This window comes from Astatotilapia calliptera, chromosome 10 (assembly GCF_964374335.1).
Source record: "Astatotilapia calliptera chromosome 10, fAstCal68.1, whole genome shotgun sequence".
NCBI lineage: Eukaryota > Metazoa > Chordata > Actinopteri > Cichliformes > Cichlidae > Astatotilapia > Astatotilapia calliptera.
The window spans coordinates 19,457,194-19,598,812 of NC_137431.1; the positions used below are offsets into that span (position 1 = coordinate 19,457,194).

At 41.3% G+C, this 141,619-nt stretch overlaps 7 protein-coding genes across 11 annotated transcripts; 4 read left to right on the forward strand and 3 right to left on the reverse strand.

Moving 5' to 3' along the window:
* Positions 1-12,849: 12,849 nt before the first annotated feature.
* On the forward strand, positions 12,850-15,982 carry ovca2 (OVCA2 serine hydrolase domain containing). Its single transcript, XM_026182106.2, has 2 exons — positions 12,850-13,263; positions 15,217-15,982. Exons 1-2 carry the CDS (start codon positions 13,110-13,112, stop codon positions 15,738-15,740), a joined length of 678 nt encoding a protein of 225 aa, XP_026037891.1. The 5' UTR covers positions 12,850-13,109; the 3' UTR covers positions 15,741-15,982.
* Positions 15,983-35,162: 19,180 nt separating this feature from the next.
* smg6 (SMG6 nonsense mediated mRNA decay factor) lies at positions 35,163-55,337 on the forward strand. 2 transcript variants are annotated; one of them, XM_026181712.2, is made up of 19 exons: positions 35,163-35,306; positions 37,437-39,810; positions 39,959-40,151; positions 40,535-40,645; positions 40,838-40,962; positions 41,413-41,491; positions 44,227-44,337; positions 44,632-44,847; positions 46,692-46,753; positions 49,046-49,191; positions 49,586-49,699; positions 51,357-51,531; positions 52,110-52,329; positions 52,506-52,685; positions 52,887-53,051; positions 53,141-53,285; positions 53,450-53,694; positions 53,810-53,891; positions 54,011-55,337. In XM_026181712.2, exons 1-19 carry the CDS (start codon positions 35,216-35,218, stop codon positions 54,139-54,141), a joined length of 4,965 nt encoding a protein of 1,654 aa, XP_026037497.2. In that variant the 5' UTR covers positions 35,163-35,215; the 3' UTR covers positions 54,142-55,337. The 2 variants fall into 2 exon arrangements, with proteins under 2 accessions (XP_026037497.2, XP_026037498.2); XM_026181713.2 differs by having other exon boundaries at positions 40,856-40,962.
* A 2,645-nt stretch (positions 55,338-57,982) lies between these two features.
* On the forward strand, positions 57,983-77,918 carry taok1b (TAO kinase 1b). The gene is made up of 21 exons (XM_026181461.2): positions 57,983-58,572; positions 67,413-67,671; positions 68,044-68,115; positions 68,364-68,465; positions 68,542-68,587; positions 68,674-68,770; positions 68,897-69,010; positions 69,323-69,414; positions 69,892-69,985; positions 70,208-70,289; positions 72,898-73,065; positions 73,285-73,491; positions 73,724-73,858; positions 74,073-74,309; positions 74,428-74,556; positions 75,450-75,533; positions 75,701-75,820; positions 75,921-76,160; positions 76,269-76,481; positions 76,681-76,863; positions 77,088-77,918. Exons 2-21 carry the CDS (start codon positions 67,540-67,542, stop codon positions 77,580-77,582), a joined length of 3,042 nt encoding a protein of 1,013 aa, XP_026037246.1. The 5' UTR covers positions 57,983-58,572; positions 67,413-67,539; the 3' UTR covers positions 77,583-77,918.
* Positions 77,919-82,399: 4,481 nt separating this feature from the next.
* Positions 82,400-87,344, reverse strand: LOC113030230 (protein ABHD15). Its single transcript, XM_026181463.2, has 3 exons — positions 86,431-87,344; positions 83,550-83,779; positions 82,400-83,467 (listed from the first exon to the last, which is right to left on the reverse strand). Exons 1-3 carry the CDS (start codon positions 87,178-87,180, stop codon positions 82,792-82,794), a joined length of 1,656 nt encoding a protein of 551 aa, XP_026037248.2. The 5' UTR covers positions 87,181-87,344; the 3' UTR covers positions 82,400-82,791.
* A 5,842-nt stretch (positions 87,345-93,186) lies between these two features.
* Positions 93,187-105,941, forward strand: LOC113030193 (von Willebrand factor A domain-containing protein 7-like). Its single transcript, XM_026181374.2, has 15 exons — positions 93,187-93,375; positions 93,463-93,735; positions 93,832-93,925; positions 94,057-94,191; positions 95,831-96,017; positions 96,100-96,275; positions 96,404-96,516; positions 96,609-96,725; positions 96,949-97,143; positions 97,232-97,364; positions 97,748-97,897; positions 100,382-100,474; positions 100,562-100,833; positions 100,946-101,239; positions 104,060-105,941. The coding sequence occupies exons 1-15, from the start codon at positions 93,193-93,195 to the stop codon at positions 104,465-104,467; spliced, it is 2,823 nt and encodes a 940-aa protein (XP_026037159.1). The 5' UTR covers positions 93,187-93,192; the 3' UTR covers positions 104,468-105,941.
* Positions 105,747-119,977, reverse strand: coro6 (coronin 6). Of its 3 annotated transcripts, none has more exons than XM_026181377.2 (11): positions 119,771-119,977; positions 116,806-117,005; positions 114,228-114,350; positions 110,865-110,994; positions 110,538-110,716; positions 109,833-109,952; positions 109,621-109,725; positions 109,363-109,508; positions 108,259-108,316; positions 107,571-107,798; positions 105,747-107,081 (listed from the first exon to the last, which is right to left on the reverse strand). In XM_026181377.2, exons 2-11 carry the CDS (start codon positions 117,001-117,003, stop codon positions 106,959-106,961), a joined length of 1,410 nt encoding a protein of 469 aa, XP_026037162.2. In that variant the 5' UTR covers positions 117,004-117,005; positions 119,771-119,977; the 3' UTR covers positions 105,747-106,958. The 3 variants fall into 3 exon arrangements, with proteins under 3 accessions (XP_026037162.2, XP_026037161.2, XP_026037160.2); XM_026181376.2 differs by lacking the exon at positions 119,771-119,977 and adding an exon at positions 119,348-119,584 and having other exon boundaries at positions 105,747-107,239; XM_026181375.2 differs by lacking the exon at positions 119,771-119,977 and adding an exon at positions 119,348-119,582.
* A 1,489-nt stretch (positions 119,978-121,466) lies between these two features.
* ssh2b (slingshot protein phosphatase 2b) lies at positions 121,467-140,807 on the reverse strand. Of its 2 annotated transcripts, XM_026181373.2 has the most exons (15): positions 140,567-140,807; positions 136,521-136,564; positions 128,291-128,403; positions 128,140-128,204; positions 127,926-128,047; positions 127,773-127,838; positions 127,620-127,685; positions 127,308-127,502; positions 127,112-127,205; positions 126,831-126,959; positions 126,510-126,556; positions 126,154-126,300; positions 125,864-126,064; positions 124,625-125,657; positions 121,467-124,225 (listed from the first exon to the last, which is right to left on the reverse strand). In XM_026181373.2, the coding sequence occupies exons 1-15, from the start codon at positions 140,627-140,629 to the stop codon at positions 122,930-122,932; spliced, it is 3,681 nt and encodes a 1,226-aa protein (XP_026037158.2). In that variant the 5' UTR covers positions 140,630-140,807; the 3' UTR covers positions 121,467-122,929. The 2 variants fall into 2 exon arrangements, with proteins under 2 accessions (XP_026037158.2, XP_026037157.2); XM_026181372.2 differs by lacking the exons at positions 136,521-136,564; positions 140,567-140,807 and adding an exon at positions 130,284-130,553.
* Positions 140,808-141,619: the final 812 nt, after the last annotated feature.

A 141,619-nucleotide genomic window follows, 5' to 3' on the forward strand; every position in this document is an offset into this window, starting at 1 on the left:
CTGAGGAAATATCTAGCAAGGAACAATCTGTTACTAAATGCTCATTTTACCAGTTCTGTTATCCATCTTTATCCGAATCTCTCACACACACACACACACACACACACACACACACACACACACACACACACACACACACACACACACACACACACACACACACACATCATATATTGAAGTTGTATAAGGATTATCAGGATAGTAAAAGACACATGCTAGGATGCTAGGAAACACATCCTCAATGAGCTACCTGATGTTCTTGGATTATCATACACTCTCACTCAGATGAGTTTTTCTTTTTCTTTGTTTGTGGGCCATGATTTTCCTCATTTAAAGCCATTTTGAGCGCCTTTCTGCCACCTCCGTGGTAGATTTGATGGCTCTCCTTTTCGCAGCTCCTGTGATGCAGAGCAGTATATAGACCTTGCACGAGTGTGCCCTCTTCATACCCCTTCGATGGGCTCACAGAATGCTTTCCAGCTGCTCCTCCTGCAACGCTCCACCAGCTCCTGATGACTGAACCTCTTCCTTTCACTCCATGTGTTTCTCCCAGGACACCACCAGCTCTAATAGGTTCACCTGCTTGCAGGTGACTGATGTGAGTGCCACATCTGACCTCAGTTAAGTTTCCAAAGCATGCTCTGGGAATGTTAGCTCCCCAGACTGAAATCACATATCCCAGTTCGACACTAATGTGAATAACTCAGCAGCTGTGGTTTGGGCAGCTAGCTAGCTCTGACAAAGGCAATGTTCCTCTGCTGGCAAATACATATGCCCTTCCCATTGCTTTGGAGATAGTAATCAGCAATAGACATCAGCATCTGAACACCTTTTCCAAAGGTACATTGAAATACACATTCACTTCATGCCTCTTTGGATAAAATGTTATTTTACAAATGAGTGATAATCACTGAAAATATCGGACAGCATGAATTTCATGAATTCAGACAGCCTGTCAGTATAAATGCCTACTTTGTAGCTAAACCAAGACAGCTAGGTCAGCTAATTTCCTGTCAGATGCAGTGTGAAAAAATGTGTAGCCTGCCAACAAATACAAAAGGAGTTTAATTGCTGTACCTGAAAAACCCACATCTCCTTGATATACCTATAGGTTGCTCCTATAGCTTCTTTGCTTTATTTCTCAGCCTGCTTCGGTTTATTGTCTGCACTGTAAGAAAAAAAGCAAAAATTATTCATGAAAAACAATCAACCTCTCTGCCTTATGCAGTTGTATAATGCACGGTCACTCAAAATTTGAATTCTACAGCAGCAGCAGCGGTAGCAGCTCTGGACTCTCAATCCTCTCCACAGAACACAAAAACACAACAAATACTACTAATGAACACTACAGTGAATGTTCCCATTTGCTAAGGAGAAGGAAAATTATGCTATTTGAGCAAACTTGCAATTAGGCAAACTTCTTCTGAAAGAGAGTGAAGGAACAAACGCAAGATTATCAGCCATTCTGTCAGATGTAAACATCCATCACAATTTAGACACCAAGATCCTCATTTAACTTTAACCTGCTGTTCTTACAGAAGTTGTGAAAATATTTTTTTCCCCTGTAATGAAGGATAATCAGGATTTCAGCTTTATACCTGAACTACTGGCTTTTTCACAGCCTGCCTGGTTTTGCCCTGTCAGACTTTATCGTCTGTTACTGTGTGGCTCAGCAGGAATCCGTGGACCAAACGAACACGGGCCAACAGGGATTCATGTTTTGCTTTGTGTGTTTGAAAGATATCATTGTGAGATATCTAACCGGGGACATTCACTTTGGCTAAACTTGAAACAGAGTGTATGTTTTTCATGACTGTGGATTTTGTCACCGATCCTAACAATGACATCCTGCCACGGTTGACAGGAGGAAAGACTGCAGCAACCAACCACCCCTCCAGTGTTCGCATGAATTTGGAGTGTTGTTTTTGACAAACTTTTCTTTCTGTGTGAATAATAATCATCATAATAATAATAATTTAGCCAGACTTTAGATTGCATTTGTTGTTCAATCGGTTGTCAAGAAGTAACCTTTGGTTCAATTCAGTTCAGTTCCACATATACACAATCAGACTGCTTGGAGACAGTGAGAAAGAAAAACTCCCTTCTAACAGGAAGATACCTCCAGCAGAGCCAGGCTGGGGGAGGGGCAGCCATTTGCCACAACCACTTGGGTTTGAGGCGAAAAGTACAAATAAATAAATAAAGCCAACGTAGACAACAGCTTCCCAGATTAAAACCCCACATTTAATCACACACACAAACATGTTTAGCATAGGAAACTGTTTTGGTCTTTGCAGTCAATTTTATCCTTTTCTGAAAAATTCAAAGCACAATTTCTTTGAATAATCTACACACTTAAATTTGATAAACATTATTAGAATAAAGTCCTAAAGTACATTGGTGGCTGTCTGTTAAGCTTTACCTCGCCACATTGGAGTAACCTCAAGTCCCAAAGGGCAAAATACTTTTTTAATTCAAGTACATTTGCTGTTGTAAAAATGCATTTTATTCTAGGACCCGTGCAGTGTTATTTTTACAGACAAACTATGTCGCCATGTACTGCAATGTGCTGAAAAGGAGAAGCACAAAAAAAGTAGGTTGGAGTATGCTCTGTTCATCTCTCTCACTCTCTCCCTCTCTCTCTCTTTTGTTTTATAACCATCTAACCCAATCTGATAGCAGCTAATGAGTGTGATTACTTTAGAAGCTGCTAATAGCTGTAGCTAATCCCCTCTCTGCCCCCTTTCATTTCATCACGCTCCCCTCCTCCTGCATCGCTCCACGCATCTCTTAGCTTTGTGACGTTCCATGCCATTATTATCAGATGTGAGGGCCCTGAGCATCCTCCTGCCGTTACCCTCCCCTTAACTATTATCCATCACTACTGACAAGTGGAAAATGTTGTGCTTGAAGTGGAGTTACTTGTGAGGTGTGTGTGACGGGAGGTATGTTAATGTCGCTCTGTGCAGCGCACACGAGCCACACCTGTGTGGGAGTCAGACTGGCTGACCCATAAGCGGCGTTGTGTGCCGCCCCCGCTGAGCTGAAAGTGACATTTTGCTTTGTGGGAATATTTTAACCTTTCTGCAAACTTAAGAAAGACTCTTTCTTTTCGCCTCCTCTCACTTTGGACAACCGCTAACAAGCCGAGTGGGCCCACGGAGCACAGCGAAAATCACATTGCCTACATTTCTTTGGCATAGGTGAGAAAATTAGGTTTTGAAAATAAAAGTTAAAAGGGAGAAGCCCCCAAAGGTGCGAGTGAAAATGAAGCGCTATAGACGTAAATGTAAATGTTCTGCCAGAGTGAATTACTGATTGAGCTTATGGGTCTGGGTATTCTCATTAATTGATATGGGCAGGGGAAACCAATCTGTGTATGCCAGTGCCAGTATTTCTTTATGAAATATAATCTGTATTACAGAAAATTAAATTAACTCTCGAAAGAGCCACTCCCGTGTTGGAGAGTACTTAAAGCTAATAAGGAATGTGTATGAAATTAATGTATCAAGCCTTCTAGCAAACTAGGATGTATACAACAGAACATACTTGTATGTGTGTGTGTTGCTTCATCTGCTTAAATTGATGACTCTAAAGCACTTCCTTACTGCACTTTTAGCCTTCACGCACACTTACTCAGGGTTCAGTATCTTATAAGAACATGTTAGAAGAGGCAGGGATCAAACCATTGACCTGCCTTAGTAGACAGCCTGCTCTACCTGCTGAGAAGGAAGAAGGACGTAGACAGAAACCTGCTGTCAGGGTTATCACTCTTTCCATACTGTCGTCCTTTTCTCTCGGCTCATGTTGCACTATGATAAGGTTAATTAAAGCCACATAATATGAGATGGATACATGTAACCTATGCAACTCCACTGGTGCATGCAAACTGAACTGTGAACCTGCTGGGAGACGAAACCTCACATTAAGGCGTGTGCAGCACTCACTCACAGACCAGGAAGTCTTGAGCAAAAATATTCAGTCTTTATTCTGACCTATAGAGAGGATCATGCTCAAATGCAAAAGGCCACTGAGTTTTATTATTGCTGTGAAAATCCATTACGAGGAGTCCCACCTTTACTGCATAGAGAGCAAAGCAAACATTGCATGCATTTAAACATGGTGGTGTGGTGTTACCTTAGCTGTAGCATGAGTGTGTATGCACACTCAGGGATATAACAACAAATCAAATCCACACAGAAGTGGTGTGTGGGTGCAGAGGAACAGCGCGCCACATATTGTTTTGCCGTAGCTTTCTCTCTGGTTTTGGCTAATGTATATTAGCCCCTCTGCCTGACTTGTTTGTCTTAGACACACACACACACACACACACACACACACGAACACACACACTTTAAGCCTCTGTACTCCCTCCCTCTTTGCTTCCCTTTCTCTGATTTGCAGCAGGAATATTATAATATTTCTTTTCCTCATAAATCACTGTGACAGAGAAGGGCCACATTACACCTGAGTATAGGAACTCCCCGCTTTCTTTCTTCTACTCTTCCTTTTTATCACACTCCTTATTTTCACTCTCTCCTGCTTCTTCTCTGACTCCCTCAAGGACTGACACATGGCTCCTCATCAGTGCGGGGAGAACGTCAACAGCAGCCTTGTCCCCTGAGTGTGTTTTTTAGCTCTCCCTAATTGGCATGTGCATCATGACACAACAGTTCTCCTGTGTGCACTTTCACAGTTACAGAAGACCTTTAGTAAATCTAACTAGCATAGCCTTTGTGTGACACCTATCCAAAACCAGCATCATATACTTATGAATAAAGAACTCGAAGAGGAAAACAATCACGTCTGCTGGGAAGAGGACAGAGGCACCGAAAACACATTCTCATTTGGGAGCTGCCTTGCCCTGAAGCAGGTCCAGAGACCACACTTATTAAACAGTTGGTGCTATCCCTGCCTACCTACCAGGTCCCAGCTGGGTAATCATTAACCCATGCAGATGCTCACAAGATACAGGGTGCCTGCAGGATACAGCTGTCAGGCACATTAGGTCCTTCTTTAAACATACAAGCCCTCCTTCCTAAAAATTTGTGGCCTGTCAAAAATGGACAGATGAGATATTGAAGGCGACAAGGACGTGCCATGTGGTGGATGATTTTCTCTTCACCTTCTTATGAAGGAACAATGAGCCAGAGTGTCAGCAGGAAGTCTGCTTTCCACTCTGAAACCAGGGAGTGGTTTAATTGTTTTTTGTGCTTCCTTTTGTCTTTCAACCAAGAGCTATTGAGATAACTCATTTTGGGTAAGAAAATATAAGAAAACACAATGTGTAATTTTTTCCCAGGCCTCCTTTGTGAGCCCCCATTAAGTTTTCCATTTGCCCAAGGCAATTGAAATGCCAGTAAGCCTTTCACTAAAAGCTCGACAGGAACGTCTATCTCCATTACATGTCAGTTCCTCTCATCAGTCTTCATCTTCAGTGTCCACTATGTCTGCTCTTCTCCCTCCCTGGATACGTATGCTGCTGCAACTTTCTTTGCTACAAGCTGGTTAAAGTTCTCTGTGCAGCTCAGAAGCCCTCATATACGATTCTGTGCAGGTTCAGAGTCATTTGTCTCTTTGAATGCCGGGGCTCTGTCCAGAAAACAATAGACAAACCTTTTGCGAGGAGATCATCAAAACCAGCTCAAGCCACTGATTTATGCTAGCAGAGAATTGGGATTGGGTTAATGTTTTTTTTAGATAGCAGTGGTTGGACTTCAGTCACTTGATCTTCAAATGTCTGTGACATTAAATTAAATAGCTGAGCAGCATGTGAAATGGATGATGGCGTGAGGGTAAAAGAGCGGGATTTCCTATGTTCAGTGTTTGATTCCCGTGCGCCTGATCATGAAATTAAATTTCTGGTGGCGACACGGTTTATCCCTCCCTTCTAGACTTTTATCAATTTGATCTCTTTGATCTATATTTTAATGAAAGCCTGCAGCCAAAAGCATCAGGACCACTTGCAACCCATTGAACTTCTGCTAGCTCGGCAGCAGCTAATGGACTGTGAATTTGAACAGTGAGGCGTCAGTGCATCATTTTGAAACATACACCAGAGACCGGTGCTGGGTAGCTTCCCACAATGAAAAACATCTTCCCTGCTGATACACAGATTTTCTTCTTCCCACATGTTAGAAAATCTGAAGACGAAGAATGTGTTGCTTTTTTTGATATTTCTTTTCTTGTATTGTTGCACTTGCTATAAAGAAAGCCCAGGTGAACATGTTTCCGGTGTAAACAACACCCACCATCATCACATAACGTATACAAAAAAGTAACATGACAGAAAGCTATGTGCTCATTCCTAGCTAGATAGTGATATTCTTGCACTTGGACTAGCTTTGAAACTTTATAATTCAACATAATTCCTATCTACTAATAGTGGGCCTTGGGGCAGCAACACATTTCATCCATTGTCTGAAACAAAGCTTTCTTCCGATTAGCCGCTATTCAAACATAAGGGCTAAAGAGTTTAGATGACCATATAAATGATTAATCACATTACACTAGAGTAAAAGTAGACAACCTCCCTGCCTAATACCTAGCAAAAATATATTTTTAAATGTACTCACCCAGAGGTTAAACATGCAACACCTCTAATCGCTGGGAGATCACTTCTGATCACATAGTGTTTGCCCAGTTGCCAGAAATGTGTCTCCAAACAATTGTAGTCCGACTCAGACTGACTGCAATCACTCTTAGACAGGTTGGCAAAGGTTTGCAAATAACTGCTGTCTAATTTATCAACATGGTTGACATATTGCAATCAGTCTGAGCTGATGAGCACCTGTGTGCAGTATAATCTCTTTGCAGTTGAGTTCAACAGATTGCCAACTGGTTGTATTCTGGTTATTTTACTATATAAAAGCAAAGTTGCCCATGTCATTTTGTAGTAAAATCACTGTGCTGCAGCAAATATGTTGCTATTTGTGGAGTCATTTCTGTATCAGATCTATGAGGTTCTGGCTGCACTCTGAATTTAAGTAGTTAATGTGAATTTCTGTGAATTTCTGTGTATGTATATGGCAACAGATTTTCAACAGAAGGTAAAAGATGTGAGATTTTCGCCAAGTTATTACAGTTAATTATAGGAAAAGGATTGCAGGAAGTGGTAGCTTGACCCCATTCAACTAAAAAACGAATAGAAAACTGAAAACAGACTGACTGTCTTATTGTGGCTTTATCATTGCACCAGAGTTGCTTTGAAGATAGAAGCTGACTGCGAGTTGTCGCAGACCTGGTCCCTGTCTTTCAAGCAAACATTTCAAAAGCACTGAGGTTTCACAAGTTCATTGTCAGCTGCTGATTTTGATGGTCTACAACCGACCTGGTTGATAGGACAGGTTAAACTTCACAGCCAGAGCCTGGATGGATGGATGGATCATCTTTATCTTTGTGTGACTGTGTAACATTTGGAGGATTTTTAATAGACTACAATAATTGCTATGAAACAAGTATATTATTTCCCTCTAAAATGTAATGGAGCAGAAGTGTGAATTAGCATAAAACTAATACTCTGAAGGTACTACAAACATTTTCACAGCAGGGATGTACGATGAGTATCATTGAAAAGGTAATTTAATTTGAGCCACATTAAGTGGGGGCACATAAATACATATGCCATCTTTTTTTCTAGATTTGTTATTGCACAGTTATTGTCAATTGGCTTTCTGATAAAATTAACAAAGGAAGTCCAAATCTTAGCAAATTTACAGCATGATTCAAACATAAACAGCTAGGCTCATGAGGAGTCTTTCCTGTATGAGTCAATCACAATCAGACTGATGCTTAAAATAGATCCTGTAGCACTTAGATGTCAGAGCTGGTGAGAAGAAATAGTGAGTGGGTAAACTCAAGCATCATCTTGTATGAACAAGGTGTGAGGATTTTCATTCAGAGCACTGAACGTATCATCTAAACCTGATAAGAGGCTTTCACACAGGCTGCACTGAAGGTTAAAGGAATGTTTTAGAGATTTTTTTTTTTGAATTGTAAGATCTTAGTGATAAAACTTTGTGTGACTTCTTTATTCTTTAATTGAAGTTTACTTGAAGTTTCCCAAAATAAAAGCATCGTAATGTCATTCTGCCGCTCATACTTCATATGTGATGTATTCATGAATGAAAACATGTCAATCAAAGCACATGAGATTTTTTTGTTTTTTTAAGAAACACGGGGAGATACAGTTTCAGCAACCATGAGTCTGCATCCAATGCCTCACAGATGAAAGCTCCAAAATGTTTCAGGACGAATGGGAAGCTTTGGAAATGTTGCCCGGTAAGAAAGCTGTCTTGTTTTTTGTTTGTTTCTTTCCTATTATTTAACAAACAAATTATAATAGTGTCACACCTGGAGTAACTGACATTTTCAAGTACCTGAGATGACAGGTCTAGAACTTCTGCCATCTCGCCCGTCAACTTTGTGCTACCCCATAATAATAACTGTCAGCTGTCAACAACCCGACAACAAAACAGCCTTTTATCACACTGTTTTGCACTATGCTTGTCTCGCTAACAACCATAGTGGCGAGACCCTGAATGAAGGGAAACACTTGACGATGAACACTGTGAATAAGCATAAAGATGCTTTTTTGGATAATCCATCTGCTCTCCTACAAGGACATGCACATTGTGTATGGCCTACATTGCCAGCTCCAGTGAGGATCCGGAACAGACAGGACATTCGTCATACTCTTCCCTGTCCTCCTTTATGTGCCCACAGACTTCAAGGATTGCACGGCAGAATGACAGCGTCTCTAATAATGTTGCTGCAGAGGACAGCATCCCAGTCCTTCTGCTATAGGAAACAAGCTGCAGGCCATTTTGACCTCTCTGACCATGACTGCTTCCCCCTGTTTTGGCTCTTGGCTCTGGCTGTGAAGTTTAACCTCTATGTCCTATTAATCAGGGTGTGTAGCAGGCCATCAGAAGCAGCAGTTCGCAGTACAGTAAGAAAAAAATGTAAAATCATCACATTGCAAGTATTACAATTCTAGATCTGTAGGGTTGATGTGGCATTTTACTGTGAAAGCTTTCATTCGGAATCATGGTGGATTTTTTTTTTTAATTTTGTTTTAAAATATTCAATCAATCCACATCAATCATGTATCTGTGCAATAACTATGTGCCTGTTTCCTCATACACACATGCTAATGATTCCCCGTTGCATCTCGATTGCATCTTCTACATATGGTGCACCACTGCCCCCCTGTGGAAAACAGTAAAACGTGATGTCGTGCAGGGTTTAATTCTATTATTAAATCTAGTTTGTCAAAATCCAGCAGAATATTGTTTGATTTGGTAAAATTTATTAGCCTGGTTAGATTTTGGGGGGGGGGGGGGGGTTCATCACTTCATCTGTAACATATTGAAAACTGGTCAAAATGAATAAAAGGTATGATTTAACAAATGTGTTTGTAAGGATGTAGGAACTGCATTGTTTTGACAGCTGCTCCAAACCTTTAAAAATTCTAAATTTTCTGGGAGGCAAAATTCACAAAACTGGTATAAAAATAGAATAAATTAAACTCAGAAAATGCCCAGAGAAGTCGTAATTAAGTAGTTAGTCACTTTCTGCATTCAGAATTCCACTGGCTAAAATGCAAAGCGTCTGTAGGTGGCAGATAGCTGTAGACACTCACAGTTGTTCCTCTCTCCTGACCACCTCTGTGCACAAAATGTTGTAAAAAAAAAAAATAAATAAATAAATAAATAAATAAAACTTTCCAATTTGGAGTCATGACTGCAGATGTGCTCTCACTTATTTTCTTATGTAATTGTGCATACCCCATCCTTTTCTCTCCCTTTCCTTAAGAATAACTTTTTGACAGTCTCTCTTCCACTGAGGCCATTTCATTTGGTGAACAGTAGATGGATCAGCTGAAGGGTGATCTGTATCTCTTAGGTCCTGTGCCAGGTCTTTGCTGGATTTTTTTTTCCTGTTTCTTAAGGACATGACTTTCTGATAGTTTTTTAGACCTGACACTTCTTCTTTTGTCCTTTACTTATCCAGTTTCTTAAACTTTTTTTTTAAAAGACCTTTACAAAGCTTGAAGAACTATTGCTCAAGACTACTTTGAAAAATTATAAGGAACTTCAAAATCCATCCATCCATTCTCTTCCACTTATCCTTATCAGGGTCATGGGAGAGCTGGAGCCTATCCAGCCCTCCCTCCCGCCCAGCTACCATAGTTAGAGAGGTGAAGTACGCCCTGAATAGGTCACCACTCTGTCACGGGGCTTCTCCAGAATATGACAGTATATTGCATCAATGTGTTTTATGGTTGATATTCATATTCTTCCATGAGCTAATTGAAATACTTAACAACATAGTGTTGATAGTTTAGATAAAATGTGATTTTTGATATCTGGTAATTTATTTGAATGTATTTGTATTATTTTGTTATTTTTGCAAGTACGGCCATATTGTTGCGTTTAGGATGCTCACTTTTGCATAACAGGAAATGTGGCACTGGGATAGTCAGTAACATGTTGCAGCAGCCATTCTGGAATGAATTAAAAGTTAAGCAAAAATGAAAAACAGCAGATCAGTTTGCAAAGCTCTCCCCTTCACTCCCTCCCTTTGTCTCAATAAGGGACAAAGTGAGCAGATGGCTCCTCACCAGTGCTGGTGAACATCAGCAGCAGCAGCTTTGTCTCCTGAGTGGGTGTGTGCACGTGTGTGAGAGAGGGAGGGAGAAAGGGAATGTGAATTTTTTACATTTCTTAAGTGGTATGTGCATCACAGCAAGGCAACATGTGGACTTTCTCAGCAACAACAACAACAACAATAACAAAACGTTACTAAGACAAAGACCAAACTACAACATCATCATCAAAGAGAGCAATCACAATCTGCCAGTCTGTCTCCCCATAAAGACCCTATGAGGAGACAGAAGGAGTGAAAATGCATGCTCTGAATCAGAAGTGCCTACAGACAATCACTTCCTAGTTGAAAAAAATCCTGAATACAGAGATTTCTCAAATTTTCACGAGTCACCCTAGTAAATATTCTAGGGCCACATAAACCATTTTTAGATTTACTAATTAAAAGTAGCAGTGATAAATTAATAAGAAAGGACACATTATTTGTGTTTTGGTTGTCAGGGATTCAAGAAATCATAGGTAATTAAATAATGCCTCTCCACTGGGAAAACTGGATTAAATTATTACCTTGAATATGTTCATCACTGCTTTGGGCCATCCGTGAACCCTTAAGAAGACCAGCTAAATGGCAGCTATCACTCTGGAGCGAGTGTGTGTGTGTGTGGAGGGGGGTGGGGGGTGGGGGGTGCTTTCATATTTTTTGTCAAAGGAGACTCGGGATCAAAGACAATGCCAGAATTTTTGACAGAGTCCTTTGGGAGAATGGTACTGCCACTGGAGTTCAAAGATGTTCTGATAAGCAGGCTTCCTGCAGTCTCACATTTGAATTTCACTTTTATCTGTGCTGAAATTCTTTGCTGTTATTTTGTGTTTTTGCAGTTCTCACAAATTTCTTGACTTTTACAGTAGCTGCTCGAGACATTGCAGCAAAAGAAATTCTCATTGTGTCTTTAGGAGTCGGGCTCCCACAATTTACTCTAGGCAGCTCTTAGAATTTTTGCAATTCACCTCACAAAATTTAAAAGGTGTGTAATTTTCTGCTTTTAAGATCCATAAATTAATATAAAAGGTCTTATGATTTAACTTTTTGCCTAAGAACTGATCAGTCGTGCAAAAGGAGAATATCTAGTGCTGAATAATAGTGGCCATTGACCAGCACAGAAAAAACAGCATCTAAGAAGACAACGTTTGTTGCCTTGACTTATCAGAGTTGACTGTCAACACTTTTGCATTAATCAATGCAATTAATTAATGTGCAATTTTAAAAGGGATGAAAGTAGCATTTAATGGTGACCTAGCATTCTTTTTTTCCTAAACCCTAAATCCCTGACCATGTGACTTAACTCTTCAAGTCACGAGAAGTCAACACACAGAAACCAGGGAGCTGGTGGTAAATTGAAGTGTCATCAGTATGCATCAGAAATCATTTCCTACCAAAGGAGAGCAAAGCAGGCAGGGAGTAAGAGGGAGAGAAAGGGTGATCTGATGGGCTATGAAAGCATTAGTCACTACAGTCACTGTAATAATGTAATATATTCAGTCTATACAAAGCATTTTAGACTCTAACATAATATATTTAATATTGACGTAGTAAGATATGATTACCATCATTAGATCAACAAAATTATATGATAATGAAACACTCGTTTGAACTGGAAAATACTTCCAGGTGATGCTTTTTCCTCTCTGTCCTACCTGCTTTTTGCAGGTGCTTATGCACTTCAGGCCTTGTTTTCAGGTGCATTAGTTTAGAGAATTTTGAAAAAAAACATGACCACTCTTCATCACTTATTATCCCTTTAACAGCACGATCTTCTATCTTCATACAGATGCTCTAAAAAGTGGCAAATACTACCTAGTTATGCATGAACAGTATTCTTTTTTTCAGAATCTTCAGTACAAATTCTCATAGGAATTTCCATATGCAGTTTTTTCCTAGGTTAGCTCTTCTTTTTGTTATTTCAGTTATCTATAGCATTCACCCCATGATTGTATTTTCAAAAACCTTTAGATGGTACCATACCACCTCTGAAAAGTTATGAAAATAACTAATGTGACGATATAACATAAAGTTGTGGATAATATATATGTAGTTTGTGATAGAGTAAGTGTGTTTTTGCTAAACTTTCAACTTAAAAAGCTATTTGTTTGTTTGTTTATGTATTATCATTATTTGTTTGTTTATTATTTCTTAGAAAAATCCCATTGGTTACTATGAAGAGTCATATTTTGAAAAGACTAAACGGAAGTAATAATAATTCCTTCCTGCTCTGACTACGCTCGTGAATACTGTAGCTATTTATTACATTTGATTGATTTCAACAACTGATTAACTGTTTTCTCCTGGCTGTGTATTTCAGCAGACGAGTTACAGTGGTTAAGCTATAAGATCGTGGCGTATTATTGTCATATATTTATCAGCCACGTCAATATCCTCAGACCCCGTAAGTGAAACTAACTTCTCGGGCTAGCTTTAGCCAAGTTAGCTCGGCTGACTTGTCCATGGCACCTCTCCGGGTCTTGTGTATCCATGGATACCGTCAGAACGCCACCTCGTTCCGTGAGAAGACTGGGGCTCTGCGGAAGCTGCTGAAAAAACACGTAGAGCTGGTTTACGTGAGTGCACCCCTCAGTGTGCAGCAAGCTAACACGGAAGGTGGGTCACCAACACCTGTTGCTGAGCCTATAGCTAACTGTGTGTTAATAGAACTTAATAATTATTAAGGAATAGTTGTTATTACCCAGTTAAAGTAAATTGTGTAAATATTTGGGCTATCTCTCATTCAAGTTTTTCTACGAAAATGAGATATTGGGTGCAGTGATTTATTGAAACGTGCAAGTGTGCAAGGAGACATGGAAAAACAGAATATGAGGCAAAAGCAGAGTTTGTTCAGTTCTAACATGCTTTAAACTCAATGTTTGCTATGGCCATATTTGGTGTGGTTAAAATTCTACTGAGTTTTAACAAGACAGCTAAAATATAGCCCGAAACAATGACACAGCCTCCACCATGTTTTAGAGATGGCTAAAGACACACATTGTTGCACCTCTCTTTTGACCACCTCTTTATATACTGATGTCTAATTGAACCAAAAGTTTGGATTCATCACTCTATATGACCTGTTGCCATTCATTTTCAGTCCAGTTCTTGTGTGATTTGCCATACCTCAGTCGTTTCTCCCTGTTTCCCTTTCTAAGAACTCCTGAAAACATTTCTAATAAGGCTACAGTAACCAATAATTCAGTTCAACTCAGGTTTATTTATATAGTGCCAAATCACAACAACAGTCACTTCAAGGTGCTAGAGGGAAGATTGATCAACTGAAGAGTTTCTGTTGGATCTTTTAGGTACTGTTTACTGCTGTAGATATTTTTTTATTAAGTCCTGGTGCTTCTTTTGTTCTCCACTTGTCTAGTTTCCTCTAAATTTTTAAGGACGCAGTGCACATCATGATAACTTTTAGATTAGATGGCACTTCAGAAATCACCTTGTCGGTGAAAAAATACAATTTTTATTTCTGTCAAACATTGTTGTCTTTGGCATTTTTCAAAAATTCACCTAAAGAAATTGTGTTTTCTTCTGACAAAGTGCCTAAAGATACAATTTAAAATTGTTTTCATATGTGTCGATATAACACTGGTTCATCTCTTGAGTTAGGTGCCTGTTTTTATTCTTGAATGATTCATAAGAACTGGAGAACTATTGCTCAAGACCGCTTTAAAAATGACAAGAATGTGTGGCTTCTTGAGAGCAAAACAAAGAAATAAGGGGTGACTCACAGTACAGAATATTATATCAGTATGTATTTTATGAGTAATTGACACGGGTATGTATATTCTTTCAGGCAATAATTCAAATACTTAACATTATAGTATTGGTTTTAAATTAAATGCTGGTTTAGATATGTGTTAATGATTTATTTATATTAGTTTGTTATTTTTCAGATACAACCATATTGTTGTGTTTTGTCATCCATATTCAGGATGCTCACTTTTGCATAACAGGAAATTTAGGGCTGGGCCGTTTAGTAATATGTTGCAGCAAGACCTTCAGAAAGCCTGGAGAACTATTACTTGAGACCACTTAAAAATATACAAGTCTGGCTGCTTGGAAGTAAAATATAAAGAAATGAGAGGTGGCTTGAGACTTTCACACAGGATTTTACGATAGGTGCATATATAACTGATCTATGTCTGATCAGAGTTTTTTACCTGTTCTATGCTCTCATTTTAAATTCCACAGGTCAAATTCCACTGTTGACCAGGTCATCTGTGGAATTTGGCTGAAAACTCAGGACAGGTTGTCTGAAAACTAATTTTTATGTTTCTTTAATCTGAACATACCTTCCTGGTTTTATGTAATCTAATATATGTGCCAGATATCACTGTTAGTCGCTGTTTTGTTGTCTGCTGTCAGCCTGTTGCATTGGCCCGAGTTATTATGTCACATCAATTTAGTGCTCGCTAAATGTTCAAAGATGTTTTGAAGAAGAACTGAGAGACTATAAAAGTAGAAACAAATACCCACAAAAATATCAGCATCTGCATCAACCCCAAATCTCTGTTGCCTTCCTTTGAAAGTAGCCACTTTCCTCTTCTGTCCTTTCAGAAGTTGCAGATAAACAGAATGATTCAGCTCCTGAGTCTGGAGGTGATGAGGACCCCAGGGGTTGGTGGTTTTCTGACATCAAGGCTCGGAGTTTCAACGCTCAGCAGCAGTGTGAAGAAAGCCTGGGGCTTGACGAGAGCGTGACAGCTGTGAGAGAAGCTGTGAAGGACCAGGGTCCATTTGATGGCATCCTGGGCTTCAGCCAGGGGGCTGCTTTCGTCGCCATGCTGTGCTCAATTCAGGAGCAAAAACTGGAGCCGACGTTCGACTTTCGCTTTGCCATCATCGTCGCCGGTTTCCGCAGCGCATGTACGCAACACCAGAAGTTTTACAACTCTCCCATCCAGGTGCCCTCCCTGCATGTGTTTGGACTGGAGGACAGAGTGATCCCTGATAAGATGAGCAGGGAGCTCCTCCCCTCCTTCCAAGACCCTCAGGTCCTCATTCATCCTGGTGGTCATTTTGTTCCTGCCGCATCTGCTCACAGGCAGACGTACCAGGACTTCCTCAAGAGGTTCCAGTGAGATTCATAGCCACAGGAAGTCTATGTGAAGATTAACAGAAGTCGACTCAAACTCTAAAATGTGGCTGGTTGATTTTTTTTTAATGTTCAGAAACATCTTGTGAGAAAATAATTGATTCCAGATGCACACTGTTTATTTAAACTACTCTGCTCTGTGTTTCGCTTTGTGAGCTAAGCAACAGCCTTATTGTAACCCTCAGTGAAAATTTATTGCCTTAATAAAGATGAAATTATGTCTTTGTATATGTTTGAGATGCGCTTTAATTCACCAGCATTGAAAAAGCTAAATCTGATTAGCAGCATGGCTTTGTGCCAGTAAAGTGTTATTATATTTGTCTTTTTAGCTGAAGTATTGTAGTTTCCGGTCACTCCTTAAAGTCGGTACAATTTTATGTAGTTATTCTTTATTAAACCAGGGACATCTGACTCTCCAATTCCTTATGAAAGTGTCCTAGCCAGGATGCACAGGAGTTCAGTGAGCAATGTTTACTTGATAATACACAGTATGCATACAGAAATACATAAATGCAAACCAAAATGATAAACTTCAAAGCTAGATAAACATAAAACAAATGTACAGTCTCATGCAGCAACCTTCTTGTCATTTAAAATGACTTTGAATTTATTTACAAAGCACTCTAAAGATTATTTAGAGTGACAGATGTAGGTGAGATGGGGGGCGCAAAAACACAAGTAGCCGAGTCTATCCCTGGTGTTATTATACTGTTGGACACTATTCTACAAATTCTGCTGTCAGCAGGTATGTTCCACACTGAGGTGATATGAGATGTGCTATTATTATTATATTAAAAAGGACGTTTACCCTCTTTCAATTCTACAGTTTTCATATCAAGGTGTCATCTAAAGTTACACATTATTTATTTAATAAGACTGGTCAAAATGCAAAACCAGTGGGTGAAAAACAAACACCCCATTTTTCAGGAGTTTGTAGGACCCCCTTTATCAGGAATAATTTGAAATAAGAGTTTTCTGAATGACTGTCTCACATCATTGTGGAGGAATTTTGGCCCACCCTTCTTTACAGTGTTGCTTCAGTTCAATGAGGTTTGCTGGCATCAATTTATGCACAGCTCTCATGGTCCCTGCACAGCATCTCAATCAGGTTGAGAGCTGGACTTTAACTGGGACACTGCATCACCTTGATTTTTTTTTTCCCAGTCATTCTGAAATTGGCTGCTGTTCTTGAGATCAATGTCCTGTTGCATGACCCATTTTCAGACGAGCTGTCAGACAGACAGCCTCACATTTAACTCTAGAAAACTTTGGTATTCAGAGGAGATCATGCTCGACTCAATGAGCGCAAGGTGCCCAGGTCCTGTGGCTGTAAAACAAACCCAAGTCACCATCCCTTCATCACTGTGCTGACAGTTGGTATGAAGTGTTTGTGCTGAAATGCTGTGTTTGTTTTCCACCAAACTGCATTATAGCCAAACATTCAGTTTTGTCTTGTCTGTCCACAGGACATTGTTCCAGAAGTCTTGTGGTTTGTGCAATTTGCAAACATTAGCTGTGCTACCATGTTCTTTTTAGAAAGATGAGGCTCTCTCCCAAACAGGCCTTACTTGTTCAGTCTTTCTCTAACTTTGCAGTCATGAACTTTAATATTTAACATGCTAACTGGGGCCTGTCAAGTCTGAGATGTATCTCCTGGGGTGACCTTGGGGTGAATTTGCTGGGACGTTCACTCATGGGAAGTTTAGAGACTCTTGAATGTTTTCCACTTGTGAATAATGTTCCTCACTGTATAAATGATGAACTTCAAATTGTTTGGAAATGGCCTCATAGCCCTTCCCAGAGTGATGAGCAGAAACAGTTGCTTCTCTAAGACCCTTTGCTGACGTATTTCCTCTTTGGCATTGTGGCAACACTCACCTGATTGTGGCAACACACACCTGATTGCTCCAGACCTGCAAACTGCCAAAACATCTGCTTGTATAGTGGTGCTCAGTTAATACATTTAAACAGCATTCCTTGGCTGTAACTTACCCCCTTAATTCCTATAGAAGCAGGTTTGATGCACATGACTATATGTAAGCTGCAGGTATAGAATTTGATGAAAGTTACCGAACCCTCAAATGTCAGTCCTCTGCAGATGCTGCAATCAGCAGGGATATTCCACACACTGAGGTGACACAAAAATCACTTTGATGATCACTAAGGCCTTTATGTTAACATTTAATGGGCTATATTAAGAGCATATAAAGGGAAGTAAGGAACGTTATAAATTTCACACTATACACTAATGTCGATATACTTTTCTTTTTTACGCCTGTAAATTCAAGAATAACTTCTACAACAATTTTTCCTCTTCTACAACTATTTTAAAACCAACACTACACCAAAAGAGGGCTGACATTTTTAGGATCTGGGTACACTCCGCCATGATTCTGGAAAGTTATGACATGAATTTTATATCAGCGTGACAGAAGAAACCTCAGTTTAATATGTTTGGGAAATATTTTGCATAAGAGCTTTGCACAAATTCTTCCCTTTTGTGTTGCATCGAGGCGGCTGTGTCACAATGAAAGCTCCCTCTTACAAAAAGACCTTTGTGCTAAGAAAGGTCCACGGTGAACTGGACAATGCTTTACTCCCACTTTTAATTAACGCTATACATCTGTGAAGGAATTAACAAGAAATCATCCGGAGAGGATGTAGCTCAGTGATCGGTTTAGTTGTTTCAGATTTTCCGGGGTGCATGAAGGTGTCGTGCAGACAGGTTTATGCGCACAGGGAAATGTGTAGGACAAGGACATATTGTTCTTTTATAGCAGAAGCATGTGCATGTCAGCCTGTGCTCGTTCAATTGTTTCCAGATGTGCGCTCTCTCCTCTCTACCTCTCTTGCTCTCTCTCGCCCCCTTCCTTTCCCTTTTCTTTCATCTCCCACCAGACTCTTCCTCGCTTCGAAACCTCGTCAACATCCTCCTCCCGTACACATCCTGTATGTCATCGGCATTGGGTGCACCATACCCTATCGCCGTGTCTGTTACATTTATGACATGGACAAAAATAGTTTTGTTTGTCTGGATGTCTCGGAAATCTCCTCTCGGCCCAAAACACCAGGCAACTGTGGGCTCATGTAAGTGCTGAATTGCCTCATTGAGATTAAATTCCACTTTAAAACTGCTTAACTTATCTTTAGCCTCAGCTTCTTCTCATAAAGAAAAGCCCCACTCTGACTCTCTTAATCAATCAGCCTTGTGTTTACAACAAACCACCTCCATCAAGCATCTGATGATCTCTTACAGCCTCTCACACGACTCCTTTCACCACTGTAGTCCTCATATTCATTCTCCCGTGCTCCCCTGTGGCCCCTGTGTCCCTCCAAGACCTCACAGCACACACACACACACACACACATGGTTTTGATAACAAGTAGAGATGAACGGAGAGAGTGAGTGAGCAAAGGAAACAGTAAAAGAAAAACACAGAGGGTCACTCTTGCCAGTAAGTTTTACAACAGAGCCGTGACTCTCGTCTCAGGAATCCATTCCCCCTGTTGCACAACAACCGGGAAATAATGGAATGAGAGACAGAGACGCACGAGGGTGGAGCCATCCACACTCTCTGCCTCCTCATCTCCCTCTCTTACTCGGCCCCACTCTGGCCACTGCGGTTAAAAAGGGAGAGTGAGGGTACATTCAAGGCTTTTTGTTTTTTGAGGGGGGGGTTGCCACAACTTAAGTATCACTTTTTCCCTCTTTCCCTCGGCGGAGGCTGGGGGAATGGAGCAGGGGGCACAGGGGTGTGTCATAGCACAGATGGGGCTCTATTTTGATTATGGAGCGTTTGTTGTTATGGGAGACAGAAGAAGGGGCGGGACAGCAGTGGCCCCTATATAAGACTTGTACTTAAACTCCAATGAGCCTGGTCATCCCATGGCCCATGCTCATCCAGAGACTGACAAAGTTGACCAACTCTGCCTTGTTATTACAGCCTCCACCGCTGACAGCTCTGCGTGGAATAACCTGTGATTACTAGACACTCAGCTGAGGACTTGAGATTTTATTATCTGGCTTACAACTTTTGGATTTACATCTTTTTTCCCCTTCTTTTGGCAGCCATTCACCATCTGTTTTGTTTTCATCATCTTTATAATCTCATTTGCCTCTGATCCCAACAATGAGAAGATGCTGAAACAGAGGGATTTGTGAAGAGTTTGGATTTTTAACTTTTTCACTCCTCTGCGAAAATCAAATCTGATGTTGAATTATTATAAATATAGTTCTTATAAATATATGCATGTCTGCATGCGTTTACATGTGTGTTTGCACAGTTACATTGGTATGTTGGTGCAGAACGGGGTGATATAACACTGGATGTGTTCCAAAGATATGGCATGTGTCCATTTTCTTGTTTGTTGTGAACAAGAAATAGAAGAAAACTTCCAGCTTTCTTGAATGCAACTAAATATTTATATTTTAAATGTGAGTTCTATAAGACTCATACTCCATACTATGATTTACTCATGAAAGTGGATCCTTTTGCGGTTTTCTCATTCATGGGAATGTTTATTTGAGATCATATTGTACAGGAGAAAAGTGAAAGGTGATACCTTTGTAGGAAAATGAAAGCATGAAACATGCAAATCTTAAAAGATCTAGTATACATATAAAACATACACGCTTACTATACTTTATTTCAATATAGGGACCCTTGTGATGTGAGAAGTGGTGTGCTTGATGCCTGTCACGTGTGCTGACATATTAAAGAGGGAACAGAGGGAGTATATTTAGAGCTGTCAGTTGAATTGCTATTTAAAGAACAGAAAGCTGCCACTCAGTTGTCGTCCGTTAACGACATGAAAGCGCACAGTGACAAAATCTGCGTCGTGTGATTCCGAGGCCCAAACAATGCACAGCGGGTGTTTATGTCTGGGAGTGCACGTGCATGTTCATAAGTGTGTGATTTGGTCATTTGTTATTCCTTGGTTTCACACTGCATACTTCTGGTTTTCCCTTACTTTGTGGTTTTCTTGTTTGTGTGGATGAAAGTGTACTTTCGCTGGGGCCAGCGGCTGCTTGGTTGCCTGTCTGCTTCCAGTCATGCGCCCAGAACTGTGACAACTTTACTGCACATTATTATTATTTCTTTGAATAATGGCTGGATGATCCCCGCACCTTGAAAAACAGTTAGTCCCAGGTGGGATCTCCTGTGACTGCTTAACCTGTTCAGTGTGAGCCTGTCTGGTTGACTCTGTAACTGTAATACCAGATGTAAATATGATCACAGGATGTGCTAATGTTCTTTTTTTTCCCTTTTTTTGGCAGAAGGAGGCACAGAGGTGAACTGAGGACACGGACGAGGCTTTCTTGAGTTAGGGCAGCGGTCGTTTGATGTATGATGTCATCTGCAGGCATTTGTCTGCTTGTCTGCTTTACTGTGCTGCTTTAGAGGCTGTGGCTGGGGCCTGGCGTGGACAGCTGTGGTTTGGCTGTCCTTATAGGTGCCTAACTGACACTACTGGGGTAAATATTAGTCATCATGGCCATGAGGCAGGACTGTGGTGGAGTCAGTTTAAGATAGACACACACAGAAGGAGAGCAAGAGGCATGTTTTCACTTCTTTCTTTTTTTTTATAAGTCAACTCTGTTGCGCCGTTATGCACAGTTATGAAGAGGCGTGGAGCGTAAAAGTGGTCATCAAGACCAAGATGATATGTGCAGAGGAATAACAACAGCAAGAACAACAAAGTTTGATGATTGCATTAGACTGAAAGTGTAAAAGAAAACAGGGCCTAAGACTGTTAGTAGGAATAAGTGGGAATAGAAGTTTTTATCATTGGCTCGTACAAATAGGGGTGCATTGGTTAGCAGCATCACCTCACAGCAAGAAGGTTCAAACCTCCTGATTGGCCTACTGTCTCTGTGCAGACTAAAGCTTCGTTTTCTCCTCATGCCTATGATTTGCATATTAGAAGACCACACGTGAGTGGTACTCAATTCAGAATAAGTAGAATGACTTAGAGTAGACACATGCTGATCTGTTTTTGTAGAAATATGCTTGAAGAATAAATACTTGAACGCTGTCACTTGAAGACTGCGCCTTGTTGTTCTCCGTTGGTATACTTACATACCAGCAAGATGTCCTGCATTTATTTTTGTTTGTTTTCTTTTGTTTTATATTGGATTCATTTGCGGAATGTGCATGTGAGTGTGAGTGTCTCTCTGTTTTAGCCCTGATTCAGTAGCCTGTCCAAGATGTACTCCACCTCTTGCCCAGTGCCAACTTAGGATGTGCTATAGCTACAACCCCAACCAGTCACCCCCAAAGCAAGCTGTGGTATGTTCCCTTTTATGTAGTTTGACCTGCAGCGACTTCTCAGCCCTTAACAGTAAGAGTTTATGTGCTGTTCTTTAACTCTCAGCACATGGGCTTTTACGGTGCAGGGAGGTAGAGGATAAACAACTGATCTTTTTTTTCTTGTCCTTGTTCCCTTTCCTTCTATTTTCCTTTGGCAAATCAGTGAACGACAAATATTTGAAAAGATCAGGTTCCAGCTGGAGTGACGCAATGCAAAAATGTGATTCCTGTAGTGTTTTCTCTGCAAACGTCTTTGAAATGTCTTTAGTAATGACCCTTGTGTGCCTCATCGGCCTCCTTTTCAATAAAGAGCATTTTTAAATGAAAATAAGATTTCTTTTTAACTTGTGTTTATTTGATCTAATCTATAAAGGCTGATATGGTTTACATAGGATTTTTGCTCTGTGCGCTCCCTTGTATCCCGAATCACTCTGTTTTTTTTTCTCTTTTTTTTAGAAACTTATCTTCATTGTCTAAGGGTTTGGGCAGCTGCAGTGCACAAATAACATGAGAAATATATCTTACTGTCATGGAGGAATCTGGAGGTTTATAAAAACATTAGTCTTGTTTTGATTATCTTCATCAGCATCCACTTTTTCGGTTACAAAGTAGGAAAAGCTAACACATCATCGCATTGAAAGGCAGATAATTTCGCAAGTATCCACACACCACTGGGATAAAGCTTTTATTTATATTTCATTTGCTGCAGAACTTTTGAGTCTGGGGAAAAAAATGTGTTAAGCAGATGACCTTGGCAAATTCAAGCCTCTAGAGGGCAGTATAACTCTAAACATTACCGAGTAATGTTTGAAGTAGAGTGGCCTAAGTTGGAGTGCAGTCTTTATAAGTGTGATGTGTTTGTTGTAAGCATACCAAACGTGTGTGTGTGCATGCGTGCGTGTGGGTTAGCCCACCTGTTAGGACCCAGTGTGTGTTTGTATGTGGCTGCAGGTTATAGCGCTGCCCACAGGGAATTCTTGGCTGTGCTGCTTTGAAGTGAAGCTGCTCTTGTCTGATAAACAGAGAGCAGAACAGGTGTTGGAGCTGGCTGACTCATCCGTTCAGCATGTGCTCTGTGCATTCATCACTGTACTCACTAATCAAAAGAAGCATCCTATGTGTAATGAAGTTAAAAAGGAAGGCAGCGTGTGTCTACACGTGTCGCAGCTTAACTTATCGTGAAGGTGTTGGGTGTAGCGAGCAAAACATATTATTAAATAAAGTCAAAACACCATAAGCAATGAATGACATGAGTCATTCCTCAGTATTCACAGACATGAATACATTAAACTGGCATCTTTTCACCTGAACAAATAAGTGACATCTCACCAACTGCACGAGACACCTTAACTGTGAAGTTCACCATGAGCTGCAACTTCTCTCTTTCCTGATGACACCTGCCCCTAACGACCATGGCTGTAGACTGTTACCATGGTGCTGTTGCTAGAGTAACAATCTAAAGCCACGGTCGCCATGGAGACAGCAGGGTGGAGGAGGAACTGGAGTTGGCATGGTAACAGGAAACCTGCAAGGTCTCATTGGCTTGAGTGTGAATGCTACGTGCTTACATTGTGTAGGTCTCCCCCAATGCAAGCCCACACAGGTTTCCTCTCTGAGCGGGTGGGTGGCTGAGTGGGTGGGTGTTTTGTGTGTGTGGGGGGGGCACAGAGGGGAATCTCTAGCAGAGTGAACTCCTGCCATCACAACAGCCATTTAAAAAAGAATGGGATAATATCTTTTTCTTTTTCACTGGGTGTTCATGTTGCCTTCACTGTGGTGTTTGATGCATTGCCAGGCTTCAGTAGCCATGACTGTAGACTGTTACTGTACTTTGATACTGTATAAGCAGTAAGCAGTCTAAAGCCAAGGTGCTGATGCTCTGGCAACAGGACAGGGAAGAGATGGTGAGAAGGACAAACAATCCCCTCATGGAAAAACCTGCATCAGCAAAAAGAGGAGAGGTGTGAGTGTAATTACAGCAGTAAAACTTGACACATTTCCCAAAAGGCCGATCATTGGTACAATCTTTGTTGACCTGGGGAATCCCAGTAGTCTAAATAGATGATACGGAAAGACTAGAACGAGTATGCAAAACGATTCATTTTTGCTGCTTTAACCATCTTAGTGGTCATTGCTGCTGTTTGGGCTTCAGGTTTCCCAATGTAGCACCATCTTTGCATACAACGCAACTGTTTAAACGTCAGGTGAGACGAAATTAGCTTTTGCTTCTGTGCAAAATTAACTGGGAAAATGTGAATTCTGAAACACCCATTACAACGTTCACAAGTGGAAGTCTGCAGTACTCTGGCTGATTTACTCCCTTAATTACTTAGGCATATAATTCTGCTGCGGGTGAGAAAGAACAAGTGAAGGGTTGTGGTGATACGTTTTTTTAAGAAAGCTGCTGTAATTCGCGTTTACACTTCAACACCAGTATAGTTTCTATACATGTTTCATTCACTTATATAAGGTTTAAACAGTTTCTACAAACATCCTAGTTACAAAAAAGATCACCTAACCCAAGAGGCAATCAGTTAATCTCCTAAGCCAATAAATCCCTAGAGCAAAACAAAAAAAGTCAAATTTTGTTTAAAATGAGTCATCCAGTTCATCCTTTTATTTAAACACATTCAACACTGTATAAACATTTATTAAAAAAAAAAAAAAAAAACCTGAGAAGGGTCGGTATTATTCATCCTCCACCCACTGTTTTCCTGTCTCTGACCTAGTTATTGTTTGTACCTATGAAAGTGCAAGTGAGAGAGCAGAGAGGGAGGGAGGCAGAGCGACACCAGACATTAGGGATGTCTAATAAACTGGTGTTCACATAATAAGCTGTCTCAGAGGAGCTCTAGACATATTTAGGAGTCTCCTCCAGCAGTGTAGGAGGCACCGAGACTGGAACCACTATTGGGATCATACTGTAAATGCCCTTGGCTTCTTTAACCATCCCTAGATAGGTTTTTACTGCAGACTGAAAGATTTAGCATATTAACAAGCGAGCAATTAATCACAGAAGACTAAAAAAAAACAAAAAACCTCCTTTCTCACCCTCAACATCTTTAAGCTGCTGTGCTTTCGACCTGGAAAATGAAGATGTACCTGATTAGAAGTGATGATTATGAGACTTAGCTGGTGAGTCACTGCCCAATCACATGGGACGTTTCAGAGTTATGCAATCATAGCACTGTATACTGAGGAGGGCTAACACAAGACTACTGTGTAACACTTCCTTATCAGCTCATAATAATGACACATCAAAAACCTTTTTTTAAATGAGTTTTTCCCCATAAGCAAACTATCTCTGCATCAGCTTCCTTTATATCTCCATCTTTCTATCCCCCCCACCACCACTACTACTTCTTTTTTCAGCACTACGACGCTGGGACAGCGACACAGCCGCGTCGTGGCTCGGTGCTGTTCGCGGTGCTGAACAGGACGTCACCTTTCATCTGAAAGGCATCGCTAAGGTCTAGTTTTCTTCCAGCTGTTTGTTAAGCATCTTTCTTCTTGTTTTTTAGCGTTTAAATAGTTTCTTACATTATGATCCTGATTTAAAATCATAAAAACCAACTCTACACGTTTGCCTCGCGCTGCAGCGCGCTCTTTTCCACAACCTCCCAGGTCCCCGCTCTAATTTCTTTAATAAACGGCCAGGTGACGAGTCTTGTTACGTGCCTCAGTGCTCGACTAGTCTAAGGGTACGGGCGTATGACGTCCCATCGCGAGCGCACCAATCGGCTCTCGTCCCATTCTGCCACCTGGCTTATCAGAGCGCGTGGGCAGTGCTTCAGTCTGGCTTGGTTTCCATGGCGCTGGGGAGAAACCGCGGAGACCGTGTGGGCTGAGGGTGCGGGACCATCTCGGAATCATCTTGAAGCTGGACTTTGGATCTTCACTATTATATTTGTTTTTAATATAGAAAGCCTACATTAAATATAGACTCATCTCTACGGTTACCGAGTCTAAGCGTCACACTCTTACAGTTTATGGCCCGCACAACTCTGGCCATGATGAATAATATCGTTCACGGCTTTCATTCATGTAATGCACGTCACTAAGTCTTTCAGTGTGATAGATTAGTACGTGATCTCGGCTAGCTTTGCCTTCCTAACACAAAAAACCCTCCGCTCCAAGTCCTACAGGAGCCCGTGGACAAAGACTTGTGAATGAACAAGGGGCTTCATTGACTCGCTCCACCCACTCCTCGCTCGTGTTCTCCGTGCACGAGCCTCTCACATTGCGCATTCACAGCTGCACACCAGAGGATCACACACTGCGGTGTGCGCGTGCGCGCGTGAGCGCAATGCCTATAAAAGGGTTATAGTAGGTGACTGCGTATCATCTGCAAAGTGCGCAAGAATGACGCAGGGGTGACTTCACTGACTGACTACGTCACAGTACTGGGACTGGAGGGGACAAAAAAACAAAGATAAGGGAAACGCCGACCGGAAGTGCAAGGAGGGGCGAAAGATGTGAGGGAGGGGGGGGGGGAGGGAGGCGAGGACTGCAACGCCACACCGGCAGAAAGTGATGGCTATAATGTCATCACTACCACCGGAAACCTCCCGGTGCCACGCGCTCCCGAGATTGTAGATGAGGTGGGGGCTGGGTGAGGAGCACTCCCCCACAGCCACACTCCCCTTTATCCCACACGCAGCTATAACCAACTGCGCAGCTACACACACGCACTCACACACACACTGAAGCACAAGAGAATGTGCGCGCTTTTGTGTCAGTGCACGTGTCAGTGTACATTGCACAGTGGGATTTGCACATCTTTGTTGGACAGAGAGCCGGGCAGGCTACAGAGGACCCGGAGCTGCCTTAGAGGCAGCCTAACCAGCACCTCTCTGTTTGATCAGATACCTGATGTGACCTGGATGGCAGGTGAACGTTAATCACCGGCAGTGAACGGTGGTACGTGTCTTTAAAATGCGCCTCGAGACCGCACAAGACGGCAAGGAGGTACTTATTGAGCGATTTTTTTTCTGTCTGTAGATTTGATTTTCTAGATATCAGTGATTCTCCCTTTTTCCCAGGTTGCAGGCTGAGTGCTGCCCACATGGGAGTGAAAATGAGTCACACTGCAGCAACTTCCAAGTAAAGATGAGACTGCTGTCAAGCGCAGACTTCTGGGTTTCTTAAAAGGATGGCTCGTCAGTTATACTGTCTCCCTACATTTAGCCTGCTGCACAATTCTTATGTATTTCTTTTAAAGTAACACAAAAAACGAACAACCCTAAAAAAAAATAATAATAATCATAATAATTAAACTTACCTTATTCAAAGCTCCCTGAGTGTCTGCGGCACTTGGCTGTGGAAATATCTCTGTCCCCTCTCTCTCTCTGAACTCGCTGTCTTCATCACCACAAGACTGTCAGCGCAAATCTGTGCCATGCTGTCTTCGCGCACAGACTCTGCCGTCCCTCTTCTCCAGAGTCGCTTTCCATAGACCGGGCTCTCCCATCAACCTTAGGCTTTTTATAGAGATCCCGTAGTAACTAGTAGAAGGCACGGAGGAGGGAGGAGGGGAGAGAGGGAGGAGAGGGAGCGCTCATTCAAAGATTCACCTACACATGTACGTGCGTATCCCACGTCATTGAGCGGAGTGCAGCTATTTATAAAGGGGAGGAAAAGTATAGCCTGAATCACTGTGCAGGTCTTTTAAAAGGAGAGAGTGAAAATAGTACGTTTGTTGTGCATGCGTGCTCCGGTCTAAGATTATCTCAAATATTAAAAAATAAATAAATAAATATTTAAAATAAATCTCGGGGGGGGGGGCTCGGAGGTACTCAGTGACTTCAAAATCTATTTCCATTTGTGAATGAATAAGCGATGCATTACATAATTGCTTTGTAACATTTCGCAAAGGAAGCATTTGATCTAAATGTCTATTTATTTTTACCAGGAAGACTCGCAAAAATGTGCCGTAATTGCTCCCGTCGGGGGATTCAGCGTTAATGTCAGGTGGCTCGTTTGAGAAAATGTTATTTGTACCATTTCAAATCAACCCGCATTTCCAGCCTCTCTCGACCGAGCATGTGAATATGTAAAGAGACTTACCAGAACACAAGCATGTAAAGGCTGGAAGTTATGGATGAAAATGTGTTCACCAGTTGCTCGCCGCCAGATCGTGATGTGTAGATTTGGCGGTGAATCACTGCGGCTGCCTGCTTAAAATTACAACGAAAACGTTTGGCGCAGAGCACCGACTTGTTTTATTCATTGAATTTTATTTTAATTGTTTTAAGGTGTAGATAACCCTGACTCCACATATCTGTAAAAGCCTCACGAGAGATGTCACAAGAGTCGTGCGTAATCTCAGCCCGATTTTATTCCACTCACATATTTAGGGAGATTTGGGGGAGACCCTCGTGCGTAAAGAAGTGTGTCAGACATACGTAGGCGTGTAAAGTGAGAGACTCGTGTAAAGCTGTGGTGGAGGAAAAAACGGAGTCACGCCACAAAAAGAAGTTGAGAGAAAACTCGATGTCCCCGCATGCCTTTAGGAGGGGCCAGGTGTGGCTTGTGACCTGTGTACAACCCACCTCCACACAGCCTCCGCCTATGAAGCAGGGATAATTTCCCTATTAGGAAATGTGGATTTCAAAAGAAAAAGTCTCCTTAAATTGCAATTCACCTTTCCCTTTTAAAGTCCAAATCAAAGCAAGATTGTTTTAATTGTAGCCCACACACTCTGGGAATAAACTTTTTTTCTTTTTCAAAGCCCTATACTTTCTCACACGAATGAATTTAAAATAAAAAATTTAAAACAACAACAACAACAAAGAAAATTAAACACTCTAAAAGGAAATGTACAGACCCTTAAAAAAGTCACAAAGACGTGATACAAAACACAGAGATGCAGTGGTAATAGAGGTGTACATTTTCTTGGCCAGGTCTCAATGGGTGGCTGGTTAAATATGAGTGAGTTCATTTCTATTCCAATCCAGAGAGCATCTTTGAACAGGAAGGGTTACATCCATGTGTCAGGGACCAGAGCTTCTGCTTTCTATCAGCCTACACCTTATACCAGGGTCAACCAAGGTAATGTAGGGCTTATGAAACCATGACGTTCCTTCCATTCATTCCAACTCCAGACCTTTGTTGCACGGTCAGCCACTTCTCTTACCTACACTGCTTCCTGTTTGGAACTTATGACAAAACTTCAGCTAACTTTAGAAAGTTCTAACCATTTGAGGGTTGATTTAATCACATATTGTTTTATTTGATTACCCGCTTAAGTGGAATATTTCTAGTAATTTTAAGATTATCAACCTGTTTTGAACATATTTTTACAGACTTTGTGAAATGTGATCAGTTCTGCGTGGTGTTTCTCAGATCAAGGAGATCTATGACACAGTATGACTATGAATATTGACCACTCGCTCCTTATTTTAAAAAGAGTAGCCCACCGAGAGATATAATTAACACAGTACTGATAGGGGGAGGGGACTTCTTGCAGCAAGCTAAGAAATCAGGACAACAATACACCCACGTGAGCCAGATCAACACTTTAACACCGGGAGTCATTTTATTCCCTCTGTGATTACGTTTCATTTTAGGTCTCGACTTTTTACTTCCTCTTTCAGAGAAAGTGTGGCTGAGAAATTACGACAAAAGAGGAGGAGAGGAAAACTTTCAGCCCCTGGGCCTCAGAACTATAGCATCTCCGCCGACTGCAGCCTATCATTGCTTCGTATGCACGCTGACGTGTGGTAGAGGGTAAGTTCTGGGCAAGTGTGTGTACACAGGCATACACAATCCAATTTCCTCTACTACACCCCACATGAATATGCGAACAGTGGGAGTCGGATGGGGAGGGTGAATAATTGAAAAAGTATGAATGAAGTAATTCCCCACTAATTCCCTTCCTTGATCTTGCACTCCTTCTTATTATAATGCCTCACAAACACGCACGCACACGCGCGCGCGCGCACACACACACACACACACATCAGTTGCATCATGATATCTTTCTTATCTTTTCACCATTTAAAAATGATATCCAGATGATTTCAAATTGTGCTCCGGATGCTATATTCATCTTCTACATGCTATAAATTCCTATCAGACGCTTGGATCTATCATCAAGCGATCAGTGCAGAGGCAGCTCGCTCTTATCTCCAAACTTGATCACAAATCGGAATGCAGATCATTTCCTGCTCAAATCTCTCATCTGTTTGTCATGCCCAGTTGTTGGCTGTCTTTCTATCTCCTCATCTGTATTCCAAACAGAGAACGCAGACAGATAAGAGAAAAAGAAATTTAAAAAAAAGAAAGACCTTCTTCTATCCCTCCCTTACTCTCCCTCTCTCTCCTCACAACCGCCTACCTTGCCTTCCCACCTCGCCTTCTCCCATTCTGACTCATACTGAAATCCCAGTGAGCATCCTCACTCAACCCCCCCCCCCCCCCCCCCCCAAGCCCCCTTCGCTCTCATTTGTGTTTTCTCTCCCTTTGATTGCCAAGCTGGCTCGAACGCAATGAGCAGGGCAAGAGAGAATGAGCAAATGAAAACGACAGAGAGGGAGTGCAGAGATGGAGATGGGGAGGGAGAGGAGAAGAGAGGAGAGAGAGACAGAGAGAGAGAGGAAGACTCGGTGCTGCCAAACGTGCCTGTAATGAGGATTCTGTCAAAGGAAAGCTGGGGAGGAGGAGGAGGGTGTTTGTAGCGGTGTGGTGGGTGTATGTGTGTGTGTGTGTGTGTCAGAGTGAGATGGAGGTTTTGGAAGGAGTGGGTGTTTATTAGTGAAACCCCTCTCGCCCCCACATCTTCTTGCCTACAAGATTTGTGAGATCACAAAGCCACACTCGCACACAGTGGCAACTCCACATCCACCCACTCTCGCACAAATGCGCGTTCACCTAAGCAGTGACACACAGTGTGAACCCATTCCTACTCAGAAACTTTGAAAAATGTGCATTTTCTTTTTCAGTTTTAAATGTTGCGTGAATCAGAGGAAGTAATGTGCAGTCGGTTAAAATGGCCCAGGCAGAATCAACTAACCCCGGAATGGCATCGGCATCGGCAAGGTCGTTCCCAGGATTAGGTCTCATGTGCCAAAAGCGTGCGGGGCAACCCGTGCCCTGAGGCGATGAGCTCCCAAAGTCACATGCCATCTCTTTTCATCAGCTGCAACTCTGACAGTGACACACGCAAAAACTTCCCACCATTACGCCAAAGTCATATGCTGAATGTAATTAATGTGCAGTGCCAGCTGTGCGTATGTGTAGGCAGCCATTTGTGCGCACACGAGTGTGTCAAAGGGGAGTGCCGGTGCTGGAGTGAGCACATCTGTTTGCACGAGTTAAGCGTGGAGATGACTGGAATTTAATGCGTTGATCACAGGGACTATTTCAGCTGGCATATGATTCCATATGTTGGAAGCTTACAGACTGACCACATGTCATGTCTGCCTGACATGTATTGTTTAGTAAAAACAACGCAGGATTTTCCATGTGTCTGAAAATCAGATCCAAAAAAAGATTTCCTAGATTTTATTTGTTAACAATCACTGAGGTGGGTCAGTCATTACATGATGCTGCACAATCAATTTCCATTTGTTATGTTTACCTGTAGACCATTGTTCCCGTGCAGACAGCTACAAGTGGTGCTCTGTGACAGTGGAATGTGCATCTGGAGCCAAACATCAATCACATACACAGAACCTACAGCAATCCCAACCACATTTACACAAGAACAAGAGAAGAACACAAGAAATCAGACACATAGTTTTCATCTGAAGCCAAAGTTTGGTCACTAATATAATTTAGGGCTTGACCGTTTCACCCAACTTCAGCGAAGAACTGGGTCAGGCTAACACAGACACAGTGTGCAATAAGAAATTAAGAAGTATTGTTCTTTGAGCTATGAAATGTGATTAATATTTTTAATACAGCTTTGATCGTATAAGGTTGTAAAATGCAGTCAGTGAGCTTTCCCTGCTTCAGCCTTTGTCACACTCTACCTCCTATCTCTTTGTTTAAAATTCACTGTCTTCTGTTTGGCTGCTCTGTTGACACATCACTCCATGTACTCATATTGTCTGTTCGCTCATCACTCCCCTGTCACTCCTTCTATTTCTTTTTGTGAATTATACATTAAAAAAACAGTTGAAATGGATAGTCTCCAAACATCTAGTGCCAGCAAATATGCGTCACACAAGCCTCTGGCCCCCAGTCTGTCTTACTCTGAGTTTTCCTGTCTGTCTCTCCTACACATTGCTCCTTTCATTTCTGTCTCTCTCACTACTCGAGATGTGGGTCCCATTGCAGTTGCCTCACTTTCATCCTCCAGCCATTTTTATTCTCTTTTATTTAGACCCCAGTCCCGGCATTTTAATTCTGCTCCACACACTGTTCTACTTCCAGCGAGCGTATTCCCCCATCTGTCCCTCCTCCCTCTGCACTCCAGTCATCTCTAAAAAGTCATCTCCTCCCACCTTCCAGTGTCCCAGTGGGGGGAGGCCAGAGAAAGAGAGAGGCAGAAATGAGAGGGAGAGGGAAAAAAATTAGATTGGGGGGGCAGAAAAGATCGACACTTGATTGGGTCGGAGAAACTCCCCGGTGTCAGAAATTCACCTGCAAAAGCTCCCAGCTTCCCCCGCTTTTCTCATCTGTATTCATGGTCTTTCCTCCTCCTGTTCTCTCCTCTCCTCCTGCATCATGCCTCCTCACCTCTTTCCCTCTTTCTCTTGTCTGCCTCCCTCACAACCTCCCTGCCTCCCTCTCTCTCTCTGTCCTTCCGTGTCTCTTGTCATCCTGCATTGCTCCACCTGCACCGTGGTGCAGCACCGACAATCAGAACTCTGCACGCATACACATACACGACGGGCACGCAGGCACCCACACTTACAGACTCATACACACACACAACACAGGGAGACACACACCCACCACTTCCGGCAGCCCCCACCCTCTCTCACATCTTTCCACTGCAGACACGAAACACTCTACAACCCCTGGTGTGCCAGCGCTTCATCAAGAGACATTGCCAGCATTACATCACAACTGTATTCTGCATTTACACATCATTCGATACCACATATGAATCCTTGTAATGAAAAATGAAAAATATAGACTCACTGAGAAGAGTGAGAGGATAATAAGATCAAATTACTGATCGATTAGAAATATGCCTTGTTAATAAAAGCATTCAGTCCAACCATTTTACTAGTTGCCAATCAAATCCAAGCTACACCATGGACATGTTGGCAGTCAGTCACAGGGCTAACACACAGAGAGGAAACCACACACTCTCATATTCACGCCTTCGGCCAATTTGGAATCACTCTTACACCTGACAAGCATGTCGAGTGTGGAAGAGAGAAGGCCAGCCGACCTGAAGGTTCGAGCCCCCTCGCTGTGAGGCAACAGTGCACCGCCTTGTCGTGATCAGCACAAAGAAAATAAGACAGCGCCATGACAGTGTAGGAAAATCCTTTTGCTAATAGAAAACCACAATGTAAATCTGAAAAATGAAGTGTGTGCAGATCACTGTGTTAAAAAAAATGTTTCTGATTTCTTACAAGTTAGATTTTCTCAAACAGCCGTATGATTGCTTTTGGATTTGGGTTTAAACTTAAGTGGCTATTTGACAGAAGTAACTTCTTTTAATGACACATATAAGAGGCCACATTCCTGATTACTATGCCAAAAAGGTGAGCCAGACACCTTGGATAAATAATTTAGTGACATTAGGGAGGAATAGTTACAGAAAATAAAGTTTAGTTTGCCTCTGGATTAAAAAAAATGTGTGGGAGACTCTACGAAGGACAAGAGACTCTGGCCCTTTAATTTGGTGTTGCTAGGGAAATGAAGCTGTTTACTCTAGCATCAACCTAGCATCAACCACACAGATGATCTCTGCTTAAACTACCTCATATGCAGATGACTGCCCCCCCCCCCCCCCCCCCCACACACACACACACACACACACACGTTCACGCTCGCGCACACAGAGCCCCATCTTCATGTATATTTGCTTTGGCTGTTCCACATTACGCCTTCTCTTCACATTTCCCCATCATGCAGCTTGCAAGTTCACATGGAAGCTATCAGTAGAAGGCGTGAGAGAGAAGAGAGTGCATTACATTCATATAAATTACTACAAAGTAGTTAGGGGAAAGTTTGTTGGGCCAATCAGAAGTATTGGACGAAAGGACAGTTGGGTAAAAAAAAAAGGAAATAGATAATCAACCCTGACACCTAGTGGTCATATATGAAAGTCCTGTGCTGCCATGTATGTTTGACGCTAAATACGATCTATATGTCTGTTAAAAAAATCTTTATATAACTTGTTGACCTGTCTCTTCCACACAGGCCTCACATGTAGGTCAATGCCTACGTAATATTTACATCAGAATGACATCTATAAAAACGTGATAAATCTATCTATCTATCTATCTATCTATCTATCTATCTATCTATCTATCTATCTATCTATCTATCTATCTATCTATCTATTCAATTCAATTCAATTCAATTTTATTTATATAGCGCCAAATCACAACAAAAGTCGCCTCAAGGCGCTTCATAGATACTATCTATCTATCTATCTATCTATCTATCTATCTATCTATCTATCTATCTATCTATCTATCTATCTATCTATCTATCATATAATAAAATGATTTTCACTATAAAAGGCACATCTTATATGGTTTATGTATAAATATAGGGTATATTTATACACAAACTATATGTATATGTTACATTATATTTTAAAGCAAGCAACCACAAATTAATGGTTTAAATGTGTTTATGTCATGTATCAAATGTTTTTATACAGATTGTTGGTAAGTAACTTAAGTTAATAAAGTAATGAAACTGCCTGACTGATTTTTAAAAAATTTAGAACCACAAATTATGTAAAAAAAAAAAAAAAAAAAAAAAAAAATATATATATATATATATATATATATATATATATATATATATATATATATATATATATATATATATATATATATATATATATATATATATCGAAAATTTTGTTATTCATTCCATTGCTTGATTAAAAATATGCACGGGTTGATGTCACTGTGAAGGAACAGTACTGCTGGCTGCAACGTCACCCGGTTAAGATATTTGAACCAGCGGGGCCACCGTATTTGTTGTGTTTGTTCGAGTGAAAGCAAAGATGGCGGCGGAACTGGATAGAGTGCGAATCTCAGCTGCGGAACTCCGAGCTGAAGCGTCGAATTCAGTCAGCGTTACTGAGTGTCACAAAGGTGAGAATAAGTTAATTGGATACGCGTAAAGAACAAATTGCTGAAAGAGTCTTGAAATTCAAGCGAAAAAGTATCCCAAGTTATCTGAAAGTGACCGACGGGAGTTACCAAGTTTGTATCTAGCTAATGTTGTTAGCTAGCTAGCCAGCCGTGTGCCTGTCTACTCCACAGTCCCGCGCTGCCTGTTTTAAACGCCCCCTCTACAAAACGCTCGTCATAGTCTTGTCACGATTTAGTATTTCTACTTTAAACATTTAATCAGCTCTTTCTTACGCGTAATGTCTGCATTTAAAGTACACTACGCTTTTTTTTAAAACGAGAATGCTAGACTCCTCTTGCGGTTAAGTTAAATGATAGTTAATGTTACAGAATTCGCCAACTCTTCCAACCGTAAACTTTAAACTTGCACATTGCAGCTATTAAGAAAGACGTCAAAAGGGTGATGCGGGTTTCTTAGTTTTGTGGGAAGTTTTGTGGATTTATCTGTACCTGGTCATTTCCGCTCATTCCTGCAAGGCGGATTCTGTTTGATAAACGCTATGAGCAGGTGGCTGTGTGTGAAACTTACATGATCACCATGATATCGGCCGACATCAGCCTGTTAGCAAGAAGACAACATTTACTTTATTTTGTGCCGTTTAAATGTTGAAAATCTAAGCGACGTTTAATTATTTTTGACATAATACAAGTGTAGTTATTTCCCGAGGAAAAAACAAGTACAGTATGCAGAAAAACAAAATAGCCATCTATCTATTTGTTTTCGCTTATCAAGTTCAGTGTTTCGGTTGGGCTGGAGCCTATCTTGGCTGTCACAGGGCGAGAGAAAGGAAACACCCAGGTCGCTACTCTATCTATAAATAAACTAACAAAAAAGTGGATAAATTGTTTCTTAAATGTTTTATCCGCGCAGAATTTAACAAGTGGTGCATCACTAAACAAAAAGAAACCTCAAAACTAAACACATCAGTGCTTTACAATATGTTCATAGGAAAGACAAAAAAAACCTTTAACTGATAATGGTTTCCTGTTATAAGTGAAATATTAACTAGAACAGGCAGGGCTAGAGAGAGTTTGAGGTTAGTCTATGGTTAAAGAGCTAGTGGGAGAAGTTTGCATTAAAGGCTGCTTGGTAAAAAGGTTTGTTTCGTTTTCAGTAGATATTTAGTTAGTTTGGGGATAACATATATCCTCTCTGAAACAAGCTGGTCAACGACCATGTGGCAGTCGCTGTTTGTGAGGGGGTGAAAAAAAAGTGTATTCCCGAGTGGTTGCTGGAAGTGGCTAGAAATTAGTCACGAAAATGTATAAGATGGTTCACGAAAGAACTCCTGGGGATTGCTTTGTTTGCTTGCAGTTTGCTGCGGTCACCAGTAGTTTGCATTGAAAATGCCAGCTTGTCTGCAAACACAAAGTACTCGCCAAGCAGTAGGGAAAAAAATAAAACTTGTGTCTTAACTCTGCAACCAGTATTTTTCAAAAGGTGAAAATAAAACTCTGAGACAAGCTATTGGCACGGTGCTAGATACCTGAGCAGTCACAGTGAGGTTTTTGGTCCAGCAACTTCCAGGATCCTGTTTGAAAACCAGTCAGGAAAATACGACTGGAGGTTGCCAGTTGGTCGCTGATCAGTCTTTTGGTCTGGGTGACTGATGCCTCACGTGAGTTAGTATACAGGATGTACAAAAGAAGTTTGCATGCTTTAAAACAGTTAATATGTCCAATATAAGCAAGCTCTAAAAACCACCGTATTTCAGGACAGAGTTGCTAAATGGTACAAGGAGGATGATGGGACTAACATGGCCAACTGCACTTGACTTAATAGTCCTTGGATCAGCCTGTAAGTTAAACTTTGTGGTTAAAAATTAGCTGACAAAGGAACTTGTAAAAGTTAATATCTGAGTCGATGTATCTGATAACAAGTAGTACTTTTCATATGGGGCCGACTGGACTAAAAAGCCAGAGAGACCTTCCTCACGTTTATGGTGTACTGACCCATTAGTTTGACATCTTTTATAATGTCACACACTACATTAGCTCTGGGTTCTGTAGAACTTAAATGCTTCTTTGGATTATTACCATTACAGTGGATTACAGTCCATTAAATATAAACTTAATTTGTTCTTTCTGCAGAGGAACAACAGGAGCATCACACACACAAGCAGCACAGAAGGCGTGAAGGAAAGCGTCCTGATCTGCAACGCTACCAGCCAGTTCCTGGACATGGACGACATAACCATGACAGTGAGCCAGAAACTGGTCAAAGTGAGCCCCTAGCTGCCGAATCACATGAGCATGATCAGCCATCCCAGAGTGAAAAAAAGGCTGTGTCTGGGGAGACACCTTTGGAGAGACAAGGGTGGACAGACAGTGGGACAGGTACCAATAAAAAGGATGAAGACAGGATGAGAGGCGATGGTGGTAACAGTCAGAACTGCAGAAAAGGGAGACATGCGCAGAATAAATCGGATACAAATGATGAAAAATTGTTTGTTGAAAAGGAAAATGAACATCAAGAACCTGTAGGAGCAGCTAAGCCAGCAAAGAAAACCCGAAAACCAGACAGAGAATTTTATCAACCTGGGAGTAGAAGAAACATTCAAGGGAAGGACAGTGGGGCTGGAAGAGAACAGGATAAGCCTCCTAAAAAGGAAGAGCAAAAAACCGAGCCAGAATCTCAGCAAAGTACGAGGGAAAGTGGAGTGGACATAAAAACCTCTATACAGAAGCAGAGTGGAAAAGATAAAAGAGTAAAAGGCACACAAGAGAGTGCAAAGGTGTTTACTTCTAGTGAGGCAAGTAGAAAGCAAGGAAGCCAAGATGTGGAAACACCTGAAATACCCGTTGATGCTTCAGTGGAGAAAATTACTAGCAAAGTTGAAAATCTCAACATGCAAGAAAAGGATAAAGTTGAATATACAAGTCAAGATGCTGGAGAACTAAGTTGCAAGGGAAGGGAACCAACTGACAAGAAAAGGCGAGGTCAAGGGTCAGGAACCAAAGATGAGGAAGAAAAGTCAGAGAAAAAGAGAGAAAGGGGAAACCGAAGGAGGAGAGGCGTGGAAAAGACTCAGGACTCCAGAAAAGAAGATGAGGCAGGTGATCAGGGTAAGAATAATCAAAGGAATACTGAGAGGGAAAAAGACAAGAGAGCTGTAGAAGCAGACGTCGAGAAAATGGATAAAGCAAAGCAAACACACCAAAATAAAGGAAGAGAGAACCGCAGAGAAAACCGAAGTGGCGAAACCAACAACAGCAGATCCAGAGATGCTGAGAGAGATGCCAAGACAGAAAAAAACGTAAACAGAAATCGATCCAATGCAAATGTCACAACACCAACCTCGAAACGCTATTCCAAATCAGATATTCGGCGCTCACGTAATCGAACTTACAGCAGTAGCTCAGCGAGCAGTGTGACTAGCCTGGATTATCCTGGACTAGGAAAGGATGTGGAGAGTACAAATTGGTCACATTCTAGAGACAACAATAAAAAGGGGGCTATTGTTGGTGGAGAAGGACAAAGGCATCCTTTAAAAAGTTGGACAACAAATGAGGAATCCTCTACAGAATCACTGGAAGGAAGTGAGATGAGTGACAGAGCAGACGATAGGAGGAGGAAGAGAAGAGGTGGTGAGGGCCAGTTAAGTAGAGAGAGACAGAGAGGCGAACGAAACAGACAAAAGGGAAACAAAGGTGGGGGTCAGGGAATCCTCAGGGTCTCTTTGGAAAAACAGTCGGACACCTCGTCACATAGTGGGGATGCACAACATCGCAAGGAGGGCCCCATTCCTCGTGGCCGAGGTGGGGGCATCCTGGTACTTCCGGCCCGGACAGATATCTCTAATTCACCTGAAGTGGGGCAAAGGCTTCTTTTTGGTGGAATTAGAGGTGGTGCAGCTGGCAGGAGTAGAGGAGGTCGAGGAGGAGGAGCAAGGCGACTCTGGGATCCAAATAACCCAGACCAAAAACCTGCTCTTACCAGCAATCAGTCCTCACAGCATTCATCTCTTCAGCAGTCTGTATATCTTCAGACAGGTACAGGATATGGACAGCTTCATTTTCTGGACACAGATGATGAGGTAGCAGGCAGCCCTCCAGTCACGCAGGGTGAGCGCTTTCGATCCCAGCAGGCTTCTGCCATGGCCTACTACAAATTCCAAAACTCGGACAACCCGTATTGCTACCCTGTGCCCTCCAGCAGCCCACATAATCCTAACACCAACCAGCGCTATCCATTTCCTTATCATATGGGACCCTACCAAATGGCTTACACTAATAGCATGTATCCAAGCCCTGGTGTGGGTCAGTTCTGCAGTAATTACAGGGGATCAGGTTATTCCCTCCCGGGTGCAGGAGGCAGTGTAACATTTGAAGAGGCAGAGCAACACACCAGAGGGGAGCTGGGAAGACTGCTGAGGGCTGCAGATGCACAGGAGCTTCAGCTCAGTAATCTGCTCTCCCGGGATAGAGTGAGTGCTGATGGACTAGATCGCATGGCCCAGCTCAGGTGAGCATTCAGGGACAAAGCTAGACATTTTTCTGTGTTTGTGTTTTTGTGGTTTGTTGTCCTAATGCCAGTTATTTGTCTCGGTGACAAGTGAGCCAATAATCTAGTTGAAAAAAGCACTATCATGTTGTTTCCTTCCATTTTAAAGAGCGGACCTTCTGGGGATATATGAGCAGGTCATCCTGACAGACATCGAGTTCTCAGACTCTCAGAACGTGGATCAGGCTTTGTGGAAGAATGTGTTTTACCAGGTCATAGAGCGCTTCCGGCAGCTACTCAAAGAGCCCACCTATGACAATGCCCCTCATATCAGAAACAAGCTCCTTACACTGCTTGATGAGGTAAGGAGCGTGTTGGAAATTTGCATAGGAAAAGGTTTCCCAAGAAACATATCTAACAATCACTTGGGCACTTTTCTGCCTGTATGGTTTCGATTATGGGTTCATTCATAACCCAAAATTAGTCTGTGTATCACTAGATGATGCAAATTGTATTTGTTACCTAAATCAGGGACAAATTTGTTTCCAAATCCATTTTAGAGAAGTAATTCATGTACTTTTAACAGAGAAGAATAAATTAATAATAAATACAAAGTCTTGTTAAACTTTTACTTCCTTTGCAGGACTTTATGACTCTTGGGTAGGGAGTTGAGTTTGATTTCATAATTAAGAGGGAAAGTCCTTCTAATTTTTATAATATTTTTCTATTCTTTTGTGTTTTACAGGGGGAATTATTCTTTGACGCACTACTTCAGAAGCTTCAGACAGTATACCAATTTAAGTTAGAGGATTATATGGATGGCATGGCTATCAGGGCTCGTCCATTACGCAAAACGGTAGGGAACCATTCCTTTTAGCTTTTTTGCTTCTGTAACATGTTCAATGTTGTACTGAATACTAAATGTTCAAAATGTAGTGAATGAGTTTCCATTGTACATGAAAACATCCAGTAAGCGGCTTTGAAAAGTCACCCGATTTCCATGTTACAACAAATGTTGCGACAATTTCTTAATTTTTTTTTTATGTAGCGAATACATTTTTTTCAGGTGAAGTATGCACTCATTAGTGCTCAGCGCTGTATGATTTGTCAGGGTGACATAGCACGTTATCGGGAGCAAGCCAGTGACTCTGCCAACTATGGCAAGGCTCGCAGGTAGGCTTGATTTTGAGATTTCTCTTGGCATTGTAAAATTTCTGACAAACATTCAAGAGTGTGGGATGTGTCTTGATATTCAAATTTGAGTTTGAACAAGTGAGTAGACTGATATTTTAAAAATCTGACAACTCCTGAATTAACGAATGAGGAGTCACAACTACCATTTCTATTTCTTTTTTCTAAGCAGTACAGATGTTTTATACCCATTTTCATGCAGTGCAAGTGGCTGATCATTTCCATTGTTTCTCCCAGATATGCACACCTACAGTTCTGGACTGGTCACTATACTTTGAAACTTTGACTTCTTTAGATGTTTCAGTTATTATATGCTAAAGACACGATAACTTTTTACCTATATGTGACAGATTACTTAAACTTTTAAGGTAGAAACTGAAAACGTTTGTCTCTTTATTGATGTGTCATGACTGCTTGTTTACTTTTCCACAGCTGGTATCTGAAGGCCCAGCAGATTGCCCCAAAAAATGGACGCCCGTACAACCAGCTGGCTCTGCTGGCTGTTTATACAGTAAGTGATATAGATCAGACTCTTAAGTATTGAGAAACTTCACTTTTTTATTCTCATAGCTCCGTGCTTTGAAACATTCATTTTGAAGTGGTCCTAATCCTAACTAATTTATCCTACAGGAAAGTTTTAAGTTCAGATGCAACTCTTGTAGGTTGATGCAATATTGAATGAATGGTGTTTGAGAGTTATTCCTTTTAATACAATGTCCAAATTGTAATGGTTCAAAAGAATTAATGCATAGCAAGTCAAAAATGTTCTCTATGATGTAGGCCTTGATCTTTACTTGTCAAGGATCAAAGGAAAAAATTAATGACTAAACGCTTAGAGCAGGGGTGTCCAAACTTTTTTCACTGAGGGCCACATACATAAAAATATAGGAGGGGCTAGGTCACTTACTAGAAATTAGGTATATAGCCTTAACTTTAGTGTATTAAAGTTAGAAAAATCAATTAAAAGTGGTCAAATGTGTTATATTGTTGAATATAATTAAAGACAAAACTGCCTTCATCACAACTTTCCATAAATGGATCTTTACTGATTTATTCAGAAAAAGCTTTGGTAGCTCATTCTCAGAACAGCAGCCTCAGATTTCTTCTTAGACAGAAGATTTACATTACAGAGAAAAAACAATAAAGAGGAAAATGGGACGGATACATTTCGAGTTTGTTATTAAAGTTGTTAGGCTTAGCAACACACCTATTAACGTTCGTTTGAAACGGTTATCGACATTAACAGATTGAACTGGACTTAATTACAGGAGTTCATATAATTTTAGTAAATTATTCTGGTGAGTATCAGCTGCGCTGGGTATGTAAATCGGGCCATCCAGCTGCGGTGCTCCTCCTACGCCCCTTGTGCCAAAAATCCAGACAAATGTCACTTGATCAAGGAGCAAATCTGCATCAGATGAGATCAGCTGACTTTGCGTGTGCAGTGTGTGCGCTGTGCACAGCGGTGTGTACTCTGTGTTAACAAGAAAAATGCATATAAGAAAGTGGTGCACCAAAGCAGGGTAGTGACAGAATTGATGCGCATTATTGATATTTGAAGCATGTGTACTTGTACATGCATGCTCATTAATACACGGGTACTGTGGAATATATTTTTTACTCACCTTAAGTGGGAACGCCATTGCACTCAGTGGGAGCAGTGATGCTGCACTTTGGACCGAAGGATGGCTGGCAGCCAGGTCTCGATCATGCATTGTGTGCACCTGCCATAGCTGGAGCCCCGTCTGTTATAACTCCCATTGTCCCATTTAAGTCTCATTTTGTCAATTGAGTCTGACACAGCTTCAAAAATATCCATACCCGTTGTTGTGCCTTAAGATCGAGCAGCTCCTCTGTAACTCCAAAGTTCTCGTCCACTCCCTGCAACAAAATTAGCAGCTGTGCGGTGACTGTGACATCAGTGCTCTCATCGCATGCGATGGAGTAAAAATCAAAGGCACAAGCTTTATCAGACAGCTGCAGTTTAATGTTGGCTGACGAGTCTTCAATGCATCGCACAACTGTATTCTGGACATGCTGACGTTGTTGAAGTCCTGCACTTTTTCCGGGCACATTATTTCAGCGACTTTAACGAGGCTGTGTTTTATGAGGTCTCCATCTGAAAAAGGCTTGCCATGTCTTGTGATGAGTTGGGCGACCTCATAGCTGGCTATTGTAGCCTTTTCCCAGACTTTGGGCACGAAGAAAATACTGTTGCTGACCCTGCAGGAGAGCTACCCTTTGCTTTACTTTCTGCTCTCGCTCAGCACCAGTGTAGGATGCATAGGCCTGATGTTTGGTTTCATAATGACGTCGTACATTATACTCTTTCATAATTGCCACAGTTTCAGTGCAGATCAAACAGACACACTTCCCCTTGAATTCTTTGAAGAAATATTCACTCTCCCACCGTGTCTGAAATTTTCTGCTCTCACTTCCTACCTTTCGCTTCTTTGGTTCTGCCATGTTTAGTAACTTGGGGTAAATTTCTTCTGTGATTGTCCTTTTTGGTGGAGCAACTGGCTTGATCAACAGTAGCTCCCCCTGGTGTTAAACCTAAGACGTGCAATACACTCAAGCAAAAGTTGAAGTGCGGGCCATATTCTATTCTATTTATAAAATTTCTTGCGGGCCAATTGGACACCCCTGGCTTAGAGGATTTATCCAGTGTCCAACCCCCCAGTATGTATCTGAAGCAGAAAGACAAGGTTTCAGTTTGCAAGGTAAAAAAAGAAACCAGTGGAGCTGTTTATATTAAACAAAAACACATAAGGTGGTTAGTTATAAAATCATACTGATGATGTAGATGTCTCAAAAACTTGTGTATCAAATTTGATACATTTGGTGTTACATGCCTTCATATTCAACCAGCTGAATCTAAACTCATTGGAAGGCAGGCCTCTGCATTTGATCATTTCTGAAACCCTAAACCTTTGGCTACTTCTGTATCTCCCACAGTTCTCTGTCTTGATGCCCTTGGGTTAAAAATGAGACCTGCTGTAATGTAGTATTTCAAATTGTAAAGCACAGTACCCTAATAATGGAAAATGCATTGCTGTACTTAGGTTCAGGACTCCTAAGGGTAGAAATGTTACAGTTTGAATTAAGTAACTGGATTTGTCTTTTAGTGACTGTACGTCTGTTTGCATGTCCCTGAAAATGGGGAAAATATAACTGTGCTTTGAATGTGTGTGTGTGTGTTACCTCCCTCTTCTTATTTATGTCTTCTCCATTTCTAACCTACAGAAGCGGAAGTTAGATGCTGTGTGTTATTATATGCGTAGCTTGGCAGCTTCCAATCCCATTCTGACTGCAAAGGAGAGCCTCATGAGTCTTTTTGAGGAAGCCAAGCGTAAGGTCAGATACACGTTTCATGGACATTAACTTTTGTCAGATTTCTACAACAGAAAACACTTGAGATCACATCAAGTAAGATCTCAAGAACTTAATTTGAGAAGAACTGTCTAGCCAGTAGGGATTCATGCATAATTATAATGCCAGTTTTTGCCACAGGGTGTTTTCTCACCCCGCCTAATAGACCCTACAATAAATTTGCTTAATAAATTGCTTTATGAGAAAAATTAGGACTTAAGGCACTGCAAGTGTTTCTTGTTGACAGACTGTTTTTATCTTTTTTTTTTTTTTTTGTAGGCAGAGCAGCTTGAGCGAAGGAGGAGGCAGGAGCATGAAGGAGGCTCCAGGGGTCCAGCAGTGAGAGGAAGAGGAAGAAGGGAGGAAGGCGCACGTGTGGAGATCTGGATTCGCCCCAGTGGACAGGCAGCAGCACCTTCCTCTCAGAGAGGAGGTAGTGAGTCCAGCAGAGATTCTGAACAAGATGGAGAGCTGGGCAGTCTCAGCGTTGCTGACGTAAGTCTCTGTGTCTATTCCTTAATACATATCAGCTCAAAGTCCTCTGTTTTTCCTCTGCATACTTTTTTTTTTTTTTTTTAATTTGCACAGCAGCCAGACTTTGGGTTCCTTGAAAAAATAATATCTCCAATAAGGTTTTATTTGTAATCCCATGTAGTTTTTCCTCTAATTTATTTCCTCTCATAGAGTCTATATGAATTTGTTTTGGTGCTCATTTATGCCCTCTGTCATTTTTTCGTTTTCCCCCTAGGCTGTCGTTCGGTCGACTCATATTTTCATTTCATTTTCATTTCCCTGCCTGAATTGAGTAATGTCTTTAAACCTCTTTACTGTTTTTATTTTTATTTACATTTTTTGCTCGCAGTGAAGCACCATTATTTATTAATTGAAATTGGTATAGACAGAGTATTGCTATTTCATCATTTATCACAGTGCTAGCTGAGAGAGTACGGTAGATTAAACCGGGTCTATGAAAGCATATTATGAGCAGCTCATAAGAAGAGGAGCAGCGGCTCCAGTACTGTCTTTGGCTGCAGGAACAGTATTGAGTAGCTGGACTCCAAGCACTTTTTTCCCAAATTAATAAATAATTGGGTTCAGATCACGTATATTAGGGTTGGGCGATTGGACAAATATATCGACTATCATTTTTACAAGGGCGATTTATTAATTTATTTCCCCATCAGTAAGTTTGCTAATAATGATGGAGCTAATAGAAGCAGTCAACAGGTAAAAAAATAATAATAGTACTGTTTTAACAGCACCCTCTTTCATTTGCAAGTAAGTGCACCCTCCTCAGAGTGCACCCAAATGCAGCGATTCATTTACTCAAATTCATAACGGAAAGAAAGAAAGGCAGTAGCCCATGTTCAGAAAAAAACATTCAGATGGTGGACACGTACATGCTCATGCAAGTTAGTCGTGTTTGAGTCCTTTGCTTGCACTATACGTCTGCACAAGCGTCACACCGCTTTGGTTATATCTTTAGGTTTACCTCTGTCATCTGGTTTAAAGCCAAAGAAATCCCAAATTAGCGACTTTATATTTTTTGGGGCATATAGTCCATGTTTAGACTTCTTCTGTGTTGTAAACGCGCAAATCAGTCCATGCATGATTACATTGCTCCGCCCATCAAAAAGTCTGCGCATGCGCAAATATATCGCCCATCATCGATTATTGGACTTACGATTGTCGGGTGTAAAACTTTTATATATCACCCAACCCTTATGTATATGCAGTGGCACACAGAAAAGATAAAGACACTATCTGCTTTTTCTACATTATTTACAGTGTAAAACCTGGGCTATTATGCTGACGCTGCCTAGTCAGCTGATGTAGGTACTGACAAACTCCCTGTAACTGCAAGGATGATGAAGCTCTGATTTCATTTACAATTTAATATTACACAGCAAAAAATATGCTGTTATAATTTATTACACACCTACATTCCAGTATCATTTATATTATGATATATCGGCTGTAGCGTCAGAAGAAGCAGGAGCAGCCTTTTTCTGTTCCCATTTTATTTTATTTTTTGTCCTCCTCCACATAATCAGTCTATTATTTGTCAGTGGACACTGTTGAGAGGCATGTGTATCCTCTTTGCTGTCTCTTAGTCCCATTTCTTCCTAACCCTATTGTTCAAAATACCAAGCGCACTTAAATGTTGACGTCATTTCAAAATGTGCGTCGTCTCTGGATGAAAACATGTTTTCTTGCAATGTGTTGCACTTGTGGATTAGTAAGTAAATAAAACTGTTGCACGAACATTAGTAATCCTTTCCCCCTTTCTGATTTGGCCTTGTGTTTTTTTTTTGTTTTGTTTTTTTCTCTCTCTACAGCTCAATAAGAGATTCATTCTGAGTTTCCTGCATGCTCATGGGAAGCTCTTCACTAAAGTGGGGTGAGTCTTTCAGCTCTTAAGTTCATAGACTGACTGTGTTTAAAAGAATGATGATGATGATGATGAAAAATAGCACTGAGGCTAGCCCAAGAAAATGTGCTTGACTAAAATGTTGCCTAGGCTTTAACCAGAAGATCAATCTGCGTGTTTTGTAGGTTAACTAAATTAATCAACAATATACTAGATTAACTAAATTGACTGCAGTGCACTAAGTGCACTCTACCTGCTGCCTCATTAACATTAATTAGTTCTTAATAAACAAAGGTAGTGTTTGTAGCAAATTTAAATGATTTAACATTATTTCGTAATAATATGAAAACTGCATATTTAGATGATTTCTGAAAATAGAACTATATCAGCGGGTGAGCACTATTATGGAATAATGCAATAATGTTAATGGCGCTCTTGATCTGAGCAATAAATTGGATTATTCCCATTATGTTATAATGGTTTCTGTTTTGAGAACCAGGATGTAGCTGCTGCCTTTGGCAGCGGCTGAAGCAGTCAGAGCTGTGTGTGCCATTATAAAACAATTATTACTGAAATACATCAGTTCACATGTTTTCACACTCAAAGCCTCAGGTGTCTGCATAAAATAAAATTCTTTATTTAGACCTGATATTGAGAAATTCCTCTGTTATAGCAGCCAGAATGTCAAATACATAATATAAATAGAATATAGTAAAGTGTCTACTAAATGAAATGCCTCAAATACAAGAAATCCAACACAAACGGAGTGCAGGCAAGCAGTGCAGATGTCAGATGACATTAAAGTGGGTCAGTATAACAGTGGAAAGAGTGGTCAATATAATAATGTGACTTGGTGTGTGGAGAATGTTGGGTGTTGTGACAGCACAGCGTTAAAATAGAGATCGACAGAGCACGTGACTTTCGCGCATTACATTGTGGGTAAGAGTGGCACCAAAATCAAAACACTGCATCAAGCGCTAGCATTTCCTGTACCGGTAATCATTCATTCTGCGGTTTTAATCCCTACTTGCATTTTATTTGCCCCAAAAACAGTTATGTACAGAACGACGGAGCTGCCCAGCTTTCGTCACGCACATATTTATTATTATATGGTCCTAAGTGTGAGTGCATACACTCACAAAATGTTTAGTAACTTCAGATCCCTGCAACAAGCCCAGATCCAGTTTACTTTGGTGATTTGGACTATTCCATTTCACAGCTGTTGTTACATTTTTTTCCTTTATCTCCTGTACAGGCCAACGCAATCTATTTATCGTTTCAGGTTGTTGTATTACACAACATTTTCAGATCTAATAGAAATAAAATGAGTGTTTCGTAATTCATTTAATGTATTGTCTTTATTTATAACTGGCATTGTTTCATTCTATTATAGCCTCTTACAAGAAAGAGGTAAAATTGTATTCCATCGTGCTTTATTAGCTGCTTTGGTAAAAAAACAAATCAACAATGCAAAAACAAAACAAACATTGCAAAACAACATACTGGAAAACAGTTATTTATCACTTGATTGCTTCAATACAACACTTGGGCACATATATGCCTGACTTTTTGTGTCTGTTTTGATCTCGCTCTCTCTCTTAACCAAATCTCGCTGTGGTAGCAGCTTTAAACTCTGTATGACCCAGGTTGATAGAGGGTGCCCAGTCTGGATCGCATTCCAGCATTTTGTAGGCTGGTTTTCCTACAAAACGCAACAAACATTAGCCCGAAAAGCCACAGTGAACAAAGCAGCATAGCGCAACGAATTCAATTCAAATCAATATGAGACTTATTTGTAAACTACATGAACAATTATGTTATGATAAATTATGTAATAACTACAACAGAAGACTTACCTTTGTGGAAATGCTTGGAGCAGACTAACCTGTGAGCTGGAGTGTTCTGGAACGTTATATTTGGTCTTCGAATGGCTGCAATCCAGGCCATCCGTCAGCTCTTTGTTACTTCGGAAACACGGCTTGAACAATTTCTCTTCCACGACGTAATCCGATTTAAAAAAAAAACAAAAACCATCTCTTTACCTGTTGGCTTCCCGTGGCTAGTACTGCTTGCCACTCGTACCTACAATCCTTTGCGGTTTTACCCCGAAATGACGTCACATTTTCAATCTCTATCAAGTATTAATGTGAGCGAGCAGATGTAGTACATCCTAATGTAGCCAAGTTTCTATTTCGACTGAATAGCTCCGTGAGCTTACAAAAGCATATCGACTCAGAGACTACTACATACTGAAAACTGTATTTTTCTGTTTGCCTCTGTGCCAGTGACATATCATTGGAAATGTGTGTCTTATCTGTATAGCATGGAAACGTTTCCTGGAGCTGCGACCCGTGTTCTGCAGGAATTCAGGACGTTGCTCCAACACGGTCCACACATGCTGGGAAGTACACACATGCTGCAGATCATCACCATTAATATGTTCGCCATACACAATGCCAACAGCAAAGGTAATATTGTGCACAACCTAATGATGATGATAATGATAATCATCATTTTCAAATGTCAAGTTGTTTGTGGTAGTAACACTGGAGGTTTATTTGCAGTATTATCAGAAATGGCTGGTAAAAATAGTTTTCATGAAGCTTTTAACATGGACTTTATTTTCTGTAAAATTTGACTCCGTTTATTAATAGGTTGGCATGTTTGAACACGATTAAGTTTAGTGACCACTGCAGACTGATTCTAACTGATTTTAACATACTTTGATTCTAATCTTTTCATTTCAGGTCTTTTGTTATGCAACTGAGCATGGAGTTCTTTTCCAACTCAAATATGTATAGACCCAAGCCGTGGTTTCACACAAGGCAGTGATAAACGACTGTTTGAAATTCTGTCTTTCAGGTGAAGAAGGAGAAGTGCGATCTGTTTTACAAGAGCAGAGCACTGCCCTGGGTCTCGGTATGTTTGCGCTGCTGGTGCAGCGCTGCACAGAACTTCTTCAAGAAATTCCTGCAGGTATTCACGCTTTACACATCAAGCTTTTGATCAACAGCTTTTTTTTTTCTTACAGTTCAGCCACAATATTCATATCATAAACTGTTCAAATAAATTAAAGAAGCAATTTTGAAAACACATCAGATCACATTGTTTGATGGAAATGAAAATTCTCAACCTGCAGATAACTGAATTCAAAGACCCTAAAAATCAAGGTGAAAAAAATGATGTGCAGAAACTCAGATGGAACTCTGTTTTTATGGCCCCCACATGCTTCTATAACTGCATGACGAGATGTTGGGAAATGCACCTAATGAGAGTATGGATGGTCCTCTGGCGGATCTCCTTATAGATCTGGAGCAGGGCATCATTGAGCTCTTGGACAGTCTGAGGTGCAGCCTGGGAGCATTTGACAAACTGAAACATGATGTCCTAGAGGTGTTCAATTGGATTTAGGGCAGCCAAGAATGAGGGGCCCCAGTCAGTGGTCTTAATTCCTTCATCCTCCAGGAACTGCCTGCATGCTCTCACCACATGAGGCCAGGCATTTTCATACACCAGGAGGAACACAGGACCCACTGCACCAGTGTAAGGGCTGTCACATGTGCTCAGGGGGAACCTGTGAAAAGCACAGTGTGCCACTGGTGGATCTGCCAATTCTGGTATTCTGTGGCAAATGCCAATTGAACGTCATAATGCCAGGCAGTCAGCACAGGGCCTACTAGATGAAATCAAGACCTCAGGCCACCCCCGTGAAGTCTGTCTCTGACCAGACAATCAGAAACTTTCACACTAGTGGTCTTCTTGAAGTAGTTTTGTAGCTCTGGTAGTCCTCATCTTGTTCCTCCTTGCACAAAAGAGCAGACACCGGTCCTGCTGATGAGTTAAGGACCTTCAACAGCCCTGTCCAGCTCTCCTAGAGTAACAGCCTGTCTGCTAGAATTTCTTGAGACTGTGCTGGGAGACACAGCAAACCTGGGAAGTCTGCGTAATGTAGTACTGTCTTGGAGGAGCTGGACTTAACTCTGCAACATCTGTAGGGTCCAGGCATTGCCTCATGCATCCAGCAGTGACGCTGACCAGCTAAATGCAAAACTGATGTAAAACAGTCAGAAAAGATGAGGAGGGAAACATGTCTGTCTCCACCTGTAAAACCATTCCTGTTTTTGGGACTTATCTCATTGTTGCCACTTTAGTGCACCTGTTGTTAATTTCAAGACCATCAAAGCAGCTGAAACTGATTAACAACCCCCTCTCCTACTTAACTGACCAGATCAGTTACGTACTATAATATATCTGCTAATGCCTACTATAGAATTGGCAGGTAAAAGCATTCAAACATGTAGTCAGCCCTGTCTCCCTTCGTCTGTTACTTATCTTTAGACAAAAAAGTTCAGTTACGCTGATAAATGCTTTTGGAAAACTTTAAATGAATCCTAAGATTTTCTTTAACCTTCTGTGAATAGTGTAGACTGCAAAGTGAGATGTGGTTTGCTTTTGGTTGGACTTGGGTCGCACCATTACACTTGATTGAAGATGCATCTTCATTTTTACAGCTGTGATAACATTTTGTAAATTTTATGTTTGGACTTTTTTCCACTTCTGAAATTGCCCATAGTGTTAATTTCAATTGTTTTGTGTGATATTGAAGACTTCAGTTCGAAAAACTCTCTTTCAGAACCAGTCCCAATGACAGATGGAGAGGAGGAGGGTAAAGCGGAGGAGATGGAGGGTCTTGTGAGAGTCTCTGCCTTCCCACTAGAACTAAGGGAAATGCTGCCAAGCATCAAAGTCTGGTCTGACTGGATGCTGGGACACCCAGACCAGTGGAACCCACCACCATGCAGTATAGAGTGCGAACTTTAACCTAGAGTAAACTTTTGTTGTTTTTTTTTCTCCACCTGGCGGCAGCAGCAGAAACAAGTTGTAAACACATCACTTAGATGACCTAATAATACTTATTAACTTTCATACACCAGCAACAACAGAACATCGCCATCCAAGTCATGTTTCTGGCTACCAGGAAATATATTTAGTTTCTAAATTGTTGCCACTCTTTAAACAATATAGTTACTTTTCACAGTGTGATAATGACCAGGTAGTATACTATGCCTATTGCCGCCACAGTATACTATACTTACAGTATACTTATTATTATTATTATTATTATTATTCCTCGCCCCCCCATTTGAACTTCAGCAGGTCATCTTCAGCATTTCTGCCCTATACAATGAGGTGCTGCCATGTTAGAGGCTGATTAAATATTTTCAAAAAAAATAGCCAGAAAATTCATATTTTGTACCTGATGTACCTAATAAAGTGATCAGTGAGTGTGAGTTTTAGGACCACAAATAGTTACTGTTTCTTTAAATTTACTGTTTAATTTTTTAATTCATTTTTATTTTATCCCTTTCTCCTCCTTTCTTTAAAGTTGCAGCCCCAATGTCTGGCAGTGCCTGGCTGATCTGTGTAACTTGCTGGCGCGCGTGGACCATGGCGAAGTACCCCTGTACAAAGTGGATAGTGAAGAAGGAGAGGGGGATGAGGAGCTTATGCTGCTTCAATTGAAGGAAGACCGTCTGCTTGCTGGCTTTGTACCGTTGCTGGCTGCACCACAGGAGCCATGTTACACAGACGGACACACTGACATGGTTAGTGGAAAGGAGAGCTGTATTTCATTACATCATAACTTAAACGCTTAAGTTAAGTTCACTTATTGGATATTCCTCTGTTTAGTCTTCTGTCACCTACTGAGTGCCAGGCTTTGTATTCACGCTCATCCTCTGCTTCTCTGTCATGTGCATAAACCCCAAACTTCTTTCCTCAGGCTATAGCAGCAGATTGTAAGAGAGTTACTGTGCTGAAGTACTTTTTGGAGGCTTTGTGTGGACAGGAAGAGCCTTTGTTGGCTTTCAAGGGAGGCAAATATATCTCTGTGGCAACTCCTCCTGCACCTAACCACTCAACAGATACAAGAAGCAGGCAGGATTCTCTAACAGAAAAAGAGGTGACTTTCTTCTCCTACGCATCCTCCAATAATCCTTCTACTTCTTCACTCTCTCCCTCTGGTCTTTTTCTTCTGAGAGCCTGATTGCCTTTCACGCTTTTACCTATATTAAATTTATGTAAACACTGGAGTTAAAATTTCCAGAGGCTGTTGAAACAAGAGGTAGAAAATGTCTCATTATCGTCTGCATCTGTTTAACAGGGAGATGATGTCATACTCGAGGCAGTGTCTTCTCTCTCTGCATCAGAGGAAGAGGAAGTTGAGGAGGCCGGAGACAGCGAGAATGACATCAGAGAGCTCAAGGCACGACGCCATGTCCTTGCCAATAAACTGGCACAGCAACAAAAGCGAAGGGATAAAATAAAGGTAAAACAGGCTTTCACGTCCTAATATAGTAGAGTCTGAAGTTGTCGCAGAGTTGAATGTCATGTAAAATATAAATGTGTGTGTTCCAGGAGGTGCTGCAGACTGGCGGGCAGTTGGAGCTTGAAGTGAGGCCTCTCTTTCTGGTTCCAGATACAAATGGATTTATTGATCATTTGACAGGGCTGAAGAAACTCCTGCAGTGTGGAACATACATAATAGTTGTGCCACTCATCGGTAAGAATAACAAACACAGACAAAGAGAAGAGGAAATGAATAAAAGCAGGTGGAGGAGGATTAGCTTTTAGTTCAGTGACATTTAAAATGATAAGGATTCCACATACATTTCCATGTAGAAATCATATGTATGCTCATGACGTGGTCTGTTTTCTCTCTGTCAGTGATTACAGAGTTGGATGGCTTGGCTAAAGGCCAGGACAGTTTTGGTGGAGGAGTGGAGTCAGGAGGGCGCAACTATAGTGTCAGTGCGGCCCATGTGAGGGCTGTGCAGGAGAAGGCTCGGATGGCGGTGGCTTTCTTAGAAAAAGGATTCGAAGCCAGAGAACAGTGCCTCAGAGCTCTAACAAGCAGAGGAAATCAACTTGAGTCTATTGCCTTCCGTAGCGAGGATATGTCTGGGCAACAGGTAGAAACCCAGATTAATTAAATACAAATTAAAGCCTGTTTCTTTTGCTTAGAAGCAAAGGTTGGCTTCTTAAATCTGCTGTTTTTTGCTAACTGAATGGTCTCTTCCTTTTCAGGGTAACAATGATGATATTATTCTGTCCTGCTGTCTTCACTACTGCAAAGACAAGGCTAAAGATTTCATGCCTCATCAGAGAAGTATGTAGCATTAACCTACCATTTGCTCCATGTGTGCATTCATATTTCCTCACATTCATGCATATGCATTAAAAAGTGTTTATTTCTTACTCCTCTCTGGCTTCCTGCTTCAAAAACAGATGGCACCGTGAGGCTCCAGAGAGAAGTGGTACTCCTCACAGATGACCGTAACCTCCGTGTCAAAGCTTTGACCCGCAACGTACCTGTGCGAGACATCCCTTCTTTCCTCAGCTGGGCCAAAGTGGGCTGAACCAGAGTAAGCCTAAATACAAGGAACCCAACTGCTGAGGTCTGCTTGTCAGTCAGCCAAGAGAGAAGACACACTTGAGCGGAGGAAGATAACAGGGGACAGGAAATGATAAAGAAAGTAAAGAACCACTTCTTATGAAAAACAAGCAAATGTAGAGAGAGCAGAGTGGTTTCAATTAGCTTTTCCCCCTTGTGACAAAGTAAGTGTGTGTATGTGTGTGTTAAGATCAGAGAGCTTCCCTGGAGAGAGGCAGGAAAGACTTAAGTCTCAGAAAGGCTGGAGTGGAAAGGAGGAAGGAGGAAAAATGGAGTGAATTGATTTGTAGGTTGCCCTGTCCAGCCGCAAACCTCTGCTCCTATAAATCGTATGCTCTGCAGGCAGTGTTAAAATTTGAATCTGATGATAGAATGAGCCAGAATGGGGGAAGAGTGTCTATGGTCATTTAATTGATTAAAGACAGCATCACTGAAGGCCATAAATGGCACTTGTACCCCTCTCTGAGGGCCCAGGCTTAGATAAAGCTTCAGCCTAAACAGCAGAGCTAAGAGAATGGCAGGAGGAAATGGCCACAGCTGGGTGGTCTGTGTCAATACAGTTAAAAAAAAAAAAAAGCAGCTGATATTAGGTGGGGGGGGGTTAATCAGGAGCCTTCATGCAAACTCAGCACTTCCACGGAATCCCATGCAGATATGGCATTTCCTGCTAACCCAGGAAATGCTTGATGCCTGTTTGGTATCTTGGGTTATTCCTCCAGATTGACACTAACAGTTTTTGTTTGTTTTTGTTTCTTTGTAAAGTCAACGGCAACATCGGATATGGTTTAGTCTTCTGTTTGTACTTTTTTTAAAATTTTTATTTTAATTTTTTTTTTACCTGTTGTAAAATATGTTGTTCTTAAAAGCTGTTAGCTCTGATAATAAACATCTGCAAAGTTTTCCTAAAAAGATCTGCTAATTAAGCAAATCCAGTTTTAATTTAAGTCAGGGTGAAAATAGAGTTATAAGTACTCCGAGAGCATCATTTTATTGATCAAACATCAGCACCGACTCGAGCCGTTGAAGACAAATTAGACGCTATTCTGAAATCCACATAAATCTGTGTGATGGAATTTGTGCTCATACAAATATAATGGGAAGGGCTTTGATTCCCTGGCACAAAAGGGGAGTAAATAAAAACTCAGACATCAGAAACCATCACCCTTTTTGTCAAATTGTCATTTTGTTGCTTTGAAGGTTGGATTTGTTTGTTTTGTGTTAGGTTTTCAGTTCTAGAAAATAGGATTTCATTTAAGTGGCATTCGGCCCATATATGGCTTTAAACAATATGAAGCGCAGGATTACAAACGCTCGCTGACCCGGCCCATCGTGTGTCATGCTCTGATCCTTTGCAAAGACTTTGCAGGATTTTTATTATCAAGTATAGACTTGTGAATTTATTTGTGCTGTTTTGTTTAAACCACCGCAGCAGGTTACGATTTCAGTAGCTTTCCTCTCATTACATTATTTGTATAGTTAGTGTTCTTATTTTCAGTGTGACTTTGCCTTTCAGTTTACAAGCACGCTTTTCTAGTAGCTGAAATACATAAACATAGGTTTCAAAATTACCGTGAAAATCAGGCGGCAGACATGTAACAAAAAAACAAAGGAAAAAAAAGTGTTGTGCTTTTTGTTGTAGCTTTAAAAGACAGTCTGGATGCTTTAGATTTGTATTTGTGTCACAATATATGTCAGAAACTACACTTATTCATCATTCACTCATCCCAGTTCAGATCTTTGGATTTAAAATGTTATTGAACTTCTTTCCGTCTTCCATCGCTCATTGACGTTTATGTATTTGTATGAGCTGTCTGCTAGGTTTACTCGTCTTTTTCAGACCCTCTGTTTTGGTGCTGCTGTAGTATTAAGTGCAGCCTGTTGTGTTAAGTGGGCATTCCTGCTGTGTTTTAGTGTTGGAGCAAATGTAGTGCTGTAATCAGCTTAACTCAAATGACTTTTCCCTTCATCCGTCATTAAAAATGTTTTAAAGGCTTTGTTTTCACCTCATGGGCGAGCAGATGAAGAATGCCAGGATGTAGAATATGTTTTTCTTGGCCTGTAATGAACAGACAAGGTAACATCCTCCTAGCAATGACTAGCAGTGCCTCCATTGTTAGAGTCTGCCAGTATGTGTACAATGCCAAGACCCTGAAACTGAACAAACTAAATGCAGATCATTGATTTTCTTCTTCATACATGAGATTCGAAGAATGTCTGTATTTAGGGGTCTTTGTCCTCATTTCAAGCCGGCTATGGAATACCAAAAGCTTCACATGTGTGCCCTCGTGTGGTAGCTGAAGATTACACAGGTGGGAGTGATGGAACAACAGCCGTTATGTATATAAGACCTGTGGGTGTCTTGATAAATGTTTGCTTTAAACAAGACAATTGGCAAACTGATGAGTCGGGTAAATCAGTTATCATAAACAACATAAATTGGAAATCTCTAGGAGGGGAAAAGAGATGTAATGTCCATAATCCTCAGACACCCCCAGAAGACAGTCTACATAGTTATAGACTTACTGTGGTATAACTTTAAATTTGTGGTGTAAATGGAAATTCAGCTACTGCACTTTTAAGTAGCAACGGTGTAAAATGAGTGCCCGGGGGGGGGGTGCTTCCTGGTAGTCCCTGCCACATGACCACAAGCATCTGTTTGTGCATGTATCTCTGGGAAACATGAGGGCAGATGATTCTTCAGTGCATCTCTACACAAGAACACATCTCAAATATGTTCAGTTCTAGTTTGAACAAACCCAAATGCGTCATTACACTCTGAGTGGTGGGTGAAGAGGGGGGGGGGGGGGGTGATAGATAGATAGATTTATCTGCGCATCATGGCCTGCGAGATCTGCAGCCTATCCATCTGTATCAGTGTACTTCTGCGCCTGGATACAGACCACACAGGCAGGACCTGATTCCCATCATCATGACAACAGGGATGCCAAGCAACCAATCATAGCCCTTTGAGTTCTGCTCTGGAAGCTGATTGGCTTCCCAGCCTGCAGCCTGTTGTGGAATGTCCATCTTTAACCTCTCTGCTGCCAAGCACAGCGCATATACATCCTATATCGCAGTACGGAGTACTGCTGCATGTGTGAGCTTCCTCTGAATTATTGGTAAAGCTTTGTGTACGTCACAGCTGGAACATCTGAATGACATCCATTGTTTTTTGGCAGCGTAAATAAAAACCCACGCGTGTGCTGCTCCCCTGATGTAAACACAGCATGACTGATCATCTGTCATCTGCACGAACCTGCTTCGTATTTTATTCCAGGTCGACCCGGAGTATTCCGTAAATCTCACAGAGCACAAACTGGGGAGGAGGGGAATCTTGTAGTTATACAATAATGTCATTATAATAGACTATGCACAATTTCTCCATAGCTGTATGCTAGAATTAAGTCCTCGTAAATAAACTCTACTCTTTCCATTTTTCCACGGACGTGGTCTGTTGTCCACAGACAAACAAATGTTTTATATATATATATATATATATATATATATATATATATATATATATATATATATATATATATATATATATATATATATATATATATATATATATATATAGCTACACAGCTATACAGCTCAGTGTCTGAAAGTGCATAAGGTCGAACAAATCGCGGGGAAGGGAATGTTGACAGTCATTATGTGTATTACTTTCTCCATCCACACACACCTCTGTGTTTGGAGTTGTTGGATGGCAAAGCAAACTGTAGGGAGGGAGAGAGGGGGCAACATTTAGCCCGCGGGGTGCAGCAGGACAACAACCTCGGCGAGTCCCCCACCCCCCCACCTCCAAAACTGTCACACGTGTACTCTCGCTTCAGTTAAAGCTGGCTCCTGAGCCGCTCGGACTCCTGTTTGTTTCATTATCTCCTCGGTTCCTTCACGGTGGAAGGGAGGTGATTCTCTCCGCCGCCATTTTTGGGGAACTGCTTATTTGTAAAGAAACTTTGCTAGCTGCTTCCTAACGTTAGCAGCTAGCTGGTTGGCCAGTACCCTGCCTGCCTTTCCTGCAGCTCGTTGTGACAGTTTAAGCTTGGCAGTCAATCGTTATCCAGCTCAGCTCTTTGCTTCGCTTTCATATAAATATTTATTATTTTCACTTGCTGACGAAAATCGGTTATTGCTAAGGAGAATAATCGGACTGGGCAGAATGACCGTCTGTATTTGGGTAGGGCAATTATGCGGTTAGATTAGCGAATTAGCATTGCTAACTTATCGGCTAGCGAATTCCGCACTCTGATTTGCCCGGATTGCTTTGCCTGCCCGTGATTTAGCCACAGACACCTTGCCCTGCTCTGTTTCCGAGTAACCGGATTAAGCAGCCGTTCATACCCCCACTTCATCTCAACCTGTGTGGATTCATTTTTCTTTTCTTGACAAGGTGAGTTGATAACCAACTTTAGCGTTCTGCTAACGTTTACTCTGTGTGTGTTGATTTGTTCTCCCAACGCTATATACTGCAACGGAGCTTAATTTCAATATATCTTATCTTACGAGTTAGCCAGCCAAATACGATGCTATTTTCCAGCTAACCAAAAGTTGCTGTCACAACTTCTACAGTGTGTCACATCAACAGATTTTTTTAGCCCGCTTATTGGGCAAGTTGAGTCACCCATTGTTAGTGTGAAGACAGTATGTTTTTAATGGCGATGTGACATGTCTCTAATTGATCCAAATGTACAAGGGGAAATGCTGGGGAGCTAAATCGAGAGTTGTTATCATGGTAGTAAAAGGATGGGCACAGATTGCTTTACCTAAGCAGCGTTAGCTAGCTGCTTTAGCATGCTAATCCGCTTTATGCAACTATGGTTGAAAGCAGTGCCACTCCCTCGTTTTGTTTTTGTCCACTGTGGCTGTACGGCAACACTGAGTGAAACTCGCCTCTGAGGAGAGGAGGGTGTCTGCTTGACAAGTTTGTTTACCTCTAAGGGACCTCGTACTGTCTGAAAAGCTATGCAGTGTAGCGGTAGGTGACATTGGCCCAGGCTCATCCTATGTATGTCGCATGCTTTCACTGGCTTTGTGTTTACAAGCGGCGTTGGCCAGCACAGTCTGACAAATCATCTTTGCCGTGTGCGAGAACGGGTAGCGCTCACGTCGGTCGGCGGCTGGTGTGGTTTTTTTGTTTTGTTTTGTTTTGTTTTTTTAGTGCATTGACGTGAATCGCATTCTTCAGTTTTCAGTGTTGATATTGCGTAACTGTGGATATTACTCGGCAAGCTTCCCTTCTGCCTGGCTTATCTGCGTCTTTGTCGCCTAACTTATGCATTACACAGAGGACCAGCCGCACACGGAGGCAACACGGCACTGAATGTGGTTCAGTAACGCCGGAGTTGTGGCACCAAGTTCATCATGCATCCAAGGCGTTGCGCTTTGTTTGGGGTGATTTCTCAAATGTCCCAGGCTTGGTGGCTGACATGCCTTCTCTAGATCTTTGTGTGCAATGTAACAGGACTTTCTCTGCTACTCACTGATCACTAATTTTTCTGGCAGGCTGCCTGTCTGTCTGCTTTCCAGGTTCATTATAACTTGGTCTCATCTGATCACCTGCCAGTTGTTCATTTACATGTCTGCATGACTGTCAGAACAACAGTGCGTTCACACTGTCAAGCTACAAACCAGTGAGTGGTGCCCAGTGTCTTGATTGCTGGAGAAGCCCTTAAAAAGTTGTTGCCAGTGTTATATCAGGGTGATGTTGAATATGAGCAAACTGCATAATGGATTTAAGCGCCCTCAGGAAAACTGGATTAGACACCAGAGCAAAGCCTGCAGTGGTTGCTCAAGTTGAGATCAAAGGCAGCCAGTAGTAGTCTTGCCTTATTGTAGTGAATAATATATAATACGCTTTCACATGTAATACCATGAACCTTACTTAGCTTATTGATTGTACAGTGCCTTATTATTGTATTTAATCTTTTTATAGCTGGTATAAGTGATACCATGATAGTGATCCTCAGGTTCCATTTGTGGCGTTCAACATTCAGTAGTATGGTAGAGAGGGGAAAAAATGATATGATCGTGGAGATGTAAACCGTAGCACCTATACCTTTTTTTAAAAATATATATTACATCTGTGTGCATCATGGGTGTGTTTTAAAAAATCTTTTGACATCAGCGGTGGTCAGCGACACAGATAATAAGACTCATTTTTTAATGAGATTCTTTTTTCCATAATAAGGAGAAATAAGGGGAGACGTCTGTAATTGAGGGTGGTTGCTTAACACTTGGAGACCAACAACATATTTGATGAGTCAGAGTGAGAGCAAGAAGTCGGGGGTAGGGAGGCACATTTATTTTATTGTTTTCAGGTGATCAACTGAGGATACACACTTTAAAATGAGACAAAAATGTCTCAAGATTGACATTGTGCATCCTGTATCTTAAAACCAATCATAATCTTTAAGTTCACTCTCAGATTTTGCTAATTATTTTGATTACAATTAACTGAAGGTTTAAAGAGTCTATTTGACCATGTTTTAAGTAAGGGATGTGAATGAAGAAGTAGTTTGTACTATGAAAGTGTATGCCTTAGAGCTTATCAGCTCTTCATATTAGGGCTAGCATGTTTTTCTGACAGTTGTGCAATACACAGCAATGACGTTAAACTTCTAGCAGTTGAGCTTTTGTACACCTGAGTCACACGCAAGCCCATTTTTCCTGCTCGGGTTGTATGCCTTTTCAGACTCCAAAAATACACCTGTTCTGTTGTTGATAACCCATTGAGACCTGCTTTTATTTCAGCACAGTAAATGGATCAGGAATCAGATGAATTTAAGATGTGACCTGTAGATTAGGTAGTAATCTAATGTTATCAGAACTTATGCATATTCTCAAATCCAAAAAGTCCTTAGACCAAGGAGCCCATCCGGTTTGACGAACCACATCCACTGAGACATATGAGTATTTTGGTGTGTGGATGCCCGTATTTGCTGTTAAAGGGGCCATTTTAAATGCATTTGTTTTCCCTTCTCTTGTTCAGAGTAACTGTGGCATGTCGTTGACGCTCCTGACACTTGTCGCAACTGGAGGGGTGTAAATAGAGCTTTGTGATAGAAACTGGATGGTTCAGTCTTCTTAGCGTTTGGTCACTGCGTCTCTCCTCTCCATCACCAGCTTTGCGATGGCACGAGAAATTGAGATGTGTTGTTGACATTAGGTAGCTTAGCTAGAGAGCGTTCACTTCCTCTACTCAGTGCAAGCCACAATCTGTAATCGGTCTGGGAGGCAGGAGCTTGGACACCCCACCCTCCATCCCAGAGGGATACAAATGTTGCGTGTAAGCCATTTTAATAACATCACATGCAGTTCATTAAATTAACATTTTCTCTGAACAAACAGTTATATGATGTTGCAGTGCTGTAGTTATTGTTTTTCTTTTTAATGGGGCGGCTGAGTAATTAACAAAGCATGAACTCAGTTTATTGACTGGTTCAAGCACAGATGAGTTACACATGACATATTTCATTTTTCATTTTTAAAAATTAGTACCTCGACTGGGGTCGTTTATGAGCTGTAACTACAATCATGCTTCTCTTTTGGGCTTGAGAAGATTTTAATTATTGTGTGTTAATTAAGCGTGTGTTTTGAGAATGTTCTAAGAAATGAATAAGGAGGAGTTCACTAGGACCAGTTACATCAGGCTGATACATGATCACGTCATGAGATGTATCAACTAAGTGCATTCCTATTTTGAATTATTTAACAGTACAGCATAAAGCATCTTCTAGGCACCATTTGTATGAATATGTGTGTATATATAACAAACGTAACAAAACTATTAAATTCCAGCAGTTCTGTTGAGGGGGGGAAGCATATCCATAGGTGATCATAGGTATTCTGGTTAATAACTCCAGTCAAGTACAGTAGGCAGTGAGGGGGTGTAATCGCCCAAAAATAACTAAACACAAGCATGTGGGTGTAACATGGATGTGTTGAGGAACTAAGGAAGAGTAATCGCTCCAACAGTATGTTTAGTGTGGTGGCTACCAGAACATGTGGAGCAATGTTAACCTTCATACTTAATCTGGTATTACATTTTGTATTCAAAGCCATTATTGGTGTAATTGCAGCTTGCCAAATAAGACTATGAATCATCCGCTTTCAAGAATAAAAAAAGGTTAATTGGAGTCTAATTAATAACAGTAATTAAAATGTGTTATGTTGTAGTAATGGATGTTTTAGGATGGGTTTCAATTGGCTTCTATTAAAATTCTTTGGAACATCCTGTACATATTTTTCTCTGCTGTTGGTGAGCCGTCTGGCCACAGCATTGCTCCACTGTAGCTAATCCTGTGGAGCTGAGAGAAATTCACTATGGAATCAATAACTTATTTGATTATTTATTATCCTTCTCCATTTCTCTCTCGCTCTCTCTCTCTCCCCCCGCTTCTCAATCACACCCATTGCTACTCAGGTTTGTGTATTGCTTGCGTCTTCATTAGGCATCATGGTGAATTTTACAGTGCAGAGGAAATCAATTCGCATAACTCTTCGAGAGAGAATCCATTTTCTCAAGCAGTAAAGCAGAACAGTGTCCAGCACTTCTCCTCTTAATAATTGCATGTGCTTACACACATCTAGCAATGCAGCTCAGATTTTTCCAGATTTATTCATGTGACAGCGTTCAGTGCTTGATTCGCACTTCTCTGCAGTGTTATTTAAATTAGAATTAATCTTTGCTCCTTTTGTTTCTGTATTTCCCCTAATGCTAAAATATATACATATATATAGGCTCCTGCCTACGATAGCTGTAATGCTCCGACAATCCATCAAGCAGTGTGGGTTTGTAGCTTAGCAAAGTCCTACTAAAACATTTGACAGATTTACGAGCGCCGTGTACCACATAAAATCGTTTCGAGGTCAGTAAACACAGCCAGAATTCATACATAAGGCACACGGGATTATAAGGGGCGCTGTCGATTTTCAGAAAAATCAAAGGATTGATTTTAAGTGTGCCGTATTTTCCAAACAACACGGTAATAATGACGGCCTGCTAGCATGCTCTACCAAAAATAGTGCTTTGTTGTGTATCTGACCGTCGCCGCCATGCTTTTTCCGCCATGTGCGTATGAAAACAAAGGCACTGCGCATGTGCGTTTTACCCATATTCTAGTGTTTAATATATTTATTATTTTCCACAATGAAATACAAAAATACAAAGCAGTTTTACCCATATTCTATCGCGATATTTCATTTTCTTATCTTTGCCCAACATTATATCGGTATTACCGTGAACGGTATGATATGGCCCAGCCCTAATTGCAATTAACCATTTTAACTGCTGTTTTTTAAGTTATGCTTCATTACACTAACAGAAAACCTGCATCTTTTACATTTTAAAGTGTAATAATTATGTGAATAGAAAAGCATCTAGCATGAGAGGGGAAAAAATTACCATTGTAATAAATGACCACTGCAAAACACTATTGAGAAATTATGTAGTTACATTTGTATTACCTTTCGGTTACCTTTCTAACTGCTAGACGGTATACTAGATGTACCAGTTTTAACTTCCTGGATGGCACACATTTTTTAAATACCACCATGACGGTGAATAGTCAAAAGTTGTAGCTTTAAAGGTTCCACTGAGACAATGATTGCATTAACTGGCCATATTTATCAGGTACAGTTCTAATGTGGTTAAAAAATATATAATTCATTTACACTGAATTATATTTAACATGGAAAATTTAAGTAATTACAATGTATATAGTTTGGAAAACTAGTAACTGTACATTTACCAAATAACACCGCTAAAGCCTTAATCACACAGGTCTAGACACCAGTTGTTGTGTATTAATGTGTAATATGTATTCCCTGGTTGGTTATTGAGTTAATGATTCGTGATTACTTTGCTGTGGCCTTCTGTAGTTTACATGGAAGATACCAACATGTCTGCAAACACCATGTATTCTAGGTGCACTTGAAAAAAGGGCGACATGTCTGCAAACACTTGGAAAATACTTGCCAGGTGGGAGTGAGACTAAAAGGCACAACACAAACCAGAAACAGAAAATGTTTGCCTTCAAAGTTAAAGTTGTGCCTTACCAATAGAACCAAGCAATTTTACTTTAAAGGAGAATCTTTTCCATTTTGTATCTCACCTTTCACACTATTGCTCGGTGAATAGTTTCCAAATGTTTCCAAACAAGATGGCATCTTCCATATAAATTACTGATGACCACAGCAACTTGCTAGTGACCAGAGCAATGTAAAGCAATTTTCAGTACAGGACCGTATACCTCTCTGTCATCAATTTCATGCTAGCAAATGCCAGCAACCTTCAGCAACCACTGACCATCCGGTTCCAGAAACCATACTTTTCCCTTGTCACCAGTTCCTGCCAGTTGGTTTCAACAGATCTCTAGGGCTGTGTGAGTGAGGCCTAAAGGGTATGCTGAGTAATGCAGGGTAGTAAGTACTATCACCGAACATTAACAGCTGTGAGGGGCTCTATGGCTACTTTCATCAGTACAGTAAAGACAGATGGTGGATCAAAAAAAGAGTGCAGAGGTTCAGCAAAATGAGGCATCTGTGTTCATTTCTGGTCGCAATACTTCTGTGTTTGGCATTTATTGAGTATGGGGCTCAAGCAGCTCCGTCTTGCACAGATGTAAGAAAACAGGTGAGGTAAAGATTAAGCTAATAGATGTTTGTTTGTTTGTTTTAAACTGTTGAGAGAATAAAATTTGTTTCAAAGCTGCCATTCAACACTACCAAATATACTCACCTATAGAAAGTGCCGCCAAGTATCACTTCTATAAGTATAGTTTGCCAAAATAATGTTATTGTTATGCATCTAATAAGTTTAATAATAATTTATTTTGATTAAAAAAGAAACCTAAGAGTAGATTATTTATTTGGGTTTTTGTTGTATGTTTTTTATGTGTTATTTTTTTATATTTTTTTTTTAATGTAATGACTAAAATGGTTTCATTCTAGTCCGTTTTAAATATATAACTAAATATATATAAATGACTTTGTTAATATTGCTTATGTTAAATAGAAATAAAAGGCTTGTTAGCATGTAATGTTGTAGCCGTGCATTGTAGCAATCTGTGAGATCAGTGTGGTGCATTTATGAGGAAGTGTAGTCACATGTCTGCTAGAAAAAATCACAGAAAACTTTGACAGCAGACTGTTGTTAACATTTTTGGTTGTTGCTGCTGCTCTGAATGCTTTGTCAGTATATCGTTCTGACTTTGCGACGAGCTTTTAGCTTAGAGCTGATATTTTTCTTAATTTGTCAGCAACACTGGTTTGAAGCTTTTCTACTTTCACGCACAAAATCCCCAAAATCTCAGAGTACACGGTACATGTGTAATCACATCTCTAAGCGTTAACTTTAAAGTTAACATGGCCGTGCCATCTGCTTTTTTTTTAATGCGGTAAAACTGCCATATGTAGATGTTGTTGTGTACATGCTACATATCGTTACTGAAAAATGTTGATGAGCTTGACTGGCAGCACATGACATGAAGATGTTATGCACTGCCTTTCATTGGAACACTAATGCATAGTTTCGCTTTTCTTTGGCAGTCCAGCACTCCTGTTGGCCCTTTGACCAACATGAGACTGGATGTCATGTGTATTTTGGGAAATTCACACAAGTTCACATTAGCATCTCACACCAAGTAAAACCTTGCTGTTGAAGTTCCATGCATGATGTCAAGTATGTGCTTAAGAGTTGTCTACCATATTGCATGTGATATAATCACTGGTTGCTATGGAACAATGTTAATTCCACAACTGGTTGGCAAGTGGTTCCTGGAGTTTGTTGGCTGTCGCTCGGTGAAATTGATTGCAAAGAAGGTGCTGCACCAAAAAAACCTTTCCATATTTGTCTTCAAATACTCCCTAACTACCAGCCAAATGAGAAGTAGAGAAGGTTTAGCTTCAGAATAAAAGTTGTGCCTTAGCGCGGTAGTCAACATGTTTCAAAAGGTGCAACTTTTACTTTTGAAGGCAAACCTTCTCCATTCCCGGGTTGTGTCCCACACTCCCAAAGTGAGAGCAGAGCGGCTGGCCAGTATTTGTAGACAAGTCTGTCACATTGATACAATCTACAGGCAATCTCACAATATGGTAGCAACCAAAGCAATCACAAGGAGGTTTTTGCCAACTGGTTGGAGAATGCATTCTTTTTGGTAGCGACGGGTGGTTGCCAAGCAGTCACTGACAGGTGTGAATGGGGCTTGAGCACTTATTTTTCCAGCAACTGCTATCAAACTTCAACTACTTCTGCTGGCTTAGAAGTTAATGTCCCATGGATAGTGGTCACATGTATGCAAAATGTCAATACCTGTATATTAAATGTTTCGTGTATAGTTAAATTGACCCCTGTTTATTGTTGATGAAGCTTAAAAGTTTGCTTAACAGCAAAGTTTTAAGCTTATTTGCTTTTTTTCATTATGGCAGAATTAGAAAAATCTGAATCTCTATTCACTAGAATCCAATAGAATAAGACTAGACCTCTGTTTTTCTTACTTAAGCATGTTTATATTAACAGTTTGTATTTCATTCTGTCCAGAATATTTATTGTCTTTGAGGACTCTGTTTCCCAATTCTTTTTCTTTCTTTTCTTTTTTTTAACAGTCAGCTGGATAGCTTTTTTTTTTTTGTACATAATTTGAATGAGGCTTGTAAACAGTATTAATCTTGCATATGTAAATGTGTTAGTTGTGAGTCCGATGATGCAAATATTTAGCCCTATGCCAGGATTGATCAGTCAGTGCAGCTTACCCTTCATTTCTGCAGGCCAGCTCATAGCAGTGGACATGAAATCAATTCTTGTGTTGGAATATTTGTATTGTCCAGTCATCCCAGTAGTTTAAAGATCTACAGTAATTGCTGAGGCAGTGCTAGTGATGACTCAGCGGTTAAATTAGTGTCAGTAGCTGAAGGCCAAAATCACCAAGTATAATATAGTTCAGAGGTGACCTTTCTGACCAACTCGGTCTTTTGTGTTTTTCTTTTCATGAAATATAAAGCTATATTCTTGCCCTGTCACCCTGTGAGCAAACAAGCGTTTGAGAAAATATTTCATTTTTGCTTTCTTTTAGGTCAAAGTTGTGCTCAGATTTCCTTCTTTCCTCTTTGAAGGTCTTTGACTCATCTTGCTGGTATCGTCAAACTCTTGTTCCTCCTCTGCAGGATCAATGTGTTTCATCTTGTCCTTGCTAACACATCTCGCTGTCTCTGTCTCATTTTTTGTCCATGCAGGCGCCCATGTACTGGTTCCTTAGGGTCATCGATTACCGCAGATGAATCTTCAGCTGCTTTGCCATAGCTCAGCAGCCAGATAGTCCCATCGCCTTTGCGTGGGTGATAAGGGACTACATTAACCAGGATGCCCTCCTCCGTAAGGGCAGGGAGCCTCAAGGATCCGGAGGTGGCTGAGCTTTTCTTCAAAGAAGATCCAGAGAAGCTTTTCTCCGACCTCCGAGAAATTGGCCATGGCAGCTTTGGCGCCGTCTACTTTGTAAGAGAACTGCATCTTTACTCTGACACAAACAAAAGACAGAGTCACTTTGGATTAGATGAGTGGTTTAAAAAAAAAAAAAACCTGTTCACTTTAAAAAGTGATAAAATCAGTTAAATAGTGTAACACTGAGCCCATAAACTCCACAGGAAAGTGTTTATTTGGATGTAAATGTCCTCAGAGGTGTCCCTGCCTTTTGGCCATTATGGAGAATGCAGGTTAAACATACTCCTGGCTTCATTTTTCAGACTCGAAAGTTACTTCCATCTTTTAAAGAGATCTTGATAAACAACATGTCAAATGCAGATAATTAATGTTACAGTGTATGTTCTGATTGCAGCATGTACCAACAGTGTCCTTCTCGTTTCCCAGGCACGGGATGTGCGCACAAATGAGGTGGTGGCAATTAAAAAGATGTCCTACAGTGGCAAACAGTCTAATGAGGTGAGAAAATTGTGGCCAGAAAATAGATCGAAAAAACACAAATTGATGCAGCAAATCATGAAGCATTGATGCCAAATAATCCAAATCCAAATATAAAAAGAACGTTATAGGTGAACATTGTGCTGTTTCTGAGCTTCCAGCAAAGTGGAATTCACTTTCTTGAATCAGTAACTTTGCTGCAGACACAGCCACCTCTGGTTCGTTAAGCCAGTCAACGATTTCCATTTAAATTTTTATTTCACCAACAGAAATGGCAGGACATCATAAAGGAGGTGAAGTTCCTCCAAAGGATCCGGCACCCCAACAGTATAGAATATAAAGGATGTTACCTCCGTGAGCACACAGCATGGGTGAGTCTAGCTTACAGGCATGCATAATCTCACGCTGCCTAGCACCGCTATTCTTAAAATGATGTCATGTTTCCAGCTGGTGATGGAGTACTGTCTTGGCTCGGCCTCTGACCTGCTAGAAGGTGAGAAGCAAACAGTTGTTTTTACTCTTCTAAATGACATGTGGATATTTGAGTGAGTTCACATTGTTCTGGTTGTTTTCCTGCAGTTCATAAAAAACCTTTACAAGAAGTTGAGATTGCTGCCATCACACATGGTGCTCTGCAGGGGCTGGCCTACCTTCATTCCCATAATATGATCCACAGGTGAGTGAGGTCCTCAATCAACTGTTTATTTTATTTTATGATATTTTAAGTATCTTAGGAAGCAACTGTAAACACTACATCTCTCCACTTATCCACATGCTGTGATGTTCTCTCTCTCTCTTTCAGGGATGTGAAAGCTGGCAACATCCTGCTGACTGAGCCTGGCCAAGTCAAACTGGCAGATTTTGGCTCTGCCTCCATTGCCTCACCTGCCAACTCTTTTGTGGGAACGCCATATTGGTAAGTGAAATCTGTATGAAGTTAAAGTGTAAGTGTAAGCGTGCGTGTGTGTATGTTTTGCGTGCATAAACCAGAACTGAATTTATCGATTCTTTAAGTGGGTGTCTGTTAAAAGCAGCGATTGAGCAGAACTGATTGTATATTTTCATATTCATACCCATGCCTGCCGATATAGTCAAATGCTTTGATACTGTAATCAGTAACAGGATTTTGACCTTGCCTTATTTACTATTAATTTACCCTATATTTATATTATGTGGCTTTTTGTCTGATCCCTTGTCCTGATTTATGTTTTTCCTTGAATTTATCCAGGATGGCCCCAGAGGTGATTCTAGCTATGGATGAAGGCCAGTATGATGGAAAGGTGGACGTCTGGTCCTTAGGGATTACCTGTATAGAATTAGGTGAGTGACAGTGTGTTTGTATGATTGAACTGACATTTATAAAGCTAATTTTCTAGTCTTGTTGAGAACTCAAAGCACTTTAACCTGCAACCCACATTTAACCAGACATTCATACAGTGCTTTATTCTATGTGTCTTAACTTTATCTACCTCACACCCGTGGGCCAATATAGAATCAACAGTTATCTTAACTTGTGTGGTGCTAGTGCTAATAGTGTACCACCACGCCACCTCTATTGTATCAATAAAAATGTAACAGCAGGAGAAAGTTACTTTTACTGGAAATGAAAGATTAAGGATTTTCTTTCCCTGACAAAGTGATTGTGATGTTTTGTTGCATCAGTAGTGTTTACTGATCACAGTTGGGTATTTTTTTTTTACTTCTCATCAGTTGTGAAAGGCAGCTTTAACCCTTCACTTACTCATACCAGTCACCCTGTAATTAAATTGGTGTCTGACTGATGTCGTTCTGTTCCAGCGGAGAGGAAGCCTCCCTTGTTTAACATGAATGCAATGAGTGCCTTATACCACATAGCGCAGAATGAGAGCCCCACGCTGCAGTCCAGTGAATGGTGAGGTGTCACACATGCACTCACAGTTTATCGTCTGTGTAGTTAAATTCAGATGTCTGCTGGGGATGTGAAACAAAGGTGTATATTTTTTGTGGATGCCAGCAGAGAGTTATTCTATCTATATCTAGTGTTTTGTAGCTGAAATAATGATGTTTGTTTTTGATGCCCACTCTCTGTGTCGTTGTTTTTTGACAGTCTCTCTTCTCCTCGTCTTTGTTCCAGGTCAGAAGATTTTAGAAACTTTATCGATTCTTGCCTTCAGAAAATCCCCCAGGACCGACCGCACTCTGACGACATGTTGGGTGTAAGTGTGCGCACATGTGCTGATGTACCGTACACTGCAACACAGACGGAGAGCAGCAGGGTCACTGTGCTAAGATGTGATACTGACGAGCCCTCTGTTGATGAAGCTCCCTGTGATGTTTGCACTCTGTTCTCTCCTCACATAAGCTTCTATTTTGATTCTTTAATCCTCCGTTTCCGGATAAACTGACAGAGACACACACAACCAAAACATGTACAGACACACACACATGCACACAGAGCTTGCTGTAATTACTATGGAGATGTGACTTCAGGGTCCATCGTTAAGTCACTGAGCAGCTGTCGTTTAGCCTGCTAATAGACTCTCTGTTGCTAATGGAAGTTGCCCTTAGGGTATGAAAACACTGCACATTGTCTTTTTGGGTTTTTTTTTTTTTGGTTTTTTTTTAAATGTCAACTTATAAAACTGTGCCTATATCAAGATCAGCTGAAATGTGTTTTTAGCTGCTGCTTAGTGTGGTTTTCCTGTATGTGAGTTGTAGCCCAACTTAACCACCTTAAGCTGAGCAAACACTGCGTTTTTTTTTTTTGTTTGTTTGTTTTTGTTTGTTTTTTTTCTTCAGTCGCCTTATTCAGCTTCTACTCAAACTGCACGATTGACTCGCAGGGGTTAGAAGTTTGTAGGTCATGATGCAGGGTCTCACACTATACAGCCCGATGCTATGATGCGATCTGAGTGCTCATACTGTGCGTCCATAAAATGAAGGTTATAACAGAAAAGCTTCTCGTTACCTCACGTATACTACACGATGCACGACACACGATGAAGGCGAAACTCGGGCCGATAACCAAAACGGTCGCACGACTGAAAAATCGGCTCAAAATAAGCCAAAAATCGCACAGTGTATGCCCAGCATTAAAGTGCCTAGCAAATGCCTTTTAATCTTACGAGGAAATGCGTGACTTTATCTACTTGGGTATTATTCTTAGCTGTCATAACTGTCATAGCTTCACAGACAGTCGTCTGGATGATCTGCTCTTGTGCACATTTCTTCCCCTTATACATGGAGGTTCTGGTAAGCAGGCACATGGTAGGAAGAGTCATTGTCAAAATGTAATAGTAGCTTATGCGCTGACATTTTAACTATTGTGGCACTCATTCTGGGATTTTAATGTTATATATTAAGGGTTAACTTTTATTTCTGACTAACTAATATAACACATGTTCCTTTTGAGGATCTTGGGCTTAGGGTTAGTGCCAAACCACAACCGCTCAAGGGGCTTTATATTTTAAGGTAAAGACCCTACAATGAATACAGAGAGAATCCCAACAATCAGACGCCCCCCTATGAGCAAGCACTTGGCAACAGTGGGAAGGAAAAACTTCCTTTAACCTCCCGAACTCTTTCGTGGCATTCTTAGTTTCTTTTTGCTATTTGGGCTGATTGGGACCTGATGAATGTAAAAACAAAGAATTACCAGATTTTTTTTTCAATTTTTTTTTTTTTTTTTAACCTGATTTTTGTTTCTGAGAAAAATGAGATCCACATATTAGGACATTTGTTTTAAATTTTGATAGAACAGTGGCAGTATAACGTCCTCGTAAGTGGATATCAGGCCCCTGTAGAGCAAAATATTGTATTTTGGTCTAGACAACCCAAAATGTGATGTCCAAGAGGGGAGAGAGACAAGACAGGAAAGTATTAAGGTATTAAGCTGCACCTCTTGACCTCTGAATTCAGGTGTTTTCAGTGTTGTTGTCACAGGTGTATAATAATCAAGCGGCTAGCCCTCTGCTTTTACAGAGGATGCAAGTTAAGTTCCAGCAGTTTTATTTGTGAAATTACTTCCCTCCTAGATAATCCACAGTCTGTCAGTAGTATTAGTGCAGTGTTTATGTGTTTGGGAACTGTGTGCTGGGAGCTTTCCATGACAGAGCAGTTCGTGTAGGTGTTTCTTTTGTTTGCAGATACTGTAACTTATTATTATATGCTAACTTGCAAATTTCATCTAATGTTATGAGACTGCAGTGTAAAAATCCAAGCTTCACTTGTGGTTCAGTAGAACTTCTGACATGTAAATATATTTGATCAGTCAAGAAAAGACTCTTCACACATGCAGCTTATTTTCCCCTGTTTTTTGCCTGAAAACAATTAATTTGTGTCATTCTCAGACAAAGAATATACATATTAATATTCAGGCGTAAACACACACCAATGGGATCATCACTCTTAGATTGACACTAATCAATCAATGCCTGAGCACCTTTGTCCCCAATTTAACTGGTGTGGTTGCTCTTGAGTTGCTGATCCTGAAGCAGTATACCCAGGCCTGGGCTGTAAGGCTTTTGTTGGTGCAGGTCAGCATAGAGGTTAGGGGCATAGGGAGAAGGGACAGCAATGATCGGGCATAGTATGAGACAACCTTGCCTGGCGTGAGTCATCCTCCCATTAAATCCCAGGGCTATGACCTCATCACTTGCATTCAATATCTTTTGGCAGTACTGAATATCCCATCATCACATTCATAATATTTGAAATGTACTCTGATGTCATTCTGATGTTATTTCCCCGTCTCCTGTCACGTTACTTTCAAACCTACCAGTTAAAAATGGACATGCAAGTAACTTTCCTTTCACCGCCCCACAGCACGAGTTTCTGCAACGTGAGCGTCCAGACTCTGTGCTGATGGACCTCATTCAGAGAACCAAGGATGCCGTACGAGAGCTGGATAACCTGCAGTACCGAAAGATGAAGAAGATCCTCCTTCAGGAGGCCCACAATGGGCCCACTTCAGAAGCCCAGGATGCAGACGAGGTGTGTGGACGATTGCTGGCTAGCATCCAAACTTGAGCGACAAGAACAGGCTTCATGTGGGCACACAAATGAATTTGCCACTTTAAAAGAGCTTTCCTCAGTAACTCTAAATGCCTTGTTTGTATGCATGTCTGTCTGCGTCTCCTGTGTCTTTCGTTCTTCCTCTTGTTCCCTCGCACGCCGTCTTTCTCTGCGCCACTCTTTCGGCTTTGTCTTCAGGACCTGGAGCCTGGTGGAGGTCGGACAGGAACGGTGAATAGCGTTGGCAGTAATCAGTCCATCCCCAGCATGTCTATCAGCGCTAGCTCCCAGAGCAGCTCTGTCAACAGCCTGAATGAAGCAGCCCAGGACAGCCGCAGTGAGCTGGACCTAATGGAAGGAGATCACACAGTCATGTCCAACAGCTCAGTCATACACCTCAAACCGGTAGGTGAAACGACTCGGACACATGCTAACAATTTAAAGGTGGATTCTTCTGATCTCAGTTTATAATAAAGCCTCACATGGCTTTGCTGGGAGCTTGGGCTCAAGTTACGTCACTTCACTCTCTCAGACCATGCATACATGTCAATGCTCCAAGTGTCTTTAATGTGCTCTTTCCACGGTTACACTGTGTAGTGTATCTTCTCAATTATTCTGTTGTCTTACCCCCCTCCAGGAGGAAGAAGAGAGTCTCTCTTTGGAACAAGCGGCCACCAGTGAGCCCACTGAGCCCCAGCCAACACCAGCTCAGGCCCCGAGGAAGCACTACCGCAACAGAGAGCACTTTGCCACTATACGCACAGCATCACTTGTAAGAACACATTTGCTTAATAAACCTTCCTTTGATTTGACAAAAGGACTGAAATATTATGTGTTATATGTTTAGCAAATGTTTAAAATTCCTTGGTGGAGACTTGCGAGTAGATTTGTTTACCACTCACAAGCACAAGTGTCTAATCAGATAAGTGGAATGTCCTAGTGTAACAACAACGTTCTGATAATTCTTCTTCATCGTCATATTGTAGGTGACACGTGAGATGCAAGAACACGAGCAGGACTCTGAGCTGAGGGAGCAGATGTCAGGATACAAACGCATGAGGCGGCAACATCAGAAGCACCTAATGGCCCTGGAGAACAAGCTGAAAGGGGAAATGGATGAGCACAGGCTGAGGCTGGACAAAGAGCTGGAGAGTCAGAGGAACAACTTCACCCAGGAGATGGAGAAGCTGCTTAAAAAACACCAAGCGGCCCTGGAAAAAGACGTATGTAGACAAACGAAACTAAAATATTAATTCAGAGGAAAAACACAGTTAATAGTCTGTAGAGACAACAGCGAAATGCTCACATTATGATATTAAACTACATTCATGTTCGATTTAGCTGAAGACGTTTGCCAACGATGAGAAGAAGTTCCAGCAGCACATTCAGGTTCAGCAGAAGAAGGAGCTCAGCAGCTTCTTGGAGTCGCAAAAGCGGGAGTATAAACTACGCAAAGAGCAGCTCAAAGAGGTAACGCACATCCGCCTCAGCAGATAATAAATGCAGCCTGTTTATCAGACTAAATAATTATAATTAAATTATAATTTAATATAAATAATAATTAGTAAATTTACAATATCCAGTACTGCACAAAAGTCCTGAGTCACCCCTCATTTCTTTATATTTTGCTTCCACTGAGCCAGACTTGTAATTTATCAATGTGGTCTGACTCAGTGGTTCTGCAGATTTTCAGTTTTTCTTTGGACATTGGCTGCTTTTTCATTCAATGTTTGTCTCAGTTTTATTGAGTTATTAGCTCACCATCTACTAATTTACAAGTGCTTTTTAAATGACTGTAACTCCGTTTGTGCAAGAGACATAATTGTAATGGGTTTGAAGAGAAGAGAAGACGAGCTTTACAAGGAGATTGCTGCCATGTCTCATAAAGCATTCACAGGGTACTGCTGTCTGAACAAAATCAGCTCTGCCTAGATTTTACCATGTGCGCTTCACATTACCATGACTCCTCCACCATTTTAGGCAAGAGAGGAAATTCAAATGGTTCCTGAAAATTGAGAATTATTTCGTAATTTTCCAGCCTAAAGTCCATGTGGCCCGGATGATTAAGACATGAGTACAGTGGATCTCACCCCCGTTTCCCATTTTGCTAGCAGGGTAAAAACAAAAACACATTTCACTTCAGTCGAGAACTCAAATATTTTTAATTTATTATCATCCAAGACAAAGACCGGGAACACGCTTCATTTATTTTTGCTTGAAGGTGGGTTTAAATAGTTATTTGTGAGATGTGAATTTTGACCGGCGCAGGTTAAGGAATGCAGGGCTTCAAATGCTTTTGTGTCAAACTGAATCCCTGCATATTTAAAAAAAAAAAAAAAAGCTAAACGACACCTGTGTGGCAGGAGCTGAGTGAGAACCAGTCAACACCCAAAAAAGAGAAGCAGGAGTGGCTGTCCAAGCAGAAAGAGAACATCCAACACTTCCAGGTGAGGATCGCTCAATATGTACCCTTCAAAGAACAAGTGAGATTTTTACTCGTCTGCCCCACAAAGCTTTATTTGCCGAGTCTCTTTGATTTATTTTATTATTATTATTTTTTTGGCAGTATGAGTTCTATGGTTATTTATTACAAAACCATAATGTTTATTTCCAGGCTGAGGAGGAGGCTAACCTGCTGAGGAGACAGAGGCAGTATCTGGAGCTGGAGTGTAGGCGGTTCAAACGCAGGATCCTCATCGCCAGACACAATGTGGAGCAGGACCTGGCCAGAGAGGTGTGGAGAGAAACAGGAGAAACATATACCCAGCAGCACACAGTCTCGCTTTAGATCACAGTTTTATGATACGTATTTGAGTTTTTGTTTGTTTGTTTAGGAGCTGAACAAACGTCAAACGCAGAAGGATCTGGAGCATGCAATGCTGCTGAGGCATCACGAGTCCATGCAGGAGCTGGAGTTCAGGCATCTGGCAACAATCCAGAAGGCCCGGGCAGAGCTGATACGCACCCAGCACCAGACAGAGCTCACTAACCAGCTGGAGTACAATAAGAGGAGGGAGAGGGAGCTGAGGCGCAAGCATGTCATGGAGGTCCGGCAGCAGCCCAAAAGCCTGAAGGTACACAGAAAGATGGGGACTGTTTCTTTTTCCTTTAACAAATAATTTACTATCAACACTTAACTGGAATTATTCTCATCTCATTCAACTTTTATTTTTCCCCTTTAGTCTAAGGAGCTTCAGATTAAGAAGCAGTTTCAGGAGACCTGCAAAACGCAGACTCGGCAGTACAAGGCCCTCAGGAACCATCTGCTCGAGACGACACCCAAGTCCGACCACAAGGCTGTCCTAAAGAGGCTGAAGGAGGAGCAGACTAGGAAGCTGGCCATCCTCGCCGAGCAGTATGACCACTCCATCAATGAAATGCTCTCCACACAGGCTGTAAGTTTCATAAAGGAAGATCTGCAACATTTATCAAACATAAGTCATTTCTGAGCAACATAGTGAAAATGTATCTATAGATTATTCAAAGCTAATTTGTTTAATATATTTGTGAAGGGCATCTTTAATGTTTTCTTAATGCATAACAGCCACAGAAGAACCCGTTTATGTAGGTCTGTTTCTTTGCTCCCTCCCTTAGCTGCGGTTGGATGAAGCTCAGGAGGCGGAGTGTCAGGTGCTGAGGATGCAGTTGCAGCAGGAGCTTGAGCTGCTCAATGCTTACCAGAGCAAAATCAAGATGCAGACAGACGCACAGCACGACAAGGAGAGAAGGGAGCTGGAGCAGAGGGTGTCTCTGCGGCGGGCTCTGCTGGAGCAGAAAGTAAGAATAGCCTTTGTCTAATGTCGGGATGTGGCTGAGTGCATGTTGGGAAGTGACAGGACTGCGGTTACCTCTGCATTTATATGTACCAATTCTCTGTAGGTGTTGCACATACAGTTTGTTTTATCTTTAGTACGCTGGGATTGTTCATACGTTTGGCCAGTAATACAAACAATGTAGTTGCCTGTTTTTTCTCCGGTGTCACATTGTGTTTATGTCCCCAGATCGAGGAGGAAATGCTTTCCCTGCAAAACGAGCGTCTGGAGCGAATCCGCTCACTGCTGGAGCGCCAGGCCCGAGAGATCGAGGCTTTTGACTCGGAGTCCATGCGACTGGGCTTCAGCAACATGGTGCTCACTAACCTGGCTCCCGATTCTCAGGGAGGCTGGGGAGGAGGAGGAGGAGGCCAGGGGGCTCAGGGGGGAGGCCACTGGCCGGGAGGAGGTGGAGGAAGCAGTCACCATAGTCATCACCAGGGGGGCTCCAGCTCACAGCAGTCCTGGGGTCACCCCATGCTGGCTGGGGGCCCACCACCCTGGAGCCTCCACCACCCTGGTGGGGGTAGTCAGAGGGGTAGCCAAGGAGGTGCGGGAGGGGTGAGGAACAGCCCGCAGGCTATGAGGAGGACGTCATCAGGGGGGAGGAGTGAACAGGGCATGAGCAGGAGCGCCAGCATCACCTCTCAGATCTCCAATGGATCCCACCTGTCATACACCTAAAATACACACGCACACACAAATTGTCTTAAAGCTAATATCTCGCTCCGAGATAACTGTACACACACGCATCACGCACATACCACAGTACATCTCGCACTGCACAGTACTGAGGCTGGGTTTACCTGAGCCCAGCCGCTCTCCTGTCACCACTGCTCTACATCAGTGTACTGCTAGCAGCAGTCTGTGGAAACCCAGAAGACTTGAGACTAATAAGATACCCGAGGGCCATTTACAGTAGTGCAATAGTAGTTTTCTTGTTGTTTTTTGTTTTTTTTACTGCAGCATACACTGCTGTGTGTGTTTGTTACTGCCGTATCAGTCTCTGTTGCCACAATCCCAAACTAGTGTGTTAATTTTCTATTGAGAGTGGTTTGTTTGCCATCTTCTGTTTCACAGTATTGTTTTAAACCCAAGTGGGACCGATTGTGCACAAAGGTGCTGAGCTTGTCCTTCAAACCAGATTTAAACTGATGAAAAGTTAAATTAGATTATTTATGTGTAGTTGGGGGAAGACTAGAGAACGGAAGGACTGTTTCAAGCGACGCTTGACGCAGCTGAGGAAGTTAATGGACCGAGAAAGAGAGCGAAGGTCGTTGTAAGTGAATAGCTGTGGGTGTTGCTGACTGTTTAGCTGCAGTGCAGGGGGACAGTTGTGGTGACAGTATTAATTCCAGCTCCAAAGCTAATCCAGCTGACTTGACGTGAGAAGTTTCAGCGAGATCATTTTCATGGAAAACAAAGCTGCGTACGTTCTGGTGCGAGTGCCATGCAGGTTTCTTGAGGACCGTGAGCCCAGCTGCCAAAGGTAAAGGTGCAGAGTTGGATTTGTCGTTATAGCTACTCATGCCAACAATACTGTGGTGTAGTGAAACACATTGTGCCGGAGAAAGGCAGTTCAGTGGACATTAATGCCACGTGGCCAAGGGAGCCACTTGTCCTTCGTGTTCAGCTCCGTTATCTCAGCTCTTGGGTTTCCACAGGCCTCTGGCCTTCACTCACACCTGCCCAGTGGAAGGCCAGTCTGAAGGGCACTTGGATCCTTATTAGTCTGCAGGCCCTATGACAGAGATGGGTTTTCAGCAGCACCTAACCTCAACTTTGAACAGTTTCAAAACTGGTGTTCACTCATCACTTGTTTGCAATACAATTTCAATCTGATTTGGCACCATTTTAGTGATGCACTATGCAGTTAGGAACAACAAGAAAAGAGAAAAAAAAATGACACAAGCCTTTTGGCCTACCTCAAGAACACTCAAGTTAAAGCCTTGAATGTCTTGATTTGCACTTTGGCGTAGGCTTTCACCCACTCTTAATTGTTAATCGGACACATTTACACAAACATGTAGTGGCTATTCATTTTATTCGCCCAGGCAAACATTACGTAAGCCTGGTTTATAAATGCATGTGCGTTGAAAATAGCACACTTAGCCTTTGTGAGCTGAGTTGGATGTAAATTGGCAACACAGTCAGCAGCAGCAGGCAAATTTATTAATGTATAAAAACGTCCGTGAAGCTTTGGGAAGTATTATTATTCACAGTTGCCCGAAATGCCTTTTTGTTATTTCTTTGTTATTTTCTTTATTTATTTATTTTTAAACCTTATAAGACCCTACAGTGAAAACAAATGAACACAGAGTGAGGAGGAGCTTCACTAGCCCTCAGCTTGGTTGGTGACTGCTGAACGTTTTTGAAGAGTGGATGGGTGGTGATGCTGGGATCTCCGCTGCCATGCCCCTGCAACCTTCCCCGGTCTGACACCCCGCTCTGTCTCACCCCTGATGACCACAATGTCACATTCTGACCACCGATCTTGTCCCCCAGCATCCCTCCGCCTACGTTTCCTCCCCTCTGGAGCCTCCTTTTTGTTTTGGTTTTTTTGGTCTTCGCTCCTTCGCTCCCCACCTGGATCTTTGTGGAAAGAGCTCTCTCAAGTAAAACAAAAGAAGAAAGAAATATATATAAATGTTATAAATCTATAAAGAAGGATTATAGAGATGTAAAGCTAAAGGTGGAAAGTGTTATTGTGAAACAGAGTTTATGCATTATATGTTGCTGCAGAGGTGGAATGTACAGGAAAAGCGTGTTAATATTGTATATTTTGAATCTGAACATGTGGAGATCGAATCGACAAATCAGAGACGAGTTAACTTGCGATGCAGGCACAGCGGTGCGTGGCTTTAGAGCGGCGGCAGTTGAACGATGGATCGATTCGCGGCTGCTGAGTTTTTCACTGTCTTATTTGCAGCTGCGAGTTCTCGAACTTGTTACAGATATGCTGTTGTGAATGATAACAACACAACTGTAGGTCAGATTGCCTCGAGTAAACGGCAACACTTTGTTTTGTAGTGTATGAGGATGATTTTGCACATAATTTGAAAACTAGTTAGGTGGAGCCTTTGCTCGAGCACTGGCTATGTGTTACTGACATTGTACCCCATAGTGAAGACTCAGCCTCTCTGCTTCATATCTTGGTGGTTTTTAAAGGACTTGGAGCTAAAGTAAAGGTTATAACATGAGGGGGAAAAGTCTTTTTAAAGGTTTTATTTAAGGAAAAAAAAGAAGTGTTAAAATCTGAAATGGCTAAAATTGTTTCCAGATTCTTGCTGTAGACAGTAAACATTTTTGTCTTGTAGGGTCCACTGACCTTACATTTTCTGATCTGTGCACCAAGAGCCCTGTTTGTTTATGGTTCGACACAAACCATTTTCACACTGCACTTAATGATTTGCCTTTGGTGTGGGGGGGAGTACCAACCTGTACTCAATAGTTTGAATCTCTTTTTTGGCTCAGAAACAAAGCGCCAGTATGCCATTGTACCAACTTTCCCCCCAGCTCTTTAGTGTTTTTATGCCAGAAGGGGTGTTTTTAATTTCCAGATGATGTCTGCAGAGGGCCAAACGAGCGGTGGACTTTTAGACCTTCTCTTGTGTTTACTAGAACTCCCAGGTGTTTTGCGAGGCAGTCTACCTTTAGACCTCGGTCACTCTGAACTGGATCAGTTGCACTGATTGCACAAGTGACTGACCAGATTAAAGAGTCTACTGTGATCCACCCCCCCAACTCTCAGTGTTTGGGTTGGGGGAGGAGGTGACTGCTATTGCTGAAAGTAGGTGGGAGGCAGGCTTATGTCTCTGTACAGTCTGTTTTATCAGTATTCCTTTTATCTCCTGTCATTTGGTGGATCTTGCTGTTTTATTCTCCCTGGTCCAGAGATCTGTATTAAACTGTATTAAATGTATAGATTGTGCAGAAAGCTGAATGTTGCATAGCAGAAGAGAAAAGATATTCCTTACAGATGACAAAGTAAAATGTATAAATGAAACTCAAAGGCAAAGTTTAGGGGATAAATGTAATATTTTGTTTGTAATTACTATTTTTTGTTGGAAGAGGGCTACTGGATAAAGAATCATCTGTAATAAAATAATTTTAATATTTCTTTGTCCTGTGGTGTCTTGTATGAAATAGGAAATACAGTTATGTATGGATATGAAATGGAAAAAGTGTAACTGTTTCATTTTAAGATCTCCGGAGACCCCGGTAGAGAATTTTATTCCGCTTAATGTTTCTTCCTGTTAAAAGGGGGTTTTTCCTTCCCACTGTCGTGCTTGCTCATAGTGGGTGGTCTGATTGTGGGGTTCTCTCTGTAGTTCTGTAGGGTCTTTACCTTACAATATAAAACACATTAAGGTGACTGTTGTTGTGATTTGGCACCATATAAATGAAATGGGATTGTTTATAATTTGGATGTTTTTTGCAAAAATAGACATTTGTACTATTGTACCAAAGGAGGTTCAAGGAGTTTTGCACCAACAACCACCTCCATTGTGCAGCACAAGCTTTTGTACAGTTTGGATGAGTTTTACTATATTTAAAAAAATAAAAAAAATCATTTAACAATTTGTTGCCACAAATAAATAGAAATCATTTCAGTGGGCAGACTGTGAGAGAAGCAGGAAAAACTGATTAATAATTCCCTTTTAACATGTTCGGAAGCCCGTGGTTTCACTATCCAGTCATCATTTTACCAACAAATCGTAGGAAAAGTTGACGTTTTGCAAACGAAGTCATCTTACAAAAAGCCAGGAGCAGTATGGTTTTGATTTGTAGATACTTTCGAGTAGTGCCACCGACCTGTAGCACAGAAAATCATCAGGGTTTGGAGAAGAGCAGAAACATTTCTAGCACTAGGAGCACAAACGCACACTTCTGTAAAGCAGCTGAGATTCCTGAGTGTTCTCAAAGTAAGTGGATAAGAATTACAGTTCAGATTTATAAGCCAGAGGAATACGGAGCCTCTTTCGAGAGAATTTTGTTACTTGGTCACAGTAACTGCAATAACTGGTGATTTTCACTACTGCTTAAGTTAAACAGGTAGAAGAAATTGATGACAAATTTACTCACCTGAAAATGATCACTGATTGGTTGATTAACCCCCACCACCCAACTGATAGATACTAAAGATATTTGTGTCTTTCAGACAAATGGTCCAAAATAATAATAAGATCCTACATGTACCTTAAGCCCATCTACACCAGTCTGTTCATGGACGTAAAGCACAGGAGACACAAACATATATTTTGAGGCAGTTATGTGTTTGCAGCTTACTTGCCCCCTTAAGGTCGGAGTTAATGGGTCAATAGTAAGAAAGAGACTGGGTGAAAGACTCATCTCCCATTCTCCAAAAACATGTCAGTAATCCCCCAAGACTGAGTTAAACCTTTAGACTTTTTGGAAGGTTTGTGACCAGTTAGATCTGGTGCAAAAACCTGTGACAGCATTTCACAAAAAGAACATACCAGCAGTCAAACAGGGCCGAATAGGTTTAGATCATTTGTTTTCTCCCTTTAATAAATGAAATCATGATTTAAAAACTGCATTTTGAATGTATTCAGGTTATCACTGACACATATATGTCTCATGTTCTCAAGTCTTTTGATAACAAGAAATGCTTAAGTCTGACAAATATACAAAAAAATAGTCAGAAAGCGGACAAATACTTTTTCACATGATGTGACAGGAAACATAAAGGTCTTTTATTTGAAGACCAGTGTGTTTTGAAAAAATGTCAATAGGCATTAGTCAGCTAATGTCATTAGTTATGCATTTTTTTTCTTGGTTAAAAATAAGTTTTCTTTTGTCTGCTTGTATTTGAAAGACTTGTTTTTTATCTTCTCAATACCACAATTGGGAATAATCCATCCTCTCCCCTTCAGCGTGTGTAGGACCTCTTCCAGGTGAAATTCCCTTCTTGTGCATCCATGGCGCATTGATCAGCAGCCTGTGGTCTTGGTCTTCTCATCTCTGTGGCTTTTCTCCTACGAGCAGGAGCCATGCTCCAGCCCCTCAGCCTAGCCTGACTATTTTCTTCCATTAGAGCACTCCAACTCACCCTGTTCCTCTCATCCCCACGCAGGAATTCAGCTACGACCCTAAAGTACTCCAGAATTGAGATATGACTCCACATTTCTCCCCCCTGCTCCTCCAGAGCAAATCCACAATGCCCTCCCCTGTCTGTCAACATCAGAAAGAAATACGGATTGCTCATAAAAAGGGGAAGGGGCAAAGTGGAGGCAGGCGGGAGGAGAGGGTCATCACTGCTGCATACACAGAGCACAGGGACCGCCACCTCATCTGCATCTCTCAGTGGCTCGTTTCTCTCCCAGTAGCTTTCCCAGTCCTTGGCTGGGTATGCCCTCTCATCCAGCGCCCAGGCTGCTGAAGATGCCAGGCCCCACTGGGAGTGAGATCTTGAGCTCAGTCCAGAATTTAAAGGGCTTAATTGAGGCTGAGCTGGAGAGCAGAAAAGTGCTTCCTCAAAGTCCCTGAGGGACGAAGAGCTGAGGGCCCGATCCACATCCCGGACGCCTCTGAAGGAACTCGCATATCTTATAAAGAAAACCAACAAAAGAAAGATATCATATCCATGCTTCATTTATGTCTGTGCTATAACACTTTTACTGTTCTCACCTTCTGAGCTGCTGTTTTCGGTGAAACAGTGCCCCCCAGCGGTAAATAGGAGGCATAGGCGTTTCAAACCACAGTTGGCCGAGAAGCACAGGTGAGATTGCTGCTGCTGCTGTCAGGTACGTGCTCGATCCACACTCCCCCAAATATGAAAGAAGAACCCCTGAGCCTGACCCCTCACTCACTGCAAAAAGCACAGAGGACGGGTGGCGGCTGTGGACATAAGCCACCGCCTGATCACGGAAGACATGAAAGATAGTGACACTGTGAGATCATGGTCAAAACAGAAATAAGTGACCGGTATCGATTTTACAACATGTCTAACTCAGTGTTCGAATTAGTTTCTTGAGGGATTTGATGCAGACGTGAATATTATCCTGGGAATAAATAAATATATATATATATATATATATATATATATATATATATATATATATATATATTTTTTTTTTTTTTTTACATTTTTTAAACCCAATTTTTCTATTTTGTTTTTAGTTCTTCCTCTTTATTATTTTTATTTATATCTTTTGAAACCCACAGACGATTCTGTTGGTATTCCTTAGTGTGTGCACCTTGGACACTGTAGTGACACCAGAGGGACAGAGCTGCAGGTGCACCTGACGTGCATAACCTTTGAACCATATGACCACTGGCTGAAAATGAGCTACTGTTGGAATTTTTGATTTAAAAAAATTAATAACTAAATATTTGCACACCTACACCAAAAAATAGGGCAGGTGCTGGGCCATAAAAGAGTCAGAGCAATAAATATGCTAATTTAGTAGCAGTGTGCCAGCTGTTGGTATTTTTCACATACACAGTTGAATTTTTTTTGCTCACATTTCTTAAATGTTCGTCATTCTGCATTTTCTAAAAGGTTTTCTAGACCATTTTTTTCAATCTGCATCAGGCAGATGATCTTCAGAGAAAATATTGCAAAAAACCAACAAAAAACTCCCAAAAACAAAAAAACAAAAAAGTTTCAACTGTAACTAAAAAAAAGTTGAAATGCTTTGTAAAATTCACAAAAGCAAAAAAGGTTTGCAAATCTCATGAATGTATGTTTTCTCAGAAGGTCATACAAAAACATATGAAATGTTTAAACTGAGAAAATGTGGCTGAAGCAAAAACTTGTGTGTGGGAGACTTTCAGTTGGCCTTGAAATGACTCCAATCGTCAAGTGACTCAGCTGACTTGTTAATCACTGAGGGTGAGGCCACTCAGGTAGTTTAACTCTTATGTGGCCTTGCCTCTGGGGTGGACAAGGTTCAGCCTGTGTTCCTAAAAGCTACAGGGCTGAGCACTCCTGAGCTTCCCTGTGAAGGCTTACACCAGGGAGCCAGTGAGCAGAGTACATCCAGTAGTTGAACCTGTGATTCAGAAGGAACAATCCATCTCTCACCTCTCGATTCTACTTTTTGCACATTATGTGGTTCTGTTTCAGCAGGTGGTGACCTCCAGCTCGCACCAGAGTGGAACTAAAAGAATGAGATTGTGGATAGAAACAGCAGAAATGGGCTTTCTCTGACAGGCTGGGCGCAGCCTTAGCGATAGGGTCAGAAGTTCAGTCATTTGGGAAGGGCTCAGAGTGGAGATGCTACTCCTCCACATCAAAAGGTGCCAGCTGAGTTTGTTTGGGCATCTAGGATACTTCTTGGATGAGGCTTTCTGGGCCTATCCTACCTGGAGATAGCCCTGGGGTAGATACACTACATACTGAGGAGTTTATGTCTCTCGGCTTGCCTGGGAATGCCTCAGTGTTCCCAGGTGTTGAAAATGAGCTAACATCAGTTTTAAATTGATGCATTTTCTCAGTTTAAACATTTGATGTGTTCAATTGTCTATTGTGAGTAAAATATGGATTTATGAGATTTGCAAATCGTCACACTCAGATTTTACTTACATATTACACACTTATTCGAATTGAAATTTTCAAATGCATCCATACCTCAAACACAAACAAGCAAAACCAAAAGCAAGCACAAATGTCCTCACAACCAACACAACGGATCTTTTTTTCGTTCTTCTTTTGCTTTCTTTTCTTTCCTTTCGTTTTTATGAATGGCACAAAAATGATGTCAGACAACCAAGCCGTGCAAAACAAACCAGTTGAACAACCGAATGCATTGTTCTAAGTGAAAGTATATCTCAGCCAGACTGCTTCACGTACTAAAACATGTATTCTTACTGGTCCTGGCTGTCATGTCTTTAACACGATCAGATCAAGTGCCTATGGAAACCGTGCCGTAGCCCTTCAAAGGTATTTAGACCTACAGTTTTGATTTTTGCTGTTTCCTATCCTGTCTGGCAGCTTTTGTCTCAGTTATGATCTGAATGCACTGCTATGCCAAACCCATTTTGCTTTTTATAAATTCTCTATACGGTCCCCTTGTTTAGGAGAAAATATGGAAAGATGTAATAAAAAAGTACAAATAGTAATGCACAATATATATCCAACTGCCGCACCTGTAAGAAAAATAAACATACAGCACTTGGACCACAAAAAGTAGAAACAACCCACACGTACATAAATCAATGAGCTTCTTGTGGTGTGTGTGTCTGTGTGTGGGTGTCACGAAATGTTCTTGAAAATGACCTACATTTTTAACTCAGTGTCACTTTCAGATCAGCATAACTTTATTTGTGATACCTAATAATTAAAAAAAACGTATCCGAAACAAGGAAATCTTTCCTGGAAACTAACGGAAAGTAAACCAAATTAACAAACAAACAAAAAGCTAAAATACCTTATCAACACTGAGCTGAATGAAACAAACAATCATTTCCATTAAAAGAGTTAAAATTTTAATCATGTCTTAGACAGAAGGTGTGGATTTTCTTTGTCCAACAGTTTCTGTTTGATAATGAAATTGTCTTTCTTTACCTGCTCGAGATCAGCTGGGTCTCCAAACTCGGTTACTCGTGCTGTGGTCAGCGGGCACCCCTCTGTGCCCCGAGGGTGAAAGACCACCACATAAAAGCCCTGACACAGAGCCTGTTGGCACAGCATCTTTAAGTGGGGGGTCATCCCTCCCCAGTATTGAGGGATGAGGAGGAGGACAGGGGGTGCTGAGGTGAAGCAGCCCGGTGCCCTCACCCCTGACTGGTGCTCCTTCCTCACATCCCACTTCTTTCTTGTGGCAGCCTCACCCATCTTTGTTCCTACAGCCCAGTCCACAGCTATGATTCCCCCATCTTTCAGTAGCAGGTTGTCTCTAGTGAACTGCAACGCCTCTCCATGTTGGCCCCACAGCAGGCTGGACAGTGTCTGGAGGTGGGGGTCTCCCCTCGGCCAGGTGGCCAGTCTCGGCTTGGCCAGAGAGCCACAGTGCCGGAGCAGATATTTAGCCAGCGCGGTGGGTTTGCATATGAGTCTGGATTCATCTGAGATCTGACCTGACCCTGACAAAATATTAGTCCCTGCTGATTTGACCTCTTCAGCCCTTGCACTGGTGTTCTTGTGAAGTGGCAGCCCCAGGATCAGGCAAATAATAACCCAGAGTCTCCAGCTTAAAGCCCTGACTGCCAGCCCTGTCCAACAATGCACTCTGGGCAAGCGGAGAGTTAGAGACAGCAGCAAAAGTAGCACGGATGGGAACAAAAAGAGGAAATAATCCCCTACAAATGATGCCATTTGTAAATGCAAAATGATGTATTTTAATCCAGTGTTTTCTTTGAATATCTTGACTTTTATTTCTTCAAAAACAGTTAACGGCCATCTTACTTGTTTCTCCAGGAACCTGAAAATCCAGCCTGACACGCAATCTGTTGCTCTGTATCGTCGTCTCCTTTTTCCAATTCAGAGAGATTCAAGAGAAGTTTTCAAAGATTGCCAAAGAGAGAGAAAAAAGAGGGCCGGGGCAAATGTTAGTTGTTCTGCACTTGCTGCCCCTGCTTTCTCCTCCCTCCATAAATCATTTACTACCAGCTCACATAAAAATCAAGCAAACAGAAGCCACATAAATCTGAGCCATTAAATCTTAAATGATCATAGTCTTGGATCTTATTCTGTTCCTGGAATCATTTCGACTCTATTTTTAACAACGGCTTAAATGCAAATATCAGTATATTTTTGCACTGAAGAACGGTCACTGTAAAATTTCCTTCAACAGTTTTATTCTCATTAAAAATCTGTAAAGAAGTTTTAAAGTAATGTTTTATTTCCGCTCACAGTTTGATTTTGGAGGAAGATTTATATTCTTTAATCAAAGATGAATGCTTGTTAGTGTTGGTTTATAATCACGGAAGATGAAATATAACTATTTTTAATTACCTGCAAAAATTGTATTTTCAGTGACTTATTATTACTCAAAGTGTGTAATAATTACCATTAGTATGCAGTACATTACTGGTAATTTGACTGTGACATTTTTTTTAAAAAGTATACACAACTGAGGACTGACAGGTATGACTGGTTGGGGTAGTGTACTCCTCCCCTCTAGGAAAGATAACCATATGATAACCAGTAAAATGTTAAATTTATTGATTACAAGCAAAAATACTGAAATCCTCCTGAACCACTTCAGAGGCTCCTAATAAGGATTTCATCCTGAGTCATTCATCACCTCATGACACACAAGTCATTCTTCAATAAGAACAGAACAGAAAAGTGATGAATCCAAATGAGCTTTTACAGAAAACATCAGAATAAGAAAGACAAATATGTAAAATCATAAAACATCATTGCAAAATGTAATAATAATATTTTTTATTATAATATACACAAATTAAATAAATGTATGCCACAAATAAGGTTACAGAATTATGAAGACGGGGAGTATCCCCAACACACTGCCTATTTTTATTTAAATCTAAATAGAAAAACACACAGTGGAATCAGTCATGGATCGGCCTCCCTGGAGCCTGGGCCTGAACATTTGTGGGATCATCTTGACGGAAAACAAAACAGTAGGCAAGCAAACATCCAAAGACGAGCTCTGAATGTCCTTCAAGAAGCCTGGAGAACTATTCCTGAAGACTACCTACTACTATTTCCAATTTTCCTGACAAAATATGAAGAAATGAGGGGTGTCTCAAGTGTTCTGTCTCCACATGGTGTACTTTTGTGTGTGAATGCCAGTCTACTTACATAACAAAAGTAAATAATAATACAGTAGCTGCTGATAAAAATCATAGATTAAAATTCATGCCTGCAGAACTAAAATGTACTGTCTTCACTAAAAGTCTCACCCTCCACATTATGTGTTAATGTAAGCTTGACCGCATTTTCATGATGTTCAGCTTCTCGCTCGGCGCAGTGCTAAAATGAAAGTATGCACGTTGGTATTTCTACAAATAATAACGCGCCCCTGATGAACCTCCTAAGGGCACAGTGGCAGTGGAGCGAGTCAGGGCAGATGTAAATGTATCCAAACTAAGACAAATACACTCCATGCATTTGAATATATTTTACTCTATTATATTTTTACCTTTCAGTCTGTTCAAGCCAGTTAAAGTGTAAAAGGGTAAATTTAAGACTCCATATTTCTCATTTTTTTCAAAATGAATGGAAACGGAAATTTCTTAGAGTTAATATACTATATTAAAATAGCAGTTTAACAGTAATAAACTTGAAGTCTAAAGTTTAAAGCGCACATATTTCTGATTCAATTGTGTTATAGTGTATATTAAAGCTAAACGCATAATAATCTTACTGACTGATCATGACAAAGGTTAGACAGGTAGAGCGAGTCCTTCTAACCCCGCCCTGGCAATTAGGAAACATAAAAGCAGGTGCTGACAACATAACTTTCCAGTTCACAGGACAGCAGCAAGGTCAGTAATCCTTTAACTCATTGTTGGCAAAACATCTGAAAGATAGAGGCTTGATTTTAGTAGCTGTTGTAGCAGCATAAAAATGTGGTAGAAGTATTTCTGAGATGGTGTTATTATTATTGATTTATTATAACATTTTAGAATAATTTGGCATTTTTGAGTGTTTGAGTCAGAGTTTAACTATTTGAATTACTGCTTTAATTTCAACATTTATATAGAATTGAATTTAAAGAGAATTCAATAAAAATAGTTTATTGCCAGAATAGTATATTGAGAACTTAACGCTTTAACTAAAATAATTGCCAGAAAGTTCTCATTTGTGTTTAGACAACCTCTGACAATTAAAAAAAAATTCTTATCATACACGTCTTCCGAGGAGGAAGCAGAGTCTGGGGATGAGGGGAATGACCCGTCAATTTCCGGAGGCGAGGTCACTGAGGCAGTTAAACAACTCCTTGGTGGCAGAGCCCCTGGTGTTGATGAGGTCCGCCCCGAGTTCCTGAAGGCTCTGGACGTTGTAGGGCTGTCCTGGTTGACACGCCTCTACAATGTTGCGTGGAGATCAGGGGCAGTACCTGTGGACTGGCAGACCGGGGTGGTGGTCCCCATCTTTAAGAAGGGGGACCGGAGGGTGTGTTCCAACTACAGGGGGATCACACTCCTCAGCCTCCCTGGGAAAGTCTGTGCCTGTCACGGTCTGGAGGGCAGACCGTGGGGATGTGGGGAAAGGAGGACCCAAAACGCAGACTCTGCGATGCAAACAGTGCTCTTTATTTACAGTGGAAAGCTGTAAACACAATAACTCCCCGTTGCTCCCTCGAACCCCATGTGCGTGCTTCCCTCCGACGTCTGTGCTCGTGCTCCCCGCTGTTGTGTTACTGCACACCCTGTGCGTGCTGCCCTTCTGGTCCCTCGTTTCACCTGCAGGACAATACAGAAGCAGCCGTTAAACACTGAACCCGCGCGCGCGCGCGCACACACACACACACGATCCGCACTTCCTAATGCTACACACTGACTTGGAGCCGGTGGGAGCTCCAACTCTCTCCTAAGTAGCTCCCCCGACGAGCCCTGATCACCAACAGGTGTGGCATGAACTTCAGGTGTGGCCAGTCCTTCCGCAGGGCCACACCCCTCAGGCCTGCAGGTGGCTGAGCTCCATCCTCCAGCCACACCCGCAGACATACACACCCATACCCTGCCTATTGTTACGTTTCGGTGTTGTCAGTGTTTTGTTTTTGCGTGACTGTCATGTGTTTCCTGTTTTACTTTGAAGGTCTGTTGTTATCTTGGTGTGTTCAGGTTACAGTTTCCCTGTCTCGTCAGTTCTAATTTGCCCCAGCTGTGTTTCCCTCCTGTGGTCCATTCCCTGATTGCTCCTTCTATGTATTTAAGCCTTGTGTTTCAGTATGTCATGGTCGCGATCTCCCCCGTGCTGTAAATAGTTTGGTGTGTTTGTTGTAAATAAATAGTCTGTTGTAAATAGTTGTGAATGGGTTTGTTAATATTTTCGTTTGAGACACCTTCGTTTTGGGATTTTGGTGGAGAGCCTTCGTGGTTTTATTTTCCTTATCTTTGTTTTTCTACGTTGCACCCCGGTTGCCTAGGCCGGGGTGTAACATATGGGGGCTCGTCCGGGAGCTGGAGGGTCCGCGGGCCGGTCCAGCCTTCATCCGCCTTCGCTGGAGGGTCCGAGGGACCGCCCCGGCCTTCGTCGTCTGCTGGAGGGTCCGAGGGACTGCTCCAGCCTTCATCCGCCTTCGCTGGGGGTCCGGGGAACCGCTCCAGCCTTCGTCGTCTGCTGGAGGGTCAGTGGGACCGCTCCAGCCTTCATCAGCTTCGTCTGCCTTCGCTTCAGCCTTCGTTTGTCTGCTGGAGGGTCCGTGGGACTGCTCCAGCCTTCGTCCGTCTCCGCTGGAGGGTCCGAGGGACCGCTCCAGCCTTCGTCGTCTGCTGGAGGGTCAGTGGGACCGCTCCAGCCTTCATCAGCCTTCGTCTGCCTTCGCTGGAGGGTCCGAGGCACCGCTCCAGCCTTCGTCTGCCTTCGCTGGAGGGTCCGTGGGACCGCTCCAGACTTCATCCGTCTTCGCTGGAGGGTCCGGGGGACCGCTCCAGCCTTCGTCGTCTGCTGGAGGGTCCGTGGGACCGCTCCAGCCTTCACCAGCCTTCATCCGGTTTTGATCAAACATTTCACTTGGGGTTACATGTTTGATTTTTTGGGTAGGGGGAAATGTTACGTTTCGGTGTTGTCAGTGTTTTGTTTTTGCGTGACTGTCATGTGTTTCCTGTTTTACTTTGAAGGTCTGTTGTTATCTTGGTGTGTTCAGTTTACAGTTTCCCTGTCTCGTCAGTTCTAATTTGCCCCAGCTGTGTTTCCCTCCTGTGGTCCATTCCCTGATTGCTCCTTCTATGTATTTAAGCCTTGTGTTTCAGTATGTCATGGTCGCGATCTCCCCCGTGCTGTAAATAGTTTGGTGTGTTTGTTGTAAATAAATAGTCTGTTGTAAATAGTTGTGAATGGGTTTGTTAATATTTTCGTTTGAGACACCTTCGTTTTGGGATTTTGGTGGAGGGCCTTCGTGGTTTTATTTTCCTTATCTTTGTTTTTCTACGTTGCACCCCGGTTGCCTAGGCCGGGGTGTAACACTATACATATGAGTGGGACACAGACTAACACAGCACAGTGCAGAAAAACACACACATCACCAAAATAATAATAACAACAATATCAACGGGAGGTGAGTCAAAACTGCTCACGGACCCCGAGTCCTCCAGAGCTGGGTCCGTGACAATGCCAGGGTGCTGGAAAGGAGAGTTCGTCCGCTAGTCGAACCTCGGATACAGGAGGAACAATGCGGTTTTCGTCCTGGTCGCGGAACACTGGACCAGCTCTCTATCCTTTCAAGGATACTTGAAGGTGCATGGGAGTTTGCCCAACCAGTCTACATGTGTTTTGTGGACTTGGAGAAGGCATTCGACCGTGGCCCTCAGGGTGTCCTGTGGGAGGTGCTGCGGGAGTATCGGGTGTCTGGCCCATTGCTACGGGCCATTCGATCCCTGTACAACCGTTGCAAGAGCTTGGTTCGCATTGCCGGCAATAAGTCGGACTCGTTCCCGGTGGGTGATGGGCTCCGCCAGGGCTGCCCTTTGTCACCGATTCTGTTCATAATTTTTATGGACAGGATTTCTAGGCGCAGCCAAGTGGTGGAGGGCTTTCGCTTCGGTGGCCTCAGAATCTCATCTCTGCTTTTCGCGGATGATGTGGTTCTGTTGGCTTCATCGGGTGAAGGCCTCCAGCTCGCACTGGAACGGTTCGCATGTTCCACTGGGAGGAGGCCCCGGGGCCGATCCAGGACACGCTGGAGAGATTATATCTCTCGGCTAGCCTGGGAACGCCTTGGTGTTCCACCGGATAAGCTGGGGGAGGTGGCTGGGGAGAGGGAGGTCTGGATAAAGCGGATGAAGATGGATGGACGGATGGATTCTTATCATATTTGTGAAAAATATGATAAAAACGAACAAAAAAAACGCACACTGACGATGTAGAAGTCTCAAAAAACTCATGTTTTAAATATGATACACTGGGCATTAAAGGATTAAAAGATTCCTTCTTTTCTTCTTATTAAAATAGACAAGTGCTTCAGAGGATCGCTGTGACTTTGTTCTCATTGTTGTTTAATCCTACTGTACAGTTTGAGATGTACAATTCAGCATTTATTCTAATAAATGCTCAGGTTGATGAGATTGATGGTGACAGTTGTGATTCCTAAAAATCAGCATATCCAAAAATATTTACTTTTAACCTGTATGCATCATACGCCTGTAATTACAGGTTTATGTTGCCACTTCATGTTGTGTGACAGGTGGAGCAATGAAGTCTGTGTGGCCGTCTGCATTGTTGCTCTCGCTTCTTTGCACTGGAGCTCTGGGTTTTGACATTCTGCCAGGCAGTTCTCTGACTCACCTGGACATCACTCTGCAGGCCCTGTTTAATGTGACTGTGCAGGTGTGCCGAGCATTTGCTAAGGCTGAAGGGACAGACTTCATTTTCCCTGTAAGAACTCAAATCATTGAAGTTAAATGAACAGAAACAAGGATTTTTAAAACAGTAATGTCAACATGATTTCCTTTGTGTGTTTAGGCACAGCCTTTCACCATACAGGGTGTTGCTACGGCCTGTGGTGCACCTCAGTCATCTAAAACTTTCGTTCGGTCCATTCTGCACATCATATACAGGAATGTGCGTGTGGACATCCGCTATGCCTTGAATGCCAGCTTCCACTTTGATGATGAGATGTTTGTTCAAGGAAAGAAAATCATCATAGAGGGAATACAGGCGGTCAAAGCAAGCAACAAGCTGGAGAATTATGAGGCAGCGAGGCAGAACCTGGGAGAAATTCTGCATCCTTTGCAGGTATTTATCATTACTTACTGCTGTTTAAAAACAACAACAAAAAACCAAACAAAAACAGAGTAAAATAATAACCCTATTTTTTTTCATCGCTTGGAGGATTTCTACAGTCACAGCAACTGGGTAGAACTGGGAGAAAAAAGCCCCAACTCCAATCTAATCAAATCTGGCGCCAGCATTGGGAACATAGCAGGTAAAGAGATAGTATGATGAGATGCCCGTACTGACATACAGATTATACAGATAAAACTATCATTCAATCTCAGAGTAGAAAGATTTAAAAAAACAAGGCCATAATTTAAATGCTGATTTACATGTTCCCAGCTAGGAGCAGGGCGACCTGCCGCAGCTGTGACGGCAACAACTGCAGCAACAACATTTTGGAGGATATCATAGCGGAGAAGATCCTGACATCTGGATACTTTAGTCTCACGCCTGTATTTGCATTGAAACCAAAGGGTAAGGGCTTCGCTCTTCTACAAAACCATCATTGTTTTCCCACACTCAGAAGAGGCTTCACATGTCACTGATTTTCCTGAGATTTACCTAAAACCTACATACTAAAATCTATTTTAACTCTACTATTACTTATTCTTCTAATCCCACTTCACTGCATTTGAAATTGCAGTTACAGCACTTTTTAATGGCTTTTTAACCCACATTTGTCTTGACAGTTACAATTACTTTGAAGTTTTATCAGCTCATCTGGCTAAACGATCAGTGAGCTCATGCTGTGGCGATGCATGTCTCATCATTCGTCCACAATTCACAAAAATTGCTCCTCCTCCTCCAGTATTGGTCATTAATTGCATGCACAATGTCCTCAAGGTCAAAGCCACATTTGTCCTTTCACTGGCACTTTGAAAAGACAAATGTGACACTTCTTGCAGTTTCGCTAAATTCTCGTCCACCTGACGTACTGACCAGTTCAAATTATTCATACTTACAGGACAGGACGGTTTATCATGAGTGAATGAAAAAACTCATTTAAATGATGTCAGCATACTGTAAACTATACTCAGTTTATAAAGAGTCAAAGCAGTATTTAAAAATAGCTGTATTTAAATGGGCAAATACGATTGCACCATTATGATCCAATAAAATATCACCGACAGCAGCCATCACTCTGCTCTTCAGATTGTGTGAGTTTTTGAATGGAAAAAACAGACTTTAGTTATTGGTTCTTGCACATGAGAGATAAACCAACATCCTTGTGAAATAACATAAAAAAGTATCCTTTAAATAGTATTTCATTAGTACACGTTACTTAAGTTAAAATATGAAACAAAAAAAGTGCCTTTAAAACCTGTCTCATCCAAAATCACAGTGTCAGTAAAACACAATCACAGTTTCTTGAGGATGATTTGAAATAAACAGCAGCCGTTCACTCTGAGATTTTCCACCCCCTCCTCTTATGGACAAAAGGAATATTATTCATCCTGGCCTTCAGTTGTTGCTTTAGAGTTTATCACACTGAGTCAGAGTACTGCACATCCAACTGACACACAGCTTACTGTATGTCCTCAAAGGATCCATCAGATAAATCAACTGAAAAACTTTTTCTAACTGCTGCAGAGACACCAAAGCAATGGTGTAAAAGTAATTCCAGTTCATGAACCAAGTCGCACATTGCATAACAACCCTTTTTTTTTATTATCATGTGTTAAATGTGAGGATCCAAAAGCAGATTCACAGGGAGGAGGAGTTACAGAGAAAACACACCATTTTACTGAGACCAGAATACAAACAAAAAACAGAAAATAAAATTAAGAACTCCAACTTACAGAACCTAAACTGGGTAATTAACACTGGTGGTGGTAGCCACAAGGGATAGGTGAACAGACACTCTGGCAAAGAAGAAGCTGAGACAGCAATAATAAATTAGGGTGTTCAGGGGGAGTGGAAACAGCTGAGACTTATTAAAGAAATGAGACTGGGGAAGAACAAAAATCATATACTAAGCAGACAGGCCAAAAGCTTACCAAGACAAAAGAGGAAGTCAGCTTCAGTGAAACAAGCCCTTAAATACACAAGTTAAAAGGAAAAAGAGCTGTGTTTAAGTATTCATCATTCCTCTCTCGCAATATTTGCTGAACAGGAAAATGCAGTCATGGAGGGGCAGTTGATCAGACAAGTAAGATCGAGCCTATAGGTGGGATCAACAAAGACAAAGAGAGTTCCAGCCATGGGTATCTCCACACTCAAGCTGCAAACATTGCAATAGCTGCAACAAGTGAGCTTCTAGAGGACATTCGGGGGGCTGCTGGTGACAGACCATTCTTGCGGTACAAACGTTCTGTGTGTTTCAGTTCATTGTGGTGCAGAAGTTCATTTTATCATTTATCTCTCTCCATCTCCTTCCCCCAGGATGATGGGTCTCTTTAAAGGATCCAGTAAGGCTCTTTGTTTTGTCATCGACACCACAAGCAGCATGAAAGATGACATTGCAACAGTGAAAAATGTCACTTCCACTATAATCAACCGTGATGTGGGAACAGCCAATGAGCCCTCGCTGTACATTCTTGTACCATTTAATGATCCAGGTAGGATCTCTGAGATGCTACGAATTTCTTTTCTGAATGTTCTGAAATGTTACTGTTCTGTCCAATTCATAAGGTGACAATGGACAATAGTAGTATATATATTGACTTTGACTCATGTCATCAAACAGGCTTCGGACCACTGACAAAGACAACAAACTCAGCAGTTTTCCAGAATGCGATTGATTCTCTTGTAGCCACCGGTGGAGGAGATCCACCGGAGATGAGTCTCTCAGGGCTTCAGGTGAAGTGATATATGTTCTGTAATTTTAAAAGCTCGATGCATGTTTGTTGTTTTACCTAAAACTATTATTCAAAGCGGTTTTCCTCACACAGCTGGCTTTAAGCGCTGCTCCATCAAATTCTGAGATCTTCCTCTTCACGGACGCAGCCGCTAAAGACAAAAACCTGAAGAGCACAGTGATCGCACTCATAGAGAGGACCCAGTCGGTGGTATGTAGTAGTTTAAGAATATAACACACTTATCTTAATGATGATTACATTTTTAAACGTCATTGAAACAGGGATGAGCATGTTTTGCTACAAGCAGATGTATAAATAAAGTAGTGTAATGGTCGTATTTTACCTTCTTTTTTTTTTTAAACTCAGTCTAATTGTTTGTAAAGGCTTTATGATTTGGTTAAGCTTGTTTTCATGCACCTTTTTTTCTTCTCAGGTCAATTTTATGATAACTGACACATCATCAGTCAACAGTCGGAAGCGGCGTGCTCCATCCAATAGGATAGCAGAAGCTGACGCTCAGCTGTACAGAGATCTGGCTCAGGCTTCAGGAGGCCAAGCTATCGAAATCACAAAGAGTCAACTTCCTCAGGCCACAGCCATCATAAAGGAGTCCTCCAACGCCTCTCTGGTAATTTCACAAACATCTCACTACTGGCTGGATTTGTCATTTCAAAGATTTCAGCTCTTTAATGTAAGTGCTTACTGTAATGTTCCAGGTGACCCTTCTTCAAGCAGCCAGGAACCCAGGAAAGGCTGAAAGCTTCACTTTTATGATTGATGACTCGGTAACAAATCCTACAGTTTACATTACTGGGGAATCCATCACTTTTACTCTCATTAGCCCCACAGGTATGCTATTCTGAAGGACTGTGGAAAAATTGAATTGAAATTTTTTATTTCAGTCAACTTGTTGTTGTTGTTGTTGTTGACTGAAATAAAAAAGAGTTTTTACTATTCGTCGGTCATGACGTCATTTCTGAGCCTGCCCAACAAAGCAGTGGCAGTCTATACTGTCCCCTACATTCTGTTTACACAGTAGTCAAATTCAGATTTTGCCTCATTTTTGAACAAAACAGCATTTATCATGGTGATAAATGCTGTTTTGTTACATAAATATTGATAAAGATGTTTAAAACTACTAAATGCAGTAACCCTAATTTTTGATGTTAAAAAAATTATCATTTAATAATAAATTCCTAAAAATAGTCTGTTTTCTATCTGTGTTCTAACAGGTGAATCTCAGGATAGCAGTGACACAATGGGGTCACTGATCATTACATCCCAGTCTGTGGGAAACTTCTGGTCCCTGCAGCTAAAAAAACAAACTGGAAAATGGGAAATGAGAATGGTGTCAAGTAACCCCTACACTCTGAAGGTCATAGGTGAGACTGTCAGTCGATACTTTTGTTTCTTATCCCTGGGGCCTTGAGGTATAGGTTTGAATGAACTAATAAGCTGTCAGAATGGATGTACTAAATTACCATTACAACAAAGTTTTTAATAAAAACGAATAGAGTTTGCATCTATTTGATGTCTGGCGTTGTAGATAGGAAAGCAGAAAGGTAGGGGGATAACATGCAAGCAGTTTTAGATGGGTCTAAAACCAAACACTTGCATCATCTTCTGTATCATAAGTAACTGGCTCAACCGGGTGAGCTATGACAACCCCTAAAAGGATCTCTTAAAATATGATTGGCATGTCCTGTCCTGTCTGAGCCAAGTTCAGTTCAGTTACCTCTCACCTGAGTGGAAACGTTGTTAAAAGTGAACGTTTCTCCCTTTGTTTCCAAACTATAATTGCACTGTTATTAGTGTTCACATCCTGTAGCTGTGTTTTGTGTAAAAACATGAATTTATTTTGTTATTTGACTAATAATGCTATATCCTAGGAGATGGTGAACATTTCTAGCACACTTGCTATGATGCCAGCACATGTGCAGGGAATGCTCACAGTAACAATACAGGTTAGACATACCTGCATTATTACAGTTAGCATGTCAGTAGCATGGCATCTTCATGTATCTCATATTTTGTTGATGAATGAAAGGAAAAAAATCTAAAATACTTAGATTTTATCAGCCAGAGTAGAGCAATGCAGAGAATCTATTGTATGTATATTTGAACAACAGAAAATCAGAAATGGTTTTGCTATTGATTCACTAGAACTAAGCCAATTCTATTATTTAAAAAGTTCTTTAAGGGCTTTTTGATTTCACATAAAACAAAGTACTGGCAATGACAATGAAATTCCAGTGGTCCATGTGTTGTATAGGTCAAAAGATTACACTTTTACACTATGAAAACTGCTACATTCAAGCACAGACAGTCGCCTGGTGCTAATTTCCATCCATGTATATGGATGAAGACTCCTTTACCAGTGGTTCAAACCTAGAACCGTCTGCTATGAGGTGGCCACAGTACCATCGTGCTGCCCGGCTGTTATATAAGCTAACTTAAGATACTAATCTAACTACACTATCAAGCTTTAAATTTAGCATGTTCGTGTTCTGCTGTAATTAGTTTATTCTATGCTAAATTAATATTGTTTTACCAGTTGATGTATAAAAATAAGTAATTCAGAAAAAATATTAGATTATTTTACAAGCTAAACTTTAAGCTTACAAGCTTAAAAGTCTTTCCAAAACTAAAATAATCTCATGGCTTAGAGTCCAAATTCCTGTAAATTTTGTATGTTGCTACTAGATTAGTGGAGCATGAAGGGCTGCTAGCGTTAGCAATGTTAGCATGTTAGCTTTAACACATTATCGGGCGAAGAGCAGCACCAGTGGATACTCTGTGAGGATCCATTTCACTGCTGTGTTCCTTAAAATTCTTTGCCAGAAATGTTGAGAGAGTGAATATGAAGGCAAAATAGCCTCATGAAAGATCTCATACTTATTTAAAAAGTTTCCTTGGCAGCACAGGTCTTTGGGCAGCCTAGAAAAACGTAAGTAGTCTGTGAGGATTTATTTTCGTTGTCTTAAAGGCTAAATGGAAATGCTAATGACTCAACATATTCAAACACCAACAGGAAGTGGAAATAGAAAGAGGAAAAGGAACTATATTTTTAAAAGTCTGAATAAAAACAAAATTCTGTATTCTTAATTCCTGGTTCTTGAATCTATTCACTATGCTTTAGATTTCATTTTTAAATTATTAAAAAGGTTTTTTGAAGTTTTAATTCAAACTCTTTATTATTGTTAGTGTTTAGTTTTTCCATAAACCCATCCTATTTGAACCTCTTTTTTATGGATTTATATATCCATCCATCCATTCGCTTCCGCTTATCCTTTCCAGGGGCGCTGGAGCCTATCCCAGCTGTCATGGGGCGAGAGGCGGGGTACACCCTGGACAGGTCGCCAGTCTGTCGCAGGGCCAACACACAGGGACAAACAACCATTCGCTCTCACATTCACTCGCACATTCACACCTAGTGGCAATTTGGATTATCCAATTAACCTATCCCCACAAGCTGCATGTCTTTGGACGGTGGGAGGAAGCCGGAGTACCCGGAGAGAACCCACGCAAACACGGGGAGAACATGCAAACTCCACACAGAAAGACCCTGGCCTGATGGTGGAATTGAACTCAGGACCTTCTTGCTGTGCGGCAACAGTGCTAACCACTGTGCCACCGTGCTGCCCGATTTATATATCATTTAGAATTTTAAAAAAAGTCTTTAATTTTATTTTAATCATATAATAGTTAGAATTTATTTAGATATTATGTTATTTGTAAGTATTTGTCGTATTCAGAATTATCAGTTCATGAAATGCATTATTTCCATTGCCATTAGTCTCCAGGCCCTCCATATATTTGACTTTTTTCGTTTTTTTTTTTTTTTTTTACCCCCTCATCATTTTTAGGTCAGAGTCCTATCGACTTCTTCTTTGACTTAGTGGTGGTGTCACAGGGCCCTTTTGGAGGATTTGATACCCTGGCGACACGTCCCAGTGCTGGTAAAGGCAACTGTTAAGACTTGGTGATCTGCAGATGTAACATACCATTAAAACATTAGACGTAATGAATTGACTTTTTCTTGAAAGGTGGCAATGGTAGCCTGTTGATGTCTTTAACGGGGAGTGACACTGCCACGGTGACAGAAGTCACTCTGGTTGGATCATCTGGGTCAGAGGTGATTAAAGGAGTCTTGGTGCCGCAGAGCAATGCAAGCATCTTGGTTCTGGTTGACAAGTTTCCATCAGAGGACTTTGAGGTGCAGGTGAAGGGACAAGCTGATAGTTTCACCTCCAAGGCTTTAATACTCTTCCAGAGACAGTCACCAACCAACTTCAGATCATCAAATCTGACGATAAATGTGAGCTGCAATCCACGACTTGTTTTGTGACACAAAAGCATCAAATCAAACATGGAAAAACATGCAGCAGCTCAAATAAGTATCTCTATAAATGTACTCTCTCTTTGTAAAGGCTAATCCAGAGACCATCATAGTACCCGGAACGCTATTTTCTGTGCCCTTCACTCTGATGACGAGTGGAACAGGTGGAAACTTCACAATTCGATCCACCAACAGCAGAGGGTTCGACTCTACATTTCCAACCAGTATGTTCCTGGAGCCTGGAATCACTAATAATGGCACAGTGACCCTCTCAGCACCTCTGAATACCACATCTGGAACTGATGTCACCCTGGCCATTGAGGCCGAGGCTCCTGGGGGCACAGACAGTAACTACATTGTGTTGCGCTTCTCCGTTCTTAACACGGTAATACTATAACTGTAAACTTTTTGTTTTAAGCTTTTTGGGTATTTCTTTTTTTTATTATTATCTCTTTTATTGGGACAGCTGTTGAACATAACAGTAGTTTGCCTTTTTACACTTTCTTTGCTGTCACATTTTAACTTATAATTGAAAAATAAAGAAGACAAAAAAAGAAGAGAAAAGAAAAGAAGAAGAGAGAAAAAAAAACTAGGGTTAGGAGGCAGCAGGGCAGGAAGGTTTACGTACTACTCAGGGTTGTAACATCACAAAATCACACCTCATATGCTTAACATAGTCTGTCCATTTAGACCATATTCCGTAGAAGGTATCTCTCTGAAGTTTAAGAGAAAATGACATTTTTTCCATCGTATAGATCTCTTGTACAGAATGTATCCAGTCTTCTATCATTGGTGGTTCAGGCTTAAGCCATCTTCTCGTAAGAGGCTTTTTACTTGCGGCCAGAAGGATATACAGGAGTCTTCTGTCATTGGAATTCAGTTTATCCACTGGTGCATTGCACAAAAATATGGTCTCAAAAGTTGAAGGAAAAACAAATGAAAAAACATTTTGTAAATGATCATGGATTAGAGACCAATACTGGCGAATAACTTTACAGTCCCAAAAGATGTGGAAATGGTTCGCTCCGTCTCCCCCACATCTCCAACATTTATCACCAATTCCTCGATATCTTTGTTGAGCAGGGGTAATGAAAAATCTCATAATGCTTTTCCAGCAAAATTCACGCCAAACATTAGACCCAGTGGTAGCCCACTGTATCTTGCATGCGTGAGCCCAACACTTCTCTGTAATTGTCAAATTACCCTCCTATTCCCACTTCGCTTTAATATACAGAGTGCTGTCGTTTTTACACCGCCGGATGCTGTTATATAATTTAGAAATAATTTTACTTTGCACTTCAGATTTGATTAGTAATAAGAATGTTTCTACAAATTGTAATTTGTTTAGGTTCACTTTTAAGTTTTGATTAAAATAATTTCTGATCTGTAGATATCTAAAAAAATCATCTGATCCCAAGTCATGTTTACTCCTTAAAGATTCAAAGCTTTGAAATGCACCCTTATAGACAAATGAATAATAATTAGTTATTTCTTTTTGAAATCCAGTTTTTGAATCTATTATCATATTGATTTGGAGTAAAATCTGAATCATATGCACACCATCTTAAAACCTTAGAGGCATTTTCCAAACCACCAATTTTTATTACTTCTTTCCAAGCAGATATCATTATTTGTAGTATAGGTTTATCTGCCATATGTATTTTATTCTGCAAGTTTATGTCCGATATTAAAGCTGAAACTGGTATTTCTTTTACTATTGTTCCTTCAACATCTTTCCATCCGGCGGTGTAGTTTGGACAACAGAGACAAATCAGCGGTCTTAACTGAGCTGCACAATAATATTCTCGTAGACAGGGAAGCCCACGACCTCCCTTTTCTTTCTTTAATTGGAGCGTTTTATATTTAACTCTAGCTTTTTTCCCATTCCAGATGTATTTTGACAATGTTCTATCCCATGCCGCAAACTGTTTTTGTGGTATGGCAATCGGTAGAGACTGAAACAAATACAGCAGTCGGGGAAGAATATTTAATCTGATTGATTCAATCCTGGAGTGTAGGTCCAGAAATGGAATAGCGTTCCATCTTTGTATATCTGATTTTATAGATTCATTTAGAGGGGCATAGTTGACATTGAACATTTTGGTGAAGTCACGATGTATTACCACCCCTAAATACATAATGCTATCTGCATCCCATTTCCATTTATAACGATTCTTAATTTCAACTGGTGGTTCATAGTTTAAAGTTAATACCTGCGTTTTATTTATATTGACCTTATATCCCGATAAAGAACCATACTGTGATAGTGCTTCCATGAGATGGGGGAGTGCCTGTGAGGGACAGGTTAATGTTAAAAGTAAGTCGTCAGCAAATAATGCTAATTTCTGTTCCCCTCCTGGCATTCGTACTCCTGTTATATGCTGATTCTGCCTAATCCACTGACTTAGTGGTTCTATAAACAAAGCAAAAAGCAGCGGTGAAATGCAGCAACCCTGTCGTGTCCCTCGTTCCAATATAAATTATTCGGTGAGGTCCCCATTGATTTTGATTTTAGCTGTTGGTTTGTTGTATAACTCTGAGATAATATCAATTATAGATGTATCAAAATTAAACTTCTCAAGCACTTTGTATAAAAAGGACCATCTCACTGAGTCAAATGCCTTCTCGGCATCTAAGCTTAACACTAAGGTCTCTAATTTTTGTTTGTCAACTTGCCGCAATATGTGCAAAACCTTTCTGATGTTGTCCCTGGCCTGTCTATGTTTAATAAAACCCGTTTGGTCATTATGTATTAACCTAGGTAATATCATTTCTAGTCTCTTAGAGATAATAGATGTAAACAACTTGTAGTCAATATTCAATACACTGATTGGGGGATAGTTGCTACATTCTAATTTATCTTTTCCTTCTTTTGGTATAATGTAAATCATTGCTTCCCTCCATGAAGGAGGGATAATTTTCTTTTCCATTACCCCTTTTTGGGTATTTCATGAAAAATCATTAATAAAAAGAATTGTTGGGAAAAAAAAGTCAATTGTAATAAATTTTATCATCTCTGTTCGTTAAACTACAGGCCTGAAGGTTTTTTTATGCTTAGCTAACCTGCTGTGCACCAACTAAAATCACTTTAAGCCAATCATAAGTAACAAAGAAACACATTTCTATAGAGCAAATATTGAGGAAGTTGCAGTTCCTTTAGATTCAGGCTTTTTGCTGACTTCATGCATTTTCCTTCCCCTTTTAGGTGACCGATTTCAAGGCACCAGTGTGTGAGCAGCTCAGCCTGCAGACCAACTGCTCTGTTAACTGCAGCATGAGGATGTGGGAGGTCTCTAGCCGGGTGACTGATGGAGCTGATGGGACGGGCGTTGATCTTGTCACCCTCAAGCAAGGAAACGGGACCATAAACACCACCCTGGATTCAAGCAATGAGAACATAACACTGGTGTACTACAGCGCATCCTGCTGTTCACCTGACATGGAGATAGAGGTTGTGGATCGCGTGGGTAATGTAGCCACCTGCTCCTACAGCGGAAGGCAAGGTACAATATCTCCTGTCTCTGAAGCCACAAAGCTCACTTGGTCGCCCTTATTTTGTCTCAGCATTGTGATTGTGGGACTCCACATTCTGACAAAAATGGGCATCCAGTGACTCCATGTCAGTGTGGTACAGCTATAATTTATGTATGTCAATATATATGTATAAGTTATATCAGTTCTATTTTTGACATTTAACTACTACTAGTATATTGGCTACTGTGGTATGGAGGCACTTACAAAAACTGATGCCTTGAAATATATTACAGCACTGTGCACAACCATTATGCCACCTCTAATTTCTTTAAAATCTGCTTACTTTCTTCTATTTCACTTGTATCAAGTAGTCCTGATCAATACTTCTCCAGACGTTCTGAAGTTTTTCTTCGGACATTGGGTGCCTTTTCACTCTTTTTCAGTCCAGTCCATGTACCTGATCATTTTCATAATAATGTTCTTTCTGGTCAGTTTACACTGACCTATGAGTCAATGAAACATAAGAAAGGCAGCTAGCTCAAAACAGACATCCTATCAAAGAATTTAAAACCCTTTATTACAACACAACCTTTTGCAAAAACACAGAATTTGATCTCACTTTTTTAGCCAAATCTACAAAAAAAAATGCCAGAGATATCACAGTTTGTCAAGTTGTGCACCAGCAAGTTGAGCTACGAGAATTAACTGAGATGGAAAGAATAATACAACAGAAAAAGACAGCAATCATGAATTGGCCTCCCCGGAGACCAGACCTGAACATTATTGAAGCATTTTGGGATCCTGTTCGCAGAAAACGGAACAAAAGGCAGCCAACATCCAAAGAAGAGCATTGAATGTCTTTCCAGAAGTCTGCAGAACTGTTCCTGAAGACTACTTAAAGGAATTAGCAGAAAGCCTGCCTAAGAGAGTCCTTAGGGTCTAGTAAAGTGCTATACAAATACATGCCATTTACCATTTTACCAGTTCAGGCTGTGTTATGTTGACACATAGTTCGTTTTCATAGCAAAATATTATGAAATGAGTCAGTGGCTCAAGACGTTTACAGTACTGTATATATTTCCATAATTACGGATAAAAACATTATTCATCCATGTCTTTTTGGGGGGATTTTGATCATACATACAGCTTCATATCTTAAACCACTGATTTCTCAGCTAATATGGGAACTGATTTTTGATTGAAACTTGACGTATTTAATTCTGTCTATCTGTTATGAAGCTAATGCTCTTCTTAATTTATCATGCTCTAATTTGTACTGCTCAGTTTCCACATTTTCACAGTTTGTGAGAGTTTTAAAAAAAGGTAAAAACAGGTGTTTTGGAAGCTCTTTGGATGGAAATTTAAAAAAAATGTTAATGGTGGAAATGGGGCAACAAGAAATGAACAAGTCAAGCAGTAAAAAAAAACCACTTTTTATTGTTGTCATAATGTGTCTAATGTATAACCTTTACACAACAAAACGTTTCTCTTTTCACATTTTGCTACATTTTCTTCTCCTGTTTCCTTTTATCACTATTTACATATTGAAAATTTTTCTGAGCATTATTTAAATAAACTGGTCATCTGCGACACAGGGGGTTGAAATGCTGAAATGTGTCCTTGCTTGTTTGTGTGGCTTTTTGTGAGTGTTTAGTGATGGTGCGAGCATGTCCACTGCAGCATCCCGATTCCAAGCCAGCCCGTGCACACTCTCACGCCGCTTCGAGGGTCTCCTGCATTAACTTTCTAAACTGATTTAGTTTTGGTGAGGTCACGAGGCCCTCGACATGAGTGCACAACGATCACAGGTCAGCACGTGTTTTGTGTAGGAAACAGGAAACAAATCCCCATAAATACTATGAGTTCTGTCGTTTGACATGAACTAGCTCTGTAATACGGCATGTGATGGTCTTAGCATGTGCGTAGCACAGCAAACACAAATAAAAGAATGAACGTGAATTCAAGCTTCAAAAAAGGATCTTCTAAAGTAATGTTTATTTGTGCTTTTCATGTTTTTAACTTTTTTCCTGACCTTAAGAAAGGTTGTTTTAATTTCTGCAGCTGAATCAGAACAGGCAGCTTAAGCCAGCTGAGGAATGATCTTAATTCACTCTATGTGAAGACTGTATTAATCAATCCAGATCCTGATTTGAGGGGAAATGTCTCTGTTAATGTTTCTTCTTAACTTCGAGACCCGTGACTCCACATGCAGTGGGAGGATGTGTGGGCAGGTTTGAAGCGGGCCTGTATTTTTTATAGAAGCAAATTATAAAAGTCTTGCGCTTGCATTTTTTTAAATCTGTTTTCTACATTTTCTTTTTTCTCTAATAGAAACCTTTTTTTTTTATCCCTTTAACCCAACTTACACTCTCAAACTTACAGTGCCTTCACACAAACATCACCTCCGTCCTTTTCGCTGTAAAATTGTGACTATCCCAAAAAATATCCTGCAGTAGAATGAAAGGTAAAACCGGGATAAAGATTTTATAGAATCAACCATCGAAAGGGGTACAGATGCAATTTCCTCAAATCTGTCGAATGGTCATTTGTACACATTCATAAGCATTCACAAGAGTGAATCCTCGTCAATAATATTCAGACCAGTTCTTCAGACCATGTTTACATGCACATCAGGCACTGCCATTGGTGTACTGGGAAAGCTTATTCTCCAGGTCACAGATTCTCTTCTCCTGAGACAACACTGTGGCCTTCAGATTCTGAATCTCTTCCAGTAACCTCTCAAGCAGCTGAGGCTGGAAAGGAGAAGAGGGGAGACAAGTGTGCAGAAGGATAAAAGGGAAACAGAAAGGAAAAAAGACTGTGATAAGAAGGTGAAATTAAGGAAAATGTTTGAAGAATAGGTTAAGGAAGATGACTAGGACTAGAGGAAATCAATGAAAACAGGTGAAAGCTTTGAACAAAAAAGGTTGTGGGCAGATGGAATTACAAGAGAAAAGAAAACAGAAAAGGGTTAAAACAGAGTCACTTTTTGTTATTGTTGGTGTTTTCTTTTCTTTCTTTCTTTCTTTCTTTCTTTTTTTTTTTTTTACCAACAGTCAGATTACAAGGACTAAGAAATCATTCAACTGTGCTGTACATGGTTATACATAAGATGTATAAAAATACATCCAGGCTTTGGGAGCCTATAATGTGAATGCAGATTAGTAGAGAGGAGTCATCTTATACTGCTAAATTAATGTTGAGAATAGTTGATGTGCAGGAGGTGCAGGAAGTGGGCTTACCGGCAGGCTGTTGGTGTCCAAAGTGGACATGCTGCGTCGGGTGGTGGGTCTGGAGTCCAGGACGTTCTTCTTCACCACTTTGAGCTCTCTGCTCTTCGGCGGCACGTAGCCCTGCCTCATGGACACCAGGATGGGATGTTCATCTCGGCCATCAAGCCACTCCTCGGGTTCCATGGCGGGCTCGGGTCCTGCTGTGTCTGGGTACAGATCATCTTGAAAGAGGTCCGACTGTGCAACAGGGAAGATCAAGGGGACAACAGAGACGTTTGTGTGAAGTAAAAAGTAAAGCTGCAAGTTCATCCCTAATATCAAACATGTGTATTTGTCCTCCACTGGATAGCATCAGAAACAATCCACAAACACTGGGAGCAGTGTGTCGAAGAAGCCTTTCGTTGCACTAAACTACAGCTAAGAACCAATCACTGTGCAGAAGGAAGCCTCACAAGGTGCTCGTGGCAGGATGTAAACATTAATGGTTTTCCATTCAGCTGAACTGTATTCAAATGAAACTGCAGCGACAAAGGTTGATTCGTGTTTGAGTTTTAAGGAGCCAGATAGAAGTGTGGTGTGACAAGTCCAGGATTTCTGTTTCGATAAAGTATAAGACTGATATCTTCATCTTGCACCATTGTCAAAGTCAAACACAGCAGAGCATGAAGACCATAATGGAAGGGTGAGTCAGGCTTACTTTTCTGGGCACTGTCATTGTGATGGGCTCACATTTCTTGTCAAGCAGCTTATACAACCTGATAAGATGAGAAAAGAGGACACGGCCACAAGTTATCACAGTTGTCGTTGTACGTATTTTTAAATGTCTGTCTATAAGAACTGAATAATCAATCTCACCTGCAATCAGTAAGTCACATAATTGTTTATCACATATGGAGATGTATATGAGAACTATATGGAAAAAGGACTACTTTTGCAGCTTTCTGCAAAGACATAGACTATCATTTCTGATATTTAGAAATGTCCATGTCAGAGAGTTTATGGTTCATGAGCATTTAGCAGTGTTTAGAGAATACAAAGCATTCAGTGGTGAAGCTTTTAAGGTGAACAAAATGGAAATTTCCAATATGAACACTTGTGCTAAGTAGAAAATTAATGGACCAAATTGTCTGCAATAATAACTGATGTAATAACTACTGCATATTTGTTTCATTTATCTGAAGGCTAAAATGGCAACACATCCATTAAATCAGTGGAATCACTAAAACATGAAAAGGGCTGTGAATCGCTGCTGCAGATATGCCCAAATATAGTCGTGTGACTATTTATTCTTTGACATCTTGTGATATTGATTTTCAAAAACTAGATTTCAGACAGGACCAAAGATTACTATTTCAATCTGCGAGCACACGAGCGCAGGCATTACCAAAATACTAAAGACAAAGTAAAAAGGCCCAAAAAGGAGAAGCTGAGATGGAGGTGGGTTGCAAAGCAGTTTGCAGAGACAACAGCAACTGTAGGGACGCTGGAGAAGCTGAAACTTTTATAGCAAACTTTATAGTGGTCTGGTACTTATACAGTTATTTTCTAGTCTACCGGAGCACTTAAGGCATTTTTAAATATCATTCCTAAAAGAATTTAGTTTTTGGTTTTATATACCTAAGTGTGTTGACCTCATGATGACACTGACACTCCAGTGGATGCATTAGGGGTAACTTTAGGCTAGTATCTTGCCCAAGGATACAACCCAGTCAACCTCCAGCTGAACCACAGCTGGCTCATTCACCTTCTTACACGGTTAAGTTGCACTCAAGTTGAAATCACTGCAAGATCAGCATCTTACCTGGCAATCTCACATTTGCTGACATCAACACCTCTTTTGGGCATGAAGCCCATCCCTCTCTGGGGCTCCTTGCTGCTGAAGGTGTTGAGGTAGTGAACATACGGTGGTTCCTCTGTGATTTCAAAGTACCGGACACTGCTGTCCCCCTAAACACACACACATGAACAAGTGTAAAAACAAGTGTGACTGTGTTAGCATTAAGGCTGATAATACATCTACAATTAAGTGTAAAAATAAGTCACAGTTATATGTCTGTACCTTTCCACAGAGGTAGACCATATTTGCATCTGGATCGTAATAAGGTAACAATACTCCATTACTTGTGTCCAACTCCAAAAGTGCAATAGGTTCCTCAAAATTTGTCTGTGGACAATAACAAGCTGTGAGGAAAACTGACAGGTTTCTGTGTAGATTCATATTATAGTGTGTATATTTTTACAGCCACTCTGTGAAATGTAGTCATTTGTTACCGGGTCCCAGAGGCCGAGCTCTCTCTGACTCATCCTGGTGAATCCTGTAGTGAAGATGTTTCCATCTCTGGTGAAGATTGCTCTCATTGGCCTGATGCCCTCATGTGGAGCCAGACGTTCCTGTTGGTCAGCAGAGAAACAGACATTAGTAACATAACTACAACAATGTAAGAGCTAAAGATTTCAAGTTAATCCTTATTTTCTGTCTCTGTGCCTGTTTAATGAAAGTTTGTGTTTCACTGTTTCCTGAAGTCAAGTAATTATATGGAGCTAATATATTCTTGAACAATAAGAAAAATAAAAATATAGTCACCAGAATAATTGTGCTAATTATTTATAATAATATATACCAATAATATATTTTGAGACAGCTTCTGCATTATATTAGTTTATACTGTGAAACAGTATACTTTTTACATGATTTCTTAGTTTTTTGCATATTTGTCTCACATGAAACTAACACAGCCTTTGATGAAAAGAACACTAACACCAACAGTGGTGGTAGTGTGATGGTCTGGGGCTGCTTTGCTGCCTCAGGACCTCAACAATTTGCTGTGCTTTCACATGAGCTTAAACAGGCTATTCAGCCCCTCCAATGTGGTTGAATTAAAACAATTATGCAAAAACAAATGAGCCAAAATTCCTCCAAAGCGGTGGGAAAGCCTTTTTGCCAAGACGAGCCATCTGTAATTTCTACTCACGCACCGCCACCACTTCTCTTTTGCGGGGATCACAGACACGCAGACGTCGATCCTTACAGGTGGTGCAAAACAAGCTGCCGTTACGGTTCCAGCTGACGCTGTAGATGAGGTCTGGATGGTCGTCCATGGAGATGAGGGGTTCACCTGTCCCCACGTTCCAGATAATTATCAGGTTGTCACTGCCTGGAGGGTGATGGAGTCGAAACACAGATAGACATCCTATTCAGGTTTTGTTGTAATTTACTGTCACATAGGGGGCCCAAAAAAAGATATGAAGGATGTCATGAAAACATAAGAGGACACTGGAGGTTTGTGTGTTTCTGTGTCCTGCCTGCAGTGAGTAGTATGTTGCGTGCGGTGGGGTGCCAGCTGACAATGCCGACTCGTTTGGAGTGTCCCTCCAAGACCACCACCGGGTCTGACAGGGGGCGGGTCAAAGCGTGATCTGGAATTTGCCACACCTGGAGACGACACAGACACAGCAATGACGTGAGTTGTCCAAAAATATTATTAGAAGTCATTCAAAATTTGACATCAGCAGAATAAAATACATTTCTGTCTGCATCTCAGGAGGAAGATGTCTGCATCACAACACTAATAAACTAAAATAAAATAAAATAAAATAAAGAAAGTTGTCCTGCAATAGAGAATCAACAACATCTGGCATTACGTGTAATATCGGAGCCTTTCTGCTTTGTTTCTCTTCTTTTCACTTACACGTGACAGAATTTTTGGTATTAAATTCACTGCCACAGATTTATTGTGGAGCTCACTCATTTTAATTGAACCATAACTCTACTGACTGTTATTACAGAGTTATATTTATGTTGCCTCACAGCCATCTATTAAAGCTTACACCTGTGTGCAGCTCCAGTACACTGACGACTGTGCAGATAATCGGAAAGGGTTTCCCTTAATGAAACTGTTTGTGCTTTACCTGCTGCTATTCGTTAGAAGATAATTCAGATTATCTATAAAAAGCTGAACTGCTGCCAGACTTTATCTGTTGGTAGATATTGCGTTGGCCCGTGTCTGTTCACATGGGCTATTTAGTTGCACTCAACCAAAGCCTGCTCAAACATAACTGATCAAAAGTAGCGGGACGAAACATTCAGAAAGGTTCCAGTGCCAAAGATCTCTCACTTGCTGAGCTGATCTAAATACAATACTGAGGTAGTGGCTGTTTAAACCATAAACATATCCATAATCAATACATAAAGCATTATTTTATCAAGCCCAAACGTGGCTAAAACTCTCACTATTGGGCTACTGAGTCACAAAAACTTCAATTCTCAATTCATCTGCTTTATTTAAAAGCAGCTGCTCGTGTCAATGGACATTAGAACACACAATACATTATTCTCAGTACATATTCAGTTTGTTGGAACTGGGTCTTTACAGTTACAACACACAGCTGTTTAAGGCACATATGTTCAAGAAGTCGAGCACAAACACAGACCCATACTCACGACTCAAATGAGCCTGCGAGATGACACAATGACGAGTCTCTGTGAACTTGACGGAATGACATCACAGCTCACAGCAGCTGCACACGTCTGTCTGAGTGCCGGACACAAACAGAGCTCACAAAGGCAAACACACGGCACTCAAACAGCATCGGAGCAGCTGCTGCCACAAGAGAAGCCACGATTCAATCACTCGATCGCGCAAAGATTCCTGCAATGTCACTATGAACAAGTGGGTGACTTTTGGTCTCCGTGACAACTGTGCTGGTGCACACATGCTGAGACATGTTGTCATTATACAATCCAGAAAAAGGTGCAAAGGGCACATGTATAACTAATGTACAATATATATTATCTAAATATATAGTTTATGTTTTATTCTACCTCAAACTACTTCAGCCATAGGAATTAGGAGGGTAAGTAGCATCCAGGCAGTGCTTATCAAATGCACTCGGTGATCAGCAAGTGTGAACGCCTCTAAAAAGCAGAAGTTTGGAGCAATCGGTGTGTGTTAACATGGGGTGCTGGAGCCTATCCCAGCTGTCATAGGGCGAGAGGCGGGGTACACCATGGACAGGTTGCCAGTCTGTCACAAGGCTAACACACAGAGACAGACAAGCATTCACACCTATGGGCAATTTGGATTAATCAGTTAACCTATCCCCACAAACTGAATGTCTTTGGATGGTGGGAGGAAGCCGGAGTACCCGGAGGGAACGCATGCAAACACAATTTATGTATCTTAAACCTGAATATATTTGTTTGATTGCGGATTGGATAAAAGAAGACATCAGATGATGTTGCCCTGAGGGAATTTTTGTGAGCTCAAACAGATTTCCATATCAAGGCCAGAAATATTTCCTATCTGCTGTCCAAATCAAGATCACCCAGAAATTATCTTTGGAGTGTCATTTTTGCGTCAGTGGAGCAGCTCATCACACTGTGAACACTTAACCCGGTTCTCATCTCGTGCTTTTAGAGCAGCTTACAGCTCTTCACATACTGTAAGTAATTACTGCCTTTTACTAGTGTGGATTTTGTCCCAGAAATAACAGTTTAACACTTTGTCTGACCGCAGCTCGGCCAGGAAACACTGTGGTCCAGGGAATTATCCAGACATTAACTAGTCTTATCTGAAGAGCTGAAGCCTGTTTATATCTAAATTAACTCCAGAACAAGGACCACAAATATGCATTATTTATTTTAACACAGTCTTAGAAGAAATTTGAAACAGCGCAGGAATGCTGAATAGTAAAATTAGCTGGGACACACAAAATGTCATGGATTATAAAATGTTAAAAAAAAAACAGCTGCTATAATGGGTTTAAAGGATGTATAACCTTGTTTAGTTTCACATCAAGTGCTTTCATAACAGGCAAGTATCATGGCACAGAAATATAAAGACCTCACAGTGACCCCTGCTGACTGAACTCAGTCATGAGACATCTGCAGTGTATCACAAACACCTCTAAAACTCTTCTGGTTTCCGTCTGCCATCCTAAACTCAGCAACAACAATAATGTAAGATGAGAATGCAAAGTGTGTTTACAAAGCCCCAGCTGCTAAACAATATGGAAAAGGTAAGCCACATAATCAGTAAGGTGACGTGATTTTAACACATTAAAATCCCATTCCTGCTGATGTGAGGTGATCAGCACCAGATGGAGCAGGACATGATCGCAGATACCGATACTTTAACTATTTTCCATATTTCTTGCTCACGTCTCCTTATTTCCTGCATGTTTGACGAGAGTTTTGCCCGATATGATAGGATACTGATAGGAAAATACTTGACAACAAGCAGGGAAACAGGTCATGAGGAAGCTGTCGTATTGTGGATGCCATAGGTTTGTAGATGCATTACAGCAATGAAGCCGGTCACAGGCAGAATGCTTTGATCAGCCTTACAAAATATCATGCGTGGCCTGATGGAGAGATAGAGATGACGCAGAGCAGGTGGGTGGAGATGCAGACAGGTAGACGCACTGACGCGTAGACTGGTTCTCTTAACTTGTTGTTCATTTAAGAAGCAGGAAGACGTGACAAACTCAAGCTGTGAAGACCTCTATGACTGCTATCTGAGTCACTGAATAACAAACTCCTCCACATGCATCTGCAACTTGTCTCTCCCACCCACACACACACACACACACACACACACACACACACACACACACACACACACACACACACACACACACACACACACACACACACACACACATTACCATTGCAGTGCAGTCCTCCGAACAACTGGCCAGGATATTGTCGTCATGAGGGCACCAATCGATATCCAGGACGGGTCCAGAGTGACCAATCACCAGCGGGTAGTTCTTATCCACACGACCTGTCTGCAACACAGAGGACTGAGTTAGGACTGTGTTTGTATAACGGGTCACCATTAATAATCAATATTCATTCATTTCTTTAAAAAAGGTCAAAATAACAGCCTTAAGCCCAGTCAGACATCAGCACAGCTAGGTTAAAAAATTAAAACAACTATTTTCCCTCAATGTGAAACAGTCCTGGAATAATTAGCTTAAAAGTTAATTCTTGATCTCAGACATAGTGGGTATAACCATGAGGTCCGTTTTAATAGCTGCTCTCCAGATTTTTACCATCTTCCTCAGTGGAAGACTCTTAGTTTTCAAGAATAAGTAGATGTTATATGTGAGATCAAGAGCTGTGATGGGCCAAGAGATTTTTGTTCAGGTCTATTTCCTGATACATAAACTCATAGAATTGAAATAGGGTGTACTTTATTCTTCAGATGACTGTACATGACTGAGATTTAGTTGGATATATTTGGAGAGCTCCTTTTAAGCTAATATAGATTGGAAATGGGCAACCGTTTGAGAAAACATATTTAATACCATCAAATATTTTTCTCAAAGGTGTATTTCTGATCTTAAGTGAACCAGATGTGGCAGGAAGAACCTTTTGAAACTTGTCTCAAAAGCAGATGTTTGAAGACAACCCAATGTTCCCATGTTCCCTGTTCCCATGGTTCCTTTCATGTGAACATGTGTATCAGCTCTTAGATATAACTCCGTCCTGACACACACTCAGTCACACTCCAAGAGTGGTGTATTTATAGCCGAGTGACGAGGCGTTGAAAGGGGAGTTTTTAATGTGGCCTGTTGGGGACTCAGTGGGGGGAAGAGGAGGATGGAGAGCACATTGGTGTGTATTAATAGCGCGTCTGTTCACCGTGACTCCAGTAAATAATCATGTCCATTCCCTTAGTGCCTCAAAAAAACCTCTGCATTGCTTTGTGTCCTGCTGCTCTTTTTTATTAATTAGCACCTCTGAGATGCTGAAGAATCCCACCGGGTATGACCTTATTACACCCACATACTGTTTATGTTTTCTTCTTAAATCTCGGAAATGTAAAAACCGGTCGCTTAACCTTTTGTAGTCGAGCTGAAATACTAACCTTTGTGTAAGCTTAAAACACGAAGTCCAATTTTCCCCCCAAATTTCTAGACTGGATAATGTTAACTTGTTCTTGTAACTCTGGGCAGTGATTGGCTGTGTAGTTCAGTTTAATTTCTGCAGTCTTATTACAACAGTGTGAAGTGCACTGAGCTCGAGCATGAACTCTCACCACGTTAGATGTAAATCAAAGGTGGATGTTACATCACGCTGAAATAAAACCCAAATCCAAATATATTTATCCAACTTAGCCCTGAAAATGAATTAAACACATTTCACTAACCAATATCAGGATCACTGGGTCACTTTTACCCTCCCAGTAAAATATTCACACACGTTAACTACATTTCTGGTGTCAGCTTGCACTGTTAGCATCACGTCTAAGAAAAGCAGCTGATTTCTTATGAATTGCATGTCTCAAAGGATCAAACACTGACTCTTCTGTGTATTTCAAAATAATTACTGGACCACAGGACAAAGGAATTTGCCAAAAACCTTGCCGTATACAAGCAACACTTCAGCTCCTAGCGAAAGCTAAATACTACCAGACAGTCTTTTACTGAGACTAACACTCATGAATGAAAGTCCACCTCTGATCACTGTGCTTCAGCAACACTGAGAAACAAAAACAAAGTGTATAAGCTGTTTGTAGTTTGCCGTTTCTGCTGTTTTTAAGATCTAATTCTGAGTGTTCTTCTTTAAGGATACTATTTATTGGATGGCTGGATTTCCTGCTGTAAAAGTTGTGTATTTAAACTTTAGGCAAAATTACACACATCAAAAACAGTGTCCACACTCATTTAAGCAGTGCTTTCACTTAACAATGCCAATTCACGTACACCAACATCCAGAAAAGCACCAGATATGCACTTCTTTTTCTTTTCTTCCTCTTATAGAGCAATAATAGTCTGCTGTTTCTCTTTTAAAACACAGACAAACACGTAATAAAAGTATATCTGCTTGCAACACGCACACAAACACCACTCAGCAGCTCAACGACCATAAATAGCTCGATATAAATAGAAAGAAAGAGCCAGTTGATCAGCCAGAGTTCATCTAATGTAGATCATGAATATCTGTACATGATTTAATGTCAGTCATTTAGATACTCCTGCAGATCAGCATGAGACATGTAGAGCCATGCTGTCAATGTTCCTAGAAATCCTTTTTCCCAGAACAGAGCTTATTACAGTCACACTTTCATTTACACTCTACATCACACGGAGAAGCAAATGAGGTGCTATTAATTTTTATTGTGATTTATTGGAACGCTGGTCGACTGAGAATTGATTCAAGCACAAAAAAGCTAAAAACATGTCAGATATTTGAGTGTTACATTTGAATCCCTCCAACCCTCTGACCTTTACTGACCTTAGAAAGGGGCAGGACCAGAAACGCTCCTCCTCCACTGGATTCAACGATGACTGCCAAGAACTTTGGATTGACGGCGCAGAAGGAGCTGTCCCATGTCACCTTGGACACACGAATGTCATCGTAACCCTGCTCAGCCTTTACCGCCTGGCCGAAGACGTGACGAAACTTGCTCTGCCGCACGATGCTGCGACTCATGGCTGAGGAAAGGAGAGGGCAGACAGGAAAGAAATGAAGAAGAATTAGAGACCGCAGAGAGCGGCGATGAAAGTTTAGATAAAGATAAAGGAAGGAGAGGATGAAAAAGTAGAGCTATCTGAGGAGTTTAATGTGTCTGCTGTACATGAATGATTTCAGGGGATTTCATTTGGAATGATGTGTCATAAACGGAGACAACAGAGAAATCTGTTAATTACAGTGAAGCACATGCCTCAGTCTGTGCTTTTAATCTGTGGGTTTAAGTATTTATATAACTGCTTATTTAATGCTTAATTACTACTGTAATATGTTTAGGCAGTTTTTGCTGTTTTGAAAGTTGAAAATGACTAACTAACCTCTTTTTGGTATTTATTTTATTCGTTGAAAGTATTTGCAGATCAAACATAAATACAGGATAGTCAAAAGTTATATAAAGCGTTATTTTTTACAACATGAAGCAGGTGCAGAATGGCGAGATTGAAAGTTTGTTCTTTGACATGTCCTGCGATGGACTGCATGGCGACCTGGACTGGTAGAACCTGCTTGTACAGTCTATGACACAGTAGGCTGTGTAAGCAGTTTTTTTGTATTACACTCACTTTTTCATAATTACTGTTAGGCAGTAAGCTTGAGGTTCTTTCACATTAAACTGCAAACTTAACAGACTTAATAATATCGTATTTCCATTTACTGACAGTACATTTTCTGCACTGTTTCATTTAAAAATGACAACTTGATTTTCTGACTGCCGCCTCACAGTGAGAAGTTTCTGAGTTTGAACTTTTGGCGTGGAGTTTTCATGTTCTCTCTGTGCTTTCATGGCTTCTCTCCGGGTACTCTGGCTTTCGCCCACAGTCCAAAGACATAAGTGTTAGGGTAATTAATGGTTCTAAATGTGTCATAGGTGTGAATGATTGTCTCTGTGTTAGCATTGGTATTTGCCTGGTGACCTGTCCAGGGTGTACTTCTGAACTAGATACGCAGTTAAGAACATGGATGGATTTCTGTGTGTGGACAGTTCTCACAGTGGTTTGTACAAAAACTGTGCTGTTGCTATTGCTGCATATTGTTACTATTATTTTCAACATTACAATTTCTGAGCTTCTAATTAAAAAAAAAAGTCTATTAAGTAAATAAATAAGAAGAGCTCACTTATTTTGCCACAGCACACAAAGTTCATGCCTTATTTATTATTTATATTAGTTATACTGAGTTTGCATGCTTTTTAAGTGACACCGATTCATTATAGTCTAATCATGCTCTACAATGATTAATACTAACATCAGTGTTGCTTGTTTCTTAATAAACATTTTAATTGCTTCAAACACTGTGACTTTTTCTCCTGTAAATGATGATGAATTCTGTAATTTGATCTTAGGCTGTTTGTTGCTATCCTGTGGCTGTCGCAGGCAAAAGGCCAACCGGACTGTAATCCTCCGAAACACCGGGGGATATTCTGTAACAGTCCTTGCCATTACTGCAGATATTAATAGGTGATTGTCCCACCAAACACTATGTGGCAGCCAAACATCAAAGACAAACACTAAGACACAGAGAACAGATAAAAGGTAGGAGGGGGAGAGAACTTGACAGATACAGTGTCACAGCCCAGCACTTCAGTCACACAACTCCTGTGAGAATATGCCGATTCAAACAGACCTAACATACTTGCAGACTCCACTGGCTTACATAAGGCTAAAACTGAAAGCCCTAGTCTAAAAGTAGGTCTGTATGGGGCCCCTAAGAGATCTGACTAATGCAGTGACTCTGTGTGTTAGCAGGATTACATTAAACTCTAAGCATTAGACTTTTCACTATTCAGATAAAACCTTTGTCAATGATGCTGTCTGACTTTCACAGTAGGATATATCACAATCTGCCCCAAAGTTGACTTATGAGGGGAAAGAAGCTCCTGGAACCTCTGTGAAAGAGTCACATCCCAGAGACCACTTCAGCAAAGCCAACAGTGGGGCATTTAACACCTCATTATACATATTATATAGTTTTTACAATAGGATGTCAAAAAAAAAGAAAGAAAAGAAAAAGAAAGAAAAGACTGTTAATGATCACATAATGACGTTCTCCTGGTCTAATGCTTCTTTTTCTAAGTACACTGATTTCTGTGCTCTACTGTCAATGTCTTGTCATGTAATATAAGCCAAACTAAAACTGAGGCAAAGAGTAGATTTTAGCATCTGTGAAAAACCTCTTGCTATTAATTCCGCCTCAGGTTAATGAGATGGGTCTGCTCTGTCGCGCATGGCACGGCCCTGGAGAATCCAGACAGCGAAAGAATGACACTGGCACTTTCCTAATATAGACATGACAAACTGCACTGTCCTACCCGGGCCGGCCGCTCCTCCCCGGCGATCCCAAATGGTTCCAGAAAGAAGGTCCCGCACCCTGTGTCGTTTTATCACTAATGAGCTGACTGTAAATCTGATCTGCCACTGCGCACAGCCTGCAGAAAAACGCATAAAACACGGGAACAGAGACTGGCAGGGGCGCAGGAGGTGGTGGAGGTGGTGGGGGTAGTCATGTACAAAGTACTCCTTAAAGTATCCCGCAGCTGCCACAGCATGCACGACTTAAGATCAGTTGCCAGAGGCAGAAAAGTGCATAGTCACAACGTCCCGGCTGTGTTTTCGGGGTTTCCAAATGTAAGGACGCGCTCGTTCCTCTCCAGCTGCGCAGTAAAGAAGCTGACGCACCTCTCGCCCCACTGCAGCACAGACACCGACACACATATTAAGAAACACAGTCTCACCTCAGGTTTTGGGGAGACCCCACTTCCCTGGATAACGGTCACGGTTTATGTCGAATGGACTGCTACTCCTCCTCCTCCACCCTCTCCCTCTGCTGCCTTTATTCCTTTTGGATTATATTCCCTGCAATCAGCTGTCCCGGAGTCGGTGCGGACTTTTAGTGAGGAGAGAGCTGGAAAACTGCGCTACGGTCTTCGGCAGGGAGAGACAGAGGGGAGATGCCGGGGGCAGAGCAGGAGAGAGAGAAGGGGGAGGGTGCGGGTGGATGGGTGCAGGGTGGGTGCCGTCTATTTTGGAACAGGTGCGCCTTTGACAAGTGGGGGAGCGCGTTCCCGGGGTCACTGCTTGGGATAGATGAATATGAGTTAAACTGGTAAATGAGCACACCGCTCAGCTGAGCTGGTTTCCAAAGCTGCTTTTAAAGTCCTTCTATTGACAACTCTGGATGTTGGGCAGCCACTGTGAACACCCCCGGGAAGTTATTTGGGCACTTATTGTCCAAAAGAAGGTTGTTTTTAATTGCACTGCGCCTGACAATTGATTCAAAACAAAGAGAAAAAAAGAGAACATCAGAGAAATGATTTCTTTCCTGCGCTCCGTTAATTTAACACGGCATCATGTTTGTGCTCAAGGTCTGAAGATCTGTATGTGATGGTAACCAGAATACATTACTGGTTTCAGGTCCTGCTTGTGCCTTTTTATTTTTTTTACTGTGGAGCCAAAGTGTGAAATTTGTTCACAGTAACAGCAAAATGCTTGACTAATAAAAACCTAGAATGACAAAACAAACCAAAATGTCATTTTCAAACGGCTTTACATTTAAAATGCATTAACTTTACCTCTGACTGTAAATACCAAACATGTCAGTATACATAAAAAAAATCTTTAAGTTACTGTTTTTTCGACCTTGCTCATTTGTGCAATGTAATTAGCCGATCACATGGCAGCAACTCAATACATTTATGTAGACAAGCATGGTTGTTTGAGCTAGTCTGAGCATTTCAGAAACTGTTGACCTACTGGGATTATCCCACACAACCATCTCTAGAGTTTATAGAGAATCATCCAAAAACAGACAAAATATCTAGTGATCAATGCCTTGTTGATGTCAAAGGTCAAGTGAGAACGCCCAGAATATTTTAGGTCTGCAGAAGAGCATCTCTGAACATATGCTGACCTTGAAGCAGATGGAAAGGAAACAGGAAATGATCACAGAGAGTCACTTAAATTAGATGTTAGAAAAACATCACCTGGTCTGAGTTTCTTGATTTCTGCAGCAACATTTGGATGGTAGGTTCAGAATGAGGTATAAACTCCATGGAAGCATGAATCCAATCTGCCTTGTAAAACTGACTCAGGCTGCTGGTGTAATATTGTGGGGGATATGTTCTTGGAACACTTTGGACCCTTTAGTACCAACTTAGCATCATTTAAACACCACAGCTTACCTACTGTACTGTTGCCAGGTTCATTCATTTATGACCCATCTTCTGATAGCTGCTTCCAGCAGGATAATGAGTCAAAAAAAAAAAAAAAAAAAAAGGCTGAAAAATGCTAAACGGTGTAGCTGACTAAGAGAAAAACAGGAAGAGTCATTTTTACATACATTGACATTTACTGTGAATGTATGTAGAATGAAGCCAAATTAGTTTGTTCATTAAGAAAACGTGAGGGAAAGAATCACAGTAAGCCCGACTCTTAATTTCCATTGTTTAATGGTCACAGTTAAAGCACGTGATATAAAATAATATTTACACAGACAATACACACACACCCAACAGTTCCTACTACATAAGCATGCTCCCCCAAAGTAGCAAAACACTTAAAAAAAAAGCCACAATTAAAATTAAAAAGGGAGTAAAGTGCATGTATGACACACGTCTCTGTACAGACATTTCTGATAGGCTGCAGAGAAGCTTTACTTGCCAATCACAGGCACGCTCCTAAAAAGTTTACAAAAGACATAAAGATCCATTAAAATAAAATAAAAAAAGTGCACGCTCACTTGGTAAAGTTGTGCTACACAGTCTCACTCACACAGACACAAACCAGATCTAAAAAACAAACAAAAAACAGGGAGATCCTAAAATATCAACAGTCACAATATACAACCTTTACATCCCCAAAGAGAACATAGCCAAAAACTCACAAATATACACTCTGCCTTTAAACCCCAGCACCCTGACCTACTCTCTCTCACACAGTTAAACATAAACAAAACTCTAGTTTGTGTGGCATCTGGAGTGTGAGGAGAGACAGTTTACTGAGTGATGAAGTCAAACGTGTTTCTGATTGAGAAGTACATTCCAGGAACCCGGAGTCGGATGTTTGTGCAGGTCAGATTTGGTTGACTTACTGAGGTATTGTGTAGTTAAAACAAACTAAACAAAAAGCAGGCCTCTTCTCTTTTCATTATGCTCAAATAAACTGGTGAAAACCTGCATATGCAGCTTACACTGAGGGAAGAGTCAGAGCTTCACGACTGACTTTCACTGGAATTATTCTGTCGCGACGAAGAGTCTCCGTCCAACGACTTTTATGCTCAGGACCAAATCAGCCGGTTTGACAAGCAGGTGTTGGTGTGATTTATTTATTTATTCTTTCTTTCTTTCTTTCTTTCTTTCTGCTAACATAGTTACCAGATTATACAAGAGGGACCGTTTTCTCCAGCATAAATGGCACATTTTTCTGAAGAGACGTCAAAGCATGAGAAGAGGGGAAACAGAGGCTACATTCCAGCTAACATTACGTTTGACAGCCAAAAATATCAAGTCGACTAAAGGAGAAACCAGCAACGATGTGATGAGTATGTGCACGCTTGGGTATTATTAACATTTCAAACATGTGACCCATGTACATCTCTGGATGACATTTTCTTTTCTTTTTTTGTTTTATCTTCTCAAAGTGTTTTATTTCAGTCTCAGTTAACTGGGACTGTCGTAGCCTTGCCGCTTTTCCTGTGCCGAGACCAGATTCCCATATCACGGATTTTTACAGAAGAGGGAAAAAAGAAACTACTAAACACATCCCTTAAGGCAAGAGGCGTCGGCTTGTTTTGCTAAATAAATCCAAAATATGCACTTGACTTTCGTTTCTGACGGGCACGTTATCTCTCTCTCTTTCTCTCATGCACACGTACACAAATGCACACCTGCTGAGGGTTACATGGTGTGGTAAAGGGTGCTAACAGTTCTCTTCTTAAGCCGCCTCAGCGGGTGAGTCCTTCCGTATTGCTGCCTTGTTGTCAGAAGTGTTGGCCCAGGCGAGTGCAGAGATTCTTGGCCAAAGTTTAAAGGCTTTCCACTGTGAGGATTCAGATTTGATGGTGCAGAGACTGCTGAGGTTTCTCCAGCTTTAGGAAGCCTCTGAGTGGTTGTCTCAAGGATCTCTGGCTGCTGGACAGTGGAGGAAGGAGAGTTGTGAACCCGCTGCTTCTTGGATTCGTCGCTGGCTGAATGGAGTGGGTGTTGTGCCGAGGGTGAAGCTACAGTGGAACGGCTAAGTTCCCAGTCACTCAAGTCATTGGCGAGCAGCTCCAAGCAGCCCAGTTTAGCCAGGGAGGCTGAGCGCTTCATCATGGATGGAGGGGTCAGCCCTGCCTGACGAATCCTGGCTTCCACCTCTTGAACCCTCTTCTGGATACTGCCACCTCGCTTCTGCGCCTGACCCAAACACCTGGCCTTGCACTTTCCAGCCATGCTCACCTGCTGCAGGAAGGCACCCAGCTCACACAAAGTCTCCCACGTCTCCCTCTTGAAAATGTCACTGTGGGGTCCTTCTGTGGGACAATCCCAGTCTGTGCCCGACTCGAGCTCAGTGACGCCCTCCAGACACAGGAAGTTCACAGACGCAAAGGGAGAATGGGGAGAGTGGTGGAAAGGAGAAGAGGTAGAGAGCAATCTAGATTCAGCAGGCTGGAGTTTCTGTCCTTTTGTGCTTTTTTCGTTATCCCCAAGGGCCGCCATCGCAGCATGAGTGCCCTCACTTTCAGCTGGTCCAGACTTCCCATCCTCCTTTCCCTCATCCTTGTGCACCGTGTGAACTGCAGATGCCTGTGAGCAAATAGATGCATCGTGGGAAGTAGACAACGTTGCACAATGGATGCTGTGTGGACGCCGGTGAGAGTTGGAGGTACAGCCAGAGAGAGAAGGCGGTGAAGAAGAGAGAGGCGGGGTCTCATGCTCCTGTTTCATTCTTTGCTCCAGCTGCTGTGTAACACGTCGCACCGACCCTCGTGTCCAGTCACTGTAAAGACAGGCGGGGGCCTCCTCTTCCTCCTCTTTCAATTCTGTTTTTATATCCCCAGATTCCTTGTGTGCCAGAACAACACTATCTTCAATTTCCTGCTTCAACTTCCTCACATCCTGATCCTGGGGATCTTGAGGTTCAGTCTGGCTATCAGAGCCAAGAGGCGAAGTCTCTTTGGGCCTCAGCCCTGTGACCTGCACAGGCATTTTCTGGAAAAAAAAATCGATATAATATAAAAGACCATTAATTTAAAAGCACAATGAAAGCATTGCTACAATCACAATGTATTTGTGACAGATGTGCCACCAGGTGGCGCAACATAGCTTAAGAACCAAAAACCATTCTGAATAAATCTGGTAAGATTGACAGGAACTGTTATGGGTTCAGTTCAGTCCCAAGTATCTTAAATATATATGTAAAAATATTTCATATTTTGTGAGTATCTCACACAAGAGCAGCCTGGAAACAGATCATAACATCCATACATGTGGCTACATTATACACAGCCAACCCGAGCCCACTGCCAGAGCACGGGTGGAGACTATATGCGGCCCAAATCGGGAAATGTTTAGAGTTGTCTGGGAAAGTTTGCTACAAGCATTGTTTACCTTTCTTTTCCCTTCATCCTTCCCCTCACTGGTGGAGACCTCCTGCAGTGGTGGCTGGTTTTCTTTGCCACAACTCTTCAGCTGGTGCGACTGCTGTGCTGCAGTACAGTGAGTTTTCCCATCTAGACTCATCCCCTTAAATTTTTCCCTGGCACTGAAAAAGTTGATGTGGTCTGCAGTGTGGCCGAACACCAGCACATTTTCATGTGGAATGGCACTAGGATAAGTGATAAAATCATTAGTGGACAGATGTTGGGCTGCCAAACTGTCCAAAGATGAGCCATATGTCTGTTGGGCACAGTCTGGGTTTTTGACAAGCGCTGGGGCAGAGAGGCAGTCGGGTCCAGCCTGCTTTGTGCTTGGGGTTTGTGTTGCGGTAGGCTCAGGCACTGACACAAGCACTGTTTTTACAGAAGGAGAACAGGACAACACCTGTGGCTTTAGAACTCCATCGGCTAGATTTGGAGATGGAGCAGGAGAGTGGGGGAGGTGGTGAAGGGAGGGAGGTGGATGAGGCTGGCCCACCAAAACACTTTGTGCAACAGTCACCTTATCGGTCTTTGGAGGCTCAGGCACCACAGTGGCGGCCCTTGGTTGAGAGACAGGAGGTAACATGGGCCGATTCCCAGAGTCATATACGCCATTGGACAGCGGAGGAGAGAACAGAGACACAGAAGCAGCTGTGGAGTCAGAACAAGGACGGTCCTGCCGGCTGCTCCGATCTACAGCAGAACGAGATGCTCCAGCATGACCTGATGGAGCTGCCGCACCTTTAAAGGAAGAAGAGCTAAGCTGATTGGAATGGATGCCCGTATCTGGCTGACTAGTTGAGTGTGTTGCTTTGCTGCCAGTAGAACTTCCCAGTGATTCCAGCAGTTCTTTTACCGAGGGACCAGTTATGTTGCTGGCTTGGTTGTGGGGATCTGAGCGGCCCAGGCTGTGGGGCTGTGCGTAGGATTTGGAGAGTGGCTCGTGGTGTTCAGACAGATCGCTATCAGAGTGAGAACGCCACAGTTTGTTGTGCCTCTGCTTGCTGCGGAAGAAAGTGAAAATGAAGTAACATATCACTTCTCAGAATTCTTTGCATGAAATTGACAGAGGAATATTTTTGGGGTTTTGTTTTATATTGTTTTATAAGATTTTGATAATGCACTTCTTTCTGCCAGTATCAATATTTGCATTACCATGGATGTCTGCGTGTGTGTGTGTGTGTGTGTGTGTGTGTGTGTGTGTGTGTACCTGGCCATGAGTATTCCCTGATACTCCTCCAACTGTCTCATAAAAGAGGGGTTGGGTTTGGTAACAGTTCGACGCTCTTTGACGTAATCAAAGGCTTTTTTCAAATCCCAGCCGTACTCCTTCATGGCATACGCTATCACTGTGGCCGCAGACCGGCTAATCCCCATTTTACAGTGCACCAGGCACTTGGATCCAGATTTCCTAGGGTAGATATTAAGAATGATTGTCATTCTCGATAGATCTCATTCCTCGCAGGAAAAAAAAGAGAGGATGAAACATCTCAAACTCACTTGGCTCTAGATATAAACTTGTAGGTGTCATTCCAATAGGCTAGCAGGTCAGTGGCCTCCTCATCATACACACGGATGTTGTGGTACTCAAACACACCGGGAAAGAAGTTATCAATCTCCCTTGTTACATTCAGGATGTAATGAACTCTGAGTGACAGAAAGACATGAGCGAGAGGAAAGATGAGCCTTAGATGAGAGAGGGGTATGTAGGTATGTATTGATTTGTAAAACTGAGCTTGTTGGTATAACAGAATGAAGAACTTTTAATTTCATCCTAATAAAGCAAGTTTTAGTTTTTTTGTTCCGAACAGTCAGTTTTGTTGTATTGGGTTTTTTTTCCCCCCCTCCGTCCTTACCCACAGTTCTGTAACTCGTCCAGATTGGATGCATTCCACTCAGATCCCTGCAGGAAACAAAAAGGAATCCTCAGACTTGTTCAGCACCTTCCAATAAGCTTTTCAGAATGCTGAAGTCCAGTGAGAAGAAATGATTGACATACAGTGAGTTCTCCAAACCCAACAACAGCAAAGTACCTTAAAACTGTGCTGAATTTAAAATTACACAACACTATCTTGCACTTTGTGAGAATCAGATCCGGGATACAGGCGTGGGAGATCAGAAACATTTTATATTCTCTGCTGCTAAAAGCAACAGAGGTGTTTCAGAGGTTAACCTACCAAGAACACGTGGTCAAAGATCTCCGTAGGACTGTCCATCTGGCCCAGAATGACAATCATCTCATTGTCGATGAACTCCTTGAACTCTCGCAGATTGCATGTCATGTGCATTTCCAGCTCTGTTCGGATCTAAAGAACACATCCAGGACAGAAAGAGACACGTGCAGGCAAAATGTAAAGTCACACAATAATGACTAAAAAAATAAATAAATAAATAAATAAAATAGCATGGCATTTTCCGAACATTTTCTTTGACTGGGAGATGCTCGAAGCAGACTCACCTCTTTGCAGGTGACATTCTCAAGATCTTTCTGCATCATGATTTCCCGCAAACTGGCTTTGATCTGACGCTCAGTCAGCTCTCTTTCTGTAGGTCTGTAGAAACATTATGATGGTGGAAGAATATATGAAATAAGTTCATGTCTATCGGTTTTCCACATAGAGAACATATCTGACAAACATCACTTGGCTACTTACACGTCAGAGAAGAGAACTGGAGAGTCGGCACGGTGTGACTGCACGTCCTGCATGGCGTTCCACTCGTTGATGCGGGTCTGGTCGGAGGAGACCCTGCTCTGATAGTAGCTGACCCAGGTGAGGAACAAGCTGCCTGGAAAGTAGTTATGACTACGGGCCACCTCGCAGGCTTTATGGAGTGACTGGAGGGCTGACCTGTCAGGAAAAAAAACAAACAAAAAAAAACATGACTTCTAAGTGAAATGGGAAAAAACAGAAACCAACGAACAATAGAAATATCCACAGCTGTACCAATTATCCAGTATGACTCACCACATGGCTTGCACAGAAACAGGCTTGAATACATGCACCCTGTTGTCAGTTGATACACTGAAACCCCTGTGAGCAGGAACAGAGGAAATATAGTGAGTTAAAAATCTTAGCGATCTCATGTTTAACGTGTCCTGTGCTGAAGAATTTGCTTACCCGTCTCCATCTAGATGTATTAAGGTGTCGCTCCACAGGGGCAAAACCAGCCCAACAGAACACGAGCTGAGTGGGGAAAACAGTTTTCCTGTTATATCTTTAACCAGAACACCAAAACCAGCAGGTACCTAAAATCTCGTGTGTCAATCTCACCCATCTACAGGGCTAAAATCCATTCCTAGCACCACGCTCTCCTCCGTGTCCTGCCGACCATTGGTTGAGACCACCACCATGTAGCGGGTGATCTGAGCATGTGCGCTCTCCAAACGAACCGCCTAGAGAAGGAAAAAACAAAACAAAACGCAGTTTGTGTCTTGACAGTTAAATAAAATCAGTGAGACTTATTTGTGTTTTTATGGGTACCCACCAGTTTGATGTTGTCCTCTGGTCTGAGGAGAGTAAACATCGTCTGTAGGTGCTGCTGGATATCTCCTGGCAAGATGAAAGTAACGCATACATGACGCAAGATGGCAAAAGTTAAACAGTCAGTGGCTGCTGAGGGGGAATTTTCACCTCACCTGCATGTTTGCTGCGCAGCTGGGAGAAACGGGAGGCAGACGAAGAAGTGGAGCCATTTCCTCGAGGCAAGAACAGAGCAGCTCCCTTAACGGTCAGGAAACTTTCACTGATGCTGCACAAAGACAGAAAAGATTGAACGGTGAGCAATATCCACCCACACATCTATCACAAAACTCATCCTTGGAAGACTTTACAGCTTTTACTGACTTTTTGTTAAGTTTCTCCAAGGTCCACTGACAGAAAGCGCAAAGAGCAGAACTTTTGACACTTTATTATTTTCAGACATTTTCAATAAAAATTCTAATTTGTAGCTTCTCAAATGTGTGGATTTTGAGCCCGTCTCCATCATTTGAAAAGTACATTATCCTGGAATGCTGCACAGAATGAAGCAACAGAAATCATTTTGGCTGATGAAAATTTATGACAAGCATTTTTTCATAAATTTATGTGAATTAATGAGTTATGTTGGTCTGAACTGTTACAGTGGTGACATACAGACATAAACACACTTGTTTCATTATGCTGATTTTTATTCCCCCAAATGTAAAAGAGGAAGAAAGAAAAACAAAAAGCAGAATATAAAGTACAGGTGACTTTGTAGTATTAAAGTTGAATGCATTTCAATGGTAGTTATTCAGTTCAATGCTTTCTTAGAAAACACTCATATTTTCCAAAACAACACAATAATGGGACAATTTCTGATTAAGATGGCAGTCCCAGCTAAGCTTCTTCGTGGTCTGAACAACAGACTTACGTAATGGACTTAAGATATCTGACGCCCGTCTATTATTCTGCTATTATTATAAGCAGTATTATTGTCATTATTATTATTACTACTACACACAGGCTTTGTCCCTCACAATGTGAGCTAGAAAGACAAAGTCTCATTGTCTTCTGTGATGATGAGTAAAAGCAAAATCACCAGTAACACCAGCGATCGCTGACTAATTTGTCACTCCATCTGGAGCAAGTTTAAATATAGGCTTGAGCTAAGGAAAGACCGTCAAAGACAGGAAGTCATGTTGTTGTTGTCTGCTGTGATGATGCGGGAGGAAAGGAAACAAAGGCAAAGAAGGATAAACCTGCAATGGACAGCAGTCATTACTGAAGTGACAATTATGGCAAACTAAGCAAACTTTCATGCAAGTTTCCAAGTTAGAAAAAGTGGATGTTAAGAGTCTCTGACACCCACGCTGACTTGCACACACCCAATTTTCTTCATGACATGACGTACAGAACACTGGACAAATATCTGCGCGAGCATAGTGCATCCTAGTTAACCTTTTATATTGAAAAAAGCCATTGATCAACAAAAATCAAGAAGTGAATGCATTGGAATCACTGAAAACGCTGACAAATAAGTCCTTCTGTTGATGCACTGTGCTGCAGGCAGACCAAGAATATGTCAGAGGCAATACAATGCCAGAGAGGACAGAGGCTGACAGCTGGGCTTGCACACAGACTCACACAAGCAAACACTAGACAGATGTCTAACTCAAGTGCTAATGAAGTGTTTGTGCAAATTATATCTTGACATGCTTCTTCCAAGCCATAAATTTCCAATTAAATGCAAGTGTCGTTTCGTGGCTTTCACAATGAAGACAAAATAATCACATCCCCTGATTCTGCTGAAGGTACATCGTGTGCCTTGCTCTGCTGTGCCCCCCCTCAGGATGCATTTAAGGAACAGCTAAAGGTGGGTGGAGAGAAATGCATCCTAGCAGATGAGTAAAAGCATCTGGCAGATATCTCAAAAAGGAAGCAAAGGGAAGGAAACCTGTTCCTGCAGCCACTCGTTCAGCTGCTGTGCTGCTATATCCTTCTTATGAAGTCATTAAGAGAAAAAACACATGTTCATACAAGTGCACACTAAGTCTATGCTGAAGTTTGGAGTAGACCATTACCATGGCACTGCAGGCAATATAATAATTCATGTAGTGTTATCGTTACTATAAGCAAGAAAAGCTCCGGACTGTGAGCACGGCAACTTACAGCTGATAAATTTCCACCTGAGAGATCACAGAGTTCTCGGTAAAATACGGTCTGATCTTCACCCCGCAGCAGGCGCAGAAGCAGCCGGCCGACGAGCTCCGCGGGGCGGTCACAACGCCGGGAGGCATCGCTGCTCTCGGAGTGCGGGCAGGGCGCGCGGAGACGACAGTCGACGATGTGCGAAGTAAAGTTGCGAAGACGCAGAAGCTCTGCTCTAAGACCACACGGTGCTTCGTTTTTATTCAAATTTTTTTTTATCGCAGATTTAGAAAATTAGCTCTAAACCGACAGATTTCATAGAGCGGAACAATCTAATATTATAAAGCGACAAAGCACTAACATATTTAAGAGCGCCTGTGACAGAGCAGGTGCCTCAGAACATCTGATCCATGGTCTGCTGTTTGAAGTGTCTGCAGCAGGCTGCGGTAAATCCTGCCGCTGAGGGGGAGGAGACACACATGGTCCAATCCGTGACAACAGCAGTCTGAGGAAGACTACGAGGAATTATTGGAGACATGGTGAAAGTGTGCAAGAAAGACAGCCACAAGTACCCGGATAAAAGTGTTTAACTGTCAGAATGGCAGTCGGTGGCATTCCTATATGCTTTACAACAGCCTCGAGACGTCACTGAAATTCCTCACGCTGTTCCTGGGTCACCATATTTTTCCACGTAACACGCAGAAGGAAGTGGCTGCTTTAAAATGATGCCTCATGCACATTTTAAAAACGCCAAATGTAAGAATAACAAATAATGACAATTTCCAGCTGTGTCAACATAACGAATAAGAGAGCTAGACGCTACATAAAAACTCTCCATAATTAAGACATTTTTTCTTTTTAAAATGTGGATGTGCCTATGTGTCTGGCTGACAGCCTGATTGAAAAACTAACCAAGCAATCCCAGAAAGCATGACTTTAGAGAGGCACCCCCCCCCCCCCCACACACACACACACACACACACACACACACACACACACTTTGAGCTGCTTATCAGCACCTTAACAACACCACAGTATTTTGTCATTTTCTCCACAATAACATCTGAGAGGAAATGTTTTTCTGTTCATAGGCGAGTACAATCTTTAACAGTAATGAATTTTTGCTTCTTCTTAAGGTAACAAACCCATAAAAAATGCAAATAAGAAAGGGTAGAAAGCTTTTAAGCAAGGTTGATAGGTTCAATTGTTATATTAGACAGGGGTATTTCAAAATCAGTACACCCCTAGTTCTTAGAACCATAACCTGACACTGAATGTGTATCCAGCAACAGCATGACAACAACAACAACAGAAAAAAAGAGATTGAGAAACCTGGAAGGAGATTTCAGGCTGCCTGTGAACTAAGTAGAAACTTGACCTTAGACTTGGTTGTGCTGCTTGTTGATCCCTTGTGGTTTCAATTACAAACTAAGGGTAACTATTTGGCCACCAGCTGACTGCCAGTTTATATCCCGGGATAAACAACTGCAGTGTGGTGTTTTTCCTCTTAGGTCGACCTGTGTCTCTGACCCAAGAGGCAACCGATGAACTGGGCTGATGAGCTCAATGAAGCTACAGATTTTGACCTCGTCTGAGAGATCCTTACAAAGAGAAAAGCGTTTATTTATTAGACTGCAGAGTCACATGTGGTTAAATGTATCACAGCATGAACAATAAATGGTGTAACAGTACAGTCAAGCTTTAAGTAGATAAAGAATAAGCAGTGATATATAAAGCAGGAGAAGGGATGGGAAGTGGGATCCTTTTACAAATTGAATGAATTATTTTGTAACTTGTTTAAATTCAATTTATATTGTAAAGCAATGATGTGACATCTGACTGCGTATCTAATCTTACCCATTTTCTATCACTCCTGGCAGTTGCAAACTGATAATGTTGTGAAATTTTTGCAGACCTGAGTCACATGTGAGCGTTTTTTTCCCTGCTCAGTGGTCAGACTCAGAGATAATGAAGCAGGTGTGGTTTTCCTGAACATATCAATAAGGGAACTGATAAAGATCAGAGCTATAAGCAGAACAGATAATGATACAGGTATCTAAAAACTTACCAGTTTCTAAGCAGAGGCAGACACATGTTACAAACAATCACAGGGAGGCCTTCCTCATCAACTAATAACAGCTTAACCTGACAGCCACTTTCCCACTCTCCCTCTCATCTCCCTGTTGGCCTCTCACATCGACCCCTTCAAAATCCCTACCACCTCCCTCCTTACTTTAACCGGTGTTATTGATTAGGGAAAGATCTGTGGCATCTTCTTGTAAGGGCGCTGGAGGGATAGCTAAGAATAATCACGGGGTTGTTCATTCCCACCTTTGGGATTTACAGACTCTCAGCAACCCACATGTTTATGTGTGAGATGTTGAACCCATCTCTCAAGTTCCACCTGGCTATTCTCCCCCTTTGACTGCTGAAATTCAAACCATCCAATAGCAAGTGGCGAATGCCAGGATGTAGTTTTTACATGTAGACACCAGACACTCTGCTGCTCTCATGTTTCCAAACATGCAAACACAGACAGTCACCTTAGTGATCGCAGCTTCACCTTGTGTATACATTCACACACCCAGACTTTACAGTATTTCTTTGAATCACACATAACCTGTTAAACATCTGCGATGAGCATCACACACCGACAAGAAGTCTAATAAATCAGCCTGTTAGCATGACTACAGTATATCTGAATTACACAAGAATGAATACAAATCTGTAGAGGCACACAAATGTATAAATGTAGCACAAATGGAAATGAGTCCCATTCAGACATATAATCCTTTGTTCCACTTTTCCCCTCCTCTGACTACAGAACTATGAGATTATAAGAGATCAGAAATACTCTCCGATTGTAGTCATAATAAATAACCTCTCTTTCTCCTAATTTCCCCTCTGCATGGTCCGCCAGTGATGTTGCTGCTTTTTGCTGATGTCACCAACTTGCTGATGTCACTGGCTTTAATCAGCAGCACTGCAGTGGGGCTTGCTTACGCAGGCAGGCGCGCTGCCTCACTGAAGCCTTATTCCAGTTTGAATGAATCTCACTACCTGTGTCAGAGATGAGCTCTGCTGCAGCTGCTGACTTGTACGGCGCAGCGGGCACAGACGTCAGCAGCGGGGAGGGGGGAAAACGAACAGACTGCCTCTGAGACTTTGGGAACGTGAATTCAGTGGACAGGCTCAGCTTTAGTGAATGGCTGCTGGAATTGTGAATATGCAACATGCAGCTTGAACTTAAAGAAACAGTGAAATGAAAAATGCACACAGCATCAGTTTATTTTTTCTTTTTGCTATACCCTACATGTGTGTTAATTTCTTTACTTTTGAAAATAATTCTCGTCTTTTACCTTCAACTAAAACACAGAAATATGACTTTAATAAGACTCGGCTAGCACTCATTAATAGTTACACTGATTTTTATACAATTAAATGATCTGACAGTGTGGGTGAAGGAGACATGGACAGTTGGGGAAAAAAGTCTCTCTACAGATACTTAAAAGGTGTATTTAATAATCTAGCTCACTTTTATTTCAGATGCTGAAAATAGTCTTATTTCTGCAAAGATTTTAAAGCAAAACAACAAAGAAAAAAAAGGAAAATGAACTCAAAGAACTCTTTCTTTATTACAGTATTCTTTGCCCAAACTAACAATCATACTGGGAACAGGCTCACTTATTCCTACACATCATGCCCTTTCTCATGACCTCTCTAGGATATATCAGAGACTGTGTATTTATGCAGCAGATTGAGGGCTTTCTGTTGGTCTGATGTATGAAATCAGCGACTGTGGAACTCATTAGTTTAAAATTGAATTTGTGAACAAGATTTGACAATTTAACTGAAGAAGATACAAAGTGGCAGTCATATCATTGCGTCAGTGAAAAAGACTGTTGCATACTAATGCCCTCACTCAAAGTCTCACGTAGGAGATACATTCCAAGTAAATCAAAGACAAAATGTTTGGTTTTTTATATATTAAAACAATCCTGACACAAGCCACAAATTTTCTGCACTTTTTTGTGATACAGTTTATATGCAAGTTTCTCCATCTACCTTAAAACTTCTTGAGTCTGTATCACAGTGCATTGTGATTTACCACAGGTCATTTTTTTGCCTAACATTGTCTATTATATAAAAAGTTGGATTGTGCACCTTAGCTAATAGGAGAGAGCAGCATGTGTTTATTTAAAAAACTTTATTGCAAAGACTGTGGGCTTACCTCCACTCTGATTACATTTAAACATAGTGCTAACACTGACAGGTCACAGGAGTTTTAAAACATTAGATGCACCTCCTATTCAAACTGAACTTGGGAAAAAAGTGAAATTTAATACTTTGCTGCCTTCAAATGAAACATCTACAAAAACAAAACTAAAAAGATCCACTCTCTAATTATCTGCAACACCCCTTGCACATGCATTTCTTAATTTATGAAGATGTATTCTTGTGTTTCTTCATTTTTGGATATGATATGATTTTTTTTGTACACAAGGAATGAATAATGATAATCCTGTAACTGATAATATCATGTCATGATTATATCCATTCATTCTATTCATTCGCTTCCGCTTATCCTTTCCAGAGTCGCGGCTGGTGCTGGAGCCTATCCCAGCTGTCATAGGGCGAGAGGCGGGGTACACCCTGGACAGGTCGCCAGTCTGTCGCAGGGCTAACACATAGAGACACAGACAACCATTCGCACTCGCATTCACTCACAGATTCACACCTATGGGCAATTTAGATTGCCCTATCCCCACTAACTGCATGTTTTTGGACTGTGGGAGGAAGCCGGAATACCCGGAGAGAACCCAAGCAAACACGGGGAGAACATGCAAACTCCACACAGAAAGACTGATGGTGGAATTGAACTCAGGACCTTCTTGCTGTGCAGCAACAGTGCTGATCACCGTGCCACCCTGCTGATTATATCCAATAAACAAGTATTACAAAATCTGCATTGGTATCAGCTCTAAAAAGAAGTTCAAGACTTTCAGTTTTAGTGACCTACAACCCAGAGCAAATGATCTGCCTAGGAATACAAATAAAGCTTAACCAAATTTTAACATCTAATAACAGCTCACAGGTCAAACAACTACTATATCAAATATATCATCTTGGCCCAGAACATCCCCGCTTATAATGCACCCAAACCTGTAATCGAGCTGTGAACTGGGTATTAAAAACACTACAGGCGTTCCCCTCTGGGGGACAATATCACAAAGCTTCACAATGATAATAAAAAAGAGCTTTGAGGTTACTTTGAAGTCAAGACAAAGTAAGGCTATTCATTCAGCTTCACCTTTTTTTTTTTTTAAATATGCTGCACTGGAAAATATGTGTAGGCATGGTAATGTAAAACAACATGCATCACAGGATCCCTGATTTCCATTAAAATATCACACTTATCCAGTTGTGTAAAGAATAAAAGAGAGAAAAATAATAACATTCATTTTAGGAGCTAACTCGGAGTGATATTCGATCATGTACCTGTCTCTGTGCACACAAACATGCACACAGCAAGCACAGATTTCAGTCGCAGCTGCACAAACACAGACAAATCTCAGCTGGATGATGAAGAGCTCCGATGACCAAACAGACACAGAGACTTTGGGAGTGGTTACCAATCTGCCCGTGGATCAACAGTGCAGTTCCCCTGACCCACATAGCAAGTTACTCACAGAGATACTGCTGCCCTCTAATGGGCTGTCTGCAAGCCACTGTTTATTATCTCATTCAGTGCGTGATTTCAAGATTATTAAAGGGCCAAACATAACAGAGGAGACCTAAAAGTGTTCAGTGGCAGAACAAATAAACACAACGGGCAGTGGAAGGAAGTAGCCAATTATCAGGGGACGAAAACCAGTTGCAAGTGTGGCTGAATGAAACTGGATTAACCAGAATTCCAACTCTTATGTAATAAGGGACAGCAGTGGATGTGATGCGATGATGACACAGTACAGGAGCCCTTTTTCAAGTCACAGCAGTATAGAAAGGCAGTCCTGCAGCGTCAGACACATTTTATGATTATTTATTATCTGGGTATTTGGGAAAAGCCTTTTTTTCCTCCCACTTTGTGCGGATCAGGTCAGATCAGGTGAGAGGTCATGGGTAACAACCTAACATGCCCCGTGTTATGAACTGGCTTTTTTTGAGACTGAGAACATACATATCCAGTGGATTTCTGGTCCAGTGAACCAAATGCTTTCAAGTTTAACACACAGAGCTCAATGTGTGTCGGTATCTTACCTCCTCGGCTGAGAGCGGCGGTCATCCTCCCCGCTACCTGACTCCTGGGGAGATAAAATAAGAAAAATACAACTGAGAACAAGAGAAATGCAACAGCACAACATTACAAAGTCAACATATAAGAGTGCAGTCAGAGCCAATATCAGCAGTGTCAACTCTTCTTCTTTTCTAAATAAGGAAATAATATTTTATACACCGAATTGCCAAAAAGCATCCAATCCACAATTTTGCACAAAAACGTAATTTTGGCATTGTTATATTAGATTCCCAACTTCTAAAAGAAAAGTGCCATTTAAAAAAGAGAAAAAAAAAAAAAAAAAGAAATCACAGGAAAGCCCATCTTTAAATAGAGAAAACGTCACCATAAACAAATTTAGTAAAAACTCAAATGAGCTCTCAATTCATGCAAACAAATGGTAAACGAGAACAGAAAGGAAATCCCACTGTCCTATTTTGGGTAACAAAGACTAACTTGCATATTTCCATGTTCACACACACATTAAAGGCACAAGCATCCAGCTTAACATTCAACACTGCCTGACCTGACAGACACGAGACACAGAGACAGAGACAGAGAGAGAGAGAGAGAGAGCGCTTTAACTCAATTTACACACTCTCCAGGAAAATGACCTCAGTCTGTTTTTAAGGTGTGGCTGGACAGGGAATAACACAATCTCTCTGTCTCTCTCGGCTCACATACACGAACATGAAGACATGAAGAGACAAAAAGAAACATTTAAATCCGAAAGTTGTGGAAAACAAAAATGTGCCAAACGTGGATGCTAAGGCTCAGTGGCTGATAAAATACCTGGCCCTTATCTTGTAATGCTTGTACTTATCTTGTTTACACCCTGTGTGAGCTTAACTAGCCTTTAATGACATTAACATCACACAAAAGTAGATTAAAGGTATATATATTTTAATAATAATAAACACATACAGGGCTACTTCAGGGGGTCTAGCCTGATTGGAGATCACAAAAAAAATTTATACAGCCAGTAGATAATTTATGCAGTATCAGTGTGAGAAGGAAGTATAGAACTGTAAAGTTTGGTTCAAGTTATCATATACTGCCAGGTCTTGTGACACTGCTGTGGATCCAGTTAAATGCAATAACTGCAAAAGGTGGTTCCCAGCTCCTTTAAGCCACAGTGTCCAAAGCAGATTTCCATTGTGGGCTTTCAGAATAAAGATATTTAAAACAGATCCTGTGCAATTAAAAGCAACTCATGTAAACAACCTGATGCTGGAGTAATGGTGTCACAGAAAGTTTCTGCTCCATACGATTCTTTCTTGGTACAGTTTCATTAAGAAACTATTGGTTGGATTGCTAGATGGTGTGCTAGACAACAAAGCGACATAATTAGAACCTCGCTAACTCTTAGTGCTGAACATTTGAGTAATTGGCCTTTTGGAAACGATACTATTAAAATATCTACTGCTGCAAAGATTACAATCATACTGATTTTATTGAGAAACTTTAAAAATTCAAAGCACCTAGTTGTACATGTTATTGAAAACTGAGAACAGGTTAGGGCAGGGGTGCCAAAAATAAGGCCCAGGAGCCAAAACTGGCCCAGCAAAGACTCTAAAGTGGTCCACTGGACGGCTTTGGAAAAAGTGAAGGAGGGCAAAATCTTTGAACTTTAAAGTGTACTTTTAGTTTTTCCAGCTTTCTCCTCTACGGCTATTCATCCTACACCAAAGTAATTAATTAACAGATAAACAACTAAACAAAAAAATGTTCCTGTATGCAAAATGGTTTTTTATAAGTCAGCACCTGAACTACATTTATTTTCTAAAATTTAATCTCAAAGAGACCTGGGATGTATAAACACGGATAAAACCTGTTGAAACTCAGGTACTAAATGTGTAGTTAAACTTCTTTACATTGACAAAAAGGGGAATTTAATTCTATGGTTGTATGTCGCCTTTGATGTAAAATGAGCTTGACATAACGGAGTATGCAGCAGGAGGGGAAAAATGCATTGATGCATTTGTAATATCAACTTTAGTACAGCAGATTAGACAAAGTTTCTGTTACTGTTCTTTGTCCTACAGTACGATATAACATCTAGTGTTTGTTTAGATTGGAAAACACACAGACTTTGCATATTTTGCATATGTATGAAAATGATTGATTTTTTTTCCAAAGCTTATGGAAATGTCAAGCCTGAACATGTGGTCTGGGCAGGGATCTGCATGTCCAGAGATCAGTCTGTGCTTACGTGTTACAGCCAAGATTATCACAATGCAAAAGTGCTTCTACCGTAAAATGAACATGTGTGTATGTGTGTGCTCTGCCTGTAAACGCAGCGAGCAGATACATTCACTCCACATAGGGTGCAAGCTAATATAAAGGGAGGAAGAGTGCTAGTAGACATGTCGCACACAGACAGACACGTCACATCCCCCCCCCCCTCCACGCACACACACTCACGGGGAGGGAAAAAAAAAGCACAGGAAGCCGTAAGTGTCTGTACAATTTGCTACCAAAATATGTATGTGGCTTACAACTTGATAGCACATTTCCACTACAAAAAGCTTCATACACTTCACAACCCCTGTCCTATTTACCTTCCTAAAAATCACACGTGCTTACTTTTACAGCACACACTCATTCCTCAATTCACCATCACTTCTTGAAAGACAGACACTTTAGCAGACAAGACTCCTTGCTACTTGTTGCTCAGTGATAAGACATAAAAGCTCCTTCAACTACATTTCATCGTGGATGACAAATTACCTAAGAAATATGTGTACATAGCACGAAGGTTATCATTATGCCTACTCACAGAACCTGTTTGCTCTGAGCTATAAGGTAAAGGGTCCCTCTAAAGAAATTCCATGACTGACAAAGTTTGTGGAAAAATAGCTTGATTGTAGTTGAGATTTGGGGCAAAGCTGGGAGGAGGGGGAAAAAATACACAGTTCATCTAATCTTCTCCTGGGTCCAAGTAGCAAGTTAACAAGGGAAATTGCTTTCCCCTACTGTGCTCCGTCTTGGAGTAAGCACACACTCTGAATCTACGTTAAAGGCTGTACAGTAAGCCAAGGAATTCACCTTAATGTGTAATTTAATCCGTAAACACTATATGACAATGCAACATACACTGGGAAGTTAATATAGGTCAACTTTTTCACATAATGTCAATAAAACACACACACAGAAGTGTGAAACAGATAACATTTTAATGGTAAACAGAGTGTGCTTGTATATTACTTCCTCCCTCTGTTTCTGCCTGTCTGATGGGGTTCCCTGTTTCTGTAGAAACCAGACAAGCAAAGGGAGCAGCAACAGGAAAACCACCTGCTCCTCTGCTTTGCATTGGGTACACTCCTGCCTTCAGTAAACGCACACACACACAAGCAGACAGACAGACAGGAAGAGAGAGGCAGACACATAGAAGGCATTCAGACAGAGAGACAGTCTGGGTACGTGACAGACCCGCAGAGAAAAAGAAAAGACGCGTCCACAGCCTCGTTTACATACAAGGCAGGACACTGCACCAGTGTTGTAAGAATAAATACCGGCACTCACGCGTGTCACTTGACAAATACCAACGCGACTACTTCAATGTATGCAGGTAAAAACCATTACATAATAACAGACATGACTTGTGGTCACACCATCGCTGAAAGTTTCTCTATTCTGGATACTGTAAAAGCAACTAACTGCCAGTTGAGCGTTTACAGTACCGGAAATGTACATACAATGAGCATATAAGCAGCGGTGTGCATTAAAACAAAAGGTGCTGTCATTTTCTTTCAAGTTAACCCTTTTATTGTATATAAGAAGAAATAAGAAGATATTTTCAGGTTAACTTAGCAGCTAGTAGCGACTAATACTGTAACTGAAAATGATGGGTAGCTATATGTCACGCATGCGCAGCAGCACAAAGGCAAGGCAGTTGGGTGACAGTGAGCAGCCGACAAAAAAGACAGCCAAAAATGTAGCCTCAAGTAGCCCTCCGTATCGAGGAGATGTTAGTTTGGTGGAGGCGGTAGAAGGAGTAGAGGAGGCTTCAGGGAAAAGCGGTTCTTACCGAAACGCAGGGGCTGGAGCTGGTGCTGGGGGTCGGTGAACGCTGCACGGTAACCAGCGCCATTCAGCGACCGGGAAGCGGACACCTGAGAAGAAGCGACGGCGGAGACACGAGCATAATTGTGTTGTGAGGGCGAAAGCCCAGTTGAACCTGACTTTTTGATCTTCTCTCCTTTAACCCCCCTCCCTCTCTTTCCCTGTGATCGTACACTGTTTGACTACTCCCCGGCTGTTTCCTCTGTAAGCGCCACCTGCGCATGCGCAACTACCCTTAGCTTGTCAATCCCGATTAACCGTGTGTGTGCTGGAGATAAACAAAGCACTTATGAGGAGTGTCTACAGAGAAGCAATACTACTTCTTAAGAGGTCATTTATTTGAATAGAAGTGTAAATGCACCATTATGTAAACCGCATACAACAATTGCATTACAAGGTTTAAGCCTAGAATCGAATCGAATAGAATAGAATAGAACAGAAAGCCTACATTGTTATTGCAATTCAATTACAAAGAGATTGGGAGTGCCACCCCAGCTTGATGAAACAAGGTTGAAGCTAAAGGAAAGCAAACTACAAGACTGTATAATAAGTATGTATATAAATAACATAAAATTAATAGAATATTTTAAGGGTTTTATTGTGTGACAGTGTGTGCGAGTGTGTACTGTGATTGTTCACTTTGCATGTTGGTTGAGAGTGGTACTGGCCTTAGGGTACAAACTGTTTCCACAACTGTTAGTCTGAGATTTAGTGACCTGTAGCGTCTGCCTGAGGGCAGAAAGTCAAACCAGTGGTGGCAGGGTGAAAGGAGGCTTTTACAATGTTTTGGGCAGTGGAAACTAAGCAGTCAGCATACTATACTGTGTGGCTTTTCCTTGAAACTACTCACACAGACTACTACTTTAGGACTGTTGTAGTTAAACTAATGAAGCTTGAGGACAAATATATCCTAATACTCTGTAGGCATGCTGCTTTAATTTTAAATAGATTGTATCTTTAATATTTTAAATATAGCAGCAAAAGACATTAATATTGATAGATGTATAATGATCTCAAA

Bases quoted from the DNA above. Each gene is read 5' to 3' on its own strand.
- ssh2b (XM_026181372.2), bottom strand. From the start codon at position 130,411: ATGCCTCCCGGCGTTGTGACCGCCCCGCGGAGCTCGTCGGCCGGCTGC. The intron at 126,557-126,830 runs GTAGGTTAACCT...TGTTTCCTGCAG, and splicing joins TCTTTGACCACGTGTTCTTG to GGATCTGAGTGGAATGCATC. The intron at 125,658-125,863 runs GTACACACACAC...TTTCTTCCGCAG, and splicing joins CAGGGAATACTCATGGCCAG to CAAGCAGAGGCACAACAAAC.
- LOC113030230 (XM_026181463.2), bottom strand. From the start codon at position 87,180: ATGGCATCATTTGTAGGGGATTATTTCCTCTTTTTGTTCCCATCCGTG. The intron at 83,780-86,430 runs GTAAAGAAAGAC...TTCCGTGATCAG, and splicing joins ACCCAGCTGATCTCGAGCAG to GCGGTGGCTTATGTCCACAG. The intron at 83,468-83,549 runs GTGAGAACAGTA...TTTCTTTATAAG, and splicing joins CGAAAACAGCAGCTCAGAAG to ATATGCGAGTTCCTTCAGAG.
- ovca2 (XM_026182106.2), top strand. From the start codon at position 13,110: ATGGCACCTCTCCGGGTCTTGTGTATCCATGGATACCGTCAGAACGCC. The intron at 13,264-15,216 runs GTGGGTCACCAA...CTGTCCTTTCAG, and splicing joins GCAGCAAGCTAACACGGAAG to AAGTTGCAGATAAACAGAAT.
- coro6 (XM_026181375.2), bottom strand. From the start codon at position 119,480: ATGCGTTTTTCTGCAGGCTGTGCGCAGTGGCAGATCAGATTTACAGTC. The intron at 114,351-116,805 runs GTCAGTAAAGGT...TCTGTGTTGCAG, and splicing joins TGGTCCTGCCCCTTTCTAAG to ACAGGTCGTGTGGATAAGAA. The intron at 107,082-107,570 runs GTAAGCCCACTT...TCTCCTTTCCAG, and splicing joins TGGACACCAACAGCCTGCCG to CCTCAGCTGCTTGAGAGGTT.
- LOC113030193 (XM_026181374.2), top strand. From the start codon at position 93,193: ATGAAGTCTGTGTGGCCGTCTGCATTGTTGCTCTCGCTTCTTTGCACT. The intron at 93,926-94,056 runs GTAAAGAGATAG...ACATGTTCCCAG, and splicing joins CAGCATTGGGAACATAGCAG to CTAGGAGCAGGGCGACCTGC. The intron at 97,144-97,231 runs GTAATTTCACAA...GTAATGTTCCAG, and splicing joins AGTCCTCCAACGCCTCTCTG to GTGACCCTTCTTCAAGCAGC.
- smg6 (XM_026181712.2), top strand. From the start codon at position 35,216: ATGGCGGCGGAACTGGATAGAGTGCGAATCTCAGCTGCGGAACTCCGA. The intron at 52,330-52,505 runs GTTAGTGGAAAG...TTCTTTCCTCAG, and splicing joins CAGACGGACACACTGACATG to GCTATAGCAGCAGATTGTAA. The intron at 53,695-53,809 runs GTAGAAACCCAG...CTTCCTTTTCAG, and splicing joins AGGATATGTCTGGGCAACAG to GGTAACAATGATGATATTAT.
- taok1b (XM_026181461.2), top strand. From the start codon at position 67,540: ATGCCCTCCTCCGTAAGGGCAGGGAGCCTCAAGGATCCGGAGGTGGCT. The intron at 67,672-68,043 runs GTAAGAGAACTG...CTCGTTTCCCAG, and splicing joins GCTTTGGCGCCGTCTACTTT to GCACGGGATGTGCGCACAAA. The intron at 74,310-74,427 runs GTATGTAGACAA...TGTTCGATTTAG, and splicing joins AAGCGGCCCTGGAAAAAGAC to CTGAAGACGTTTGCCAACGA.